This window comes from Molossus molossus, unplaced genomic scaffold (genome assembly GCF_014108415.1).
Source record: "Molossus molossus isolate mMolMol1 unplaced genomic scaffold, mMolMol1.p scaffold_m16_p_1, whole genome shotgun sequence".
Taxonomy (NCBI): domain Eukaryota; kingdom Metazoa; phylum Chordata; class Mammalia; order Chiroptera; family Molossidae; genus Molossus; species Molossus molossus.
The window spans coordinates 84438128-84582306 of record NW_023425344.1 but is presented as its reverse complement, the minus strand read 5'-3'; the positions used below and the strand labels follow the sequence as shown (position 1 = coordinate 84582306).

At 37.6% G+C, this 144179-nt stretch overlaps 1 protein-coding gene across 1 annotated transcript; it reads left to right on the top strand.

Annotated features, from left to right (window-relative positions):
- Nucleotides 1-23170: 23170 nt before the first annotated feature.
- DKK2 (dickkopf WNT signaling pathway inhibitor 2) lies at nucleotides 23171-127927 on the top strand. The gene is made up of 4 exons (XM_036269410.1): nucleotides 23171-23698; nucleotides 121542-121692; nucleotides 122845-123000; nucleotides 125645-127927. Exons 1-4 carry the CDS (start codon nucleotides 23477-23479, stop codon nucleotides 125893-125895), a joined length of 780 nt encoding a protein of 259 aa, XP_036125303.1. The 5' UTR covers nucleotides 23171-23476; the 3' UTR covers nucleotides 125896-127927.
- The last annotated feature ends 16252 nt before the right edge of the window (nucleotides 127928-144179 follow it).

Here is a 144179-nt window from a genome sequence, read left to right as displayed (position 1 = left end):
AGCTTTAAGCTCTTGGTGAAAAGTTTCCTGCCTGTTCTGCCTTTTCTGATGAATGTTTTCCTGTTGGATGTATTTAATTTATTTAGTTTTCCTGTAATGACACATTCTTTCTAGCTACATAGTGTCTCTCTATTTAAGTTGTTATATAAATATCCTAGATTGAATTGCCCCTAAGGAACTAGTCTGATATTAAAAAGATTTATTTTCTCTCTGTTGTTCCTCTGATAGATAAATTAAGCAAATGCACAAAAGGCTGTTCTTTGGAATACTATGTGCGGACAGACCCGGACTCACAATGGCGTGACGTACGATTTTTTGACTTTATGATGGTGCAAAAGCGATATGCATTCAGTAGAAATAGTACTTCGGATTTTGAATTTGGATCTGTTTCTGGCCTAGTGATATTTGGTATGATACCGAATACTTCTCGTGATACTCGGCAAGGGCAGCAAGACTCAGCTCCCCATCAGCCACACGATCTCGATCTCGGGAGTAGATAACTGATACTCAGTACTGTGTTGCCAGCATTTTTTGGATATTGTATCTACAAAGTACCTCTCTGTGTCTCCTGCTTCTGGTGAGAAGAGGGGAAAGACAATTACTCTTGAAAAGAGCTTAAAATAATTACACAACTGTAGGCTAACATAAGTGTTCTGAGTATGCTCAAAGTAAACTAGGCTAAGCTGTGACATTCGGTAGGTTAGATGTATTACTCGCATTTTTGACTTACAGTCTTTTCGATTTATGATGCATTTATTGGGACATTATTCCACCATAAGTTGATGAGCATCTGTATAATGTTTAACTACCTTAGCTTTTTTTTTAAGGGAAAGGTGAGAATAAATAACTGAATTCCGTTTATCTTTTTTCCTTATTTTCAACTTTTACACTTTCATTTTCTACTTTATAATCTTTCAAATGTAATGAAATTACAATGTTAACACTGTTCTTCCTATACTCATAAAAAAAGCAAGATTATTTTTATGTAAAATAGCAAAATGTTTAATAATATGAACATGTATTATAATAAGAGTAAAATAATTTTTTTACATGCAATTAGGGCAAAAGGCAGAAATTAATTTTACTACGCAGAACTAAATTATTTTCAGCATAATAATGAACAGGTGAGATCAAAAAATATTTTTAAAATATGAAATATTATATTTAAAATAAATGATCTCAAAGGATGTTAATGCTGGTTATCATTTTAAAGATGAGGTTCAGTTATTTGTCCAGGCTCATACAACTAGTTAGCAGCAGAATTCTCCTGACTTGCACACCACAGTCTTGTTATTTTTAGGCAAATAAATCAGGAAAACACATTAAACCGTGAACTGTCAATGCACTTCATTTCTCGCCTTATTAGCCATAAAATTATGCAATGGGCTATGTTTTGATGCCAAATTTTTATTAATTTTCAATGCAAGGCCTACTATACATATGCAGACAGTTACCGCTTAGTGTTTGTTTCTTATTTTATTCATTAAACATTTATTGAGCACCCTCAGTGCGCTGCATGTTGGTAGACACTAAGCATACCACAGCAGCGAGGCACACCCGTCCCTGGGAAGGCATGGTCAGGGGCAGAGCCAGACACTTGAGCACATATTCTGAACATTAAAATGTTCCTTTTTAGTATTTGATGAAGAGTGCGTTTGAGGTAGGACAGATGATATTCCTGGATTTGTCCATGTTTAAGGAGATAAAGTTTTTAGAGGAACATAACTGGGTACACCTGAAATTGTGAAGTAAATCAATGGGCCTATCTTGTCTATACCTGAGAGTGAGTCTCTTTCTGGAATTGCAGCATTTACAGCCTCTTCTCATTTGTCCCCAGTAGATTCTGTGCTCCACCCACTCAGGAATAGCTGCTACTTGTTAAGCTCTTGCCATTCATTTTTTAAAAAATTAAATGTATTGGGATAACATTGGTCCATAAAACCATAGAGGTTTCAAGTGTACAACTCAATAAAACCTCACCTGCACACTGCATCGTGCACCCATCACCCCGATCAAAGTCTCTTTCCATCCTTATTCTCCCCCTTTGCCAACCTCCACCCAGCCCCACCTCCCTTTCCCTCTGCCCATTACCACAGTATTGTCTGTTTCCGTGTGTTATGTATATATGTTTTTTTGGCTAGTCTTTTTTACCTTCTTTAGTCCAGTCCTCACTTCCCCATTCCCTCTGACAGCTATCAGTCTGTTTCATGTATCCATGCGTCTGTTTCTATTTTGCTCATTGGTTTAATTTGTTCATTAGATTCCACATATAAGTGAGATCATATAGCATTTGTCTTTCTCTGACTGGCTTATTTCACTTAGTATAACAATTTCCAGGCCCATCCATGTTGTCTCAAAAGGTAAGGTTTCCTTCTTTTTTACAGCTGCATAGTATTCCGTTGTGTAAATGTACCACAGCATTTGTATCCAGTCATCTACTGATGGGCTGTTTCCAGACCTTGGCTATTTTAAGTAACACCACAATGAACATAGAAGTGTATATATTCTTTCTAATGAGCGTTTCAGGATACTTAGGATATATTTCCAGAAGTGGGATCCCTGGGTCAAAAGGCAGTTCCATTTTTAATGTTTTGATATAATTCCACATTGCTTTCCACAGTGGCTATACAAGTCTACATTCCCAACTACAATGCACAAAGGTTTCCTTTTCTCCACATCTTCATTAGCATTTGTCATTTATTGATTTATTGATGATAGCCATTCAGGCAGGTGTGAGATGATATCTTATTGTGGTTTTAATTTGCTACTTTCTGATGATTAGTGACATTGAACACTTTTTCATATGTCTGTTGGCCATCTGTAAGTCCTCTTTGGAGACGTGACTATTCAGGTTCTTTGCTCATGTTCTAATTAAATTGTTTATAATCCAGGTGTTGAGTTGTGTAAGTTTTTTTTGTATTTTAAAAATTAACTCCTTATAAGTTGTAACATTGGCAAATATGTTCTCCCATACAGCGGGTTCTCTTTTCATTTTGCTAATGGTTTCTTTTGGTGTGCAAAAGCTTTTTAGTTTGATGTAGTCCCATTTGTTTATTTTATTTTCTTTATTTTCCTTGTCCTAGAAGATATGTCAACAACAATTTAGCAATGAAAAATGTCTGAGATTTTACTGCATATGTTTCCTTTGAAGATTTTTTATGGTTTTGCAACTTACATTTATGTCTTTAATTCATTTTGTGTTTATTCTTGTGTGTGGTGTAAGTTGGTGGTCTAGTTTAATTTCTTTGCATGTACCTGTCCAGTTTTCCCAAAACCATTTATTAAAAAGACTGTCTTTACTCCATTGTATGCTGTTGCCTCTTTTGTCAAATATTAATTAACCATAAAGTCATGGGTTAATTTCTGGGCTCTCTGTTCTGTTCCATTGATCTATATATCTGTTCTTATTCCAATACCAGAATGTTTTGATTATGATGGCCTTATAGTATTGTTTGGTATTAGGTATTGTGATACTTCCAACTTTGTTCTTTCGCAAGATAACTGAGGCTATGCAGGCTATTTTTGGTTCCATATAAATTTTTGGAATATTTTTTCTCAATCTGTAAAATATGGCATTGGAATTTTAATAGAAATTGCATTGAATCTATAGATTGCTTTGGGTAATATGGACATTCCAATGACATTAATTCGTCTAATCCATGAACACGGTATATGTTTCCACTTATTTGTATCTTTCTCAATTTCTTTCTTCAATGTCCTATAATTTTTCAAGTACAGGTCTTTTACCTCCTTGGTTAAATTTATTCCTAAGTACCTTATTTTTTTGTTGCAATAGTAAATTAGCTTGTTTTCTTTATTTTTGCAGCTTATGATCTGTGCTGTTTTTGTAACCTCTGTCACCCTCCTCCAGGTCATTATTACCTGATCATTCCTTAAACCTCAGTTCAAACGTCGCCTTTGTTTGGAAGAATTCCTTTGTCTTCCAAAAGCTGAATTTATTACTTAGCCATTTGACATGTTATATCCTGGCGAAGTGACCACTAGTATAAAATTCTGCTATCTCTACCTGGTTTTATTGTGATTCTGTACTTCATTAATTAATTTAAATAGGAATGATCCCTAACATTTTTCTCATTCAATGATCTGTGGCTCTCATTAGGAAAAACATGTACTCTTCTTTAGAAATTGGATTGTTATAATTTAAACAGATCAGGTATTTCGTATAGTGAATATTTAAATATTCGCCCCAAAGTTTGGAGAGATGGATCGATAAAAATTTACTTCAGAGGTTTCTTAATTTTCTGACTGGTCATTACAGGGGTGAGTGAATTCCTGTCTCTCAGTGAGGCTCTGCTCTGAACACCTTGGTCTTTGCACCATGAAGAAGTTTAAACAACCGAAATACTTCAGGTAGAGAACAGAGCCTGTGCCTCAAGAAGTAAAAAAAATGGAGGCTCCTTTATTTATTTTATTTTTAAATTTTTTTTAAATTTATTTTTGTTACAGATGTTTCTCTTTTTTTTACCCCATTGACGCCCTCCTCCCCATCACACCCACCTTGTCCCAGCTTTGTTGTCCATGTCCATTGTGGAGGCTCCTTTAAATCAATCATTTCTCAAAAATGTTCCTATCTTGCCCTGGCCGGTTTGGTTCAGTGGTTAGAACATTGGCCTGAGGGCCAGAGAGACCCAGGGTTTGTTTACCCTAAGGGCATGTGTCTTGGTTGCTGTTTTTCCCTGGCCCTGGTTGGGTCGTGTGGGTGGCAGCCACTCGATGTGTCCCTTTCACATTGATGTTTCTCTCTCCCTCCTGCTCTATCTGAATAAAAAATGGAAAAATGTCCTTGAGTGAGGATAAAAAAAAAAATGTTCTTATCTTTAAACATAACAAGAATACTTTTATGTATAAATTAAATTTCCAATTTGTTTTATTAATAAAATATTGTCGTAATCATAATCACCTTTATAAATTTGAAATGTCCAGTAGCATAAGAACCCTAACTAGTTCTACCAGTGCACTATCTATTTTACATTCTGTTCTTGATTCTTCAGTAGGTCATTTGCTTCTTTTATCTTCTGAACTAATACTGTTTACTCAATTGCCTCATCAGGACTCCCTTTAGTAGAGATTATTTCAATATGTCGCACTTCAGAAAAAATGTCAGATCTTAGAGAGTTTGAATTTTTTTTGCTTTAGTTTTCTTCAAAATTGCTCTGTATATTAGGTCATAAGGATTTCTTAAAACAAAATCAGACATTTAACTTTGTATGGTTATAATTTATTTGTTTTAGATAAATATTGTCTACAGCAATATGAATGTGCTTTAAATTATTTATGATGTCTTGAGAAATTATGTTCATTGTAGCATCAGAAACAATTTTAAGTTTTTCCATTGATCTTACAGGTTAGTCATTGATGTTTTTCCATTTTCCCTTTTCCCCCTTCAACTTTTCAGTGAAACCAACATCACACAATTATCAGAGTAAATGTGATGTCTGGTTTGTTTCTAAAATCTTTGAGTTCTGAAATACATTTATACCACATCTCTATAAATGCTATGGAGGTAATACTGTTGATTTTAACTTTGTAAGATATAATGGGCAGAATAGTTTCAAACCTGTCTAATGTATCTTCTAAGATACTTATATTTTAGTTTACTCTTAATACAAACCAAAGCACTCTTATGATCAGAATGATTTTTATATTACTTTCCACAGTCAAAAAAATGAATCATTTTCTCTCTGCTAACATCCTTCCTAAAAAGTACCTGTTCCCACTTAAAGCTTCCAATAGGGTGATGGGGCACCTAGGCAGCTTATTTGCATGAGGCAATGCTTCTCCTAAATGGACCTGATAGACAGGAATTTGGAGTTTACAATGATCAAACTGAATGTATCATCCAGCTAAGCAAAATTGAGTCCCAAGATTATAAAGAGATGTGACTGAAAGTTCTCCCTAAAAAAAAAAGCCAAATCCAGGTATAGAGAGAAGACAGCCACAAGTCATCAAAGAAAGGTGATTTTCAGAAGGAAGCGGCAGAATGAAGCAGAACACAAAGCTGGGCAGGAACAGCAGACAGGTCGTCCACGCAGAGTGAGGGCGTGGTCCAGTCTCCAGCTCCAGGGTCTGGGCTAGTGTGGCCCGAGGACCTGTGCTTTCCTCTCTTACCCTCAGATGCCTGGGAGACAACCTCTTCTGCTCTTACTCTCAAATTTCTTACACTGCCTGCTCCCAATTTTCTATGCGAGCTGGAGTAAATCCTTGTTTATTGAAACCTAAAAATCAATAGATATTTATAAACATAATGATACTTGAGAGGTATTATAAATAAAAAGAGTGAAAGAGATGCTTCTTAAAGTTCATTTCATATAAAACTAACCAGATTCAAAGTATGTGAATAATGAAATATTTACATTTCAATCTGTAAAAGAGCTTTGCAATGTGAAGGTATATTTCCATATTTGTTCACATGATTTCAATCACTCGGGACAATCATGTAAGAAGCGCCCTAGTTCTCCAACATCTTCTTGCCCCAGTGAAACCTGAATTCTAGCATTGTTTAGTTTGAACTTAATGGAAAGCATACTTATTTGCTCTAGTACCAAATTTTCTCTGTTTCTAGACTAGCATTTTCCCAAGTTGTGCTCTTATTTATTTCAAGTCAGTATTTTTTATGAATTAGGACTCTTGATTGTAAGTGACAAAAATGGCAACTTTGAAATAGTTGAGATGAAAAGAGAAAGTTATTGCCTCTCATAATAGAATTTGTTAACATTACATTTCAAGTCTGGCTCAGACCATGACTAGTCATCTTTTTCTTTTTGCTTCTTGACTCTGCTTTCCTCCCCTGTGGAGCCTCGTTTCTTACAGAGATGATTTCCTCCTCACACCCTGCTAATTAAGAAATCTAGAAATCTTGTCAAAAGGCAAACTCATTCTCAACATTTCCAGCAAATGTCTGACCCTGAATCAACTTCTGTGGCCAGGACTGGAGTACTCCGAGTTGCTGGGTCTGGGTTCCAAGTCCACTACGGAAGTCACATGAAGTAAGAACGGGACAATGGGGCAGGAGGTTCATTTCACAAAGAAAACCAAGATGCTTTTACTCCGAGGAGAAGGACAGATGGAGCTGGGAGACCTAGGCAAAGACATTCCTTGTATTCAACAGTTCATCCATTTCTGTATTCATTCTGACTTCTCTGACCCACCAGAGAATAGGTTGTTATAGCCTATTAACCTATATATTCTTTGCATTAATAGTGTATTATCTTTTAAGTGAGATCCACCAATTCAAAAATCATTCATCCAGTGATAGTCTCAGAAGCCAAAACTTTTTATGTGACACGATTCAAAGAGTGCCTAGAGAGTTTCTCCTTTTTCTCAAGTATTTTCTCCCACTACCTAACACAGATATTTTTTTTTTTCTGGTCTAGGGGTCTTGGAGTTGCCCCATGTTTTAAAAGATGAATATTCCCTTAATGCAATAGTATTTTAAACCACTCAGAGTTGGTGCTCTAGCAGGGATTAGTTGATGGCTAGTGATAAAACAGTTTTCTGAGGGGCAGTGTCTAAGGGAGATGGAATATTAGATGATTTTTGTTGGCACAACATCAAAGATTCACTTGGTCTAACTTCACAATTTTGCTTATGGTTATTCCTGCTCTAAGCCATCTTTTATACTGCTTCAACCCCAGTGGAAAAATACAGATAAATTATAATGACCATAAGAGAAGAGGGGGAACAAAATGACACAAGGATTTCTTATTCATAGATGTTGAAAAAATGAAGGGATTTCAAGTGCCAAACCACAAGAAAGACAAGATATGATAGCTATCCATCAGTATTTGTGGGGTGAGACTCTATATCAAAGAAAGATAATGCTATTATAGTTGCAAGTTTTCCTGGTAGGAAAAACTTATTTCAATAACAGATGTCGGGATCATGAAAAATATTATTAAATTCAAGTACAAAGCAATGATGTTTTATTGACTTGAATTGGAGAGAATTTAAGTCTTTTTTTTTTTTTTTTTTTTTTAACATTTAGTACATTCTATGTGCCGGGCACTCATCTTAGAGTTAAGAGATACACTGATGTATAAAATAGACTAGAATTCTCATCTTCATCGAACTTACATATTAGCGGAGAACATGTGTAATACTCACCATAATAAATATGTAAAATATGTAGAATAGTTGATACTTAGAAATGCCATTGGAAAAATTAAATATAGAGTAAGTTAAAAGAGATGAGGAGGGCTTTGTGGTGGCAATGTAATTTTAAGTAGGATGGACTCTATTGGGAAGATAACGGTAAGGTGAAAAGTTGACATTGCTCAGGGAATGAGCCACAGACATTGGCAGGAAGAAGGTGTGGGTGAGAATGCATCTGCAGGGTTCAGCAACAGTCATGAGGCTGGTGTGTGGGGATGAATGAACAAGGAGAGGAGAGGAGAAGCCGATGAGAACACAGAGGATCTGATGACATTATTTTCTACCGAAATTCTTTAGCACAAGCTAGCTGTATCCTCCGAGGTTCTAAACATTTAGCTATTGCATTTTTTAAAATATGTTTTGATTTATAAATACGATTAGATGATTAAATGTACATAGTCTGCGTGAGGGTCTACTTTGGCTAGCTAGATGTTATTTTTACCAATTTTAAATGTTCTCCATTTTCAGTCTCACTTTATAAATAAATGTGAACCATTTCCTAAATCGATGTCTAGCCCATATACGTTAGAAGAATGTTTTTTAAAATGTAATTTTTTGATGGGGCTGAAGGATGTGGTGTTGCCATGTGTGACTATGCAGTCACAGACTAGATGATGACAAAAACGGCAGCCTTGCTGAAAAATATGCCTGAAAGTGGAAAACTGTAGGCAGTCTCCCTCTAGTGTCGGGGAGGGTAACGTGCAGACCCAACTTGAGCGGAATTTGTTGGAAACTGCTCCAGTGAAATCCAGATAAAGGTTAGTTTGGACCTTGCCACTGACGCCGGGCAACTGTGGGCCAGTTTTTGATCAAAATCTTCAATAAATGAACAGGGTTAGATGCATCATTATAAAGTAACTTGGCAGCTGATTAAATTTATTTGAGGTGAGTTTTTATTGTGTTTGTCCATCGTCAAGTGTAGTTTTATGTTTAATAATATATTTTATAAACATTTGTCAATTTCAAGCCTTGTGGATAAAGCTAAGATATTTTGGAGGAAATTACAAAAACAGAAACTGAGAGTTCCTACTCTTGATAAAAATAATGTATTTTGAATTTTCTGAATATTTATTCCCAACCTTGCCTCTGCCACAAAGTGACACAATTTATGGCTTCTTTTTTTCCAGGGAATGTGAATGCTTAGACAACCGACTTTATTTATTTAGAGTTAGCCAAAGTAAACACAAGAAAGCAGGCCTATAAAAGGAAATAAAATATTACATGCCAAAAATAGGTCATAATGTTATTACTTGTCTTTTTTAGTGGTAAAGTTAAGAACTGATAAACTTTTTAAATCAATAGAATGTTAGATCTTTTACTAATTATTTTGAATTCAGATGTTTTTCCCTCTAGACCTTGAGTTCTTAGTGTTTCCTGGATTTTAACATTTTAAATTTTGTTTTTCTACCTGCTGAAGTAATACTTGGATATAAGTGTATCTTTTTTCTTTTCTTTTTTTTTTAATTTCTCAGCTGAGGATATTTTTCCATTTATCATCAGACAGAGTGAGAGGAAGGGAGAGAGAGTGAGACAGAGGGAAACATTGATGGGATAGAGCCACATCAACTGGTTGCCTCCCACATGACCCGACCAGGGCTGGGGATGAACCGCAATTGAGGTACGTGCCCTTGACCAGAATCAAACCCGTGACTCATTGGTCCGCGGGCTGATGCTCTAACTGCTGAGTCAAACCGGCCAGGGTGGAGTGGATATACGTATATCTGAACATTTACATGAATAAATCAAAAGTACAAATGAGCTATAAAAATTTTAAATAATGTTATAATGCATCTAATAAAAAGTACCCTTCATCAACCCATTTCCTTCCATCTTAGTTTTCTTCCATGGATTAAACTAACATTAGAGGTTTGAGCTTCATTGGAATGTTCAACATATGTGAACACACACACACACACACACAAACACACACGCACACATACACACAGACTATATTTATGCATTTTCTCACATAACTATATAACTTGGAGATATTTGCATGTGATAGTTATTCAGTCATTTCTAATGCTTTATCTTTACCTATACATGTTTACGTAGCTACTCATCTAACCATCTATTCATCCATTCACTCATCCCTCTCTTTATCTATCTAATCTATCATGTTTTTACCTCACCTAGTAAGTCCCCTCTCTCCCTCACTCATCTCTACCTCTTTCTGCTCATCTGTACCAATCTCTCTCACCAAATACTGACTTCTGTTCTTCCTGTTCACCAGACAAAATACTATGAACGATTCTGAGTTTGCATCTCCTTACTTCAAGAACACACGTAGACCTAAGCTGTTGTTTTGAGTGCTAATTCCAAGTTCCACAGGGAAGGAAAGAACGCAATGGCCTTATTAGTTCAGATATGACACTGAATTTCACCTACAGTGGCTTGGGAGGCAGAAGGTGTCGTAGCAACATGACCACCAGGAACCTTGCCCTGTAGCTACAAGAACTATTAATGAGAGGCGGTTCACAGAGAAACCAGTTCTCTGGGAAACAGGTGGGGATCTGGGCATACAATTCAGAAGGTATCTACTTATAGGTAAACTTCTCTAAAAATTCCATTTGCTTGGAAAACCTACCTCTCAGAAGTGAACTCTAACACCAATAGCATCATTTTGAACATCTGCATAGGAATTATCTTCTTATATAAATACTTGTGGGACATCCTCTTATGTTCCTCTCTGGCTTCTTGCCCTGCATTACCTTTATTCCTTCCACACTATAAAATGCATTGCCTTGGGATCTGAGCCAATAAAAGTACATTATTTTTTCTCTAAGCTAAATCAGGATACAATGTCTGAAGTAAATGAATTAATATTTTATTCATTTTGAGTAATATTCAAAAAATATTATTGAAACAAAAGTATAGTATTATTGAAATCAGTTGCTGCTTGGAAAAAAAGTCAAAATATGGTTTTTTCAGGTATATCTCCTAGTAGGATGGTTCCCAATTTATGATGCTTCTACTTAGGATTTTTTGAGTTTATAGCCTGGTTGGAAAGTTATACACATGGTTCTTGTCCTGGACCAGTGATACGGGGTAAGATACTCTCTCATGCTGGGCAGCAACAGCACAGCTCCCACTGGGCCATGGACATAAGGATAAACAACAGACACTGTACAGTGTACCATGCTTCCAGTGGTTTTGTGAACATATTTAAGGTAGGCTAATCTAAGGTATAGTGTTCAGTAAGTTAGGTGAATTAAATTCATTTTCACAGTGGCGCTGAAGCAAACTTGTCATTGCAGAAGAGTTTAGAAGAGATGAAGTCCTCATGCTGTCTTGAGGATACTTACAAACCCAATGTTTCCAATTCTTTTGAAAAGTTTAGATGGATATAAAATGCTATAATCACTACTTATAATAATGCTTTGCCTCAAAGGCCACCTGTTGGTGTAATTGGAGGTGTTGCCTTAAAAAGTGTTGTTATTGTTACTGTTGTTGTTGTCCATTTTATATTTGGAAATTTTCAAAGCTATAAAAGTACAAGAGTATAATGAACCCATCTGTACATATCACCTAACTTCAACAATTACCAGCTCATGACCAATCAAGTTTCAATTACACCTCAATGCACTCACTGCTCCCCCAAATTATATTGAAGCAAATCCCAGACATAAAGCTATCTCATCTTACAAATATCCCAGTATGTATCTTTTTTTTTTTTTAAATCCTCACTAAAGGATATTTTTCCACTGATTTTCAGATGGACTGGGAGGGAGGAAGAGAGAGAAAGAAACATCAGTGTAAGAGAGACACAATGATTCGTTGCCTCCTGCATGACCCCAACCAAGTCCCGGGATTAAACCATGACCAGAATCAAACCCGTGCTCTAACCACTGAGAAAAACTGGCCAGGGCCCATTATGTATCTTTAAGAGGTAAGGACTCTCAAAGGAAAACTCATTCACAGTAACTATGATTGAACCTTAAAAATTAACAATAACTTCTAAGTTTATCAAATCCCTGACTGGGAATTGAACTAGCCACCTTTCAGTGTACAGGATGATACTCCAACCAACTGAAGCACATCAGCCAGGGCTTCAGGCTATTTTATTTATAGAGTTATTAGACTTTTTAATTTTAAAAAACCTCTTTGTACAATAGGGATTTTCACCATTAGTATCTGCTATAAAATGTAAGTAATTTTTTGTTTGTCATTAATGTTTTAGCTCTGTATATAGTGATTTTTGCCCCAAAAAAGTCTCCTTTATTAAATCTAATTTTCTAATCTTCCCCTTTATTACTCCTGGATTTTAAATCAGAATAGCATTTCTCTCGTTATAGAGAAATTCAGTTTATGAACAATTAATTTATCCATGTTTTCCTTTTACTCTTTGCATAGTTTTAGTTTTTTACATTTAAATTTTTGATCCTTGTGGAATGTATATGTTAGAATATGAGAAATAGATCATACTCTATTAACTTTTTTCATATAGCCAATGCTTGAAGAGTCCATCTTTTAACCCACAGTCTTGGGATGTAGCTCTTATCATATATTAAATGTCCATATGCAGTTGAGTATACTTCTTTTTTGTTTTCCTTTATTGATTTTAGAGAGAGAGGAAGTGAGAGGGAGAGAGAGAGATAGAAACATTGATGAGAAAGAACATCGATTGGCTACCTCCTGCATGCTCCCCACTGAGGATCTGGCCCACAACCCAGACACGTGTCCTGACTGGGAATTGAACCGGTGATTTCTTGGTGCATGTGTCAACGCTCAACCACTGAGCCACACCTGCTGGACCAGTTGAGTATACTTCTGAGTTTTCTATTGTGTCACATTGGTCTTATGTCTGTTTATGTGCCAATAACAAATTAATGCCTTATCTCCATCTCTTCAATCATTACTCTTCTTTTTTAGAGTTTTCTTGAACATTCTTGGATACTCTCCCCACAGATTTTTTTATTCAAATCAATGCATTTTGAAATCATCTTTTTCAGTTTAAGGGGAAAAGAAACATGATGTATTTTTATTATTATTACATTAAATTTATCGATTAACTTAGATATAACTGACATCTTCATAATGTTGAGTTTTTCTTCTCTAAGAATATTGTATAACTTTCCATTAGGTTCAATCTGATTTTTAAAATAATTTTTTTGGGTGTATTTGTTGTTTTCATATAGATTTTGTACATTTTAGTTTATGTACTTATGTTTATACCTAAGAATTGTATGATTAGTTTTTGGTAATTAACATGGAATCTTCTCTCCCATTATAATTTCTAAATAATATATATATATATATATATAATATAATACATAAATAATACACACACACACACACACACACACATATATATATGAAGACTAGTGGTTACTAGATATTAAGTTTAAAAATCATTTTTAAGTAAATTCTGATTTTTGGTTTTTCAGATGTATACTTACATTACATTTAAATAGAAATAGTTTTACTTTAATCTTTCTAATTCTTAGTGCTATAATTGATTGTTGTTGCTCAAAGGAATGACTAATACAGAGTGCTCAGTAGTAGTGAAGAGTGTAGCCACCCTCACCTTGTTTCTTATTTTCTAATTGAAGCATCAAGTGATTCCCTACTAAATAAAGATGCTAACTTTAAAAATATATGTTTTTATTTATTTTTTAGAAAGAGAGGAAGGAAGAGAGAGACAGAAACATTGATGTGAGAAACATCCATTAGCTGCCTCCTGCATGTCCCCTACTAGGAATCAAGCCCACAGCCCAGGTATGTGACCTGACTGGGAATCAAACCAGAACCTCTCAGTCCATGGGAGATGCTCAATCCACTGCGCCAGAGGACCAGGATAAAGATGCTAACTTTTGTAATGAGGAGTATACATAGTTCATACATTTCTATTCTGTTGTCAAATTTTTAACATGAATCATGTTAATTGAGTGTTGCCAAATGCTTTTTCTGCATCAACGGAGATGATCTTACTATTATTCTTTTCAACTCTACTATACTGAGGGAGCATACTAATAGATTTCTTAGCCTTACATTTCTGAATAAACCCCACTGAGTTATGGGGCTTTAAAAAACTGTTGCATTTAGTTTACTTCTACTTTATTTAAGATTGTATTACATCAATGTTCACAAGGAGATTGGTTTATTGCTCTCTCTCTCTCTCTCTTCTCTCTCTCTCCACTTGTTACTGAATATAGCTGTTATATAATACTTGGTCTCTCTCTCTGAAGATTATTATGTAGACTTAGTTCTAAAGGTAACTGCATATTTAGCAACAGTCCTTATTTCAATATCTCCCCAGTCATTGTGATTTTTTGGATCATATTTTCTGGTAATTTCTATGGAAGCTTTTGTAAATAATATTCTCTGACTTCCTGGATTCACAAACTATTTTGTCTAGAACCTTTGTACAAGTAGCCAGAGAACATTTGAGAAGGAAGTGGTAGTGAGATTAAGCAGGTGTTAATTCTAATGCATTCTGCACATTGATTGGACTATTTACAACATAATTTATTTGCCTTTCCTTCTGAGTGTTGAATTTTTACAGTAGACTCCAATGCCCTATGAGCAACCTCTGCATAGACCTTGACAAAGGAAGGTAGCTAAGAAAAAAATAAAGTTGGGTAAGAAAAAGCTATCTGTTTTAGTTTGTTTGTTTCAAATCTTGGCAATCTAAGATTTGAGAAGTATTGCAACCTCTTCATGGGAGAGGTAGACAGGGTTTTTTTTGTTTGTTTTTGTTAAGTCTCTTCCATTCATTAACACTGATAGAGGAAAAGCCTTTAAATACTTATCACCAGAAAGGTTACCTTGCAATAATCTCTAGCTCTTCCTTTCTTACCATTGATTAATGTGCATTACTGCCCTCTGCTGCATGAACTTGGACCTCTCTTAGTCTTGCAGACTAATAACAACTGTGTAAAAATCACTGATTTTTTAAAAAGCACATTTTTAAGAGTTAATTGGAACTCTCCTCTTATCAAACAGTAATATCATGATAAGTTGTAACTTCTATCCCCCATATATATAGATTTACTTGGAGTGGTTTCCTTATAGACATATTAACATTAAATGGCCACTGGGAAGGAAAGTCAGATTATGTCTGCTATATTTAGAAAGTACTTTACAAATACGTAGCAGATAGTGTACAAATTAACTTATAGTTAACAGTTTTAGGTTGTATCTACACTTGGCCAAAGACAGAAAACTGTGTTATAATAAGCATTACTTCTGATCTGAACTTGCAACTGTGAGCTTTTTTTAATGGATGATCTACTAGAATTATGGAAACATATAAAGGGAAAATCAGGTAATTCCATGAATTTGAAAGTAGTGCTTAGAAGGTTGTAAATGTATTTTGCCTTTTCATGTTATAAAGGGTGCCAGTTTGCATAATCCTTGGCACAATGTCATCTCCAGTGTTAAGTAAACAAAAGAATAGTTTTCAAAATTTAACAATTCTGTTACATACTAAGCTCATATTTGTATAATACAGTTTGATACCTAAAAGGCAGACTGATTGAATATTTAAGAATTTCATTTTCTTGTTAATTAAAGCATACCCATGATAATAAAGAATAAGGCTAACCCAATTTCACAACATGGAAACTATTGCTATGTTCTAGGAGATATTATTTGATCTTAGGTATATACAAATTTGCACATATATGCTTAATACTAACAACCAAAATAGCATTTAATAGATTTCAGAAAGAAGAAAAACAACAACAATAAAAATTAAACTAAATTTAAGCTTGTTCTTACTCATATTTCTTGATAATTTAAAAACTTAGTGGCCAAAGTGCACGCACATTCAAAAATGATTTCATGAGTCGTTTCAGTGAAATCAGATACTCCCTCTGCTTCTGCATATTTAGCACTGCCTTGAATTAATTAAAGGTACTGCGATTCCAAGTGACTATTAATTTACTGAATAAATTGAACAAATCAAATTAAACAAATGGACAAATTAAGTTAGTAACAGAACAGCTTGCCGATTGCTAGGTTACTCTATTTTTGATTGCCACTTCTTCCTTTTCCTTTGTTCCACCAGGATTTCATTTTTGTATCATCTACTCCTGTATTTTATTGTTTCCATCTTCCATTAACAAAGTGCTCCTTCTCCGTGTAGAAATGACCTTATCTTCTTGGCACATAACGTGTAGTCTTTGTTTTCTTTTTCAGGGCCCCGGTGGAATCTTGACAATCACATTCAGACTCAGTCAGCTGGGTTCATGTTTAACCATAATTCACACAAAGAAGCAAGGTCAGGAAGTTAATATCATTAACACAAGCCAAAAGAAAAATGGTAATAGATAAATTTAAATAATGTTTTTGAGTGTTTTTAAGACACATCTCTCACATTAAGTTTAGGAACTCTGGTAGAGTTCCAGAAATGTTACTCTTTCCACAAATGTTTTATTATGCACAATGCCTATAAATCCATCTGTTATAAAGGAAATGGTGCCCCCCCCAAAAAAAAAAAATTCATATGTGGAAACCCTAACCGCCAGCACTTCAGAATATAACCATATTTGGAAATAAAGTCTTTAGAAATGGAATTAACTTAAAATGAGGTCTTTATGATGGGCCCTAATCCAATATGACTAGTGTCCCGTATGAAGAGGAAATTTGGACAAAGACAAAGGGACTACACAGTGAGAAGGAAGCCATCTGTAAGCCAAGGAGAGAAGCCTCAAATAAACTAAATCTGCCGACACCTTAATCTTGGACTTCTTGCCTCCAGAACCATGAGACAAGAAATTTCTGTTGTTTAAGCTTCCCAGTCCATGATGTCTTGTTATAGCAGCCAGAGCAGAAATATTGTAGTGGCCTTTTGTGTTGTCTGCAAAATGATCATTCAGTTTCCAAGAGGGCTTATTGGGCAACCCTGCAGCATATGCTCTCGTCCACTTACATTCTTGGTGTTATTTGTAGCCCTTTACTGAGTGGTTTATCTTGGGTCTTCCAGAGGAATCAGTGTTAGGCCCTGTTGTGGTAACGCAAAGGCACCTTCAGTTTTCTCTAATGGGTTCTTCTTTTCTTAGGTGCACTCCACATTGTTGTCATAACTGGGCATCTATAATATAAATGAAGTCCTGCTGTGCTACAAGCTACTCTTTGCTCAGTATTATTTAGTATTGAACATTGCATTGAAGGCATAAACTATGGGATACACATAAGATATAATAATACATTAATACATATGAGGTTCTTAAAAAGCCTGGCATATAATAAGCATTCAATATATTTTGGTTATTATTATTTTTATTATTGCTATGTATTCCAACCCAGTTACCTATAAAATTCATTAAGTAGATTAAAGTTTTTATTTTAATTTATTTTTTCTTTATTGATTTTAGAGAGAGAGAAAAGGAGAGGGAGAGAGAGATAGAAACATTGATGAGAGAAAACACTGATCGGCCACCTCCTGCACTCCCCCGACTGGGGATCAAGCCAATAACCTGAGCATGTGCACTGACCAGGAATCGAACCAGCAATCTCTGAGTGCATGGGTCAACACTCAACCACTGAGCCACACTGGCCAGGCTAGATTAAAGTTTAATATTTTGATTTGTCATACCTCAAGCTGTTCTTGAGTATTATAGCCTATTTCTAGAGTGTCAAAGAGGTAGACTACATTACAAAATGATCATCTGAAGATAAACTAAACACAATTTACATTCCTTGTTACTAATCCAAGTTGTGCTTCAAAGACAGGTTTTAAATTGTCACGTCAGAGCCTATTTCCTTATTATTATTATTATTATTATTTTGCAAATTGTTTTTCCATTATTCTACATCTGTGCCACAATTTATTTTATAGTGAAAGTTTTTTTCCATCTTCGTTGATCATAAATTCAGTTAATGTACCAGGAACAAACACATTGGGCCATTATTGAATTAACTACCCTGCCCTTCCATTTTTTAGTATTCTCTACTTCCAGTGACTAAATAATTTCTGACTAAATAAGTTGCCAGATTTTCAAACTTTTCCCTTTTGAGTAAGGTTGACTGTGGAAATAATCTGCAATAATAACAGAGTAGAAATTAATCTATTTTGTTGGTTGGCAGGTTGCGGGTCCTAGTGTATTTTGCCCAACTCACTGTGGCTTCCAAAATCTAAGCAGTTCACAGTCGATTAAAACCAACCAACCAACCAGCACAACCCTTTCCCAAATAAAAATAATAATAAAAACAGACATTTAAAAAGTCTGTTACTGGAGCCTTCTCCCCTGAGGTCCTGTCAAGAACATAGTAGCTCTAACTTCTTTGTGTGACTTCTGTAGAACGCTGGACAGCTAAGAAACATCGTTTGAAAGCCACTCTTTCAAGCTATCCAAATGTTATTTATTTTGTGGCTCATCAAGATGAGATTTCTTGCAATGAACCTCTCTCAAGAATTAAACATATTTCTTTTTCACTGCCAAGTATAGTACTGTTTCTAAAGATGACTCTTGAATCAGATTGCCAGAACTCAGCAGTAGGAGTAAGGGGACCACTAATTAATATGCATTAATTAGAAGTAGCAGAAATTGTGTATCACAAAGGGTAATATATGGTGTTGAACATTCAGAGATTGTTTGTAATTTCAGTCCCACCTAAGATAATTCATGTGTCAATAGAAGTTTGTCTACCTGAGTTTCTGACTATATTATTTGCACACATTTTATTAGTTAGGTTTAGGCTCTAGGAAAGGCATCTGTTCAATCTGTTCAGTAATTCTCTATTTGAGTGGCAGATAAAGTACTGAGGAGGTGATTGATATGTCAAGGATGAGGAAAAAAGGCATTAGCTAAGTAATTATGTTCCCTTAAAGCATTTCACTTGTGCATGTTTGTGTCAAGCACAGCTAGTGCCTCAAATGTGAGTAATGAAGCCTTCTCTCATTAACTGGCCCTGTTGTCCCTGAGATCATGACAGAAGACAGTTAACAGCTGAAATTATAGCCGGGATTAACTAGGATATGCCATTTTTCACATGTAGTATGTAATTAGTCCTATCAAGAAACACAACAGAATGTTCACAACACCAGTGCTTACATGTATTACAAATTATTTAAAATGTAATTAACACCAATACATGGTACTATTGTTGTTTTTCAGAAGGAGTGAGAAACATGAAACTCTTATGTGATGAAATCCAAGTGTGAGCACTGCTAGAATAGACAGCCAGGCAGCTGGTTAACTATGGGGGAAAGCCACATGACCGTATTTTCCAAACCTTTTTACAACCAACAAGATGAAGGTCTTTCATGTTCATCTTGTGTGGACAAGGTGATTTGGGTTCCTGTAGGAACTACTAAGAAGTAATCTCCCTTCCCAAGTTTGCCATAGCAACATACTTTTGTTCTTACTACTCTAAAATGTCATTTCTTTGGGTTCAAACACAAATGTAGGAGTGTTGTGTCCTTTTACACTATTAAAATGTACATATAACTTATGAGTGAAGGAAAGACTCTAGGGGTTGGCTCTAATGTTTTATTTCCAAAGTCACATGAATGCAATCCAGATCAGAAGTTCCAGCCACCTTGTGAGAAGCCGGCATGGGCAGAATTCAGTGATGGATGAGAACAGAGGAAAGCTTATAGCAGCAACTCTGGAGAGAGGCTCAGGGCGCATTTCAGAGAGGCATGGCCTTGACCCTGCGCCGCAAGCCTCTTCATGGCCAAGGTCCTGGCTGACTCACCTTTGTATCTTCAAGGCTCTGAACTTAACATATATGCAATGAATACATGAACAATTGATAGAGACTGTGGTAATAAGTGGTTACTAGTGTGGGGAGAGAAACAATGGGATGGACAACAAGAATAAAGTGATGAAGTGTACATTTAGCTCACCTTGGGGCTCAGTATTCAGAAGGAAGCCAGGATCCAGAAACAACTGCTGAGACAGTTGTTGTGATTTTTCTAAGAACTAAAATGACCCCAACACTGGAGGAGCTAAGTATGAGAGAAAGATGGCCAAAGGAAAACACATCTACCGAGGTCCTTTCTTCTGGATAAGAAGACCCTATTCTTACTTCTGTACAGTGTTGCTTTTATATATTTACTCCCAAATGATGTTATTGCAAGAGGCATAAAAACATCCATTTTTTCAATTAAATATGAAACTCATATCTTCATACTTATTAAACACATGAGAAAACATATGTGGGGTTATAACAGTAATCCAAAGACTATGTTTATTTGCAGTAGTTGACTTTGTGCATGCATATTTACTTGTTTACACATGGTTTATGCGTGTCTGTTTCTGTCTGTTACACCATTTCACAGAGAGCATTTGGATCATAAATAAAATTAGTTTTTACCTCCTTTTTTTTTTTTTTTTTTTGCCTGCGTTGTAATTGTGTATGTTTTAGCATTTGATTCCATGGTGTGATTTTGTTTTATATCTATATCTGTGCAAGTAAATTGCATGTGCATTTTTAATTTTTAACTGTCTTTGTAAAAGTTTGTTTGGGGAGCTTGGAGGGCGTTGTGTAAGCCTTTGAGATAATCTCTTTATCATGATACCCCAAACAGAGGGGTTTCTTGAGAGTGGGTATGCTGAGTCTGATATCACTTTTTTGTTTTGTTTTGTTTTTTTAGCAGTACATATTACAAGAGTTAGGTGGGAACTTACTTTGGTTGGAGGTAAAGACAGAAATGACAGAAATAGGGGAAGTATGTTCAAATTTTCTTTTGGGTCATCTGAATTTGTTCTTTAGCAGATGGTAGATATCCACACCCTTCAAAATAGATGCAGAGTGATTTCTTGTTACATAGTGAGCTACCTCTCTTTTGTCTTTTCCTTTAGCTCTAAAATGCTATTGAAAAACTCTGAACCAGTAGACGCCCAACTTTTCTCTATTTCTCTAATGTTTTCTGATTGGGAAATCAGAATAAAGGCTAAAGATATACCCTTCTGTAAAGTCTAAGCTCTGACTCCCAAGTTCTTATTTATAGAGTAGGGGTCAGTTTCCTTGCCCTCCACTAGTGCCTGGAATGCTCCGCTTGACCATAAAAAGTCATTCCTGAGCGTATTTTTAAAAAGTAAAAAGAAAATTTTAAATGTGAAAATCTTAACCCAAGGAAGCACAAGGCAATCCAAAGATAATAAGGAAACATGCCAGAGGGCTCGTCAAGTTTTAATCCCCCTTTGCCTGTGTATTAAAAGAACACACACACACACACACACACACACACAACTTTCTGAAAATGAAGAATTCCACACCAGACAGACTCACAGATTGCGGAAAAGAAATACGAAAAGCTGGAGCTGTCTGGAAGAACACAGCTATAAATCCACACTTTGAACTCAGCCTTCTTTGGGGGAAAAGAAAAGAGTCACACACGTCCTTATTTAGCGACAGGTTGAATGCTTACTCCTGTATGTGCTGTTTGGTGTGTGCCAGGAGCAGGTGTGAAAGCTAAGGAACCGAGGTACGAAAATTCTAGCGTGCAGCTGGAAAGACAAATTACCCCGCTGGCAGTTAGCCACTCGACTGGGCTGTTCTGCGTTGAGTTCTCTGCGGGCAGGCATTAAAGGCCAAGAAGGTGAAATACAACAAGGTCCAACCAAGTCCTAGCATTGCTTTGGGAGCCTTGGTTGGCGGCTGACGGCTTAACCTCTCCAAGCCCGGAGCTTGCAAGGACAATTTATCTCTTGCAGCACTTCCGCGCCTCGCCTGGCTGCTGCCACTGGCGCCCCCAAGTGCCGCGCGCCCCAGCTCTTCTTGGAGCCTCCTTGGACCTTCGCAGCAGCGAACTGTACTTGAGGAACAGCAGAGTCTGGCAGGAAAGGCTTTCCTTGGAATTCCCAGGGGCTCGGCGTCAGGAAGCCATGGAGGGCAACACTCAGCGGGACCCCTGCCCCTGTTCATTCCTTTCTGGGATTTCCTCTTCGCTAAGGGGGCAGTTGCCTGGAGATGTAAAGATGCCGCGTGGAGCTGTGAGGTTCAAACCTCAGGAGCATGCTCTCACAGACGTGGGCATAGACTGTGTGTGGTGGGGTGGGAGGCTGGAGGGCGGAGAATATCGAGACTGGAAAGTCCTAAACGCCTCTTTCCAACCCTTCTCTGGTTCTCTTTTCCTGGCTTACAACCCCCTCTCCGGACCCGCTGGGCACCCTGTCATGCGCGCCAACGCACTTCCAGCCTCACCCATCCACTGGGAGGCAAAGACCAAAACCCAACCTGAGCGTACACAGACCGTAGAATTAACGCCACACGCTCACTTCCCTGTCCTCTGCAGGGCTTTTCCAGTGCTCCTCTGGGAGTCAGGGACGAAGATGGGTCGGGATCCTAAAGAAGGGGGCTGGCGGTCCCCAAGTGCGGTGGCTGCGAGCCCCTGTCCACTTCCACATTTGCACTCCCGTTGCCACTGGTCCTTTCACTCTCTGTAGCGGTTGTTGGGAGTTGGGAGCCCTCGGGTTCCTCTGGGGGTTTAACCCATTTTCTCAATTGTAGGGTGGAGGAAGATGGGAGGGGGAGAGAGGGAGAAGCAAGAGGGGAAGTCACAGGGGAAGAAGAGGGGGGCGGGAACACAAGGGGTGAGAAAAGCGTTTTCACTCTTTGTCACTCTTGAATCGGGGGCGGAGGAAAAAAAACCACTATGTGAAGCTATAAAAAGCAAAGGGGGCGGCGGTGAGAGAGCAGACACAGAGCGCGAGACCGCGCAGAGCGCAGGACCGCTCCAGAGCATCGCGACCGCATCCCGGCGGTGCCTGGCTGCCGGGTGTGAACCAGGGAACGGCGCTTCGGGCTGGGACAGTACGCGCGCGGGGGACCTCGGCTTGCCTCAAACCTGGAGTGTCCGGCCTGGGGGCGGTTCCTGATCGCCCATTATAGCAACGGCTAACATTGAAAAGGACTTGAGTCCTGCAAAGGTTGAGATATAAAGAGTAGCGAAGGAAAAGAGGAGAGAAAAGCAACGGAGGCCGAAGGAGAAGGAACTAGTGTAGACCTCCTGAGCAATTAAAAGGAGGATTGGACCGCGGAGATCCGGGCGGGACCACGGAGGTGCGCGGCAAGGAGCTGCTGAAGCGGCGCGGTCCTTGAGGCTGAGTCTTCTTGCACCTCGGGTCACGCCTCCTTGGCAAGAAGGCGCCTCGTCTTTGATTGCTTCCAGTTACTGCAGAACTTCCTGCCCTGGTGGAGAAGTGGGTCTTGCTTGGGTCGCGCTCGCTCCTGGTTTGAGGCGCGAGACTGAGTTCACAAGGTGCTGGGCCCCGAAGCCTAGTGGGGTTGGGGGTCAGAGTCAGCGAACCTCCGCGCCCTGAGTGAGTGGTGCCTTGTTGGGGTCCTCCCTCCCTTTGCATCAGCATCCCTCGGGCATTGCGCCTCCCCGGGGACCCCTCGCCGGGAGATGACCGCCTTGATGCGGGGCAAGGACTCTTCCTGCTATCTGCTCCTACTGGCCGCGGTGCTGATGGTGGAGAGCTCACAGCTCGGCAGTTCGCGGGCCAAACTCAACTCCATCAAGTCCTCTCTGGCCGGGGAGACGCCTATACAGGCCTCCAATCGATCTGCGGGCACATACCAAGGACTGGCTTTCGGCGGCAGTAAGAAGGGCAAAAACCTGGGGCAGGTAGGAAAATAACCCCAATGCACTCTTCAACCAGGAGAGGGAGGGACCAGCGCTCTTGAGAGCATCCTTGCCTTTGCGCCCCTTGACCTTCCGAGTGCGCTTGCAGGTGTGGCGCGCACTGCTGGGGAGGGGATCCCAGAGCAAGTCTGCGAGGATGGAGGTGGCGGGGCGGCTGCCGGTGCTGGAGGGTGTGGAGCTGGCGGGTTAAGGTTTCACCTTTGCTTTGGGACTTGGGCATGTACTGAGGTCTAGTTCTTAAGGGTGGGGAAAGTGGTCAGAATGGACCTCCAAAATGAACACGGTGATGCTGAGGATGATGTTAATATGAAACACATAACAACTAGCAGTGTCGTAAGCATTTTACATATATTTAATCTTCACAACTCTATGAGCTAGGCACTGTTACTGTCCTGTTCAGCAAATGGAGAAATTGAGGCACGGAGTAGCAGCTCTTTGCCCCCGGCATACAGCTAATTTAAGTGGCAGAGCGAACGGGATTCCAATCCTAGCAGTCTGGGTCTGGGTCCTGGGATGTTCTTTAAAAATCTTTTTTTTTTTTTTTTAATTTATCTTTATTGTCAATAGTATTACAGATGTTTCTCCTTTTAAACCCCCACTGGCCCCCTCATCCCTGCTTCCCCGCCCCCACCCGCGATTTTAACCATTACAAATTTGCAATCTGGAGGGGAGCGTGCTTACCCCTTCTTCAAAGAAGTACGGTCATTTCTCACTCCTGTAAAATTGTAAATAAATCAGCAGGGAGGAAGCAAAATAACTAACAAAGTGACAGTGACAGCATCATAGGCGCAGTCAGCCGGGTGACGGCGATGTAGCAAGGAAAACCCCAGAGGCACTTTTTTCTTTCGTGTTTTTGCTCGATGGAACTTTCCGAGGGCGTCTCTGCGTCTCTGTCACACAGACAGATAGATTGACAGTCACGTGTAAACAGTTACACAGACACACACAAAGACGGGAACGCACGCACTCTGGTCGGCCCGGCCCGCGGCGGCCAGGAGAGGGGGCCCTGTGGGCACTGGGAACCGCGACAGCTCCTCCTTCCGCTCCTTTTGTAGGAAGCCAAAACCGAAAGCCAGTATGCCAAGCAGCACACGCACTTCGCACAGCACAGCTGTCAACCCAGGAAGGCAGCTCACTGCCCCACATTTCCGGGTTTCCTCATTTCATCAAAGGAACCAAGTGCAGCCGCTCTGTGCGCTCTCGGTGTCCTCCGCTGCCCTTGACCCCAGAGCCAGCGGCAGGGTGAAGGGTAACAACTGGGGCCAGTTCTGGATGACAGCCAGGAAGACTTGGCCAGCACTTGGCCTCCTACTGGCCTCTCACGGGACAGTTTTGCTGGTTTTGCAGTTCCAGCAGGCTTCCTGGGCTTTGAAATGTCAAACATTTCAGCTATTCTCTCAAGGGAATACAGAGTCTGCAATCACAGGGTTTTTTTTAAGGTCTTAAGGGAAATGAACTATACATATGTATATATGCTACACGCATACATATCCTTTGCACATTATCACGCGTGTCGCATATCTCCACACATACATGACCGCTATCTTTTTCCGCTTCCCTCAGAAACACCCTGCCATTTTCAATTAGAACAAACTTAATATTTTCTTAGAAGTCCATCATGAGATGGGGTAAAGGTTGCAAAGAAAGGATTCTCTCAATCCAAATCATCAGACATATCTCGAATGCAACTGACTTCAAATTCCACCTTATCAGTTGTTGAAAAGAGCTTAATGCTTAGTTCAGCCAAGGACAGAGGGAGGAACCCAATGTTTTTTGAGGTTCTCTTTGATTCCCATCCATGCTCATTCTTGTAAGTTTCTGTAAAGGACTTTCTGTTTCTCTCACCACTAATCTCTAACACCTGATGTTCCTCAGTCAAATGATCAGTTATGTCAGCACGGTGGCTAGTCATGGGGTTACATGGACTAGACTGAGGGACTCACCCCAGAGCCCAGCTTATCTTTTATGTTTTGATAGCATATTTGTATATAAATATGTATAAAATGTCTGCTTATTTTGCTCTCTCTCCAAATATGTGCCCCTTAACAGATCGCAACTCTATTTGAATGTGTTTATTAAACTGAAGATTTATTTATTTTTAAAGTGAATCGAATTTCTCACACGCTCTCCATAACTTAGTGGTTCTATAGAATATATTTTATTATATTTATTTAGCTGCAATATTAGATTCTTAAAAGTTGTCATTGGGTTTGTGAGAACATTGTAATACATTAGAGATAACGGTAACATACAATAAAACATTGAGCTGATTTGCAGGAAGACAGCTGGGAAATGCGAAGACTGTCTTTCCTATATTCCGCCTTCTCATCGACTTCTCACTTGTTTAGCAGGTGATCTCAAATGTGTACAGTTGTGAAGAAACAAGTAGAAAATCTATCTTCTTTGAAATAGGAAGAGGATTCTTTGAATATTTATGGGCCTCGTTATCTTCTTTATTCCATTAGTTGTGTGGTTACCAAAATTCTTAATACTCTTATTTTCAACAATGAAATAAAAATGAGAAAAGACTATTCAAAGAGGAAGATGTCACTTCCTTTTACAAAGAAAAACTCTAGAATTGAAATGTAGCTAAGCTGAATTTTTATTCATCATAATAGAAAAATATGAATGGTTGAGAAGACTGGAAGTAAAGTGCCAGCTCATCCTACTAGCTAAATTATGTAGTGTCATCCCGAGGGGTAATAAATCGAGGTCTCTCTCTCGTTCTCCCCACCCTTGACTGATGCTGCTGAAAATACACATTTCAGAGATACAAGAACAAGGTGCTGTCGGGTGCTCTCTCAAGTAGGCTTAGTAGACACTTACTCTTTGGTCTTCTATGCCACAGTGAAATTTTTCTATTTAGCTCTTTTATACATATATATATACTTTCAGGATCGAGAATTAAATACAGATTTTATTGCCATCACAAAAGAAATTGTCAAAGAAATTGATCATTTATTAATCTACAAAAGTGAAAATGAGAACAAATGGGCCCCACGGTTTTCTTGATTCCACATAGCTTGACTTCATACGAAGAAAACGATCTTATTTATAGGAATTCTACTTGTTTCTGGCAAGGTGGATCATTTGTCAATTAGTCCTTGAAAATGTGCGTCTGAATCTCAGGAACAAGTTAGAGGGCTCTCAGAGAAAACGTACTATTTCCCAGAGTTGTTACAGTTCTCGTTCATAGGGTTGCTTTCAAAGACACAGTTATAAATTTTGACGGAAACCGACATAGACAATTCAATGTAGAAATACTTAGGGGATTGGTATAGAAGTAGCAAAAATGTTTTTGCTGAATTATTCACATTAATGTTTTAATTTGACTTTCCGTTTGCAGCTATTGCCAATGAGTTTAGGAGGTAGTGAATGTCTGTGTATATATATGTCTATGTGTATATGGGATAAATTAGTTGTAGGACAGTTACTAATATATATATGTCAACATATACTTCAGTTTCTAAAGAGACTATTGCAAATTTTCTAAATCAAAGGTAGTTTTAAACAAAATCTTTAATATCCTACAGAATAATATATTCTGATTAAGTACACTGTTGCTCAACATTGCCTCTGGAGTTTGAGATGTCAAATTTACAAGTTATCTTAAAGACAAATTGTTTAAAAGAACAATTTATAATTTTACCTTTGCGATACACAATGAATGATCTTTTTTCTGGGAATGGAAAACCTATCAAATTTGTGTTTGTAATTTTTTTTTAATCTTTACTCTTTGCTTTGTCTTTTTTGAGGCGAGTAGAATAATTAATTTGAATACAATGCTACAGAATTCTAAAATATTTTTAAAGTTACTATTAAAACTATGGAAAATAATTATATTTTAAAGGTAGATAAGCTTCTGACATGCGTCTGTAAAAAGAAGCTGAAACTGGTTAAATGTAAATTCAGACTCCATGATTTTGTAGTATAACTTGAACATTTGGAGGACAGTGGTTTGAATGAAGTTACATTGTGAAAAAAAGAATGCTTGAAATACATTGAAACAGAAGCTTGAGTGAGTTGGTTAGAAAGCATTAATATTTGTAGATTGCATTTTCTTTATTAAAGACGCCGTACCTATTTGCATGCACAAATACGCATGAAATTGCTTACTGAAATAAACTATACACACTATTTTCTATAGGTGATCTCTTCACTTTCTGAAATTATCTATGATTTTTTTTAACTCCAGTCCAATCTTTCCTTGCTGGAGAAAAAAATATCTGCTATCTCCTCTGGACACCAACTGATACTAAACAAAATCGGGAAAGCAAATCATTTTTAAAATGACATCTTCCCAAATAAAAGATTTTGAAACAATTTACACTAAGGTTTCTTTCCTTTCACTGTGAATAATAGAAAACTGATGATAGTGGATACAAGTGGAAGGTTACCTCATGAATAGCAAGAAAAGTATTTTAATGATCATCTAAGTATGAGCATCCATCATTTTATTTTTGTGCTAGACTAGAGAGAACAAGGAACATGGTTACTTAAACTCACTCCAGCTGTGACTTCGACCCTACCATAGTCTTCTTTAGTGCTCCCCTCTGATACAAACTCCTTCCCAATATGTTTCAAATCTTATAGATTTTTTAAAGTAGAGAAAGCAATATAATAGAAAGGTAACTGATGTTGTACTCTGTTCTAGAAGAATATGGCCACTTCCTTTTGTTTTCCCTGCACAATAATTTTAAATGTGTATGAAAATATAGAGGCCTTTTATAATTCTCAATATATTTACCATTTTAGATTCAGTCTCTTCTGAGTTTATTTCTTGGTATTGATGTAATATTGAAATGAATTACAATTTTATTTCTGTCTGTGACTCCCTGATGGCCCTTTAAAGTCATTTTATTTCATTATACCTCTAGTACTTCTACTTATCTACAAAATATCAGATAAAACTGCTCCTACTTATTTATCTGATGAATGAAAAGATTTAGGGGATTTTGTGTCTGCCTGTGTCTCTTCCTGAGTCATCTTTAAAAAATTATCAAACTCAAAAGGAAACAAAATTTATAATGATCAATAGACAGACTTCTGCATTGCATAGAATTGCTTTAAATCTGCACAGAAAAATTAAATATAGAATGAAAAACATAAATTCAGTATCATTATTTAAGGCAAGCAGAAGTTAAATTTCTCCTTCTCTTCCGTCCACTCTTGCTAGAAACTAACAAAAAGTGACATATTTTTGTCTAATTGTTAGATTTTTTCGGGAACATATAAACCAGTCTCCCAAACAAAAGGTCAACTGATATAAAATATGGGAAATTTTTTGATAGAAACATCTGTCCACAGGAAAGAAAGTCACCATTCAAATATTTTAATAGTGACTTCCCAATGGGTCTTGCATGCTAACAGCTTTGGGTCATTGCCCACTTCTTCGGGTTCAAATTAAGGAACGAAGGCCATGAATATCACGGACATCTACTCAGAAGTCCTTAAGGAGAGCTCATCCCGTCAATCCTGGACTTTGTAATGGTAAATGGAATCAGAAGCCTTGAAGAGAGAGGGACGTCACTATCAGATTTAAATTGCTATATTTTAACTCAAGTAATTTCTTTATGTAGCTCTAAAAACAGAATTGTTACTCTAACACTTGTTCCACAACCACTGAACCTATAAGCAGATTGTATTTTGGGGATTTTAATACTAGTTTAGAATTATCTATGTGTTCTAAATAATAGATGTAGAAATAAATCCAGCAAAACACTAAAGTAGTAAATTCTTTAAAGAGTGACTTATTTCTCTTCCAGAGTCAAATTAAAGAAACAAATGTGCATCAGATAGCCCTTTAAATATATCCGTGTCTAATTTAATTGGTTGATTCTATTGGTGTATTATAATTTGGTGTAAATTATATATTTTATAATAAGACAACATTTTAACTGTCCCACCCTGCCTAAAACAAACAAACAAATAAAATCAATGAATGAATAAGTACCCTAAGTGGCAAAATAAATCAAAACATCACAATGAAGCGGAGTGACTTCTTCAAGTGGTAGAACTAACCAAATATTTTCTAAAACAGTTAGTTCTCTATGTTATGTTTTAACATGTGTAATGGGATGTTTTCTCTTCTGGGGACTGGAAGAAAAGAGTAATTTTCAGAGTATTTTATCCTTAAACTGGTTTCAGGTAGTCATAGCACACACTGGATTATAGTAAGGTTATTTAGATTATTTACTCCATTTATTATTTACTCTGTGCCAGCACTGCTCTAGATGTGTTATTTATATTAATTCTTGACTTTCTCAGCAGTTTTGAAGCAAGTCCTAGTATCATTCTTATTTTTATAAGTGATAAAATATTTTATAAATGCTAAAGCAATAATTCTCCTGAGGCACAGAGAGGTGATGCAGTTTGTGCAGATCACACAGCAGTAAGTGAAGAATGACAAAATAATGTCAGAGCCTACAAACTCACCTACAAGGCTACGCTGCTACAATTTGCTAAGGTTATTCTGGTCTTAAGAGGAACATAGACCTTTATTTGATTCTTCCCTCTTATACTTTCTAATGACATGGGTACAACTATACATTCATTAAACACCACAGCAAAACCCAAGCCCTCCATTGTTGCCAACTGCTGCTACTCTGAGCAGCCAGAGTATGTTAGCACTTCATGGACACAAAGGCAGGCACAGGGCACTACATGGTTTTCATCTCTGCCTTTTCTTGCCTCCCTGCCAAGAATTCTTCACTGTCCTCAAGGCACATACACCCCCGCCCCTTTCTTTCTCTAGTCTTGCCGATAAATTATAGTGTTTCCCAAGCAGAAGAGAATGTTGTTGGATACGTTGATTTCTCTTTCTCTCTCATAGCAACCACCACACACTTCCCACACCTATCTCCCTGCACCTGAGTGCTGCCCTGTGCCCACTGACACCGAGCTGGGGCTTTCTCTATGGCCTCCCCACAAGGCTTGCCCATGGATCATGGACATCCATCACTTTGATCAGACAGGGAAAGCTGCCTAGGTTGAGAGCCCGCTGCTGCCTTCTCCTTACTCCTGGCTGCCTCTCGCAGATGGTCTGCGGTAGCACTAGGGCACTTCAGTTTCCTAGCAGGCTCTACATTCTTGCTCACCACTCCCTAGCTTAATATCTTTGACAAAGTCACTTAATCCTGGTTCTTTTTATTTTCAAATCTGTAAACGGGAAATAACAGCAATAATAATAATATTAATAATCCTTATCTTCCTGGGCAACAGGAGGAAGAGGAAAGTGCACTAATATTGTGCTGAATAGCTTTATTACTGCTCCCGGCACAGATGCAGGGTCCAGTGTGCCGGCACAAAATAGAAAGTGGTTGCTCAGGCCCCTGTGCAAACCGGGCAGGGGCCTCGAAACTAATGCGTGTCCCGAACATGAAGAAACAAATGAACTCAATTCCATCAAGGCCAGGAATTGTAAAACAGATCAAAACAAGACAAGATACACACTCACACACACATGCACGGGATCACATTTCTTATACTGAATGTTAACACTAAGAGGGCTATTAAGACACTGTGGTCTTGTAAAAAGTAAGCAAAATGGTTCATCACTGAGTCACTGGTGAAGCTACACAGAAGCAAGGGTTCACTAGACATTAAAAATATAATCACGATAAGTGGAGGTCCTAACCATCACTGCAATATTAGTTCTTTATTAAGCACAGGGACCGAAACAATCGAAGGACGTGTTAGAGTCCCTGCCAACAGCATACATTTGATATTCTCCGAAGTAAGACGTCCCAGCAAAGGCAGGCGTCTCGGGGCAGCGCACGGGGCCTGGGGCCCAGAGAGCTCGCCGAGAACGTGGACGGTGGGCGGCCAAGTCCCGGCTCACTATTCCCACTTCATTCTCTTCACTTTCTTTTTCTTTTTTATTTTATTTGTATTTTTATGATTCAGGTAATTTGGAAATACTTTAACGTTGAATTGAGAGTGAAAGTCATCTCACTGAAGTGTGTGATACATTGAGCATGTTGGAAACAAATTGTTTGACCATCAGTGATTCTGTCTAATAATGAACTAAAAAAATAAAAACTTCATCCAAATGTGGGGAAGGAGAAAAAGTTGTCATTTACAACGAATTGAAATGACAGCTCACATTCAAATAATAGTCTTCATTTGCTCGTTCTAGCTTTACTTTGTCTTAACCCTTTGAAATTTGGCTCAATAAGCACTTTGCTTATTGTCTTTTGAAATCCAGTCATATATATATTTTTCTTCCTTCCCCAGGAAACATCCTTGTACTTTGTAGCCTGTTGTCGGTTCTTTATACCTTATATATCCTTTTGCTTCTGTAATATTACATATTTTTCTTTTCCTCTCTGGCTCATTTCTCTTTATTGCTCTCACTGATTTCTCCACAACATCCTCCCCATGAATGTGGGTATTTTCCACATTCTCTCCTCAGTCCTCTTTTTTATTTTTCCTGTTCCATTTTCTCTTCTCTGCTATTATTTCCTTCTTTGGATTCATTTCACATATGTAGATGTCTATCTTTAACATGATTAAACTCCTGAGTCCCCTTTGCCTGCTCAACTCTGGAAGTTTTTCCCAAAATAAACATACACAAAAGATCTTCATATCATAAATTAAGTCTTTTATCTCTAACTTCAAATTGTCAGGCGTCAGGCAACCAAGTCTTTAGTATTTCTTTAGTATATAGGATTCCCTCATCAATTTTGGTCTCTTTTGCTGTTTTCTTGTCATTCTAATTGCCATTGCTTTGTCTCAGACCATTATCATGTCCCTGATAGACTATCACACTGTTGTAGTAGTAGTGTTGTACTTTTTCAAACCATCTTTCACACTACATCAAATGTGAGCTTTCTAAAGTAAAAATCTGATCAAGCTCTTCTCCATTTTATATATATATTTCTAGAGCATAAAATCTAATTTCTCAACACAAAACACAATTACCTTGTTTCTTTCTACTTTATCCCTGGGGCTACACAACCAGTGAGTGGCAAAGTTGGGATGCAAAGCCAAGAGGTCTTACCTGAGCCTGTATGCTCAGTCACTATGCTGTGCTGCCCCTCAAATAAATCAGAGGCCAGAGAAACCAGCTAGAGACTTGTTATTGGTCTGTGTCCTAATTCATGTGTGATTAAATTCTTTCGGTAAGTCAGTCAACCTGCTCATTGTTTATTACTTCTTAGGTATATTAGATGCTATGATCAGAGTAAAAAACAAGAATTAGACATATGCTGGGTCCTTGGTCTATGTAGCTATAAAAGCGAATGGAGTCTTTTTGTGGAATTCAGTTATAATTTTAAGATTCAAAGATGCACCAAGACCCATTCCCAATACCACATTAGAGCTAGCAATTTGATGTTTTCTTTTTTATAAAGATTTCTAAGGATGAGTACTTTGCATCTCTTAGGTAGCTAGTCATCTTAACTTTAATTATGGTAAGAATGGGAACATTCTGATGTCTGCTGTAAGCAAAGCATGAATATAACCAAGTTGGAGATTAATCTCTGTATAAAATAACTTCCCTTATTTACAGGAAATGTAATTTAGTTATTTTTTTATCATTCTTTATGGATTAGACTCCGGTTTCTTTGGTGGGAAGTCAAGCTGATCTGGGAGAGTAAGACTACCTCCACAGTCAAGAAAAGTTCTGTTCATGCTAGACGAACATTTTACAAGAAATTAACATTTTATTGTTTTTCTTTGTAAAAGCCCCACTGTTCCCTGAGGAAGTCCGCTCCTAATGTCATCATTTACAACACACTAAGGGAAAATTAGTGGAAAGAGGTAGACTCAAGGAATTAGAAGTATGGTAGGAAGTTGCCAAGTTGCTCTAGCAGGAGGATGGGAGTCTGGGGACCTCAGGATGGATTGGTGGGTGGGGTGTCAAGTGACACGCACAAGCTCTTACTGCAGGTAGGGTGGACAGATAGAATGTGTGATAACATATATCAATGAAAGAAATTTGATAAAGATTGATGCCACAGATTTTTTAAAAAAGCAAATACACTCTCACATTATTTTTCAAAATTAGTCACTACAGACAGCTCATTCCTTTGATATTGTCTATGAGACCTTTTCTTGAAACTGATTTCAGAAGTAGTTTATATGTTTATTTATTTTAGGCCATAACATTATGACCATGAACAATGTTATATATGTTGATTACCATATCACATTCAAAATCCTTGGCTCTGAGTGGTTTTGTGTTGTTTCTGTAAATCAAAATACCCACAGAAGGTGAGGATGTAAAAAAAAAAATGTGGTGTATTTCTCAAAACAATTCCAAGAAGTTCCAAAAGACTTTCTCAGTCATGAAATCAGTATTGACTTTACAGTTGTAAACCCTTCAATGGTGATGAAGACTTTAAGATAGAAAAACCTCAGTTGGGTTTATAGTCTTTAAAAAAAAAAATGTGTATATTATTTTGCAATGAAGTCTTCGCCATGAGAGGAACTTGGTCAACATTTATGTGATATGGTTGCCATTTCTCAGAGAACCATGTGTTCAAGAAACATAATGAGTGCAAACCAGCAGTGAGTTCCCCACCCAAAACCCACTCTTTTCCTGAAAGAAGAGGCGGGAATAAATCATACCCATTCTAATGCCGTAAATGTCAGTTTTGTGACACATTGTTTTTCAAGTGCCATTTATTAGATAAATGCATGAACTGAGGCAAAAAATAAAAAAAATGTCTGTCAAAGGTTATTCCTTTTTAATGCAAACATATCCAATTAAATTTTTGGAAAATAAAGCTGATCTGCCTAATTCAGTAAAAATGTTTTTGCAATTGTTCAAATTAATACAATGCTTCCAAAATGCTCTTTGGAAATTCTTGTAAATTTCCCTGTTTGCCTACTGCTATTCTCCCAACACTCTTCAGTAGGAAATAGTTTTTTAACAAGAAAAATCTTGAAATTACATTTCCAAGGGGTGTTGGCTACACCGGCTACAATACATTGTAACTGAATTTGAATCTCTGGTAGTTTTCACTGCTAAAGTGCAAGTGACCAGCACTCAGGTCTTATGCCATGGTCATCTCTGCAATTGATTACAAATTGGATTGGAGTTTGTGCTGTGACTTCTTGTTAGAAAACACAGGCTTTCAAACACAAAAGAACAATTATATTTGATGGCTTGGCACTTGCAAATTAAGACCAAAAATATAGTTCTGGTGTTTAATAAACATGAATAAAGAAGAGTGTGACCCAATCTCACCAGTAATTCTGTTTTTGATAGAAGTCCACTTTTGGGATGGTCAGCTACTAACTCTGATGGTTGAGAACAGAATTTTCAAAGACTGACATTTCAAGGACTATTTAAAATACTTTAGGGAATCAAGGCAGAGTGGTCAAAGCAACAGATAAATTAATAATTTCAAACCAATGCTATCAGATTTAAGAATTGAAAACTCAATGAAAATCCCATAGCAATCATAATCAGTTTTACATAAGGATTTGAAAGAGTGATATTCTGCAGCTAAAATGTATGGAAAGGAAAGGAAGAACATAGCTACTTGTGATTTAAATACAAAATCAAGCAGGATAAATAAGTCAACCTCCAAATCATTGTCATTGCCTATTTATGGGTAATGCAGTCTGATATTGAACATGGTATCACTATGTATTTTCAGTACATTTCAAGCAATAGCTAACAGCCAGCATTTTTTGTGGTAGGATATTGAGCAATATACATAAAATCTTACTTCTAAAAGATAGGGCAAGAAACAGCCTTTCAAAGCCTACTTTATGTCAAGAACTTTATGTTATCCCATTTAATCTTCCCAGTACCCCTTGAGCTTTATCATGTGTGGAGCACAGTGAATGTTTGAGGGAAGTAGTCAGGCAAGAAAGAAGATGCTAGAAAAGTGACCATATACATTATGACCTAGCTCAGCATTTGGTATTTGTGGTCTCATGATTATGGTTTCAATGTTAAATAGTCTTGCCTTTCTGAGTTAAATGGGGAGACCACTTGATTTTTTTTTTTTAATTTGAGAATGTGAATAAGATTCATAAGGCCATCAGGTCATTGGGCCATCATACAAATGAGAAACAAGTACATGAAAAGATGCTGGACATCATTAATCACCAGGGAAATACAAATCAAAGCCACACTGAGATATTAGCTTACACCTGTTTGAATGGCTATTGTCAAAAAGAAAATAAATAACAAGTGTTAGTGAATCGGTGGAGAAAAATGAACCTTTGTGTACTATTGGTGGGAATGTAAATTGGTACAGCCACTATAGAAAATAGTATCGAGGTTCCTCAGAAAGTGAAAAATAGAACTACTAGATGATCCAGTATTACCACTTCTGGGTATGTATTCAAAGAAGAAAACAAAAAACACTACTTGAAAAGATATATACACCCACATGTTCATCAAAGCATTACAATAGCCAAGATATGAAAACAACCTAAGTGTTCATCAGTGAATGAATGGATGAAGAATTTGTGATATATATATCAAACAAGAATGACACGTTGTTGCCATTTGCAACAACATGGATAGACTTTGATGGCATTATGCTAAGTGAAATAAGTCAGGTAGAAAAACAAATATCATATGATCTCTCTTATATGTGCAACCTTAAAAAAACAAATAAATGTACAAACAAACAACAAGCTTACAGACACAGAGAACAAATTGGTGGTTGCCAAATACAGAGAGTGGAGGGTAGAAGAATAAAGTGAACTTATTTTAAATTAAAGATAAATAAATAAAGTGGAGAGATATCACTGAGACTGAAGACTGACACAACTCCATATGCAATTAGTTTAGGAAATGTGTCTGAGTGTTCTTTTATGTACTTCATTCCTTGTACAAGATATTTTTAATTATACAGAGATAGATAAGCATGCTTTACTGGAGCAGGCCTTGTATGAACTGAGAAAGAAAAATGATCAGTGATATTTAATCTCTATTGTGAATAATTTCTCAAGTCAATCTACATTCTTGAATTAATTAAGGTTATAAATTCTTGATTTAAGGGAATTAAGGAGAATATTCTGATCTTGTTCAATTGGGATCTATTGAATGTGATTTGTCAAGTCATTGTTATATTACAGTTACTGCATTTTCAGGATGATATTGCAACTATACATATATTACAGTTAATTTAAGTTTTAGTAAAATCAGTTTTCTGTCCATTTTCTTACCAATCTAAAAAAAAGTGAATGAAATTGTTTTCCCATATTGGGAATTTATTTTGTTTTATTATAGTAATTTAACAACTTTACAGAACCATGCCTATACACTAGAAACATTATCAAACTTATTGTCTTCTCATGTCTAATGAAGACACCAAAAGAGGAATAACTACAATTACGCACTAAAGGGGGAAATAAACATGAATATCTGATCATTACTAAAAGGTAACTTTGCTGAACAAGGACTTAAAGATAATTTGTGGGAAATTCAGTTCCCTAGATTGCAAAGCAATGAGTGTTAGTTTATACTCTTTGAGATGTCAGTTTTAGTGCAGAGAGAAAAAGTCAATCGCTACTAATTGTTCAGTAGATTCTGGATTCTTCACCATGTTACTCTGACCAGATTTTTATAAATGATTAGGGACTCAAGGCGTGGGCCAAATGTCCTGTTATGTTTTAGAGGGACTAAGGAAGAGAGATATTCCCTTGTTGGTCTGATAATTGCAAACCCAGCGACAGGAACAGAGAGCATTTTTGGAATGTGCACATGCTTAACACCTGGAATTTTCTGAGCGTTACAGTCATACTTCATCAGTCACCAGAATGAAAAGCCAAATGCCGATCTGAAGAACTTCTGAGGCAATTCTTCTGGAGCTAGCCATATACCCTACTTGTCATCTCTCAAACATAAGCTTTTAATCCTCTCTTCCGAAAATTGTTTATTTTAAAATATGAGAAAGGCTAAGGATGTCACAGCTGAGCTGTGAACTTTCTCTTTAAAGAATCCCATTCTTCAAACCCATCTTCGGCAAAGAAACTGGCACTTCATGTGCTGAGCAGATGGGGCCCTGCAGCACTGGCCAGCCCGTGTGTGCAGCTGGGCCTCTCTGGCACACAGGTGTCCTGATTTGGACCTTCTTGAAATTCTGACACCACGCTTTCCTCCATTGGGAAGTGTGACTTGGCTATGCTAGTTTTTCCAGTGACAACAGATATACTGGCCTAGCAACAGCTCTGACGAAGGTGATAACATAACCCTCTAACTCATAGTTAGCTCCGACCCAGAGCAGAGGGCTTGTCCTAAGAGTCTGGGCCAACTTTTTGGTTTTGATTTCCTCTTTTATATTATCTTTTGTCATTCATGTCTCCTCCCTTCACCTCTCTGAGTGTCGGGTACTTCTCCGAAGGCTGGGAAGGCCCCTCCGATGGGGAAAATGCTACTGTGATCAACAAAGCGACAAACAGAACATAAAGTGGATAGCTTTTCTAATCACTGGCAAATATTGGGCAACAACATTTAAATCCTTAACCTTCAAGGATTTAAAAATTGGGAAAACTAGACCAATTTACTAAACTTTCCAGAGCATTTGACAAAAACTACTGTAAAAGTAAAAGGAGATTGCAAATGTAGGCAGCAGAGAGGAAATTCAGTTGCTGTTTCTTCTGCATAATCTTTTACATAATCATTTCGGTCTCAACAAAAATATTTCTCAGTGCAGAGCCCAGATGTTTTGAAGTTTTACTTCTTTTTTTTTTTTAAGAAAATAATATTTAAAACTTTCCCATTCCTTCCCATCTTAGCAACAGCTGCTTCTAACAACTGCTTATAATGAAATATGGCTGGGCTGGAAAAACATTAGTGGAAATATTGAGAGAAGTAGATGGTATCACCATTTAAAGTTTTAGACTGTGTTCTTGTTTTGTCTCTGATTCTTTCTTTTTCACATTATGACTCTGAAAATTATGTCTCGTTTATTAAAAGCTAGTCATCTTCACTTAATTGTTCCTTACAAAATTGATTGGCTCTGGTTTTAGACAAGCCGTCATAATTGCTCAACTCACAAGGGAACTAAAACTTTATTACCCAGAAGCGATTTTATCCCACTGTATTAAGATAATTCAACCATTGCCATTGATCTAAAATGAATAATATACTATGGAAGGGATATTCTGATTTTCAAAAAAGTGAAGAATTTATTCCCTAGAATAATGAGCTTGATATTGATTCTGGACTACATTACAAAGCAGATTATAAAAGTGAGTACTTAGGAAAATAGTTATACCCAAGAAATAGCAGGCTTTCTTAGAATAAATCATGACATACTAATCTATCATTTCTTGAGCAAAGAAACTGGCCTGGTATCAGTATGGTGTTGAATTCTTGCCACCTGCAGGCAATCTCTTTGTGATTTAATGGTCTTGTGGCTTTAAATGCCACTCTATGTGATTGGCCACCCTATTTATTTACACCTCAAGGCAAAACCTCTTCCTTGAACTTCAAAATAATATAGACAAGTGCCAACCTAGCATTTCCATTAATAGATATTTCTTACTGACTATATCAAAATCCTATCTTTTTCCTTTCCCAAATGTACTGCCACATGGATTCCCTTGTCCCATACAATGCTAAACCCATTTTTGCAATTACTCAGCCAATTGCCTTGGATTCATCTATTACTTTTCCATTCAGCCAATCAGGAAAGCCCCTTAGCCCTATCTTTAAAACATATCCATGGACCCAAACAGGCATCTCCACAAGGTATGAGGTAATAGTTGCTCACAGAAAAATGACTTAGGAATTTAAATAAGACTGAACCAGATACAGAGAGAGTAGAACAGACCTTCCTAAGAAAGTGATTTTATACAAATATGTGAAACATATTTATTTTATAGTCTAGGAGGTGTTTATCTGTATACATTTAGAACATTAAAAAAATTAGTATTCTGGGAACCAATTCAATCATCAAGTCTGCTATTGCCAAGGCAGGAAAAATTACTCAAGTGTCATATACTATAAAAGCAAAAACACTTTGTAAATTCTGTTCTTTGTTAGTAAGCTGGATTCCTTAATCATTTTCTTTAGTGACTAAAAAACATCAAAACCCATGTATTAGCTTATTAGCTGTGTTTTCTTGATACCTTCCAAATGTTTTTTTTTTGTGTGTGTGTGTTTGTTTTTTTTTTTTGGTTTCTCTCTTTTATTGTGCACAAATAGCTAGATGTGGATGCAAAGCAGATAAGGAGAATGATTTGTTAAACTGACTTTGACACTGTCTAATGGTCTTAGATACTTACATCTTACTACTGAGATGTGATGACAGCGCCTCAAACACAGACTGTCAAATAATTGCTCTAATAGGACACTTTGGAAGAGCAAACTTTATTTATTAATTAGCGTTAATGGAAACGGTATTACACAAGAGGTGTCATGATATTGTCATCATACCATCAATTAAAGTCCCAATTTTTATAGTGAGTATTAAATTTTTTTGTTTTAATATTACTCATATAACCAATATGATTTATCTGTCACACTGGTACATAGCTGTTTGAGGAAAATTCTATTTTATTTTAGCAATTAAAAGTATCTCCTTAGGCCTAAATTTCAGGTTATTTTCTAATCCCATTTACAGGACTTAGTATTTGTGTCTCAAGAGAGACAAAAAAAAAAAGCTATATTAATTAATACTGTGGTATTAACAATTTAACCAATGAAACCGCCTAAAGAACCTAGATATAGATTGAGACATAGGTCACTAAAAGAAAGAAGAACTATTTAAAAACTTATACTGGTAAAACTGAGTATCCTATAGAAAAATTGATATTGTAACACTACCTTACTATATACAAAAATCAATCCCAAATGGATCAGTGTTTATAAATAAAAAGAAAAAAGTATAAAATGTTTAGAAGAAAATATAATAAATATCTTGATAATTGATAAAAGTAAGAATTCTGGCCAACCCAATGACACCATAAAGACAGTAGAAAACAATCCAGTAACTGAGACATGAATGAGCACATGTTGCTATCCCGAATTGGTGTGATTAGAGATTATTGCCCAGAATATTGAACAAATCCCTATAAATTAAAAGGGAGGTAATCTAATAAAAATGGAAAAAACAACACATGAACGTGCATTTGACAGAAGAGTAATAAAATGGCCAATGAGTATTTGTATAGAGCCTCAAACTTATTCATAGTAAAAAGAATGCAAATTAAGATACTGACCTTTAATTGTATACACTTGGAAGATCAAAAATTAAGATATTGATACCAAGTGTATAGGAGGATATGTAGAACTTTAATATGTTCGTGGGAGTGTAATCACTACAACCACTGGAAAATTTCTTGTAATTCTGAATATTCATATATTCTATAGCCTAGCAATTTTGCTCTTATGAATATAACCCAGAGAAATGTTTGTTCACATGTGCCAGAATATATGTATTAAAATGGCCATAGCAATACTGTTGGTAATATCAAAAAACAGTCCATTGACAAGAGAGTACATACATAAATTATACTAGATCAGTACAATGGAAAGTTATGGACTAATGGAAATAAATGAACTATAGCCAGAAGTGAGCATGAATGAAGCTTTGAAATGTAAGGGTTAGTGGTAGAATGAAAAAAATATATAAATAATATTGAGGATAGTGTTGATTTTGGAGAGAGTCTGAGGGTTGCTCATGGGAGGTATATTAAATAGAGACAAGTTAGTGATATCATTGTAGTTCTTGGGTTGGATGGTGGCTTCACAGTTGTGCTTGATAATTTATAAATATGTATACATATTTTGCATACATCCAATATATTTTAAGATTTTTAGAAATAAAAAGTTAAAGGAAAGACCTGAGAATCTTTGGATAACGTAGGGATCTCCCATTCATGTGGGGTAGCTGCAGATGGGAGTCAAGAGAGATGTGAGTATCTCTGAATACATCTTTTGAAAAGTGTTATCATTTTAAAAGTAATTTTTAGAGGTCACATGTTGACAACAGCATTAGGAACAGTTGTATACAAGTGAGACTCAGACTTTAGAGAATGTAGTTAAAATGTTTTTCTCAGAAACATCTTTTATTTTATTTATTTTTTTTTTACCTAAAAGAATGGCTGAAAAACAAGCTGTGGTTATTCAGACTTAGTAAGTATTTAGCAAGTATTTTCTCTGAAATGAATAAAGTGAACCTGGTACTTTAACTCCACAAACCAACATTTTCTGAATAGTCAATGGATGATGTTGCAAATTTATAATGCAAAGTAGAGCAAAGGATTTTAATGTAATAGAGTATGAAAGATTCACTAATATGGTTTCAAATTTCATATGGCAACTAACTTAAAGAAACTACTATTTGTCAATTTTTGGTGTAGTAATCAAAGAAAAATATTAAGAATTCTATTTTAAAAAGCTATTAAAATACTTCTCCCCTTTCAAACTACATGTCTGTGTGACTCTAGATTTTCTTTATCTACTTCAATCAAAATAACATACTGCAAAAATTAAATGCAGTAGCATTTAAGAGAATCCAGTTGTCTTCTACCAAGTCAGGCATTAAAGATATTTTCAAAAATGTAAAATAATGCTATACTTCTCATTACATTTTTCTTCTGTTTAGTTATTTTTCATAAACATATAATGGGATTATTGCTATTTTTAAAATAAACTAATAAATATTACTATTTTTTTTTTAAGTTTTAACTTCTAATAAGGTCATTATGGGTAGACACAAAAAACATAAACAAAAGCTTTTTGGTGCCGTCATAGTTTTTAAGGATCTAATAGGGCGCTTAGACTCAACTCTGAGAAAAACTTTCTTATGCAAATTATTGGTCTTTCTCTTCCAGTGCTTAGAAGCAAAGTAAATTAGAAGTTTCAAGAATTTCAGAACTTACCTGGAGAAGTAGGAGCTCAACTTGATCCATTTGTTTTAGTTTAATGGTCTAGTTTCTCAGACTTAAAATCTCTTACTAAGGTCAAATCCCATAGTTTTCTTTTAACCAATATATATTGAGAACCTTCTATGGGGTAACTATCTTCCTAGAACTAGGAATACAGAGAAAAGACAAATTCCCCTGTCCTCTCTTAGAAAGGATGCTTAAATTAAATATTGGATTTAACTTAAATTTATAACAGGGAAAGGCTGTGCGAAAGCCCTAAAGTGTACTTAGTAGATTATTTCAATTTAGAATACATGTATTATCTTTCTTTATTGCCTACCCACTCTCTTGGTTAGCTGTCTTAATACAGGGTTAACCTATCATTTTAAAGGAAGTCACTGGATGTTGTATAGTTGTAAATTGTAAGTTGTAAGTTGATGGGTCTTCAACCAAGAATCATGGCTGTAGCCTTACTCAAAGCACACACCCTGGGGATGGGCATCGGAGCGCTCACTACTCCTTCCCTTGCTTGGTGGGAAGGCAGCCTATTTGTAGGGAAATACAATCATTAAAAAGAAAGAAAGAATGAATGAAAGAAAAGAAAACAGGTTTCATTTGTTTGTTTGTATTTGCGTTTGGTTTTTGTTTTTAGTGTAGAAAGTAGCTCAGTCTGTAAACTGATGGTAGACTTCACAGATGGCAAAAAGCTTTAGAATCCTTAGAGGAAAATAAAATCTTTTGAAGCACAAATTTGAAGAATTGAGGAATCATCACCTGGGGCCAAATTCTTATTCCCTCTTTTTCCAGAAAAATTCCCACAGAATTGCAGAGATTTAGACACTGGTTAGCAAGTACTCATTTAAAGAAAAATCTGTTAGCCTAGGAGCCAAAAATTGCTCTTTGCGTAACAAAAATGCCTTATTCCACTTTGATACTGATTCAAGAACGTCCTTCTATTGCTGTGTCAAAATGAGGACTTGCATATTTTATTAAAGTGACTTATTTGAAAAATATTGCTGTCCCTTTGCCCTCCCCCAGCTGCGAGTTCTTTTGTTGAAGTATGATTTCATAAATTTGTTCTGGAATAAAATTTTATTTTTTCTTTGCTCTACCCCTTCCAGATGCAAACTCCTACCAACTTTGCGCAATAATCAACATATATGTTTCAAATAAGAACTTGTCTTCTCTCTTCTGCTGTCCCATTTGTAGATTTCTAGCCCTTCCATGGCTTTTTCAGCTTTTTGTTTGTAGTAATATTTCATAAATACAGAAAAAGCTTAGGTTCTCCTGTATTTCTTTCCAAGCCCACATTGTGTCCTGACTCTCTGTCATTCTGATTCTTGCCAGTGAAGGTTAGCCCAGGCCCTTCCTCAGCTGCAACAATACTTTTAAATTCCACTATTTTTATTTTATTTTTGAATTCTTCAGTCTTCAAAACATTACTGAATGAGCATTAGCCAAGGAAGGGCATGCTATTATTTTCTAGTTCTAAAGTTAAGGCAATTTTGTTTTTACTGCTTGAAGACAATAGATACCAACTTTTTCCAACCGATCCTTTAGCAGATAATCTATAATTTCTTCATGTTAAAAATGTAAGTATATGAAAGCATTTTAGTTGTTGAGAACATATACTTAGTTCTACTTTGATAATCTTTGATGTTCATGTTTGCTTTCATTTATTTATCAGATTTGTGAATGGTCTTTGAAATTTCAGTTTGCAAATGGCATTACAAATAATCAAATGTTCCTGATCATAGAGTAATGACTTGATATTTCAGTTTTGATTATATTTAGTCTTCATATTTTTACATACTTTTGAATATTTCTACATTGTAAAATATAAAGTCTAGGAAATCCTTCTGTGTTATTACTACTGTTAAAGAAACTTTATTTACTTCGAAACAAATGTTAGCCTAATTAGACACTAAAGAAATAATTTGAGGTCCAGAGAAGGTTCAGTCTGCACGTGTGTATACAGTATCATTTTGTATATGAAGCACAAAAGGAACTTTGGCCCTTTTTCTTTGCTCTTCTGCACTTTGACTAGAGTGAGCTTTCAAAATTGCAAATCTGATGATGTTTCTGTCCTTTCAGATACAGTCGAACTGCCTCAACATGACTTAGAAGTCCTGACTCACAGGAATACTTATTTTTGCCTAGAACATGATGCTTCCTTTCCCCATTAAACATTTTAATTGAAAAACTCTTACTGCAGCCCTTATGGAACTTCTCAAGGCAAAACAAGGTTCCTAGCTATCCTAGGTGTTTCAATGTACCCTGAATTTACTTTCATAACTGTTGCTATTCTGAACATTTTTGGTCAATATTACCCCTTACTTCCCATTCCCACCCAAACTGAAAGACCATATCATTTTTACTATTGTATACCCAGTGTCTAGCACAGTAACAGACACAGAATAGGTAAATGAGAATTACAAACCCTTTAAAGTCCCTCTGAACCCTGAAATATAATTCTATGTTGCTTTTTATGTAGTCTACCTAGGTTTAATGGTGGTTAGAGAATAACTATTTTCTTTTCACCCTGTTTTGTCAGAGGCTGAAAAATAACTAGGGAGCATAATAAGTTTACTCTAACAAGGTACAGTCAGGAAAGGAGGAAGGGTCAGGAGATGATATGGAGGTCTCGTTCGGGAAACTTCTCACTGCGAGAATTGATGTGTCCCAAAGAGTCAACAAACTTGCATAAGGATGCAAAATTGCCTCCTGCTCTTCACCTCAAGTCTTAACAACGTGAAGTATGTCATTATATGTCTACTCCTGCCATCTAGCATGACTCCGTCCACAAGGACACCAGCTCCTAAACTTGGCTACACACTAGAGTCACCGGATGCCCAGGCTGTACCTCTGACCAATTCAATGAAATCTCCTGGTGCAAACTCTAGCCATCATTAGTTTTTTAAGTTCTTCAGGAGATTTCAGTGCACAGCCAACCTGAGACCCACTGCACTTGAAGGTGACAACAGAACTGTTGATCTGGGGTCATCTTAAGCTCCATGAGCATGCCCAGGAAAAGCCGTCATTGAGTTAGAAAATCGCCTCCTGTTGTGAGCTACAGCACCATTACACATTAGGCATTTGATTTTCTTTCTCAAACATTTCTTATGTTGTAGCGGTATCATTTAAAACTGTATTTATTTTAAGATAGTAATGACGTCTCAAATGGAGTCCCTCTGCTCTCAGGAATGTTGAGATAAATGGCTACCTTGGCAAGAAGAGACAATGCATTTGACAAATAACGTTTCCTACCTTCCACCTTCCTTAAACCTGTGCTAAAAAGAACTTAAACTTTTCATGACAATATAAAGGGGAAATAGAGCCTTTGTTACTCGGAGTCCTTTGCCATAGAAAAGATTAAAATTCCATGCGGGCTCTTCTGTTTAAGCACAAATTTAAAATTAAACACAAACTCTTCTTTTAATTTTTAAAGTTTTATTATTTATTTATTTAAAGACTTTTTATTGAATTAATTTATTTTTGTTACTGGAGTTTCTCCTTATCCTCCCATTGACACCAGCCTCCCGTTCCTCCTCCCGCAGCATTGTTGTCTATGCCCATTAGTTATGCTTATATGCATAAATCCTTTGGTTTATCTCCTCCCCCTCCCATCCCCCCCTCTGAAGTTTGACAGTCTGAACCTTACTTCTATATTTATTAACAGCTATTTATTTATTTTTTCATCACCATTTATCCCCTCTATTCCCTCCTCCACCTCCACACATTCCTTTTTCCCCTACAATCACCACACTGCTGTGTCCATGATTCTTTCTCTCTCTCTTTTTTTCTCAATCCCTCCACATTAAGAAATAAGTTCAGAATTACTCTACTGGGAAAAATTATTATTAACCTAAGAAAGCAAAATTACTATGATAGTTGGTCTTTCAAGATCTATGCGTCCATTTACTTTATCCATTAGCTCTGGAAATATGAAGATCTATTTTAAGGAATGTCTTCTCTGTAATAGTGTCAACAATGTAAAAAAAAAAAAGGAAAAAATAAAACCTTACCATATTAATGTAACATACTGAATAAAGTAGGAATCCATGACTCTATTCTGATTATATATGATAAATTATATAATTCGACAGATATTTTTTTAAATGTCTTCTCTTTATATTTAAAACACTGTCTCTTTGAAAAGTCTATCAATTTTTGACCTATTTGTCATATTAACCCTCCTTATTTCCCTAAACTTTTGCCTCCAAAAATGCATTTTACAACCAAAGAAGGTTAAGATTTTATTTCAATTTGCTCTGAAAATATGTACTTCACAATCAAAATCTGAGAACATTGTGTTTGCCTAAAGGTTCTCAATGAACAGTTCCATGTTTCCTCAATTTTCATTTGATTAGTTTTGTACAAAAACAGGACACAAGCCAGACAGAGAGTAACACATGCTCTTTCACATTTTCTACCTAAGTCAAATCGCGAGGCATGTAGACGGGTGTGCAGGAGATGGTGAGCGAGAGAAAAAAAAAAAATTTGGAAACCCTGTGTACCCAATTCAGCCATCAAATGAATCAAAGATTTTCATACTTGGCAAATACTGTACACTTCACTTGATCTTGTAGTCACTGAAGATATCAACCAGATCCTAGAAATTTGACCCAGACAAACAAAACTTCTTGCTTACCAAAAAATTGCTAAAGGTGTTCTTTTCCCCCAAACCAGGTGCTGCTGAGCTTGAAAAAAGATCTGAGACCAGGGAGGGCTTTCTCCCTGGGGTTTAGTTAGCATATGTAGAAAAATGTACTGCTTTGAAATCATCATTGAGATGTTGAAATTCCTCCATCTGAAACATGCTGTAACCACATTACCAAAATTACGTATTTAAACGATTATCATTAATAATAGAAAAAAGCTGCTTGTCATTTTTTTTTAAGTCACTTTAATATGAGCCTTCAAACCATTACCTTTTAGCCCTTTAATTTTTATTTCTGACATTTGCCTTCTAGCTCATTAACTATATTCTAACACTTTGATTACTTTCTTAGTTTTTTAGTTTTTATTTTCTTCCTGGAGCTCTAGGGAAGAACCATTTCCTGGACTTTTTCAGCTTCCAGAGGCCACTCATATTCCTTGGCTTATGGGACGCCCTTCCGTCATCTTCAAAGACAGCAACAGAAGGTCCAGTCCATTCACCTTGCGCCTCTCTGACCCTTCTTCCTTAGTAACATCTCTAAGTCTTATAGTCCTCTGACCCTAGCCTGGAAAGTTTTTCCAGTTTTGAAGACCTATGTGATTAAATTGGGTTTACCCAGATATTCTAGAATAATCTCCCCATCCCAAGGGGTTTAATATCTGCAAAGTCCCTTTTGTCACAAGTTTTGGAGATTAGGACACGGAGATCATTGGGAGGCAGTTATTCTGCCTGCTGCAACATCTGTGACCGTTAGGCAACTGTTCTATACATGATATCTATGGTTTTGTTGGATTATAGAATTATAAAATAAAGTAAATTAAAATAACTTTATTGGAAGTAATTTTTTTCTGGTCAATTGCAGATAACTTGTGCTTAATGTTAGAATAGATGTTGATAAACTTTTATTTGGGGCCTTGGAATTTCTTCGGATGGCATCAATTTGAATTCTAGCATAGGTCTATCCATACATGTCTTTTCTTTGTTGCTGGAATAGATCGCTAGAATCATGATCTGACTGAGTATTGGAATGGCGGGCTTAATTTAAATTTTTTTTTCTCTTGCACTCTATTTTACAGATTCTTGTGTTCTCTCTCCCAATCCACATAATATTGTAAATATAAGTTATGTTAAACTATAACTTATTTGCTTCACAAATTCTAATTTTGACTCTCCCTCAAAAGAAGAGAAATAAGTAAAACAAATAGAAAATATTAATTCCACCATATGCATTTTGCCATCTTTTAATTCCTTTTAGAACACAAATATTACACATCTTAGAACAATGCTTCTCAAATTATAATGTGCATACCAGTTACATGGGGTCTGATTGCAGTGTGGATATGAATTGGCAGATCTTGAGTGAGCCTAATATTTTGCATTTAAACAAGGCCCAGGTGATGTGCGGATGCTAGACCTAGTCTGAGTCAGGTTAGTTGCAGCCTACTGAGGATGTGCTGTTGCCCTGGTAACCCTGTAGTAGGACAGGAAACTGTGGGTTCAGGTATTTGGTTTATGTGCTTGGCTGAGGAACCAAAGGGCTGAAGCCATCACCCGTGGAACTATGACCGAACATGTCTAAGTCAGATTCCCACCAAGGCAGAATTTTAGGGCAGTGTCTCTAAGCCATTGGCTCAATGGTGGTGAATTTCCAATTTGTTTACACCATTTTTAGGGCATACCAAAGTTGTTTTTGACTCAACAGTTGTTCAATGACTAGTGGTCCTTCCTTCCTTCCTTCCTTCCTTCCTTCCTTCCTTCCTTCCTTCCTTCCTTCCTTCCTTCTTTCCTTCCTTCCTTCCTTTCTTTCTCTTTCTCTCTCTCTCTCTTTCTTTCTTTCTTTCTTTCTTTCTTTCTTTCTCTCTTTCTTTCTTTCTTTCTTTCTTTCTTCCTTTCTCTCTTGCAGTAGAAATCATTGAGCAGCAAAGCAGAGGCATGTGAAGCCCTGCAGCGTATAGACATTTTCCACTCACATTTTGAAGAGAATAAAACAGCCAAATAAAAGAACCCAAATGGCAAACACTGTAAAGTCATTCTTTCATAAAAGTATATTTTTGGTGAAGAGGTCTTTCATTTGGAAATTAGATCCAGCTTCTGCGATGGAAAAAGCAAGTAAAAGGCAGGGAGAACCAGTAGGTCTGCTAACTATATAGTCACACAGTGATACTTCGAGTTCCAGAATACAAAAATATAGACTTAAAAGATCTGAACAATTTGTTTGCATGTCTATGCACTGTGAAATCAGGCATTGTGAAGAAACAGTGTTGTAGCTAGTTCAATGATATAATTCAGAACAGATTTTTTTTCTTCTTCTTGAACACATGGTTTGGAAATTGAAGATTTCTTTTCTTCGAAGGAAGACTTAAAAATCATGTACCAAGAGCAAAAAAATTAAATGGGAGTTAAGTTCTTTATGGCAGGTAACATTTCAACTTCCTGCTAACCTCTGATTGGGTGGGTGTATTTCTTGTCAGGGAAGACCAGTGGGTTGAGGTCTGAAGTAGTCTAGTGAAGGTAGTGGTGTAATGATAAAGCGTTCACATTCTAAAGGGCAATGATTTTTTTTTTTTCTGTTGTTAATTGAAACTGCTATTTTTCCTAAATTATTCCAGAAATTGTTTTCAATGCATTGTTATATGCCTTTCTTTATGAAAACGAGTAGCCTTTAATTTCTACAGGTTAAAAAACCGATAGTTTTTTCTTCATTTTTTATCCTCACCCGACGACTTTTTTTTTTTTTTTTGCATTTATCTTCAGCTAGAGTAGGAGGGAGAGAGGGAGGAAGAGAGAGAGAGAAATGGTGATGTGAGAGAGACACATGGAGTGGTTCCCACCCACACGACCCCAAGCGGGGTGGGGCCAAACTGCAACCAAGGCACGTGCCCTGAGGGAGAACCGAACCCGGGTCTCTCTGGTCTGTGGGCCGATGCTCTAACCACTGAGCCAGAGCTCCCAGGGCTAGTTTTTTCTTTTGTATACCTGAGCTACTGCCCACTAAGAGCAAGACAACGACCTAGTGGTGTTGAGAGGTGGGAAACTGTGATCTCTGCCTCTGGGAACATAAAAATCTTCTGGGAATAAAGGAAAAGAAATAAAAGAATGTACTGTTTGTTACTGAGCATGAGATACCTCCCAAGTTTGGGGCTAAGAGCTTTAAACATATTATTTAATCCTTACAATAATCAGTGCTAATTAATTTAAACCTCAGCTCTGCTGCCTTGATGAGCTGTTATTAAAATTTAGTCCTAAAAGGATGAACATCATCATACATGTAAGAGTTAAATTGCTTGTTTAGACAATTCTTAGTAGAGGAAAGGCTTTAGGGTAACCAAAATCTCTATTCATTTCCCAGTGCTGCTGTAACAAAGTACCACCAACTGGCTGGCTTAAAACAACAGAAACTTATTCTCTCCCAGGTCTGGAGGGGACAAGTCTGAATGAAGGTGTTGGCAGAACCATGTTCCCTCTGAAGCTCTAGGGAAGGGTTTCTTCTTGCCACTGCCTAGCATCCGATGGCCGGTGGCAGGCCTTGCCATTCCTTAGCTTTGAATGTGTACAGGTTTGTGATCCTGGACCATTATAGCTCCTGATCGCATTGGAGCTTTACGTTTCTAAGATGACAGTAAGCTTTTTGTTTTGCTCTGTTTGTTTGTTTTAGCAGAGAGAGAGAGAAGCCCTGTCCATATGATATGGAGAAACATGAAAAGAGGTCAATCCTCAGACCAGTCATGCCTATTTATTTCCCTCCCCGGAAGCTTCACATTTGTCTTAGAACCAGTTGAAGTCATACAGTTCAGATAGTAGAACTGAGAATAACTACTTCTCTCAACTCTCACAGATTCTGAAGGCAGCAAGATGTAAACTTCCTAGCTGTATGGCCATGGACAGGAGGCTTAATTCAAATTTCAGTGTCCTCCTCTGTAAAATGAACATAGTACACATTTCACGAGGACTCCATGAGACAAGATATTTAGAGTCTGGCATCATGTCTGGTGCATAATAAACAAAGATATTTGTTCTCTTCCTTTGTCCTTTGGCTTATGTGGGTCCACTAATATCTCAAAGGGGTCACAGTTTAGGAAATTGGGTATAGGTCCCCCATATTATTAGCATATAGAATAGAAAACATTTTAAAACATAAAATAAAATTTTTAAAAATGGGCATATACGAAAACACAAACACACTGAATAGTTTCCCAATAAGAAATGTAAGTTACATGTGTTTGAATCACCACTGTGCTCCCTGAGTAAGAAGCCTCCACTCTGAGTAATATTTTAGGTGCTAAAAGTAGTTTAGTGTCCAGTGTTACAAAATTGATGATGGAAGTTTTGCTTGGATACAAAAAAAACAACATAACCATTTTGTCCAAATGTTGTAAACAACATTTTTTATTCCAGTTGAAACGAGTGCTATATTGTTCATGAATTAAACAGAAGCACTATAATTTTCCTTAGCCATTAACTTTATTTCAAAACTATGAGCTGTGGTTTTTCAGTCTGTAACACTAGCAAAGAGAAGTCCACAGTAAAAACAAAGTTACCATTAATCAAGGACTAATCTTCTTGAAAGTAATATATTAGATATACAGTAAATCTTAACTCTAATAAATACATTTTAATGGGTTTTAATCTCTACTTATAAAGCTATGCATTGTTTAAATATTTTTGTCTGTTAATGTTTATATTACGATTTTATCACACCTTTACACAATATCCTTTTCTTCTATTACATATGCTCTTATCACCTCTTAATGTATTTCTTTTCACACCACATATTTTATCACATTTATTCATTTTTGTAGTGATATGGTTTCAAAACATTCCCCTTTATTTCGCAGCCATAGTTTTTTGTTTTTATTTTTTAAACCAGAATTGTTTTAACAGTTTACATATTACCAATTTAAAATACTCCTGTTTATACTTAAATTTTATATTAAATATGTGTCTGTAGAATCTTAAAGATTAAAAAGATAAAAAATACATACATTTGACTCAATTTTTAACTAGCTATTTTGTGTATCATATTCTTAATAACTAAAGAAATAAACATTGAATTAGAAAAAGATCTCCTTAATAAAAGAATTATACATGTATGTATGTTCACATATACACAATATGCATTCACACACACACACATACACACACATATATATGTATATATGTATAATTTTTCTTTATTAGGGTCACATATAATTTATTCTTAAAACCCTATAATGACCCAGGCCTGTGCTAAGTGATTTACACTTCAGTTGTGATTCTCATAGTAACTCCAGAATGTAGGCATAGGTTTATCATCAGAAAAGTAAAGCAATTTGCCTAAGAACACAAACTCAGCTCTGAGGTCATGATATTAATCCAGGTCTTCCTGATTCCAAAGTTTGTATGCTTTCTCTGAAGTCAATTTCTGCCTTCTTCCCTAAAGAAATGTCAAGTGGATAACTCTAAAGGGTTACTTTACATGCATATCGGCTATGGCCGGGATCCGCATTTTTAATGCTTTAGTTGTTGCTCTAAAAGTTTTTCTCATAGTACTCAGGAAACTATTTTTATTAGTTGCAAAATCACATACTGATAATATGATCAATTTATGTGACAAAATTGCTTGGGATTTTATTGCCTCAAATGTAAGCTTTATAATATAGTCCTCAATGTGAAATACTATTTAATGTTTCCTGTAATTAGCATAAATAAACTGATTTCTCATTCTAAACAGTACATAGGGCAATTTTTCTGATTAGCTACAGCTATTCAGATATGGCTCATCTTAAGAAAATTTGACAACAAATTTATTAGCCATACAAGTTTGGGAAGCATTATTGATACTTTATAGAACTATTCCCTTTACATGGGAATCCATTAAGATTTTTTATTTAATTTGTTATTAAACTTTTTTAAATTACTCTTTTTCTTCTTCTACTTTTTTTTACTAGAACTATTGAGTTAAGTGAGATTTATTGTAAAGTGCTTATTGGCATGCATTTCAGAGATTGCTTTTGGAAGGAACACTGATGATCGGCCCTATTAGAGTAAAAAAAAAGGGGGGTGTAAATAGACCTTTGTGCTCTTGCATAGCCAAAGTGATTGCAACAAACTGACAGAAAAAATACGGGGATACACTTTATGTATTATTCTTTCAGAAGAAATTTAAACAAAATACCTTGTTTTGTGGCCAGATGAAGGGCTACCACATGGTGAGTTTGAACCAGAATGGACTAGAAAAACCCAGTACATTTAAAATGGATTTAAAAATATGATTCATTTATTTTTGGAACAACAGGATGTTGTGACAACTGAGAAGAAAAGAAAATGTCCTTTTGCTTGGATATTGCAAGCCCTCTATGCCAGTTGTTTTGCATTCTCCTGCCTCACCTACTTAAATGTTCAAAAGGGTGTTTTAGATGCCAGACAAGCTCTGGATCATCCTTGTTCTTGAACAGTCCTGACAGCTTTAAGACTGTAATTCTGGAAACAGGAGCCTGATATTAAGCATCTGCACATGTTCTCCATTATTTTCTCAGAAGAAAACAATAGTTGGGTAAGATTATACTCTAATGGAATTCATTTCCACTCAATAGTTACATTTAGTCAAATGTAATTTGGTGGACTATAAAAGAGGGGAGAAACCAACTGATTACAATGAGAAGGGCAAGTGTGTAATGCCTATTAAAAAGTGTCTGAGTGATTACACATATATGCAAAATCACAGACCTGAATATTTATTTCAATACACCTGACTCGTAGAGATCTTTGAGAAGAAAATTCAGTATTTAAGCTACCAAGACCTTCAATGGATGTTTTGATTTGTAGACTTAATATGCTCCTATTACTAACCTCCAATAACTTTTTTGAATAAAATTGCAAGGAAGTTTTTTTTTAGTTGGCACAGCAAAGGAAGAATTGAACGCAAAGGAAATTAAGAAATCTATCTCTTGGGTGCCTGGATAATTAATTGGCCCCAAATAATTTGTTGGTACTCTTGGTGAGTTCTAACATTTCAGGAGGAATTGAATCTACTTGCATACTAACATTACTAACATTACCTGTATAATTGTGATCTATATATTCCCAACAACACATGCAGCACTGGGCTGGTAAAATATCTGAAAACCATTTCACAGGAGGAAGAAAATAACTGAAAGTTTGTAACCTGGAAAGAATGTCTAGCAGAATTTTGTGTTGATATAAAGTAATTGTTCATTCATTCATTTAACCATTTATTAAACGAACATTTATTAAGAGCCTGGCATGTATGTCAGGCCTGGTGCTAGATGCTAATATAGAAAGAGCTCTTGCATTACATAGCTGGTATAATGAGAACGGTATTCTTTGTAAATGGGAGACAGAATTAGGACTAATAGGTAGGCATTATAGAGATTCCACCTTGAGTTTTGTGCAAGGTAAAATTTTCTACAAATCAGAGATTTTATAAAAATAAATGGCTGTTTTGTGTTATAGAACCTTAGGAGTGTTCTAAATGTGATCATGTGCCAATTTGTAGGGAATATAAAATAGATGATAGTTCTCAACTCAGTGCTATGTTTTAAAAATCATGTGTCATTTATTATTAGTCAAATTAAAATTAGGTTTGCAGAGCTAACCTTGGCCTACAGAAAAAGGCTAAAATAGGTGTCAGACAGACACTCTTCAGAGAAGCAGGACAAAAACCTACGGTTGTATTCCTGTCACAACGGCCCTAGAAAGGAGAAGGCTAATCTTGTCCAGCTGTTTTTCCTTGTTCTGCTAGTTATTAGACTCGCAAACAGGTCACCAAGGGAACTATGAAAACCTGTCACCATCCCATGACCCAATAATTTTGTGTGTGGGGTTAATCACCAGACGTTGCCTTTTCTTTGATGTCTTGGAGTGTGAGGGTAGTTTTGGCTCCAAGATCTGCCAACGTCAATATCCATGTGATTTCATAGTTTACCTTAGAACTCTGGGCTCCAACAAGTTCTTTCAAAGACCCCATTCAGAAACCTTTTTTGGTAGCATACTGAACTTACAATCTGCTGTCTATGAGAGGTATTCCGTTACTTTTCCTAGAAATAGAATGGAATCCTATTCAGAACACTTGAAACAAGAAATCTCTGAGTTTATACTTTATTCCTGAGGCATATTCTATGTGTTTCGTAAATCAAATCTTATACTATTTTAAAAAATCTGTTCTACAAATCATTGTAGCTGAGGCCAGCTTTGTAGCTGATCACATCAGTAAGAGATTCTGTGAGGCTGAAGATCCACAATGACATATCTAACTTGTTTCTACATATTCTATCTGATTTTCTTTGTAAATGGAAAGATTTCCAAAGTAGACATTTTTGGTTTTTAATTCTTCAGAACTATTTTTACTCCTTTAAGATCTTTCTCAATGTTTCAAAATTAAGGGTTTGGGACAGATTGTCATATGGCTGATTAAGTAAAAAGAAGGAACTAAAATTTCTTTTGGATTTCTCCTGGAGAAAGGGTACTTTAAGGGAAATAGAGTTCCCTTCCTCGGTGACCTCATTCCGCACGTGAGAATGATTTGTTTTTCCTCCTACATTATGTAGGATTATAAAAATTCATGTTGAGGATTTTATTTCTCAAATATTGCTTTAGCAAACAGTGAAAAATCAAGAGCACAATAAATTCTTTCTGTGCATCTTACTTCATAAAAATCAAGAGACCAGCAACTGAGACTTTTATCCAATCTGAAAAAAAAAAAAAATAATGGCAATAAAAGGGACATTGGTGAAATTTCTGAGATAAAGTTTAATTTCTGAGATGAAGTTTAATTTGTAAATTCTTATATAAATTACTTTAAGTAGGAAAAAGACTTTCAAAACTCTAATCAACATATCTCCAACAATGTCTGTTGCTAAAAACATGTAATGAAATTATTAACAACAGTACTACACATTTTAATTCCTGACATTAATTCACAGACATTGTCTTAGAGAATGACATTAGGACTATTTATAATCTTAATAAAACATTTAATGTTATTTCATTCTGGAGACATGAAAAAGAAAATTCAATTATAAGATATTAATATTTTAGATAATAGTTCTAGTATTAAATACAAGTAATACTGTTAACCATATTAATAATATTATCTATAACAAATGAACACTAATTATTATAAAATGATAAGCCAACCCTGAGAAATTTTTAGTTGTAGAATAGCAGAATATTTTACTAGAAAAATGAATGAGGAAATAAGTCCAGCCATTTTCCTGCAGCTGTTTGAGCAGAGCTAACTGCATTGGCCCATGTGTTGGTCAAACGAGAGCCCTGTAGTCCTTGCTCAAGTGTCAGGCAAGTAGGACAGTCCTTGGAAGAGCACCAGGACTTCAAAGGATAGCAGCTGGGGGCCAGATGGGGCCAGGTGCTGCTTTGAAAGGGTTAAGTTCCTTACCATGGTCTTCTTATTCTTCCCCGCTTATTCTCTTATTATTTACAAAAAGAAAGTCAGGGAGGTGCGGAATTATAAAAGAGAAAAAAAGAGAATTGGTCCTAACCTTCGATTTTCTCCTGTAATAGGTCAGTATAACCTACCCTTTGAATAGTTTAATTCAGAATTATTATACATTTTAATTGTGAACTTGTAATGAGGGTCATTTACGTGTGTGTGTGTGTGTTTTGGGAGACTTCTTTCTGGAAAGAATAGGGGTGTGTGTGTCTAAATCCTAGACAACATTGTATAAGTAGACTCTGAAAAATTATCTTAAGTGGATGTACGGTAACCTTCAGACGTGTTGTGGCCACTTGGGTTTTCTGAAATAACCAGCCATGCATGGCTTTTGTCTTTAAAAGGTCTTAGACACGTTGGGAACAGCCCAGAGATAAGGAAAGCTAAATGGCTCTTTGGTGAGAGGCGGGGATGATCTGTGAACTAAACAGTGGAGAGGCTGCTAAATACAGTGTCTGCTGGCAGTTCCCATAAACCGCAAAATGCTCTTTAAGTTCTTCAAACCAAATTACTTCAACCACTAGATAAGGTTTCAATGCATGATATTATTATGCTGTAGGCATTTTTCCCCTTCCAAGTTAATATTTTTGTTTTGATTTTGGCTGGGTAATTTCCTTTGTTGGTCAGCCACAACATTTCCATTAACTCACATAAATTCCCCATCTCACGACTCCTGCCAGTTTTCTCCCGGCCCAAACAGGATAGATAACATTAGCAGTGGTGCGTGAAACATCTACAATTAAAATTATTTTTCCCACAGCTTCCGACCACGGGATTGTGAATAACTTTAGTATTATTCACAACCTTCCTAATCGGAGCAATGAACTTGGGAATACTTTTTATTTTAACTAGGAACTAAATATTCATGCATTAGATTAGAAATTGTCTATATGTTGTTGTTGTTTTTTTAATACAGGGATACCAGGGTTGCTTCAGAGATTACTTTTTGCTTTTTTAATAATTTTTTTAAATTGATTTTAGAGAGAGAGGAAGGGAGAGGGAGAGAGATAGAGACATAAATGAAAAAGAACATTGATTGGCTGCCTCCTGCATGCCCCCTGCTGGGATCGGGCCCACAACCTGGGCCTATGTCCTGACCAGGAATCGTACCAGTGACCTCTTGGTGCATGGGTCGACGCGCAACCACTGAGCCACACCGGCCAGACCAGAGATTACTTTTTGATCTTGTAGTCCAGTTTGCCTATTTGGCTGCTCAGAGCTGTAGTCACTGAGAGCTTGTATGACTTTCCTCTTCTCTTCCTAACAGCAAGGCATCACCCAATAGGCCTCACAGCCCTAACCTAGCAATCTAATAGCTCAGCCATCTAAGTGGCCAACATAGTTACTGGAGCAAATCACAAAGCAAATTGGTCTTCGTGCATACCGTGGCAATGACTACATAGCTAAAGTTAGCTAGCATTTCACAGTTAAAATAAACTGGAGAAATGAGTCTAATCCTGGGATATTTAGGAACCTCCACTTATTGAGCATTTTACAGTGTATCAGGAGTGGGCTCAGTACTTCATATATACAACCTCTTGAATTACTGACAACAACTCAGAGAGATAAATAGTATTCTTCAAATATTTTAGATTTATAGACATAACTTCTTTAAACAATTTGCCCAAGGATATGTGGCCACCAATAGAAAAACCAAGATTTAAGCAAGACTCCAAAGCTGTGCTCTGAACCATTCATTACTCCATGCTATTTATTTATTTATTTATATATTTTATTTTATTTTATTTTATTTTATTTTATTTTATTTTATTTTATTTTTCTTATCTTTAACTGGTTTCCCATTCACAGGAACCCAAAGAGAGATCCCCAGTGGTTCTTTGCACTATCTATACCAGATCCTTTTAGCTCCAAGAAAGAGATCCCCATTCAACCCACATGTAACTCTATTTCTTTCTCAGAGGGCACAGGAGCACCTGGTGAGATCTCAGTCAGACATCTATGTAACAACAGTGACAAAATAGCCCAGAGTTTTCATCTTCTACTAGGCACCATGCCGAGTGTTTTCCATTCAGTCTTCACAGCAACCCTATGAGATAAGTTCATGTTCTGGGCCAGGGTATATTATCGAAGAGGGGATTTTTTTTTTTTTTTTAATTCAAGTATATGTGTGAAATGCTACCTACTCTATTTTCTTCTTAATAATTCAAGTTTCACATTAGCTTAGTAAAGGCTCTGAAAAGTTCTGCAGTGAAAAACATCTTTGTTTCAGCCAGTATATTTCAAATTTATTTTAATATACACTCCCTTCTCCACTGGCGTCTATTAACACCTCACAGAGTACAGACTGAGGATTACTCTTCCAGATCATCAATAATAGCCTGAGTCCAGAAGCCAACCCACAGGCAAAACTTCAATGGCCAGGATGTGAGGGGGTGGGGTGGGGAGGGGCAGGAGATGGGAAAGCATGTTACTCCAGTGATTCTGGAGACCACACTAGACACCCTGGGCTCAGGACAGCAAACTGCATTCCATGTGTCAGAGAGTTGTCTGCCAGCACGGAAATAAATGTATAAAATGTTTGGCACCTAACCACAGGTTGGCAGTTAACCAACCCAAATCTTTAGCATTTCTGCTATTTCCTAATGCAAATCTTTCATCTAATAATAAAGTTTTTCCAGAACTTAGGGAAGGCTAGCACCATATATGTAATTGCTGTTGATAGGATAATTCTGTTCAAGCATAGATCGTCTCGTTACACGTACTTGAGAAACGGTGGGTCTTTCGTAGCGTGCTGCTCATCTCAGAACTCTGAGGAAATACTGAGATAGTGACTTAGATTCAAAATCTGGTCACCTTTCTGGATCCATGGATGACTTTAGAGTTCAGTGTTAAGATGGAAATAAGAAGGAGCGATGAGCGGGTGGCCATGAAAACAGTTGGAGAGAAGAATATCTAAGTGCCAAAATGAGTGAGGGAATTAGCTCTCATTGGAGGTTCATGCTTGAAGCTGAGGGTGTAGGCCAAATGCTTATTAAGGCTTCAGAAAGTCTGAGCTTCAAAGATAACTCTCAATAATGGGTGGGATTTGGAAATATACAGATGAGGAAAAATAGTATCCTGATGTATATACATGTATACATGTGTGTGCGTGTGCATGTGCGTGTGCATGTGCGTGTGCGTGCGTGCGTGTGTGTGTGTGTGTGTGTGTGTTGGAGGCCAGGTAAAAGGAAGGAGTTGGTATGAAACAAAAGCACTGTGATGAAGACAGCCTGTGATCTGGAAATCAGTCACTTGACCAGGCTGCATGGATGCACTCATACGAGACTTTAGAAATGTAGGCTAAATTTAAGTTATGGAGTTCTTTGAAGGGCCAGACCAACAATTTGGATCTGTGTTGGTAATAAAAAGAGAACCCTGAAGGTTCTTGAGCAGTGGGAATGACAGAAAAACTGTGTTAGGAAGAATCATGGCATGATGAGAAGGAAAATTTTGCCAATATACTAAATAATTATGCTGTTAATGAAACTCACTATCTTATACCCAAAAAGTAACCTTTCAACAATTGTTTTCAAAATTCTTTTTGCAAAGGAATTTTCCTAATCTGTTGCAAACAAACCAATGTGCTCTCTTATAACTTGTGAAGCTATATTAACTTTTTTTTTCCCAAGTGGTGTTCACCATTGATTTATATTGGAAGGGCATTCTTCTTTTGCATTAATTCTATACTCACATAAAACACAATTTTTAATCTAAAAGAGAAATAATCTGATGCCTGTTCTATTTAGCAACCCACGTTTAAAATCTATGTTATAGATTTCAGCTTCCTTCTGGTCATCATTTTAGCGAAAGGTAGACAGTTCTTTATTTTGAGCATTGAGTATATTTTTCACTTGCCTTTCTGATCTTTCTCCAATCTGTTCAGAGCTCTAGAAGGCTGGCCTGCAAGAAATGTATCAGGGCCCTGGCCGGTTTGGCTCAGCGGTAAGAGCATTGGCCTGAGGTCCAGAGAGATCTGGGTTCGGTTCCCACTAAGGGCATGTACCTTGGTTGCAGTTTGCCCCGGACCCTGGTTGGGTCGTGTGGGTGGCAACCACTCGATGTGTCCCTTTCACGTCAATGTTTTTTTCTCTCTCTCTCCCTCCCACTCTATCTGAACAAAATATCGAAAAATGTCCTCGGGTAAGGAAAAATAAAAATAAAAAAGAAATGCATCAGGGACTTCTTTGCCTCTAGTTGCTAGTTGAGCTTGGTCATCAGAAAAGACAGGAGTTTGAATGGTAGGAAGAGATGCAGGGGTGAGTTGGAAAGAGCCAATTCTGTACATTTTCTTCCAACTCTGCTTTCAGCAACATTGTGGTTTTAGCTTGCAATCAGCCATGATGGGTGAACTTAACCATTAAAATGAGCAAATGTTACAAATCAAGGTCATTTTTTTTTTTTTTTAAATCCAGTTGCCAGCATGCAACTGGATTGTGGTTCCAGGTATTTATACCTTTTGTCCTCTGTACCTGGCATCAAAGTTGGCTGTGTACCTCAATCAAAGATGCATAAAGGAAACTCTCTCCCTACAGCAACAGTATTCAGGTTTCTTTAAGCACTGTTTCTTCTTCAGGCTTAAAAGAGAAAATGCTTCCCTGCCCTGCTCATCTCAGCCTACTTCACCATTTCTTCTACTTCTCTAAATCTACACCATCCAATGTGGCAGCCGCTAGCTACATGAGGCTATTGACCACTTGATGGTGTGACTATCATAATAGGGTAACAGATGAATTCAACATTTCACTCTATTGGGTTAAAGTTAATTAAAATTTAAAAACAGAAATACTATAACACATATTTCTGTGAAACAGAATTTTATTGTAGGACTATATTTAAGTTGGGAGGTTATTATTTGAACTGAGATAGGCTATAAAGGTAAAATACACATGACATTTCAGAGAATTAATAAGAGAAAAAGAAAAACATCTTACTATAACTTCTTGAAACATATTACATATTAAAATAATATTTTGGTTATGTTAGGTTAAACTGAATATATTATTAAGATTAATTTTACCTGTTTCTTTTCCCTTTTTAAATGTGGTTATTAAAAAATTCTAAATTACTGCATGGCTGCCACTATTGGACATTCCTACTCTAAAGCTTGCCCACACTACTATAAATAACCCCTTTATACTCTTTGGAAAAACACAGCTTAAATAAGCCATCAGTTTCTGACTGGTGGGACCCTGACTGATACTACCACCACTAAAAATAAAACCAGTGACTAATTCATTTTATTCCTTATGAGCTAAATTACCACTCAAATTTTAAAGAGAAAAGAAACAGGCTTCTTTTGTGGGCTTCGTTCAGTGGGCACTATTAGGTAGGGGGCACTTGGCTTCTAATTATGTTTTCTGAATAATTTTTTACAGTGGAAAAATTCTCAAAACTGTTTCCAGAAGAGAAGGAAGTATTAATATTGTTAAGTAGCTATCATATGCCAGACACTTTTTTGATAGATGATCCAATAATTCTGAGAGGTAGGAATGTTTTGAGGTAGCCTCGTTTTAAAGGCCGGGAAACTGAGGCACAGACAAACTACTTGCTCAAGGTCTCACAGTTAGTAAGCACTGAGACCAAAAATCAAGCCCAGATTTCCTCGTCTTTACAATCCAAGATTATCGTAGCACACCAAATAATAAATATTTCTTCCCCTAAGACATGTTAAACAAAATTTAGGGGGGAAAGTTGTTGGTTTTACAAGATATTAATTTTAAAGCTTTCCTTGCAATGTTGGTGGTCTTGATCATTCATTTTCCTTCCCACCCAATCTCTAGACCACCTAACACTTCTTCCTCAGCCTCAAGGGTAACCACTTTCTAACAGACCTAGAAAAGACCATAGCTCACGAAACTTCTATGAAAAGTTGTTTCTGGGGGTGGCTTGTAAGGTCACTTTGAGGAAGGGAGAGCCAGAGGTTTGGTGGAATAAATCAGACCGGTTTGGGCAGGCTGTATTCTGCTGAGTCCAGCCCCTACCCCAGCCATGACCCCACCCCATACTGCCCTTGACCCTTGGAGTGCTGTGTAAACCATTCGATAGTCTTGCTTTCCTTTAATAACACTGGGAAAGGAGGACAACAGCAACTCACAGATGTGACATGTACCCAAGTCACAACAGGGATGACACCCTTGACGTTGGAGCTGAAGACATCACAGGGCTGCTTCCCATTCTTATTTTTAATCTACATGTAATTTGATCTTCCTGCATTGGACTCCGATTTACAATGTAATTCTTCATGGGAGTTTCCAAGTAATGTTTACACACGTGTTAGCACTTGTTGCATTGGACGTCATGTATCCTCCCAAATGGGTGTGAAATAAAAATATTTTTTAAATGCAGGTAGGGACTGTACTTGAACCCATGTTAATTCTGGAAATTTGCACAGCTGTGTAATATTAAACACTAAAAAGAGAATGACAGGAAACTCCAGGATCACTGCGAAGTTGGTCATGGTTTTGTATTTCTTATTTAGTGTAAGGAATCCTTTGGGTGCATAATAAATACTATCTGATTAACTGTAACAAAGCAAGTGATACTTCTTCCTACATGCATTTTATATGTTTGGGCTGATCTAATATGGCTCTGTGACCATCTAGATATCCTCTCATGTAAACTTGTCTGAAACTGAAAATAGAGGCAACATTGGTAGGGATTAAAAGCAGAGCTTGAGCTCAGGCGAGTTTGGCTCAGTGGTGAGAGCATTGGCCTGTGGACCAGAGAGACCCGGGTTCAGTTCCTGCTAAGGGCATGTACCTCAGTTGCAGTTTGTCCCTGGCCCTGGTTGGGGTCGTGTGGGTGGCAGCCAGTCGATGTGTCTCTTTCACATCGATGTTTCTCTCTCTCTCTTCCTCCTTCTCTCCCTCCCGCTCTGCCTGAAGCTAAATGCAAAAATGTCCTCAGGTGAGGATTAAAAAAAAACAGCAGAGCTTGGAATCAGACAGACCCGAGTTCAGCTGTGTCACCTAAATGCCGTATGATTGTAGCCTGGTGCCTTCACCTCTCTAGACCTCAATTTCCTCATCTGCAGGACAAGGGTAACATCATAGCCGAGATGTTTTCAGGTGTGAGCAACAGAAATAAACTCTAAATGACTTAAACAAAAATATATATTTTTAAAGAAATTTATTGTAAGAATATGAGAAAGCTAAAAAAAAATCAAATGAAAGAATGAACTGGGCCTCAGAAGAGGATGAACCCACTGAGCTCCAGGGCTATGAAATAGACGATCTTATGGATGTTATTTTTACACTTTGACCAGAACAAAAGAGCGCTAAATTAAATGTCATCTTTTGGCCTCTCTAGTCAAGATGCAATTTCCCAGAAAGAGTGTAAGTAGCTAGTTGGGGTCCTGTATTCCTTTCCTTGGCCAAGGGAGAGCAGGAGAAGATACAGTGTCCTGACTGACAAGCCTCAGGAACAGAGAGAGCCTGAGGTCTTAAATAAAACATCAGGATACCAAGAAAGGGACATGAGTGTTGAAAGGGAAATAAAAGGTATTTCACAGACTCTCTTGACTTACAGAGTCATTATGCCCTTCACATGGTATTACTGACATAAAGTGACAGTACAAAAAAGTTGTCAATAAAGATAATTTTTAAAAATGTGTCATTAGTAAAGTTAATAATCCAGTTTATTCTTCTATACTGAGAATGATCATATTGTCAAAGAACGTATTTTATACACACACACACACATACACACGCACACACACAGCCGTTCCTTAGCTTGTGCTAATGGGGCATTATAACAATTTGCTATCTAACTAGATGGAGATACATGGAAAATGAAATAAGTTGTAATTGTCTCAAATAGTTACTATGCAATTATTTAACTCAAAAATCTGCCTTTGCTACTTCAAACATAACCCAACAATAAATCACACACCATCTATTTTAGTTATGGTAAATCATAGTTGTATGTGGTTGTGATTATGGCTAATTGTGGGATAAAGGATTTAATTTTAGAGTATGAATGAAATATGCTCTTGTTGACATTTATGCATGACAGTCTGGGAACAATAGGGGAAGACCTAACAGTTATGTGATATAAATCCCCCTACAGAGAGAATAATGAGGAACATTTAAATCAAGAATTCTGATTTTTAATGATGGTACTGGTGATTCTAGGAGCCTGAGCGCTCCATATTTAGAATGCACCAGCTGCTTCAAATTAGAGAGACTGTAGACCCATCTGACGTGGGTTCATTGATGGTTTGAGTGTGTGAATGTCTTTCCAGTTATGTGCAAAAAGAAAATCGAGAACACGTTCTAGTTCATAGAGGAACATATTCTGTCCTGAACCGCTATTCTCCACAAAGATTGCCAATCTACATCAAACTTTGTAACTTTTTAAAACCATCAAAAGAGGATCTACCATGCTCAGCCTGAAATTGCTGATGGACTGTATGACAACACCAGGAACCTAAAAGGAACCAACTCTGTATGTTTTTCACCTACTGCTTTCCCTTCACAGCAGTGTCTCCCATAATTAAACAATTAGCACCAGCCAAGCAAGGCCTCATGTAATTAACGTAAGACTCAAAGTCACTTCCTGCTCTGGACTCTTTAGGAAAAGGCAAGATATTTATACAACATGAAGAGGAACCAGACTATGCCCTGTGCTCCCATAAGGTCTCCAGGAAGAGCAACTCCTACTGCACTGATTGTGGCTTTTAGTTGTCAAGACAGTGCCTGCCAAAACTTTCAGAGAATACTTTAAATAAGTTCGAGTTCAAAGGAGTTTGATAAACCAAAGAACTTACATGCATATATGCACAACCAATGGACACAGACATCAGTTTGGGGAATGCAGGAGCTGGATAGGAGTGGGGAGGAGGGGATCAATGGGGGAAAAAAGGGGTGACATCTGTAATACTTTCAACAATAAAACATAAATTAAAAAACAACACAAAAGAAAAACGTGAGTACACTTTGGGTACTCAAATGAATCGTCGTCACCTCCCTTTCCATTCTGGAAATACTGTATCTTAATATTCCCACAGTACCTCCGGGCCACCATTAGGGGGCAATGTGGAAGAAGCTTGGCTGACCAGGATCTAAACCAAGTCCTCATCACAGACCCCACCTTCGCTCCTACCCTCCCTCCCTTCCTCTTTTCTTTCTTTCAGTAAAACAATTTATTTTGAGATTACTGTAGATTCGAATGCAGTTGTAGTACATAACACAGAGAGATCTGCTATACCCTTTGCCCAGTTTCCCTCGGTTATAACATTTTGCAAAACTAAGTACCATATCACAAACAGGATATTGACATTAATTAATATGTCAAAACACAGAACATTTCCAATCCACAGAGATCAATTATGTTGCCTTTTGAACTCACATTCATTTCTCTCTCACCCTAATTGTGTCATTTTAAGAGTGCTCCATAAATGGAGTTATACAGTATGTCATCTTTTGGGATTGACTTTTCTCACTCAGCATAATTCTCTGAAACTGTATACAGTCTGTTGCATATATCAATAGTTCATTTTTTTTTATTTCTGAGTAGTATTTCGTGGTATTAATACACCAGTTTGTTTAACCATTCACCTATTGAAAGATGGGTTTGTTTCCAGTGTTTGCTCATTAAGGAAAAGCTGCTCCAGATACTTGCATACCAACATTCGTAGCAGCATTATACACAATAGGCAAAAGGTGGAAACAACCCAAATGTATATCAACAGATGAATGGATAAACAAAATGAGGGACATACATACCATGGGGTATTATTCAGCCTGAAAAAGGAATGAAATTTTAACACATGCTCCAACATGGATGTACCTTGAAAACATTACGCTAACTGAAATAAGCCAGATACAAAAGGACACATGTTGTATGATTCCACTTATATGAAGTATCTAAAATAGGAAAACCCATAGAGGTAGAAAGTAAAAGAGAGGTTAGCAGAGACTGAAGGGAAAGGCAAATGGGGAGTTATTCAATGAGTATGGAATTTCTGTTTGTGATAATGAGAAAGTTCTGGAAATGGATAGTGGTGGTGATTATATAATATTGAGAATGTACATAATGCCACTGAATTGTCCACTTAAAATGGTTACAATGGTGAAACTCATTATGTATATTTTACCACAATAAATATATATAAGCATTGGTACATAATTCTTTGTATGAACAGAAGTCTTTATTTCTCTAGGGTAAAACCCCTGGAATGTAACTGCTGGGTTATTTGACAATTGTGTTATAGTTTGTTTATTTTTATTTTTTTAAATAGAGGAAGGGAGAAGGGGAGAGAGATAGAAACATTGATGAGAGAGAAACATCAATTGGCTGCCTCCTGTACATCATATACTGGGGATTGAGCCTGCAACCTGGGCATGTGCCCTGACCTGGAATTGAACCTGCAACCTCTTGGTTCATGGGACGATGCTCAATCCACTGAGCCACACTGGCTGGGCAAGTTTTATATAAAATAAAAAAGCCAAACTGTTTTGTAGAGTAATGAGCCATTTAATTTTCATCAATAATGAATGAGCGATCCAATTTCTCAGTATCCTCACCAACATTTGGTGGTGTCAAAATTTTTTTTAAAATTTAAGTCATTCTGGCCCTGGCTGGGTAACTCTCAGTTGGTTAGAGCATCATCCCAATACACCAAGACTATGGTTCAATCCCCCATCAGGGCACATAAGAGTCAACCAAGGTACACATAAATAAGTGAAACAACAAATCTTTCTCTCTCTCTCTGTCAAAAAACAAAGTCAATACATTTAAGCCATTCTGATAGATGTCTCATTGTGGTTTCAATGTGAACATCCCTTCAGATGCATTTTGCCATCTTTATACCGTCTTAGCTGAAGTATCTTTTGCCTACTTTCTAATTGGATGAACTTTTTACTCTTGACTTTTGAGAGTTCTTTATATATTCTATTTACTAGACCAGAATTACTAAAATTCTTCAGCACACTAAAAAATATAGTTTTTGTTATTATGACAAAAAAAAAGTACAATTTTGATCCATTCAAACCCAATGGCTATCGTGTTGACTGATGTCATTTTGTGATTCGACAGTCTAAAGGAAAATAGGTACATGCCCCTAGCTCAATAGTCAGGTACTGCATGTTTTAAAAATTCTTTCAGCACACCGTTTGAAAATTATTGTACTAGACCTTTGTCAAAGATGCGGTTTGCAAACCACACCTCCTATTCTCTTACTTGTATTTCATCCTTTTTAACACAGTCTTTCATAGAATAAAAATTTAAATTTTAATGAAGTCCAGTTTATCATTTTTTCTCTTTGTGAATTATGTTTTTCCTGTCAAGTCTAATAACTCTTTGCCTAGTTCTAGTTCCCAAAGTTTTTTCCTACCTTTTTTCGTAAAAGTTTTACAGATTTATGTTGACATTTAAATTCATGATTCCATGAGTTATTTTTTGTATAAGGGGTAAGATTTAGATCAAAGTTACTATTTTTTTAAACATGAATAGCCAATTACTCACTGTTTATTGGAGAAACTATTCTTTCTCCATTGAATTTTCTTTTAATTACCGCAAAATGATGCCCTTTCCTTCCTTCATTCTTTCTTTTCTCTCTCCCTCCTTCCTTCTTTCTCGTTCTTTATGGCCACTGCTTTACATAATCAACAATGTACTTACTCTGGCAGGTTTTTCTCTCTGTCCACTTAGGTTCCAGCACATTCATGCTATGACATTTGATGTTTGACATATATGTGGAAGGCATGGATTTATATTGCTTACATATTTACAAAACACCTAAATTGACATTTTACAGGTTTAGTCCTGTACTTTTATAATTGTCATGTTAATTAATGAGCAAACGAGAGGTGGAAACAGGTACAACATTTTCATTCTTCTTGTTATCCGATGTACCCAGTTTCAGAAGCCCCAATCCATCCGGGTTTATTTCTGTTCTGGTGTAGTAGGAGCACCACAGACTGGGGAATGAGGCACAGGGGATGTTCTAGAGAGCAAATAGTCGACCATGTTTCCTCTGTTCCACCAAGCTCTTCTATTAATCCAGTGAACAGATATTTGTTAAGCACTTATTTTGTTGCCACTCCCTGTACTAGACACAGGGAACATTACAGTCATGCTCCTCCCTTCATGGGAAGGACAGACAGTAAGCAAGCATCAGAGGCTCTGTGGTCAGTGCTGTGAGGACGACAAACGTGATGAGCTGGGCAAGGTGTGTAGGAGTGGATGGGTCAGGGGAGCCCTCTCCAGGCAGGTGATAGCTGAACTGAGACCTGGATCATGAGATAAAGTCAGGCTTCATTTTTATTTTATTTTATTTTTTTTTGCATCTTGTAGATTTTCATTTCTAATACAGTAAATATCAGTCTTTCATATTCCACATAAACAAAAAGCTTTTTGTGTCTTCTTTTATTGTTTTCCAGAGAAAAAAGGCCATGAGACCAAAAGTGAGAAAATCACTATAGTTTATTCCCAGCCATATCCACTTCTTGCTCTGATGCCCTAAGGTGCCATTGTGAGGGAATTGCAAAGCACTCTTATATAAGGCCCCAGCTGGGCTGAGGCTATTGTCCGTTATAGCTGAGGAAGCAGATTTGTGGTGATCTGTTGGACTTGGACTAGTGAGCTTGCTTTTAGGATTTTATTGTTTGTTTGTCTTGTTTTTAATGTTTTTCTTTTTTAGTATTTTAAAAATATGTATTTGTTATTTTATTTTTATTGTCTTAATTTTTTGTTTTTATTTTTGTTTTATTTTTTATTTTGTTATATTTATATTTATTTTATTTTATTTGGTCACCATGTCTGATGACTTTGCAGCCCTCTCGGCCAACGCGGAGTGCCACATTGGCGATTACATCCTCCGCACACCCTTGGCTGGGTTCCTATGCCGAGGTGCTGGTGGCCCTGCACCCCTTGACTGACGCAGATGTTGCTGTAAAAGTGACCACAAGGCGGGGCTCCACTGAAGATTTAAGAGAAGTTCGTTGTCTCAAGAGCTTAAGTCACCCAAATATTACAAAATTATTTGAGGTGATTGCCACCCAGGACAAACTGTATCTCTTCGTGGAGCATGTCAGCAGAGGTCATTTATATGATTACTTGGTGAACTACGGCCCCATGACCGAGGAGGGAGCCCAAACCATGTTCCGACAACTGATGTCAGTGTACAGTACTGCCACCAGGGCATCGTCCATAGGGACCTGAAGCCAGAGAACATACTCATAGAAACATGAACATCAGATTAGCAGACCGGCTTAAGTGCTGAAGTTACAGATGAGAACCTGAGCACCTTCTGTGGAACCATTGCCTATATGGTCCCCGCGGCCATGCAGCTCCAACCCTATTATGGATGGAGCTTGGGGGTAGTTTGTTACAGGATGGTGATGAGGGGACTGCCATTTTGTGGGAGAATCTTTGGAGAAATGAAGAAACAAATATTGAGTGGGGACTTCCTTGTACCATCCTTTATGTCTCTAGGATGTCAAACACTTTTTAAAAAATTGACTATTAAGCCCAACCAAAGACCAAACCCAGAATATATAATGAAGGACCCAGGGATCAACATGGGCCAGGAGGAGGAACTGAGGCCATAGAGCAAACCACCCTGGAGTGACTCAGACCCCTAGGTAACAGAAATAATGAAGAACCTCAGCTTTAACCAGCACAAGATCCAGGCTTCTGTAACAGAAAGAAAACATAATAATATTATGGGGATGTACATGACACTAGGTGCCACCAAAATGAAGATGAAGGGCCACACAATCAGGGTAAGTCCCTACCCTTCCCCTGAGCAGTACAGTGCTACCTGAAGCCAAGAGCTTCTGCCATTGGGGCAGAATTACAAGGACCCTGCCAGTTACTCAGCCAGCCTGGAGTCAAGGATGCCCCCTCCCCAAGCCAGCACACCACCCACAGCAGCAGCAACCCCAGCAGCAGTAGTGGAACCTGAGAGGGAAACTGCCTCCAAGCTGGGCACCTGGGTGGTGGGATCCCAGCCTCTTCCTCTGACCACAGCGAGGGCCAGCAGGGGGTGGCTAGGAGTGTCTTTGGATTTTTTTAATGCACATGCTGTAGACCACCCACTAACAAGAAGCATCTCAAAAGAAATAAAGTCAAGCCAGTATAATTTTTAAAATTGTGGATGGCCAAGGCAGGGCCACAGTCAAAGATGCTGGGGAGGTCAAACTGGAAAATGTTGGCCATGTGATGCGGGAGGTGATCCAGGGGCTGGACGCAAACCACTGTAGGTGAGAGCGGTGCGGGAGATAAGCGCTGCGTGTGCAAGGTACGGACTTGATTCAGTGGACGATGGAGGCATGCAAACTGCCGAGGCGTTTTCTGCACGAGATCCACATCAGGAGGGTACCCAGCATCTCCATGTCTTTCAGAAGCCTCTTATCCAAACTACCTGCTGAGCTTGGAGGACGGCCTGGAACTCCCGGGGTGTCAAGAGGAGAAGCTGCTCTGGCTCTGGGTCCACCCCACAGCCCCCACCTGAATGAAACTTCAGAGACTCGACTGTTATTCCTGGAGCCCTTCTCCCTCCTCTGTTCTCCTTTGCTCTCATGTTTGTGGGGTTTCTTATTCAAGTATTTGGTTCTCTCAAACTCCGTAGTAAACTTGATGATCCAGAAAGAATAAAAAAAAGGTGGTGATGAGAGAGGTAACTTATACAAACAGATCCTGTACATTCCTTCTTTTCTCCCTCCTCACTTCGTCCTTTTACACTTCATATATCTGCATTCTCCAAAGAGCTTCTTATAGGACCTAGGTATTGTTGGTAGCATTATTGAAAATAGCAACAATACCATAGTACATTTCTTTGACTTTACACATAGAATCCATTTAATAAGTCCGTTGATGAGTAAATGAATGTTTTATGAACTTATTTACAAAGAATTTAGCATGCAATCATAGTAAATCAGCTAGAATAGAAAAGTCATATTACTTGTGTCCAAAAAAACAACACATCAAAGCTCACAAATTATTAAGTCAGACTTCTGCAGTGTTATAGTGTAAAGCTGACTAAAAGTCAAACTGCATGTCTTCCATTAGCTTCCCTTTGTGTTTAAGCAGACATAATACATGGCATAATGGTCATTATATAACATGCAGAAAAGTTAAGAAGTTTAAATTTAAAAAGCTTGAGCTTAGCCCTGGCCAGTTTGGCTCAGCGGTTAGAGCGTTGGCCTGCGGTCCGGAGAGACCCGGGTTCGGTTCCCGCTAAGGGCACGTACTTCGGTTGCAGTTTGTCCCCGGCCCTGGTTGGTCATACGGGTGGCAGCCACTCGATGAGTCCCTTCACGTCGATGTTTCTCTCTCTCTCTCCCTTCCTCTCTCTCCCTCCCACTCTATCTGTACAAAAAATGGAAAAATATCCTCGGGTGAGGATTAAAAACAAAAACAAAAGCTTGAGCTTAAACACTTAAACTTCATTTTTGATAACATGGATAGATATATGCATATATGTGTGTATATATATATATCTACACACAAATATACCTATAGGTATATATATATATCTATGCATATAAATATATACATGTATAGATATTAGAAATATATAGTCATAAAGTCTAAGTTGAAATTAATAATACTAGTGCCTCAGAATGTTCTGAATTTCAAATCACATAGTGAAATAAAATAAACATGTATAGCTACACAGCATTGGCTATATTATGTCATCTTGTTAAAATTAAACTTTTATTTCAGAGCTGCTATATGGGAGAAGCTTTCTCCCATAGATGGATGTAACAGAAACCATAATACATGCACCAGAATGAAATTTTATATGTAGGTTTCTGGATGAACACTTTAAGACTTATGATAGTAAATTGAAGTGACTAGTTTTATGAAGTTGGCTATTTATAAAAGTCTGATGTAGTTAAATGTCAAAGTCTGACAAACAAACAAATACCTGGGTACTGTGACGTGTGAAATAAGACAAACTGCATCTTGTGCACGAGAACACTGAGCAAGTCAGTTGGAAGGCTGGGAGTTGCCCACTACACTCAGCAGAGCAGATCCTGAGCACGTGCAAGTCCTCATGGTCCCAGTCAGCAGCCCTGTCCAGCCGTGATTTGGGCCCTCCTAGGATAAGTCAGGAGTTTATAATTTACCATGGAGTGGCCTATTTATGGTACACAGGAGGATACCTTGCTGGTTGTTTATTTCCACAGCTATTAAATCTTAGCAGAAGTTAAAATCCAAGATATTATATGACTTTGCACAAGATGACAGGATGCTTCCTACATGCTTCCTGTCTTCAAAAAAAATGATAGCATGTAGTCTTATCAGAACTCAAGGAATGGGGTAAATGTGAATTTTTGAGCCACATGAACTTGCCTTCAAATTTTGGCTCTTTATTTAAATTTTGTTGGCCCACATTTTAGGTTGTTGTTGTTATTTTTTGCATAGTAGAAAAAACAATATGTACCTTGCATGGTCATTTTTGTATTAAATGAGATAATGGAATCAATTATTAGATGGTCACAGTTTCTTATCCTCCAGCACCATATCTCCATTTTCTATCATCCATGGGGAAATTCACAAAATAATCTTAGAGGCTTATAAATATCTTCCTCCTGAAAACTGATGCTAATTCATATAAAAAAAAATTCAATAGCTTCTCACATATTGGTACTTATAAGAAAAAGCTAGCAACTGTCCTAAGAACTTTATATGTTATGATTTTAATCCACACATCAATAAATATCCCATCTATTAGATACTATTATAAGAATTTTGCAAATGCTTATCACAATAATTATGAGGAAAAAGTACCCACCCACTTATGTTGGCTTTAGAACAAGAATGCAAGTTCCACAAGAAGGAATGTTCATCCTTCTTCTATTTTTACAGCACTTTGCTTTGTACTTAATACTTAGTCAGGGCACATTAGTTGATTTGTTTTCTTGAAAATTTTTACTGCTACACCTAGAAAGATGACATTACAAAGACGCTGCTTCTCAGATCTAAGTACTAATCAAGAAGCTCTACATAGTGAAGATCCATCTAGGCTGTAAGTGAAAAAGCAAGAGTTTTGTTCTGTAATTTGTGAATAACCTTGATACATTTTGCTTCTGGGAACTGGTTTGTTCATTTAGATCAAGATGGGGCTGGAAAGGAGGGGAGGGTGAAAGAGAGAGGTAGAAGGAGGAAGGGAGGGAGGGAGATGACACAATTCTCTACATTCTAAGGTGTGAGAAACTGTTGGTGAATTATCCTTGAAGTGGTCAGATTGCATTTCAAAAGGTTTCACTGAAAAAGACATACTGTATTAGGAAAAAATATATATTACAGCATCACCAGCCTGAGGCCCTTACTTCTCTGGACCTGTTAACTAGCATCACAAATAAATGGATGCTTCATTACAATGGATTTAGGGTAGCAAAGAAAGTAGTGTCAGGTTGCTACATCTGGATTATTTTCAGGGGTGGAAAATAAAATAATGAGGATACCAACTGGGCCACCCACTGCAAAATGTGGGTGACCAAATGAGCCAACAGAACCTCTAATGAGTATTTACTCCAAAAGACTGCATGTAAACTACTTCCAGACTGATGTGATGCCAAGCTTAGAGGATTAAGTTTTTCAATGGCTTTTGTTGATCAGCAGCCAAGGCATCTAGGAACAAAGAAGGGGGGTCTCCTTATTAAACATATCAAGAATATTACTTTCAGACAAGAAGAATGCAAAGAATGGATCAAAGAACACTAAAAAATAGATGGAAGACAGTAGAAATAAGTCATAACAGCATCATTCATACTCTGGATTTAGGGTGCTCTTTCAGGCATTCTTTTTCAGAAGACTTTAAAGCATTGCTTAATATTTATGTGGTCTGGCCTGTGTGATAGGTAGTTGTGTACGTATGTTTGGTTTTGATGACCGTGAGGGCAGGAATTTCTCTGTTCTGCCTTATCAGTGTACCATTAATCTTCTAGTTCTTTCTTCCTCCAGAGCTTAGCCAAGTATAGATACAAGTTGTTTGATAATGATTTTTGAAGTACACGAAATTGAATTATGCAGCTACTATTGCTTTAATAATAGAGAGAGCACGGGGAGGAACATACCACGGTTTTCTTTTAAAGAGCAATAAATCTATAATACAAAGAAAGTTAGTGGCTGGGTTTATCCTGACTCAGGGATCTTGTATATCTCAGATGAATCAAATCCCCCAAAGCAATGCAAATGACAGGGCACATATGGAAAATCAAATTCTCTATATGTTTACCCAGAGAACATGCAAGGCAAGAAAATGTTTGCACAAAATGTTTGTGCAAGAAGATGTTTGTGACAAAAGTCTGTGCTAGAACAGATTCTAAGATGGCCACCCAAACAAATGTTTACTTCTTTAAGCAAAGCAAAGCAAAACAAAACAAAACCTAATTTGGTATTTTGAAAGTTTGAAACAACAACAACAGTTGTTTGATTCCTTTTTTCTGTTTCCAAATAGTTGTGTTAACATTTTGGAAACTACCTTTCTGGTCCCTCTCAGTGAAGTGGTCAATTGCATTAACAGCAAGATTTTCTAAGAAACACTGTACATGTGGCCACCAGTTTCCCCCTCTTTAGGTACAAGGTTGCCATGTGGGTATTAGGAGCTTACCTACAATTTTGGAACCACACTCCAGATTAAAGATTTTTTTCAATGATCAGCAATGCCAGTTTTGCCCTAGTCCTAAGATTCTGTGGGTTCGATAGCCCCTGTGCAGATAGAGTAGTTCACAAGCCAGACCAAAGCAGTGAAAACAAAAATGAATTTTGACCAAAAGCTGCAAGTACTTGTTTGGTCAATCATTTGAGAGATTCTATGGTAACAAGAGGGATTGCCAATCAAGATACTCTTGTGTGTGCCATGGGAAAAAAATAGATGGTCATTACACAAAGAGGAGGAGGAGGAGGAGGAAGAGGAGGGTAATAGTAATAGCTTCTGTTGGAAGCCTGCTCTATGCCAAGCATTTTGCTGAGAATTTCACATACGTAATCTCACTGACTCTTTAGAGTGATAATGGCAAAAACAGATAACCCTTACTCTTTTTTAAATGGACTACAATCGCATGATTGCAGTTATACATGTATTCAGAACACTTCCAAAATGTTCATCTGTTTATAGTCTTAATTTAACAATCCCATGTAGTGCTGGAAAATGTTCTTATTTCTTTACATTAATTAATTCATTCAACCCTCATCCTGTGAAGTAGGTTGCAATATTGTCCCTATTTTATAAATGTGAAAACTGAAATTAAATAAACTGATGAAGATCATTTTTCTCCAAATAAGTAGAACTGGGATTCAAACCCAAGCCACCTGGTTCAAGCACCCTAAAGTTTGGCCCAAACTCAAAAATATGTTTTCAGGACAATAATGGCAAGTGGTTAGGTTTCCATAAAGTTCTATCCAATTAATAATACTCCTGAAGCTGTATGTTAAGCATCTCCCCCTTTTTTCTGCAGTAGAAACAGTGAGTTCCCCAGGGTTCCACAGAGTGGAACAGAGAGGAAGATTAGAAGTGTGCGGGTGGGGAAGATTTCTGACCATTTAAACCCCTGGGGATATTTCTATGCTCTGGGGAACTTTGTGGCATTCTTCTGTCAGTTATTTTTTTATTTTATTTTTTTTGCTACCACTAGTCAATTTTAAGTTGTTTTTTCTACCTGCATTCTTTTTTTCATTAAATGTATTGAGGTGACATTGGTTAATAAAATTATATAGGTTTCAAGTGTACAATTCTATGACACATCATTTGTATATTGCATTGTGTGCCCACCACCCAAAGTCAGATCTTCTGTTGTCATTATATATTTGACCCCCTTTTCCAAGTAAATATCAACAGCTCTCAAAGACTTTCTTGCCAGGGACCAGAAAGAAAGAGAGGGTGAATGTTTGACAGAGGGGAAAACATATTTCTCCTTTTTAAAAAAAAGACTACCAGCCCTGGCCAGTTTGGCTCAGCAGTTAGAGTTGTAGGCCCGCGGACCAGAGAGTCCCAGGTTTGGTTCCTGCTAAGGGCATGTACCTCGGTTGCAGTTTGTCCCTGGCCCCAGTTGGGGTCGTGTGGGTGGCAACCAGTCGATGTATCTCTCTCACATTGATGTTTCTCTCTCTTCCTCCTTCTCTCCCTCCAATTCTATCTGAAGATAAATACAAAAAATGTCCTCCGTTGAGGATTAAAAAAAAAAAGGACTACCATTCTCCCCCCCCACCCCCCCACCATCTCCCCTCTACCCACATTTAAACTCTACACATGGTGGAAGTTATGGAATTGATTCTTAGTGTAATATATTTTCATGTCATTCTGGAGTCAGCATGGGACTGATGTTCCGAGGGGAGGGCTGGGAAGTGTGGAAAGGGATAAATGAGGAAAAGAAGGGCATGGCACTAAGGAGAGGGTAGGTCTTGAGAGTGTGGCACCTTCACAAATAGTCCTGGAGAAGGAGAAGTGGAGCACCTGGGATGACCCCCAGCTATGGAGAGAGAGGTTCCAATGAGGAGCTTAAGAGTTTGAGGAAAGGCAGGGTAAGAAAAGCAAGGTCTCAGTTCTAAGCAAAGATCATGAAACTGTTTCTTGGAGTAATTGACTTCTACATTAAATAATAAAAAGGCATAAATCAGCCTCATCCTCCAGGAACCTACCACTCAACTGGGATTTGTTTTGGGTCAAATGCTAAAATTTATTCTTCAGTGCTTTCATTTTACTCTGGGAATATCTCTAGGTTGACCAGTTATGCTTCTGTGAAATCCAAACTGGACACATGGGAAAGGGAAGAAGAATATAAATGTATATCTTGAGGGAGTGTCTTTTTATCTTCTCTTCAGTGGGGGAGTCAATAATAGTAACTCTTCTCCTCTTAACCTGAGAAACTACAACCAGAGCCAGCTCTTAAATTCTCTGTAAACTCCATGTGTGACAACAGGCTAGGGATCTTGCCAACGCATTCAAAGCCAAACTGCCCAGAAAGCCATATAAAAAATGAAGACTCGGTGACCTTGTTATCCGCAACCCATTTTATGCATTATGTATTTTTGCTATCTCTTGGGCACGTTGTACTTTATAGAAACTTTAACTAAAAGTAAATGTAATATATGGATTGCTTTTAAGAATATGAAGCATGGTCCCGGTATTTAGATGTTTATTTTAAATATTAATCATAATCAAGAACTTTTCAGTGGAGAGAGAAAAGAAAAAAAGATGTGTGTGTGTGTGTGTTATGTGTGCATGTGTACACAAACACAATACTAACATGCTAGAGAAAAGAATGACCAAAGGATTGGTTGTATCACCCTAAGCAAGTTGTTTTAACTATTATAGCTTTATTATCCTCATCTATAAAAATGAAAATAACAACCAAAATGAATCAAACTCTGGAAAAAGGTTGAAAAGCCATAGCAGTGGATGGGGGCTCTATTTGATTTAAATATCTGCAAATTTTTTTTAAAATTTCATTACAGTTGACATGCAACATTACATTAGTTTCAGGTGATTAGATATTTCTATAACTTACAAACTGATCATCAATAAATCTAGTACCTATCTGACACCATACACAGTTATTACAATATCATTGACTATATCCACTACACTGTACTTGATTGACATCAACAAACTATTTTGTCACTACCAATTTGTGCATCTTGACCCCTTTCCATTTTTTACCAAGCCCCCTAACCCCCAACCTGGCAACTATCAATATGTTCTCTGTATCTATGAGTTTGCTTCTGTTTATTTTGTTTTTTTAGATTCACATATAAGTGAAATCATATGGCATTTGTTTTTCTCTGACTCATTTCACTCTGAACACTACCCTCTAGGTCCATCCATGTTGTTGCAGAGGGCAAGATTTCGTTCTTTTTTATGGCTGACTCATATTCCATTGTATATATGCACTACTTATTTATCCATTCATCTATTGATGGACACTTAGGTTGTTTCCATATCTTGGATATTGTAAATAATGCTGCAATAAACATATGAATCCATATGTTTTTTTGAATGATTGTTTTTTAAAATATTTTTTTCTTTATTGATTTGAGAGAGAGAGAGAGAGAGAAACATCGATGAGAGAGAACATTGATTGGCTGCCTCCTGCATGCCCTCAACTGGGGATTTGGCCCACAACCTGGGCATGTGCCCTGACTGGGATTCGAACCAGCGATCTCTTGGTGCATGGGTCAACACTCAACCACTGAGCCATACATGCCGGGCTGAATTAGAGTTTTGAGTGTCTTCAGATAAATACCTAGAAGTGGAGTTGCTGGGTCCTTCTTTGTCTCTTGTTAGAGCCTTTGTTGTAAAGCCTATTTTGTCCGGTCTATTGTCCATATGACATCATACATAGTGACTACAATGTATTGACTATATTCCCTATGCGGTACTTTCCATCCCTGTAACTATTTTTCTAATTGAGAATTTGTGCTTTTTTTTCGTTTTCACCTTTTCACTCATCCCTCCAACTTCCTTCCCATTTGGAAACCATCAATTTGTCCTCTGTGTCCATGAGTTTGTTTCTGTTTTGTTTGTTCATTTATTTTGTTTTTTAGATTCCACGTACAAGTAAAATCATGTAGTATTTGTCTTTGTCTGACTTATTTCACTTAACATAATCTCTCTATGTCCATCCATGTTGTCGCAAATGACAAGTTTTCATTTTTTAAGGCTGATTAGTATCCTATTGTACATTGTACTACCTTGTCTTTATTCATCTATTGATGTACACTTAGATTGCTTCCATATCCTGGCTATTGTAAATAATGCTGGAGTAAACATAGGGGTGCGTAAATCGTTCTGAATTAGTGTTTTGGATTATTTTTTTAAATAAAGAAATGGAATTGCTGGATCATGTGGTAATTCTACTAATTTTTTGTGAAACCTTGATACTGTTTTCCAGAATGTCTACACCAATTTACAATTCTACCAACAGGGCATGAGGGTTCCCTTTTCTCCACATGTTTGCTAACAGTTATTGTTTAATTATTGATAATATCCATTCTGATAGATGTGAGATGATATCTCATTGTGGTTTTTACTTGCATTTTCTTGATGATTAGAGATGTTGAGCATTATTTCATGTGCCTGTTGACCATCTGGATGGCCTCTCTGGAGAAATGTCTATTCATGTCCTCTGTACTCGTCTAAGTGGATTTTTTTATGTTAAGCTGTGTAAGTTCCTTATATATTTTTATATCAAGTCCTTATCAGATACATCATTTGCAAATATCTTCTCCCATTCAGTAGGTTGACTCTTGTTTTGTTAATGGTTTTCTTTGTAGTACAAAAGCTTTTTAGTTTGATATAGTTGCACTTGTTTATTTATGCTTTTGTTGTCTTTGCCCTAGGAGACATACCCCCAAAAATATTACTGAGACCAATATAAAAAAGTTTATTGCCTAAGTTTCCTCTAGGAATGTTATGGTTTCAGGTCTTACATTTAAGTCTCAATCCATTCTGATTTTATTCTTGTATCTGTTGTAAGAAGGTAAATTGCTTTCACTTTTTGCATGTATCTGTCTAGTTTTCCTAGTATCATTTATTGAAGAGAATGTCTTCATCCCATTTTAAATTCTTGCCCTTTTTGTCATATATTAATTGATCATGTAGGTGTGGGTTTATTTCTGGGCTCTCTATTTTGTTCCATTGAATTGTATATTTGTTTTTATGCCATTAACATGGGCTTCTTTTATTACTATAGCCTTGTAGTATAGTCTGATATCAGGTAATATAATACGTCCAACTTTGTTCTTTTTCCTCAAAATTGCTTTGATTATTTGGGTTCCGGTGTGGAGTCATACAAATTTTAGGATTATTTGTTCTAGTTCCGTGAAAAATGCCCAGGTATTTTGATAGGGATTGCATTGAATCTATAGATTGCCATGACATTTAAGGATGTTAATTATCTCTTATCCATGAGTGCAGTGTATCCTCTATAGGTCTTTTACCTCCTTGGTTAAATTTATTCTTATGTATTTTATTTAAATTTACATGAAATTTTGTTCTTAATTTCTCTTTCTGATAGCTTGTTACTGGTGTAAAAAATGCATGAATATTAATTTTGTATTCTACTTTACTAAATTCATTTATTAGTTCCAATAGTTTTTTGGTGTATTCTTTAGGGTTCTCTATATATAGTACCATGGATTCTATAAATAATGGCAGTTTTACTTCTTCCTTTCCAATTTGAATAATTTTACTCCTTTTTCTTATCTGAAAGCTGTGGCTGAAATTTCAGAAACTATGTTGAAAAAAGGTGGTGAAAGTGGAAATCCTTGTCTTGTTTCTGATTTTGAAAAACTCTTACCTTTCACCCTTGTGTATGACATTAACTATGGGTTTCTCATATATGCCTTCTATTATGTTGAGGTTGTTTCCTCTATCTCCACTTTGCTGGAAAGTTTTTACCAAGTGAATGTTGGATTTTATCAATTGCTTTTTCTGCATCTATTAGTATGATCATATAATTTTTATCTTCCATTTTGTGTATGTGGTGTATCATGTTTATTAATTTTTAGGTATTAAACCAACTGTGCATCTCAGGAATAAATCCTACTTGATCATGTTATGTGGCATTTTTAATGTATTGCTGAATTCAATTTACTAATGTTTTGTTAAGGATTTTTGCATCTATGTTCTATAATTTTGTTTTGTAGTGTCTGGTTTTGGCATGTCAGGTCAGGGTAATGGTCTCATAAGATGAATTTGGGAGTATCAATGTAAGAAATATTCAAACCTGTGAATAATTTTTGTGAATTTATTTGAGCTCAAACTGTTGACAATTGCTGGGAAGCAAAATCTCAATGGATTGAGATACTGCTTCAGAGAAGGGCAGTTTTACACCTTGACTTATACATTACAATCAAAAGAGAAGATGCAAATGAGTTACGTGTAATCTATTGATGATAGATTAAGGAGGTGGGATAAAGCAAAGCAGGGAAACTTCTGGGATTGGATGAAAAGTAAAATGATAGACACATACATTTTCTACCTAAGTGGGTACAGGATAGTTAATGGTCAACAATGAACTCAATAACAATGAGGGGATTTCTGGTCCCTGCAGTATTTGTGTATTGAGGGGTCCAGAAAAAGGAAAATTACTTTGCCATTCCAAAGATATGTTATCATAGTGCAAAAAGACAATAGACAGGCTCAGTTAAGGTAAAGATTGACCTTTGTCGGGGAAGATGCCAGCCTGGTACATTACTACCTGCCGTAAACTGCTTTAGTTAAAAAGTTTTAATTTCAGACCATCCTTTGTGGTTACTTTAGGTCTTTGAGTTTGCAAATTGGCATGTTGCCGTCCCTGAGCTCGTCAGGCTGGCATGTGCCCCTTTTCATCCACAGGAGCCTTCCTTCTCTTTCCTTTTCAATATTTTTGGAATAGTTTAAGAAGTATTGGTATTCTTTTCTGTTTTTGTTTTTTGTTTTGGTATGTTCGGTATAATTCACCTGAAAACCCATCTGGTTCAAGATGTTTGTTTTTATTAGTAGTAATCAGTCTGTTCAGATTTTCTGTTTCTTCTTGATTCTGTCCTAAAAAATTGTATGTTCCTAGGTGTTTACCCATTTCTTCCTGATTGTCCAATTTGTTGGCATATAATTATTTGTTTGTGTTTTTGCAGTGTCAGTTGTCAGTTCTCGTATTTTTATTTTATTTATTTGGTCCCTCTCTCTTTTCTTCTTGCTGAATCTGGTTGAAGTTTTATCAATGTTTATTTTTACAAAGAACCACACTTTTGTTTCACTGATCTTTCTATTCCTTTTTTAATTTCTCTCTCCCTCTCTTTCTAAATTTCCACTCTGATCTTTATTATTTTTTTTCTTCCATTCACTTTGGGCTTTGTTCTTTTTTCTAGCTCCTTTCAGTGTATGGTTAGATTGTTTATTTGATATTTTTCTTATTTTTTTGAGGTAGGCCTGTATTGCTATGATTTTTTCTCCTAGAACTGCTTTGACTAAGTCTCATAGAATTTGGGTCATTGTGTTTTTATTTTCTTTTGTCTTAAGGTATCTTGTGATTTTTTTCTTGCTCTACATTTTAACCTATTTATTGTTTAACAGCATGTTATTGGGCCTCATTTGTTTGTGTGTCTTTCAATTTTCTTCTTGTAATTGAATCATGCCATTGTGATTAGAGAAGATGCTTGATATGATTTCAATCTTGACAAATATATTGAGACTTGTTTTATGGTTTAACATGTAGTCTAGCCTAAAAAATTTTCCATGTATACTTGAGAAAAATGTATATTCTGCTACTTTAGGGTAAATATTCCAAAAATATCCACTAAATTAAACTGATCTAAGGTACATTTTAGGGTCACTGTTTCCTTGTTGATTTTCTGTTTGGATGATCTAGTCAATGATGCCAATGGAGTGTTAAAGTCCTCTACTATTACTGTATGACTGTCCATTTCTTCTTTTATGTCCATCAATATTTGCATTATATATTTAGGTGCTCCAATGTTGGGTGCTTAGATGTTTACAAGAATCATATCCTCTTATTGAATTGATCCGTTTATTATTATGAAGTGTCCTTCTTTGTCTCTTGTTATAGCCTTTGTTTTAAAATATATTTTGTCTGATATATACCCCAGTTGTAATTTTTGTTTTTTTTTTATTTGTATGAAATATATATTTCTATCCCTGACCTTCAGTCTGTGTGTGTCTTTCTATCTGAAGTAAGTCTCTTATAGGCAGCAAATGTACAGGCCTTGTATTTTTTATCCATTTAGCCAATCTATGTCTTTTGTTTGAAACATTTACCACCTACATTTAAACTAATTACTGATAGGTATGTAGTTAATTACATTTTATTAATCGTTTTGCTGTTTTCTCTTCTTTTCTAATTCTCCTTATATGTTGATGATTTTCTATAGTGTTATGTTTGGATTGCTTTCTCTTATTTCTTATATATCTCTTATAGTTTTTTTGTTGTTGTTGTTTTAATATTAAGGAGGTTTTTTTAAATTTATTTTTTATTTATTTTTTTGTTACAGATATTTTACCTTTTTTACCCATTGGCACCCCCCTCCCCTCCCCTCCCCATCCCATCTTAGTTGTCCATGTCCATTGGTCATGCATACATGCATATAAGTTCTGTGGTTTATCTCTTCCCACCCCCCACCCCCTCTTCTGAGGGATGTCAATCTGTGCCCTACTTCCATGTTTCTGGGTCTACTGTATTCCTCAGACTGTTATGTTCATTATATATACCAAGTTATGTGTATAGCAGTCAATTTTAGGTTGATGGTTGCTTAAGTTCAAACACATTATAAAATTATTACAATTTTTACTCACCTCCTCCATATTTATGTTTTTGCCATTATTTTTTTACTTTGTGTATATGTGTGTGTATTCCTTTATTTATTGTTGTAATTATACATCGTTTTTATACTTTCGTTTTTTAACTTTTGTACAACTTTTATAATTGTTTGATTCATTGCTTTTACTAAGTGTTTGCCTTTGTCAATGAGATTTTTTTCCTTTCCTACGTTTTCTTATTTATATGTATTTTTTAAATTTTCTACTTAAGGAAGTCCCTTTACTATTTCTTGTAATACTAGTCTAGTGGTGAGGAGCTCCTCTAGATCACAGATTGCATCCTCTACTTCATCTAATCTGTTGTTGATTCCCTCAAATGTTATCTTCATTCCAGTTTTTTCATTCTTCAGTTCTGATTTGTTCTTTTTAATGTTTTATGTCTCCTTTTCTTATGTGTTTTCTCTCTCTGTTGAAGTTCTCACTGAGTTCATTTGTTTTTCTCCCGAGTTTGTTGAGCATCCTTATAACCAATGTTTTGAGCCCTATATCTGGTAGAGATTGCTTGTCTCCATTTTGTTTAGTTTGTTTTTTTTGTTTGTTTGTGTTTTTTTTTTGGAGTGTTGTCCTTTTATTTCATTTGAAACATGTTTCTTTGTTGTCTCCTCATTTTGGCTCACTCCATTTATTTGTTTCTATGTATTAGGTGGATTTGCTATGTCTCTCAGCCTTGACAAAGTAGCATTGTTTATGTAGAAGGTGTCCTGTGGGTTTCAGTAGTATAGTCTCCATGGAAACCTGATCCAGGAGTTCCAGGGGTGTCCCCTGTGTGGTTTCTGTGTGCCCTCTTGCTAAAGTTGAGTATTTTTTTTTTAATGTACTGATTGATTGATTTTAGAGAGAGAGAGAAGTATCAACCTGCCACTGAACACATCCATATATTCATTACTTGATTCCCACATGTGCTCCAACTGGGGACTGAATCAAAAATCTTGGCACATCAGGCCAATGTTCCAACCAACAGAGCTATACAGCCAAGACCTATAGTTGAGTCCTAATTGCTGTTAGCATATAAGTGAGTGGGGTTGATTCTCAGTCTGACTGGCTGTGAAGGCTGGCCATAACTATAGCAGACAAGCTGTGTTGTGCAGAGATAATCCACTGGATTGTGAATCAAATTATTGGTACAAATCAGCCCTCATTTATCATGGTTAATCTGTTCCAGACTCTATCGCGATAAATGAATTTCTGTGAAGTAGAATTCTTTATTTATACACAGTCCTCCCTTGCCACTTCACACTTTGACTTTTGCGACTTCACTCCATTGCAGTTTTTTCAAATACATACAGTAAAAGTCCAAGTGCGAAGTGGTGAGGGATGACTGTACTCTTGAGCCAGTCAAGGTCATCCTTCAGGTGTGTTATTTGTAGAACTTGTAGAGATCTAGGGCAGGCCAGTGTTAGTTAGCCACCAGGTTTCTTGGGTTTGGAGCCTCTTGGGAGGGGCTTTAGTGCAGGTCAATGTCAACTGATGCTTGAACAGGGCTTGGAGCTGCTTGTTAGGTGCTACAAAGTGATCTACTTTTGTTTGCCATTTGTACTGGGCTTCGAAGCATTTGGGATAGGCTATGCTACAAACTTAGATAAACTGCCACTTGTGCTGGGCTTGGGTTTCTTTGGTGGACACTATTATGTGAGTTGAGGCCAGCACTACCTGTAATGAGCTTGTAGATGCTTAGTTGGAGCTATGTAGAGATTAAGACTGGCTGCCATTTGCACTGGGCTTGGGGCCACCTGAGGGTGTTAGATGCAATTTGAGACCAGTTGTTGCTTCTGCTGGGCTTAGGTCCCCTTGTTAGGAACTATGATGCAAACCAAGGTTGGCTGCTGCTTATGCAGAGTTTGTAAACCTCTGAGAGGGTCTTTAGCATAACCTGAGTGAAGCAGCCACTTGTGTGAGATTTGTGGACTTGGAGAAAGTCTGTAGTGAAAGCCTAGGGTAGCTACCACTCTTTTGGGGTTTGTAGTCCTTTGAGTGAATCTGAAACATGAGCAGAGGCAGGTCACTCCTATGGAGGAACCACTGTAAAAGGCTCAGGCCTGCCAAGGGAGTTAGGTAGGGTGGTATCTCAGGGAATCATCAGGGTGAGACTAACAGTGTTAGCCAGGTTAATGGAAAGCACAGATTTGGCTCTTGCCTGCACCTGGCTAGCTGGGTGGGAGGAGACCTCTACAAAGAAACAATAGCACCTGCTATTGCTTCTGTCCCTGGAGAGAGTTGCCCCTACCCCTACCCTTCTATCCCTCACTTTGAAGTTTGTCAATTTAGATAACCCCCATATGTCTCTCACACTTTTTACTTCTGCCCCTTGCACTGGAGCCCAGAGCTAGTGAGTGTGTGAGTGAGAGAGTGTGTATAGACCCTTTATGAGCAGCAGCACCTCAGTCTCTAGCAGACCTTTCTTTTTCCCAGAAAAACATAATCCCTGCTAGTTTTCATAGTCAGCTGTTATGGGGACTCCTCTTCCAGGCAGTGGTACCCTGAGCTGGGGATCCTGGTATGGGGCTGGGACCTCTTGCTTCCCAGGGAGTACCTCCACAGCTGAGATATCGCTCCTGTTTCTTAACCACCTCACTCAGTTGTGGAACCTGCCTGGTCTGCATCTCCACCCCTCCTACCACTCTTGACATGGCCTCTTCTTTATATCCTTAGTTATTGATAGTCTTCAGGTAGTTATCAATGACAGTTGTTCTATAATTCAGTTGTAATTTTAATGTGACATAGAAGGAGTTGAGCACAGAGTTTACCTACTCCACAATCTTCAAATTTTGCATCTTTGCTATATCTTATTCTGAAGTTTTCTTCCTTCCTTCCTTCCTTCCTTCCTTCCTTCCTTCCTTCCTTCCTTCCTTCCTTCCTTCCTTCCTTCCTCCCTCCCTCCCTCCCTCCCTCCCTCCCTCCCTCCCTCTTCTTTCTTTCTTTCTTTCTTTCTTTCTTTCTTTCTTTCTTTCTTTCTTTCTTTCTTTCTTTCTTTTTCTTTCTTCTTTCTTTTCTTTTTTAACAAGTATTTATCAGCTCTACTAAGTAACAAGCATTATGTTCTAGGTATTTAACAAAATCTTCAATGGAAAAGACAGATCTGTGCCCTAGGATAACATCATCATACCCCTTAAATCCTCCTATGACTTCCATTTCTTTTGCAATAATAACAACTACTATGTCATGGGTGAGCCAGCCTCATCTCCCTCCATTTTTACCTTGCTCTCATCCCTCTGGATTTCTTTTTTACCACGTTGTTTGCTGCTGCAGGGACTTACTGCAAACCATTTCCACTTTCTGAAACTTTTCCTCAGCACGGCTTTCCCTTCAACTTGTTAACTCCCAGGCATCCTTCAGATTTCAGCTCAAATATCATTTCTTAGGAAAAACTTTCTCTGACCCTTCTCTTTGGCTGTGTGCATCCACAGTACTGTGCCACATTTATTCAGAGAATTATCTAAGCTTATCATATCTATCTATTAATATCTGTTCCACCAAACAACAAGGGCCATAAGAGCACACATTGTTTTTCTTCTTCCACTATGTTGAAGACAGTGCCTCCCATCATGCTAACCTATGTAAAGTTCTCTATATTTATTAGTTGAATGAATGAGTGAATAAAATGAATGAATGAATGAATGATTGAATGAGTAGATCCATCAAGGAATTTGGAGGAATTGTCAGTTCTGTTTCCTATCTGCAATTATAAAGCCTTTAAAAAGCTTTCTCTCCTTAAATTAAAAAAAAAAAAAAGTGCATTTTACTAATGAAAATAATTATTTGAAGACAGTTCTTGTCTGTGAACTTTCTTATACATGTCATCTATTATTAACCAGAAATCTATGGCAGAAAAGCTTGTAGTTGTGAGAGCCTCCAGAAAATTATGAGTACCAGGCTCTTCATTAAGATGCATATTGTTTAAAGAAAGAAAAAAAAAAACAGAGGCTTACAATATGCTCTTTAAAACATGACTATTTGAGAACAATGGTCAAGACATTTAGTTTACTTCCTAACAGATGAGATTTAAATAAAAAACACACATGCATTCTGGGGAAAATTAGAGTGGCTGGAAATATAGGGGGGATGGAGAGTTTGCCACTAATGAGGAAACCCCCAGGAAATTGATTAGTTTGGTATTCAGTTGCAGCTTTTGTGAGTAGAGTTGAGAGTAATGCTACATACAGTTTGGCCTATAATGCATGTTACTACAAAATTTCCACTGCGCAGAAGGTATATGAAAATATTGAATAAGAATGCTTTCTTTAAACTCACAGTCTGACTCCAAAGTTTGGAAATGTTTGTTATTATTCTTCAGTAAAGAAATAATAAGTCACAAAAGCCAACTTTCTCCTTTTTTAAAGACTAGTTTACTGATTTTTAGAGAGAGAGGAAAGGAGAGTAACATCGATGTAAAATTGCAACATTAATCAACTGCCTCCCGCACGCCCCTCAAATGGATGGAGGCTGCAGTTTGGGCAAGTGTTCTGACTGGGAATAGAAAGGGGAACTTTTCAGTGCATGAGTCAATGCCCAACCAACTGAGCCATACTGACTAGGCACAGAAACCAACCTTCTACTAGAGCTAGTATATCACCTACTGTTTGGGGGCAAATTATTGTGAAATTACCATTTGGATATTATCTCATAATTTCAATCATTTTACAATTATAATTTGATTGTTCATGACTTAGTGCAAATATAAAAATAGAAGTTCATTTGAAACTATGTGCTTAAAAGACTTTAAATTTTTCCAAATTATTTTTAAATCTTAAATTACTATATGCATTATTGGATTTTCCACTGGACTTTGAATACAACCAAGAACTTCTCAGTGGTATTCATGTTGTTTGGAAAAATATAGAAAAAGTTATGGAAAAGATGAAAAGAAAATGAAATAAGTTACATCTATTAAATCTTATTTTTGGTAGGATGGTGCAAATACTTCTTATTGCTTTTTAATTAGGAAGACTTGTATAACTCTTGGCTTTGACATTCTTGGGAAACTTACTCATTTCAAACTTTTAGATAACTCATTAGGTTCATAAAAATATATGATGCAATAGTTTTAACATAATGTCTGATGTTAGCTATTCCAAGAAATAAGAAATATTAATTACCTAGACACTAACAAAACTAGTTAAGGTGTATTTTTATTTTATTTTATGTTATTTTATTTTATTTTTTTGTTTTCCAAACTGCTTCTTAGGTGGTATTTAAATGTCAATAAACAAATATTTATAAGATGTAGCTAAAGTAAAAAGGATGTAGCACTATACAAAATGTGGACATAGAAACGTTTCTTCTTGCATCTTTATTCTATTTGAAATCAAGTAGGTTGAGTGGTAATGAACACTGTATCAGTCAGGCTTTTCCTAAAAGGCAGAACCAATGAAAGAGAAGAGGGTGGGGGAGACTGTATAGATATATATGTCTACAGACTATAACTTCATCTATCTATCTATCTATCTATCTATCTATCTATCTATCTATCATCTATCTATCTATATATGTACCTATATTTTAAAAGAAACTGGTTCACATAACTGTGGTACTGGCAAGTCTGAAATCCACAGGCTAGAAATTAAAAAATAGCTGATACCGCAGTCTCCAGCAGAATTTCTTCTGGAAATCTCAGGTTTTGCTCGTAAGGCCTTTCAACTGATTAGATGAGGCCCCCTCTCATTATCAAAGATAATCTCTTTACTTAAAGTCAAATGATGTTGCATGTTAACCACATCTATAAAAATACCTGCACAGCAACACCTAGTTAGATCAGTGTTTGATTCAATTACTGGGTATATTAATCTCCCAAAGTTGACACATAAACCAAACCATCACAAACACCAAATTTCTTATCTCCAACTTCCTTATCTTTTTCGCTTGCTGGCAATTCAATTCATATTGTTCATTTAAATTTCAAAATAAAGCAGTTTTTAAAACTCTAGTACTTGTGGCAATTATGTTTTCTTCTTTTAGTTGTTCACCCTTTAGTCTTTTGTTTTTATTGCTACATTCATCTGAGAATCATAAAAAAGAGTTAGTAAAGCTCACTCTATCCATTCATGTACTTGATCAGTAGATCAAATATACAAGACCCCTTTTGCAGTCCATTAAAACTTAATACCCCTTCTCAAAATAATGCTTGCATTAAATAAGATAACTGAAAGAAACAGTATTTATATTGAAATGTGAATAACCAAGTTTGTGATACAGCCAACATATGTGTTTATTTATATATTAAATAACAAGATGTACCTCTAGGTTTCATAGCTGCCATCATTTTAAAATGGTGATGAGTGAAAACAATATTTTGAGATTCAAAAGTAAGTCTATTTCTGTGATTTCTATTGTTGTCAAAGTATAGATACTGCTAATACCACCATGATCTGTATTGTACATTCACCATAGAAGGATATGTAGTCAGAGGTCAGTGAAAAAAAGATATGTTTTCCCAACCCAGTGCGGAGACCTCTGGTTAAGAACCAGTCAACTGATGAGAAAAAAAAGAATAATGGTTTGACTGAGACTTAGAGATTATCTATGGATTTAATTTCTCAAGCATTGCCCTGATGACAAGAATAATGACAGCAGTAGCCAACACAGCAGTTATTAAGTGCCAGACATTGTTCTAAGAGTTTCATGTATGTCACGACACATCATTCATAGAAAAGCTCCATGAGGTAAGATTTAATAGAAGCACAGAGAGATGGAGTAACTTTTTAGAGTCATATAGCTTTGTAAGTGATGGAACCAGATTCTTTATGGTCTTTTTAAATGATCTTGCTATATAATTAACAGCTGGCTTCTTTGTAGTTGCCTGAGTTTTGTAATAAATGATAGAAGAGCAGAATTATGTGAGAAATCTTTTTCAGCAGAACATCATGAAATTCAGTTTGAGTATTTATAAATTTGCATAAAGGGTTTATTATTGTCTATCTAATTTACAAATTATAACTAAATTGTTAATGTCAGAAGCACAAGGAAGAGAAAACCCATGATTACAAAGTCTGTGTCTGTTAACTATTACCAGATTTAAATTTTTTCATTTAGTACAAGCTGTTGGTGGTTACAAATGTAAGAGTTTGAAATTTCTTTATAAGGTTAAAACATTTTAAAATTCATTGTTATATGGTTGTTTGACTTTGTTGGGATTGTAGAACCACTTGGGGAAATGTCAAGGTCTTAGAAGTTGTAAAGATTAAAATGTAGAAAAATTGACATCTTGGCAAATTATGGCTACTATATTGAAATATTAAATATTTTTCAACTCTAAAATATTGCAAAAGAGACAATCCATATGTACCAACTTTTCAACAGGGACAAAACACCTTTTTCCTCCGCTGCCCCCTGAAAGATTTAACGAGTTTAGGATTACTATTTTGGAATACACAGAAATCTATCCCACTCTTGATTTTCCAGAGAAGGGGGATATGAGATGGCATTAGGAAAGGTTACACATTTTACAATTTGAAACCACAAATCTTGAACAGTGTTTTTTAAGGGTAATTGACCATTTATTTAATGGGATATAAATCACTGTTTACAAAATAAATTTATAATGGATATCTAGGTATCCAAGTTCTTTCTACATATAACTGGTTTTATCATTGTTGTCTAAGTTTGCATCCCCTCAGTTCAGTTTTCATGCCAGTGAACAAGTTGTTTCATAAATTGATGACATGTTGAGCAAACTCAGAAATCACATTTTTAAAATTATCTGAGCTTCATTGTGTATGAGCTTCACTGAATATTTATACACTCAGTGGTAGAAAGAGCAAACTGGTTTCACAAGTGGCGAATATTTGTTGAATGAGTGAATGAATGAGTCAGTAAGAGAAAGAGGAGTGAACTTCAGCCAGTCATAATTTTTTCAATATCCTTCACTTTTGCAAACTACCATTGTCATAGGTTTGCTCATATTTTGGGCTTGTAGTTTATTTTTTATTGTCATAGTCATATTAAAAAAAAATTTAATACCCATTAAATTTTGACCATTCTGTTCTAGGAATGAAGTTACTTATGGGTATTTTACACATTGTGTTTCTAGAACCCATTTAATCTCTGTATCCTCTTAAGAAACATTTGAAAAAAAAAAATAGGCATAAAGAATCAAGTAGGCTTCCCAGATAAATGAAGAGATTTACATAAAAGGGAAAGAGTTTATTTCTTTGCGCTGAGTACTTCAAGGTAACCATTTCTCAATGGCATAGAATCCCTGAAAAAGAAGAATGAGATCAATCAGGAACATAAACGTATGTGAGACAATCGGGCACTCATCAGAACAGCTCCGTGTAATGAATTTTTGTAATGTGGAGACTTGGAATATTTTATTCCTAATCCACCAAGAAAAACCTTTTATATGTTTGGAATCTTTTCCTACACAGGCAAATAAAATCTTATTGTAGACATCTTGTAAATTTAGAAAGTCAAATACAGTAATTGGGCATATATTTTTGGCCTTCCAAAATATTGTCTGGTTGATATCAACTATTACGAAAAGAAATGTAAACATATGTCTTTATTTAATGTCATTTTTTCCCATCTTTTAAATTCTTAATAACAACTTTTCTGGCCATTTTGTTTTATTTAAGAAATGGAGAGAACATGAGGAAAACTGAATCTATGAGGCAGGAGGGCAATCAGTTGAACTGAGTATCAAAAATTAGTAGCAGCTGTACTCAAACACATAATTTTGCCCTCTATGGTTAATTGAAATTTTTACCAAACTCAATGATGCTAGGTATGCATACATGAATTTAGACTTCTTTCAGAGTGTCTGACATATATTCATTAAGACTTTTTAATGTTGATTTATATGACTTGGGGGAAAGTAGAACATTAATAGGAGATTATGAGTGACAACATCACCCTTGTTTCTTGAATGCAGGTGCAAATCTTGTAAATTATAGGTAATTTGTAATCCAGGTGTATTCTCATAAATCTCAGGTTCACATCTGTTTTTCACTGATCTTTTTGTTTGTTTGTTTTAAACATGAAATTCTCTCAACAAAGATAAGAGATAATAAGTCTATTGCAAGGATCCTGTAATAAAATCAATGGACACAAACACTAGTGTGGGGAAGGCAGGAGAGAGGCGGGACTGGGGAGGCAGGGGTCAATGGAGGGAAAAAGGGGGGACATCTGTAATACATTCAACAATAAAGATAAGTGTAAAAAAAATCTATATATAATTTATATATCTAATATAACTTATGACATACATTATCACATTATCAACCATTTCTACCCTAGGTCATAAAAAATGCAAAAAGAAAAGTCTTGCCATGTAGACAGTTCTGAATAAGTTTTTAGTATTTTTACTTAAATGGCATTGGTCAGCTAAAGTTTTTGAAGTGTTCTTGTTATCTTTAGAAATGCTGGCAGTCTATCATCTTAACCAATATAGACTACATTCTATCATTTGTTAAATTACCTTCAGAGTGCAGGTTTCTGCATTTGATGATAGTTCACCAATTCTCTTCTATGCACCAGAAGCCCCATGTGAACTTGCATACAGAGATGAGCTAAACGCCTACTTGCCCTTAGGGAAACTTTTAAACACCTGTAATAGATTGTGACAAATGCTTCAACAAAGGAAAATGAGTTCAGTTGGGAGCAGGGGTTAGAGTTCTGTTTCCCTGGCTGGGGTGCAGGAGGATGGAAGAGAGGGCTCCGCAGAGGGGTAATATTTACCTAACTCTTCACTGGGCCATGTCATAACTTAAATGTAGGATTTCTCTATCGGTAATCTGTAGTTAATAGCAACAGCTTACTACCAAGAAATGTCTTTCATTTGTTTTCTTTGTGATTCTGATTATGGCAAATAAAACCATTTGGCATATCTCAGTTTAGCTGCAATTTCAGCCACGATTTCCATGCACATCAGATATTTTTTTTACCTTTACTGGAAAAAAGTAATACAGTGATACCTCGGTTCTCGAACATAATTCGTTCCAGGAGGACGGTCGAGAACCGAATTGTTCGAGAACCGAAGCAATGAAACCCAATAGGAAAGCGGACTCCACAAAGCGTGACTCTCTCTCTGCACTCACACTGGTGACGCAAGCAAGGCGCGCTGGGCCGAATGAACGCCATTCGGCTCATCTCGGAAGTTCGAGTTCCAAATATTTGTTCGGATTCCGAGACAAAAGTTTCTCGAATCCTGATTTGGTCAAAAACCGAGGCGTTCGAGAACCGAGGTATCACTGTAGTTTGCTTTTCCCTTTGTATTGTCAGGTGTGACAAGATGAGCTGTGGCAAATTCATGGGTGATGGGTTGCTTTGTGTTGGATGTGATTCCTTCCATTAGAGGAAAAAAATTGCCAAACAGGCACTGCGATGTGGTGCTTCCTTTCTAGGCCTATAAAATCTACCCAAATATCATGCTCTATTATGAAAAGCGGAAACAAGCAACATGTTTATTTTTAAAATGTGTTCACCTGCCCTGGCTAGTTTGACTCAGCTGTTAGAGCGTCAGCCCTCGGACCAAAGAATCGTGGGTTTGGTTCCGATCAAGGGCATGTACCTTGGTTGCGGTTCGTCCTCGGCCCTGGTCAGTTCATGTGGGAGGAAAACAGTCAATGTGTCTCTCATGCATCAATGTTTATCTCTCTTTCTCTCTCTCCCACTCTCTCCCTCCCACTCTATCTGATGATAAATAAAAAAATATCCTCGGGTGAGCATTAAAAAAAAAATGTGTTCACCTTACATTTACTTTCAAAGAGTTTTAGCAATAGAGATACTTTACCTTTCTGACTTTAGAAGGAGATGTAGGAAAATACAGTTTCAAGTTCATGAAACACAGACTTTAATCTTGTGTTATTATTTATTAATTATTGTCTTATAACTGTGAGCCTACTTTTGCCCACCCTTATAAGTAAAGAAGAGGGGTAAAAAGAGCTACTCAATCTTTCATTTTTGGAAAAGTGTACATATTACATTAAAAGAGAAAATAAAACCCTTTACATCTCCAGTAAGTTGCTGCTTTAAAAAATAATTAATGTTAAAATCTAGCACACTATGTCTTGTTGATTATTACTTGATTTATGAATAATAAATTTCCACTGAAAATACATGTAAAGTTGCCTCATTGTGCAATTTCTCAAGGTTGTACAATCAAAGCAAAGCCGTGTTATTAATTATAAACATATGAGGTCATATTCCACAATAGAAACACTCCTCCACAACATTCAGAAATATTTTCACCCCACTCGCTAAAGCATGGCTTTCTGTTTAATATGGGTGGTGGCTTCTGTATACCATGAACTGCCAAAGACCTGCTTTTCTCTGTCACATGACAATGGGAATTTCTCAGACCCAAATAAATGGAAAGGCATCCTGTGTTTATGGATTGGAATACATAAATATTGTTAAAGCATCAACACTACCAAAAGCCATCTATAGATTTAATGCAATCCCTATTAAGATTTCACTGGTGGCCCGGCCAGTGTGGCTCAGTGGACTGAATGTTGTCTCATGGACTGAGAGCTCTCAGTTCAATTCTCAGTTGGGGCACATTCCCGGGTTTCGGGCTTGATCTCCAGTAGGGGGTGCAAGAGGCAGCCGACATATGTTTCTCCCGTCAATGTTTCTCATTCTCCTTTACTCTCTCTCTAATAAATACCAATTAAAAAAAAGATTTCAATGGTTTTTCTTTTACAGAATTAGGGGGGGAAAAAGACACTCCTAAAATCATATAAGACTGCAAAACCAAATAGCCAAATAAATACTGAGAAAAAAGAACAAAGCAGAAGGCCCAACATTTCCTCATTTCAAGCCATACTATACAGCTATAATCATTAAAAAAGTGTGATACTAGCATAAAAACAGACAAATAGATGAATGGAACAGAATTAAGAGCCAGAAAATAAACTCAAGCAAAAATGGGCAACTAATATTTGACAAAGGAGTCAAGAATACTCAATGGAGAAAAGACAGTCTCTTTAATAAATGGTGCTGAGATAATAGGACATTCACATAAAAAGAATGAAACTGGATCTTACACCACTCAAAAATCAACATGAAATAAATTAAAGATTTAAATGTAAGGTCTGAAATCATGAAACTCCTAGAAGAAAACAGAAGAACAAAGCTCTTTGATATGGATGTTGGCAATAACATTTTGGATGTGACACCCAAGGCACAAACAACAAAATAGAAAATAAACAAGTGGTGCTACATCAAACTGAAAAACTTCTGCACAGCAAAAGAAACCATCAACAAAGAAAAAGGAAAACCGATGAAATGGGGGAAAATATTTGCAAACCACATAATATTTGCAAATCTCATAAGAGGCTAATAACAAAATATATAAAAACTCATAAAACTCAATAACAACAACAAAAACCTCAAACAAACAAATAACACAACCTAATTGTGTGTATGTATATATATAATAGAATATTATTGAGTCATGAAAATTGAGCAAATCTACCATCTGTGACAACACGGATGGACCTTGAAGGCTTATGCTAAGTGTAGCAAGTCAAACAGACAAATATTGAACAATCTCACTTAAATATGGTATCTAAAAACAAAGACTAAAATTAAACTAAAAGTCCAAACTCACAGAGAGAAAGAGATCAAACTTGTGTTTACCAGAGGCGGGTGGTAGTGGGGAATTGCAGGAAATGATCAAAAGGTACACTCTTCCAGTTTTAAGATAAATAAGTACTAATAGTTTTAATCATGAGAATTATTTTCCTGTTTTCTTTTATTTTTATTGTATCTATATGAGAAAATGTGTGTTAGCTGAGCCTGTTATGGTAATCATTTCACAATATATGCAAATCAATACATCATGCCGTATGCCTTGAATTATACAGTGATGTATGCCAATTATTTCTGAATAAAACTGGGGAAATGAGCATTTCTCAAATCTGATTTAGGCTGCAGTTTGGAATAGTGGAGTGATATATTATGTATTGTGTCTTAATTAAAATACAATTACAACAGTCATTTCTTCTTCCTTTCTTATACATATTTAGGTAGTTCAAATGGAAAATAGAAGGAATTGATGATAATATTACATCAGGCAAAATGAAACAGCAAACAAAACAACAATTAAAAACTTTAAAATTTTATACACATCCTAGGACTTTATATAAGAGCTTACCTTCTAAATCTTTGGTCTGTGAAATTGTAGCTGGCACAGTGGTGACTTTGGCTACAAGTGGTAGAAGAGACAACTTTCTACAACATGGGTTATTTCCCATTCTAGGATTTTTATGTAAATCAGTGAGAATAAGGATGCTTTTACTACATTTACAATGTACTTTAAATAACATATTATATCATTTGACCACTCAGTAAACAGTGTGAGAAATAGTAGTCATTATCGTACACATCGTGTATTAGTGGAAGATGAGGCTTTGCTGATAATTTGCAAGAGATGGTATTCATACTCTGTCCATGACTTGGATTTTCCTCAGCATACTACACAGTAGGACTTTGGCACCATAAGAAAACTAGATGTCGGAAGATTAGGATAAATTGAAAGAATCATAAAGTAAATGAGTAGAGATTTAAAGTCTAAAATATTGTATTTCTTTACTTAAAAGTGATAGGGATGTGCTACATTATTATAAATTCTATGTCCTATGATTCTGTGATTCTGGTATGTCAAAGGGAGGCTAAAGTATTTCACTTTCGGCCGTGAACACCAGGAATCTCTTGCTTTATTCTTCACTGGGCTGTGCTATAATTTAAAAGTGAGATTTCTCTTTTGGTGTGAGGAACTGCCTCATATGGGCACAGAGTGGAAAATCTCAGTAGCCTCTGAGCTTCTAAAGGAAGGAGTAGAAAGATGAGGAGTCTTGAAGCTTTCCCTTTTCATCCACTGAATGAGGCAACTTATCCATAACCTTGGAAATCGTCACAATGGAATGGCCCCTCCAAGCAATGATGGTGGAAGCCTTGTTTGTTGTACATTGGTATTTATTAAACATTTGTTATTTTGTTCTTTTCATGTACACCAGAACCACTGGGAGGTATGACTCAAGATTACACCCAGAAGGATATTCTAGCCACCTCTTTAAATTTGTGCTATAGATGTGTTTTATCTGCCTTATTTCCATGGAGAAATGTGAACACAGTGATGGGCACTCAGTGCTTGTTGTCTTGGAAACAGCACCTAAAACTTTGTGCTAATACCTCGTGTTCTTAAGCTTAACAGCTGGTTCTCAAAAAAAAAAAAAAATGTGAACAAGGAGTTGAAATACAAAGGGAAATACCACAAAATAAAAGTGGTTACTTAGGAGGAATACCAAGAAATAACCAAGCTGAAGCAGGAAATTAGATGCAGCTTGCAGAAGACAGAGAGAAATAAATGTATTAGGGTTTGAAAAAATGGTAAAAGATAATATTGTCCCTAAAAGCTAAAATGAAGATTGTGAGTTTAAGTTTTTAAATATTTTTATAGGCAAATTGACCAACATGTTGAGAAGCTAAAAGGTCAATGTTAAATTTTGGAGCCCTGGCCAGTGTGGCCCAGCTGGTTGAGTGTCTGTGAAGGAGGCAACTGATACCTGTTTCTCTCTCTTCCTCTCCCTTCCTCTCTCTCTAAAATCAATAAAGACATATTTAAAACTTTAGTTTGGGAGAATTTAGACTTTTTTGAGTCTCTATCAATCTTAACAGAAGTGAAACCATGATTATCTGTTCAGTTAAACCTTTTGAGAATTCATGGTAGGTGTTTAAAGATTAGAAAATGCTCAGGCCTTCCCCTAGGAGTGACTGATCAATAACTTTTAACTTCTTAGTTCTATTCATTAAATTAAACATGTTGCCATTATACTTGAAGAATTTGAGGCTATTTTTATTTTTGAGGCTTGTTTTTACTTTATGGACTCACTGAATATATATTGACATGGAAGTAGTGCTCATTTTAAATCCTAACTTAAATGCAAATAAAGAATTTGGGCATCAATATCACTGTTCATTTTGAAGGTCACAGGCTCTGATTATTTCCAAAAAGATATTAGCAGAGAATCGTAGTGATAGTTCTTCACCCTCATCTCTTAAGCTGGAAAGTTTATTAAATACCCAATTCCTATGGTTAAAAATATTTGTACTATTGCTACTTTATACAAGGTTACATCAGAATATCCAAATAGAAATAAGTCCTTTCTTCGTAAGGAAATTGACCAAAGTAGAGGTTACTTTAACAGAATCTTTCTATTAAATAAAACCACTGCCTAATAGGAGTGTAAGACTTATTCTGAGTAGATTTAATAGGCAGAACCAGAAAATCTGGATAGGAATGAAAAGGGAATTAGACTTTTACTCAATATAGGGAAGAACAGCTTAGAAATGTGTTTCCAAATGGAATGAACAGCCCCCAGAGGTCATAATTTCTTCACTACAGTCAAGGCTGGATGGCCACTTGTCAAAGACGCTGAATAAGAGATTCCAGTTGAATTAAATAACTGATAAACTCATGTTCAAATCTAAGATTTTGTTTTCTTGTCTAGTCCATGCCACATCAACATGCAGTTATTTTCAAACATGCCTTTTTGTCTAATGGCATTTAGAAAAAAATAAGCAAATAGTTGACTGTATTGTTTTCCACTTAATGCAAATGTTTTCCCAAATGGAAGACATAGCAATTATTTTTTTTAAGAACATAATTTTAGAGAAAATTTTCAACACTAAAAATTTAAAAGAATAATATAGTCTGACTTTCACCACCCAGAATTGAAGTTTTTAATGTTTTTCCATATTTGATTAAAAAATAAAATGTTAAGAGTTTAACAGGTTTCACTTTATCATTAAGAATGCTCTGATTGCCCTGGCCGGTTTGGCTCAGCGGTTAGAGCGTCTGCCTGCGGTCCGGAGAGACCTGGGTTCGGTTCCCGCTAAGGGCATGTACCTCGGTTGCAGTTTGTCCCCGACCCTGGTTGGTCGTGCGGGTGGCAGCCACTCGATGTGTCCCTTTCATGTCGATGTTTCCCTCTCTCTCTCTCTTCCTCTCTCTCCCTCCCACTCTGTCTGTACGAAAAATGTCCTCGAATGAGGATAAAAAAAAAAAAAAGAATGCTCTGATTGCCCAGCCGGTGTGGCTCAGTGGTTGAGCATCGACCCATGCACCAAGAGGTCGCCGGTTCCATTCCCGGTTAGGGCACATGCCCAGGTTGTCGGCCTGATCCCGAGCGCGGGGCATGCAGGAGGCAGCCAGTTGATGATGTTCTCTCTCATCGATGTGCCTATATCTCTGTCTCCCTCTCCCTTCCTCTCTCTCTCTAAAAATCAATCAAGAAAAAAAAAAAAAAGAATGCTCTGATTACTTCTCTTTCCTCCCTCAACCATCTCACCCCTAGTCCCTGAGTCAAGAGGTTTTATTGATCTTCTTTTAAACCTTTTAAACCACTTCAATGTTCCACTTTTTCGGAGGATGTTTAAAGATTAATAGTCATGAGGAAGAGATCGTTTTGACTGAATCTTAGTGATTACAGATGTAAATATGCAATATTGAAGAAGCCAGAAGCGATCCAGAAGGTGTTAAGCAGTGAATGGACAAGTTTCAGTCATTATTATTTAGAATGACTATCTTCACAAGAGAATCAAAACCATAAACATGGATAGAATTCTGGAGTGAAAGATTCTACAAAAATAAAACTAAAAATAAATTTAGAGCAGAGCTGTTTATAATTATGGCATTAGAAAGCTGAGGGAATGAAGAGAACCTATTTAAGACGAGGCAAAGAACCAGGATGCTGTGTGCTGGGAGCTAAGGAGAAAATGATTGTACTTTCTAGAGAATTATTTTCTACAGAAAGAGTAGAGAATGATACAATCGAGGATAACCCTTTGAACCAAGCTCTTAGAAGGTAAAGATGACCAGGAGTGATGCTGAATTTCTGCACATTGGTAGCATCAGATTTGAGGATAAATGTTCATTTAAGGAATAAACAAGTGACTGGAAAGAGCAGACTACAGGTGTCAACTATGCTTTCAAGATATTTACCACTAAAAGAGAGAATGAGAATGGTTGGAGATTGTATTTTTAATAAGATATTTTCTGTAAGGAAAAAATTGCTACTAGATGGGGAGAAATAAATACACTCTCACTTTCTAACTAAACTCTCACTAGTCAAATTGAGAAAAATAATTTATTCAGGCAGTGGGACAAACTTTTACCAAAAAAAAATAAAATAAAATAAAGAATAGCAATTGGAGAAGGACGAGTATTTGGAGAGAGGTAAGGAGGAAACAAACCTCTTTAAGGCTAGATATGAAAAACTATGTTTATAAAATATAGCCATTCATTCATTCATCCATTCAGCATCTACTATATGCCAGATATAGTTCTTGATGTTGGAGATACAGTTATAAACAAAACAAAATAAAAACATACTTGTCCTGCCTGGCCGATGTGGCTGGCTCAGTGGATTGAGCATCATCCCATGGAGGTCCTGGTTGGACTCCCAGTCAGGGCACATGCTTGGGTTGTGGGTTCATTCCCCAGTAGGGGGCGTGCAAGAAGGGGCTGATGGATGTTTCTCACGTCAATGTTTTTCTCTCTCTGTCCCTTCTTCGCTCTCTAAAATGTCAATCAAAACATATTTATAAAAAGAAAAAAAAGCATACCTGCCCTCATGGTGCTCATACTTCAGTGAAGGGATAGACAATTAGCACATAAGCAGTTAAATAGATAGCATGTCAGAGGGTGAGAAATGCTTTCCATAGAGAACAAGAAAGTGGTAAGGGAGACAAGAGAGCAGTCGAGTGCGGTGTCAGGGTGGCCCCTGGGGTCAGGTGACATCTCAGCAAAGACCTGAGGAGAAGAGGAAAGTGGGCCATGTGTCCCCCGGGGAAGAGCCTTGAAGGCAGAGAAGAGCTGGTGCTGGGCCCTTGCTTCGAGGCTGCCTGGGAAGCGCAGGGTCAGCTCCTGTCCGATGGCAGGGCTGTGGGCTTGCACGCTGAGCGAGATGCAGAGCAATGGACAGTTTTTAGCGGGTAACTGACAGGCTCAGGGGGGCTGCTGTGTGGGGAACAAATGGGTCAGGAGGGACCAGGGTGGAGGCGTGCAGGGCGGCGGAGCGGTGCGGGTGGGAGGAGGAGGTGGGATTCCAAACGCACTTTGAAGACAGAGCTGACTGGCTTTGGTGATGGATTTGAAGCCAGGAGTGAAAGAGAGGAATTCAACATGGCTGCAAGGTTTGCTGCCGACAACTGCAGCACAGACTCACCGTTTACTGAGATGGGGAGACTGTTGCGAACAATAGAATTGCCTTTGTAATATTTTTTTGAAGGATCATCCCTACCTGCATGGATTTTTACAAAACACATGTGTCCACTGGGACCTTCTTGGCAGTCCAGTTTGGAGTTGAATTGTTCAAGTTTTGCTGTTCAAGTCATGTTTTATACGGTGCAGGAGACTTACACACAAGGTATTGCTTATAAAGCACTTAATCCAGAGCAGGGTACATAGTAAACACTCAATAAATATTAGCTCTGATTGGAACCTTTTGTAATGCCAGGCTGTGTTAACAATGGGGATGCTATTCATCAAATATTTATTAATATTCTGCCTAGATATCTAGTTTGTTCTACTACATGGAAACAATAAAATGAGGCAACATATTATTTCTGTAATGCAAAAAGAAAGCATGACAAATAGCCTCTTGGAAATTGGTAATTATTTTTTATAGTTGCAACAGATAGCTCGTTAAAAACAAAAGCCAAAATAAAACTGTTTTTAGGTGATTTCCTTCGTTCTGTAGATGAAAAGCCAGAAGCCCACAGATGTTAAGTAGATGGAATATAATTCATGCTAATGGATGGAAGAGTCAGAACTGGAACCCAGCATTCAGTCTCCCAGTCCTCAGCTGCTTGGACCACCCTAGTTCTCTTTCGTTTGGATGCAAAACGATTTGCACAGAGAGTCTAAGTATTTTTTTACGCAACTGCTTTTATATTTATCAGAGCTATAAAGGTATTTTTAATCCTCTGATTGTGCCTTCATTTGATGTATGGGCAAAAAATAAATAGAATTCATATCAGGGTGACCAAAGCTGTCATCTTTTACCCAAAGGAAAAAAAAAAAGAAAAAGAAAAAAAGAGTCACACTGGTCTCCCACCCACAAAGCAGAGATCTAGAAATGTGTGAGTAATTCAAGTCACCTGGTACCACGGGCTCTGCAGGTGTTGGTAACACACACCCTTTAGTGGTAAATGGTTTCCTGGTGTTTCATTTAGTCCCAGTGTCACTGCATCAAGAAGGAAATCTCAGACATCAAAGGAAGAAAGATTAAAGGATCCCAGCACTCGAGAAACAAGACATTGTCAGCTCCACCGGTTACTCTCTCCCAACGCTCCTCCTGGCCCAACCTCAAGCTCAGTGACCAGGAGCGTGCACACAGGTCTGGTAGGCAGATGTTGGAATATGTGTTGGCTGCATTACAAGTTGCCATCTATACACATGTACCCATATGAGCTGGGGCAAAGAAAGTGGTTTGGGGTTGATACTGAAACACTGGCATCAATTCGTGCAGAGATCCAGGAGAGGAGGGGATGCCCTCATCAGTGCTTTTAAGATCTTTTAGTGCAGTTGGACTAGGATGCCCGCATGGCAGCTACCTTGGGGAGGGACTCAATAAGGATGTAATAAAGCTCTGTCCAGAATGTTTTTTTTTTTTTTTTTTTTTTTTGCATTTATCTTCAGATAGAACAGGAAAGAGAGAGAGGGGAAGAGAGAGAGAGACACATCAAGTGATTGCCACCCACACGACCCCAACCGGAGCTGGGGACAAACTGCAACCGAGGTACGTGCCCTTAGCAGGAACCGGACCTGGGATCTCTGGTCCACAGGCCGATGCTCTAACCGCTGAGCCAAACTGGCCAGGGCTCATATAGGTTTCTTTATAACCATATATTTAGAAGTGCGTTAAGCAGTGCTAAAGGAAACTCTCCACCTTTGATTGCTCAGTGAGCCTATTAATTGAACATTTAATGACTCTTTGCCAGGCGCTGTATCAGACCCATGAGGTTCTGGCATTTTGGAAGCACAAACTTACACAGTTTAACAGTTTCTTTTCTTTTTTCTTTTTTTTTAATCCTCACCCGAGGACATTTTTCCATTTTTTATTCAGATAGAGCAGGAGGGAGAGAGAGGAAGTGAGAGAGGGAGAAACATGGATGTGAAAGGGACACATCGAGTGGCTGCCACCCGCACAACCAACCAGGGCCGGGGACAAACTGCAACCAAAGTACGTGCCCTTAGCGGAAACCGAACCCGGGTCTCTCTGGACCGCAGGCCGACGCTCTGACCGCTGAGCCAAACTGGCCAGGGCCACAGTTTAACAGTTTAACAGTTTAACATTGCTGAAAGAGATAATATGTTTAGATAGTGAAGTAAAAAGGTTGACCTTCAGCAACGGATGAGAGTCTCATTTACATGGCAATAATTAAGCTGACATAGGGCTGTTTACCTCTATGTTTTCATTCTGATGTTGATGGAGTCAATAAACCTGTGAGGCAGAGAAAGCAGATACCACCCACAGCCTACTTTGTGCAAATCTATAACATCCTGACTGAATTAGCAAAACCTGTAATTAGACAACAGGGGAGTAAGCAACTAGTTCCAGCACACTGGTTCTCAAAGCGTGGTCTCCAGACCAGCAACATCTGCATCACTTGCAAACTTAGACAGGCAGAGTCTCAGGCCCCACTCTAGACTCAGATGAATCAGGAACGTTATGGCTTGAGCCCTGCAATCCGTGTTTTAACATGTCCTCCGGGTAATTCTGATACGGGCTAACATTGGAGAATCACTGGTCTGGGAAAGAGTTCAGGGGTAGAAAACTGGGTTCTGCTTCTGGCTCCAGCACTTACTGACCACAGGTCACCTAAGAGTCACTGAGTCGGTGTGCTCACTTGAACAGCTGGAGTTGACAGCGCCTACCCATTGTGCAGTGATGGAAACGTTTAGGATTAGACACAGGTGGTCTCTAAATGCCACTGAATTATTCACTTTAAAATGGTTAGTTTTATGTCATTTGAATTACACATCAAAAAAAAAATATTTTTAATGCCTGCCTAGCCCTGGCTGAGTAGCTCTGTTGGTTAGAGTGTCATCCTGACACACCAAGGTTGTGGGTTCAATCCCCGTTCAGGGCACATACAGAACCATTCAATGAATGCATAAATAAGTGGAACAACAAACCAATGTCTCCTCTCTCTCTTTATTCTCTCTCTCCCTTCCTCTCTGTCTCTCTAAAAATCAATTTTAAAAAATTGTAAAAATGCCTGCCCAATTCATCTCCCTAATTGGATAAGAGAACGTCCATGAAGGCTCTTGCCAACCAGAAGATGCTACACAGATGTGAGTTTATGAGATGGCTATTCAGAGAGTAAGTATCTTTAGCTACTTTTATTTTTCCTGAAAAACAAAGAGCTCTGTTATTTCAATTAGACAGACATTTAGCAAGCGTTGCGAAACAACGTGGCATCCTAAAGAAAACATTTTATCTTTACAGTATCTTTCGAGCAGGGATCCTGGGGTGACTTTGGGGTGGGATGAAGGAGAACACCAGCTGCCTCTAATGTGGTTAGCATCAAGAGGTACAATCCTACACCTCCAGGTCATACATGCACTCCAGGTCACACATGCACCCCAGTTATTTCACTCCCAACCCTGGGAAAAAAGGAAGAGACTCCATGTACTTAGATATTTTTCACTTGGTCTGATATCAATTCTCTTTCCCTTTGTTTGCCATTCCAAGATAATGGAGTTCCTGTGTGTTCCCTGAAAAAACGTTGACAGTGTCCTCAGGACGTGAATTGTGACTGCTCATAAAAGAATGGCTTGTTTCTGCCCTATGTAAATAAGCCTCCCGAGGGCAGGACTCCTAATATGCCTACATTACTAGCCCTTCCGTAAAGGGGCAATGGATGGCAGTGGTTCAGAATGGGTGCTCTCCTGTGGGCTCCTGGGATAATTTTCACTTCAGAGATTTGAGGATAAGAGGCTGGAGTACTATATAAGTCCAATAAACTCATGGCTACCTCCATATAGTAGATAATGAATAATACAGTTTGTAGTAGTTCAGAAGGTTACTCATACTATCAGAGGTCCTGTCAATGTGATGCAACCTGATCAGAGGTTGCCCTTCAGCCTCTCCAAGGTGAGGATGGAATCAGGAGGGATTTTTGAGTCCATGTGGTCAGGATGCTGCCTGTGTGGAGCCAAGTGATTTCAGATTATGTCTGGAGTAAGCTGTTCCTTGAAGATTCGTTTTAGCGTTCTGCCTATGCTGCAGGAATTCTTTAGTCTTTTTTTTTTTTTTTTTCAAACATGCACGAAGGAAGAGAGAATAAAATAGATTAACCCCATGTGCTCATCCCCTGGTTTCAACAGTTTTCAACTAATCGCTAATCTTGTTTCATCCACATTCCACAACTCATCCCCACTTCCTGCAGAGCATTTTAAAATAAATCCTACACATTGTTATTTCATTCACAAATATTTCAGCTGTTTCATTGAGACATGAACTTTAAATATAGAATTGCAATGCTGTTATCAAAAGTTAGAGTTAACAATCCTACCTTAATATCATTAAATATCCAGTAAGTAAATTCTTGAATGTTTACACTTTCAGAAATTATTGAGGGCAAGCGATTACAATGAAAACTTGGGATGTGTAATAAACACCAGTGGTCGGTCTCTAATGGTCTGTAAAGTGACACATCGATTGAGTGCCTAGGCAGATTGTGAAATCATTTGGTAAAAAAAAAAAAAAAAAAGCACCTCTGTAAAACATCTGTAGTTTCCAGAAACCTGGTCTTTTCAGAGTCTCGTGAAATTATGTGCAGTGTGTGGAGGAGCTCTAGTAAATGTGGCATCTGTTAGCAGGAGGAGTCTTTTTGGCTGGTGAATCGAAGGATCCACGGCTGGGCTGAGGTTATGTGGAGAGTGGCCGAACTCTAGTGAGCAATGTGAAAAGCTCATCCTCACCACACCCAGGTTATGCACCCAAATTCCCAGACAATTTTTGTATTATTTCCGGCAGTCTGTCCTCAATGAAAACCATACTGCTCTATCACTGGAAACACATTTTCCCCTTTGATTGGGTATTAGTTGAAGACTCAGCAGTGAACCAGCCAGACAGTGAAACATGGGTGTGTATTATAAAGCCATCTCTGTACATCCAAACACTAGATAAACAGTGGAAAGATTCCCTGCAGACATGCCCAGGACAGAACACTGGATGTGAAACAAAGTTCTCCTGAGAGCTCTCCAAACATATGTTGGCAGTTGTGACAGAGAGATAATTTGAGAATATCTAAGACGTTCACTACATTGAAGACAAATAGCTCTAATGTACAGTTTTTGTTAAAAATTAATATTAACTATTATTTTATAATCAGTATCTGGCTGATTACTCTTTTAACTGATTCATTTTCTGAAACTGTGTTTTGAAGACCTGGGATTTAATTTTGGAAGGTTCTCAGAAAGCAAGATGGGACTTTAGCAAATTTGCTGCTGTTTATCAATATTTTTTAGATAAGAAAGGCATCGTAACGTGTGTTGGAATCATCATTTGTAAGCTGTAAACAGCTTTCAATGTGCCATTTACAAAAGTTCGGCTGCAATTCTTGTTACTATGGAAAGAGCAGTCTTATTTCAGGAGCTCATGCTTAGCTTTTCCAAACCATCCCACTTAAAACTCCCAGGCAGAATTTGATCAGCGTGTACCAGGAGTGTGCTCCAGAACGGGAGATGAAAAGCAGCACGTGACCAGATCCTTGTGCTTTTGATCTGCCTGTCGAAAGGAGCCTGGCTAGAGCTGGGTTCTGTAATAAAAATCACTTCATCTAACGTTAACAAGAAGACGACTCGACTTGCTTGTGTGCATAAAGCTCTGGAGATCACAGTTAAACCCAGGAAATGTTAGAGTCAGACCGTCATGCATCCTGTCTGATGCCTGCTGTGCTCAGGTTGGGCTGTGTCCTTCCTCTTCTACAGGGACATGCAATGACTCTGGTCTTTAGACGGTGCAGCTAGACCATACAGGAGTGTCATAGAGACTTAACACAAAGTGACATCCCTGCCTAGATTCAAAACATGTACTAAATGTGTACCTTAGAAAATTTGACCTAGAAGGTAGAGTTCCTATTTCTTGCCTCTTTGCCCAGGTAATAGGTTTATATCATCATTTCACAAATTTAGACATCAAACATGTTAATGGTGGCATTTCATGAGACAAACATTTGGGAAAAGTATTTTAGTTTTTGTGTTCTGGTTGTTCGTTTGCTGTGACTAAGGTGTATCAAGAAATTGAATCCCTTTAGTATCCCACCTATATACCTCCAAGATGTCAAAGGAAGTCATCACAGGTTGCTCACCTTCTTCTTTGCAAAATACCTCATGGTGGTGGAGGTTAACTAGGAACACTGTCAGATATGATCCACCAATGAGAGAAGTATGAGAGACAAAGGCGAAGGAAAGTTAGAAAGAAACATTTTGGAAGGAGTGTCACTAGCTTCATCTGATCCTCAGAAGTACCCAGTGTTATAGCTCCTACCCACGAGAAGGCTTAAGCAATTTTCTGGAAACAATGAGGAAAGAGGTGCAATGCAGAGTCACTGTGTGAATGGCGACTAGCCTGGCATTATTGCTGTGGCAGAGACCGCTGGACCACTTAGAAATCAAGAGCTTACTTGATTGTGTGTGTGTGTGTGTGTGTGTGTGTGTGTATATATATATATCATATATATATTTAAGTAGTATGTGTGTGTGTGTGTGTGTGTGTGTGTGTGTGTTGATTTTTTGAGAGACAGGAAGGGAGAGGGAGAGAGAGAAACATTGATGTGAGACATCAATCAGCTGCCTCCTACATGTGGGATGGATCCTGGGCACATGCCCGGACTGGGAATTGAACCAGCAACCTTTCAGTGCATGAGACAATGCCCAACAAACTGAGCCACACCGGCTAGGGTCAAACAGCTTACTTTTTGCTTTAGGCAATTTATATGTGAAAAATACCATCAGCAACAGAGTGTAATGTAAAGGAACTGATGATAGCACGTGGAACTGTGAATCTGAGCTCAACATGAACCATTTGCAGTCAAGTTGCTGGCTAGAAAATTACTCATCATCCAGTCACCTTTTTGTCAACATATGATGCCCTTAGCTATAATGTTGTAGGTTATGTATGGTTTATGTAGGTCTTAGCTGATTTTTTAAAAATCTATCTCAAAATATCTACAAAATCACCTCTTGGTTTTCAAAAAAAGATTTTTTTTTTTTTTACCATAACCCATAACCCATTGGATACTTTCATGAGCATTTTTGTCAGTTCAATGGTATGAATGTCCAACCACCGTTTCAACAAAATCTCATTCACTAATTCATTACTAAACAAAATGTGGAATGCTGAGTTATTCTAGGCATTATGTGAACACTGAGGAATCAGAGATTACAGATGATTTTGGTAATCAAAGTGTGTAAACAAGGCAGATGAAGAATTCAACAGAGTGTGATCTATGTCATGGTACCAATGAGCATGCAGTGTTAGCAGGGGGCAGGTTAAGGGGGACCTTCTCATGACCTCATGGGAGTGAGGAGGTGGGCTGGAGGTGTTCTCCAAAGTGAACTTACTTGACATAATCTCTGACGAGTTGGAGTTATCCTGGTGATGAACTGTGTAGAGAAAAGGTGACCTTGGCAGAGAAAAACAGTTGTGAACGCATGGTTATGAGAGAGTGTGGCTGACTCTCTCCTGGGCAGTAGCTGGGTATGGCTAGAGTATATAATTTAAGTACACAGGGATCATATGCTGTGCTAAAAACACAAATGTTTTCTGGTCAGCATTATTGTAACATAGCTATCTTCTCTGATTCAAACAAACAAAACAAATTGAAACAAGCAGGACAGATTTCAGGTAGGACTCCACACAGAGTTCTAGAAACACTTTATTACAGATGTGAGGAGAAAAATTTGAAAAAAAAATGTATAAGAAAATTGTATAAAAACTTTATGAACTATTTGGCCAATGAATTTTGTCCAATTTGTTTGCCTAGACTTTCCGTTAACCAAAACAGTTGTGTGAGCCAGGACATGTCTACCCCAGTGTCCGGGGGAAATCCTTGCTCTCTTAGCTGCGCCTGCTTCTTTTTCCCACTCTCCCTCCCCCAGCTCACATGTTAAAGCCCCACACTTGCTTCGAAGTCTGCTGGAATGTCAGGCAGACTCAGGTGTCAAAAAGACTCCAATGCCAGTACACCTGGAGATCTTTAGTAGTGAACAAGGGCCACCGAAAGAAACAAGAGGCATACAGAGGATGGAACATACTCTTTGCACAGGCTGGAAGGACCAATGGGATGGAGGAAAAGTGACTAATCCCGGAGACAGAATTTTATTTATTTATTTTTCTTTTTCATGTAATATCAAATCACCTGGCCCCTCTTGCACTATTAAGAATGTGCTGGTCACCACTCAAAGCAGATGTCCTGGGATGTGGGTGGTGTGAGGGACCAACGTCTTTGATGTGTTTTCTTTGAGGTTACGAACACATTGAGTATGTCATTACACGATGTACCACATTTCTGAGGCTGAGATTTGAACACCAGGGTCACATAAACCAAAGGATCTGTCGTCTGGCTCAGAAGGTCCTCCCTCCCCAATCCTCTAGCAAAACATTTCAGTAGAGTTTTTTTGATGGAAGTACATTATAAGCCAATGAGTGATCTCCTTTTTGCAGCAGTGTTTCTGCAAGACAAATTGCCTTTGTCTTTGTGTGGGCTGACCTTCCCTCCCTTCTTCCGCACATTAAGGATTTAAGTTGGTTCGTGTGGGTCGGAGACTGCGAAGCAAGACCACGCGTGCACTGAGATATCGATTACTTTTTGGAAAAGTAGTTCATTTTAATAAACAGCATGTGGTCATATAATTGCTATTACTAGACACTAAAAATAAAAATACTCTACAAGCTGGAGCTTTTCAACTCCGTCGCCTTGCGAGGGTCTGACATGAACGCGCAGCCTTGGCTGTTGCAATTTCCTCCGGCAGGAAGTCAGGCCACCATTCCACCTGCACGTCCTCACCCTGTCATTCTGCTAGAAACTCGGAGACGGCTCCAGCCCTCTCACTGGGCCTGAAACTCAGAAATGACAACATAAGTGTACTTAGAGTGCTCCTCGCGTGGACTTCTATGTGGTATCTGCGTCACCAACTGCACACTCCAAATACCTAAAAATGCAACGTGGGCACGAAGTACAGATCCTTACCTGTTACAGGTCCTGAAAACATCGGCCTGAGACACCCAGAGAAGAAATCAAGCTGGGAAATGGGGAAGATAAGGATGGTGAAGTTACTGTTTACATGAGATAACGTCTCTTCCTGTCTCTCGTCACAAACTGGCTTGGCCCAAGATCAGGAGTTCAAGGCCTTCATCCCGTTGCACATGTAATTCGCATCTTAGTCCCTCCGTTTCCCATTAGAGTGTGATATCATCGTGACTCAGTCCAAGACGCTCCTCACACTGTTTATTTTCCTCTAAATGGCAGAGGCAGAAAGAGATGACTGACTTGGGCAGAGGTCTGTGTTAGAACTGTAAACCACCTCTTCTTCCTAATTTTTTTTGTTTTTAAATATGTTTTTATTGGTTTTTTGGAGCGAGAGGAAGGGAGAGATAGAAATGTCAATGTGAGAGAGAAACATCTGTCAGCTGCCTCCCGTACACCCCATACTGGGGATGAAACCCGCAATCCTGGCCATGTGCCCTGACCGGGAATCCAACTGGGCCTCTCAGTCCGTAGGGTGATGCTCAATCCATTGAGCCACACAGGCGGGCCATCCTACTTTTTTAATCAAAAGCTTTCTTAGTTGATTCGATCTTTGTGCTATCTCTATTAAGTAAACCTCTTGCTCCCACTGTGTAGGTAATCACTTTGGGCCATGCTCCTTCTCGAATAATCGCCTCTCTTCCCAGCACACCTGGTGGGATAAAATGCTGCCTGCCTTCTTGTTTATGACTGTACATTTGAGGGGCAGCAATTTTATATTTTCAAGCAATATTTGTACAGGGCTTGAAGTAGTTCTTAAACAAAAATAAAGTCTTTTCACTGCAAAGGAATACTGAGGATTGTGTTTTGCTGTGTTTACTCTACATCTTCCCAACAATGAAAGAAAGCAGTCTTTTCCATTTTATCAGCTTCCATCAACTCTGCCCTCAAAATCAGGGTAGCAGATGTAGTGAGTATCTTTTAATATAAGTCTAGCCTAATTCCTAGAGGAAATGAAAGAGAATTAGGCAAGAATAGAGAAGTGTAAAGTTTGCGTGTTTATGCTAAATGAATTCAGCCAAGACAATAAACACTAGCTCAAATCAATAATCGTAGGAAAATTGATGTGTGTGTGTGTGTGTGTATATATAAATTTGAAGGTTTCACTGATAGTGTGATTCTGCTAAAAAGGTGACATTTATGAACAAAAGAGAAAATTTTTACTCAAGAAACATCCATCTGAAATCTTGATACTGTTTCAAGAAGCCTCGTCTCTAGGAAAACCAAGTTATTTCAAGTCTTCCTAAGATGAAAACCATGAGGCATAAATTAGTAAAGGATAGGAAATTTCACTTTGAATCTCGTATATTAGTTCTTTTTAAAATTGTATTAATTTTAATAGATAATACATGCAGCTATAAAATGTTTGAAAGGGTAGAGTTTACGGGAAAAGTAAATTTTCCTCTTTATTCTGTTCTCAATAACTCGACTGCCTTGCCATGGGTACATTCTGTTACACATTTATTCGGTATAATTCCTGAGTTAACACACATATACACACACACGCACACACACTGCACATCATTTTATATCCTTATGTCTAAACCTATGATAGTATAGATGAAAAATGACTCAAAGTAAAATATTTACCAACATTGACTTATTCTATAGTATATATTTTAAAAGGTCTTTCCTAAACATAAATTTTAAAGTATGTTACATTTTCCTATCTCCCTGAACATCAATATTTGAATTTTAAATGTGATTTTTATTAGAAGGGAAAATTTGAGGCTATACAAAAAATAAAAATTAATAAAACAAACATCATCTACTTACCATACTTGATATGAGGAGGAAGAGTACCTCTTTTGTAAAGACCCACAGGATACAAAATGCAAAACAAAACAAAACAATGAAACCTCACCCAAAACCTGCAAAGCTATGCATTGCCAATGAGACAGGTGTACACCACGTGAGACTATGAAACAATCAGCCACAATGGATGTGTTGACAGTGCTGAGCCAACACCGAGTTTCTCCCAAAGTGCACTGGTGTGTTTGTTATATGTTATTTTACTTTTTCATATAGTTTTAGAAATTCTCAAACCCACCCTGAAGCACAAATGGCTAAACAATCAGAGTGAAGATGAACCTTCCTGGAATGAGTTGTGGTTGTCAGTGAGTCTCTTACTTAGACTCACGTTGATACATTGATGCCAGACATTGTCTGTGTGAGATATATACATATATATACATATACATATACACAAGAGTCATCCTTAATTTTTGCAACAATTCTGTAAAGCAGTGTTTCCTCATCTTACCTGATCACATGATCACCAAGATAGTATTTATTAAAAATACACACACTGAGACCCTATCCACTCCTACAGAACTAGAGTCTCTATGAAAATAAGTCTGTGAACAAATAGTTTTGAAGCACACCCCATAAGCTTTTTATGATTCGGTAAGAATTATACCCACCTTATCAAGAAGGAAACTGAGACTCAGTTAAGTGACGTGTAACAATGAATTCATTGTGGAGACATAATACAAGGTGCAGTAACACTCCAAAATTCTGCCTATCACATTACCTTTCTGAAGGTCATGAAGTCAGGAAAGTTGGTAAGTCTACAATAAAAGTTTTTTATTATAGACATTCAATCCTAGATTTGGAAGAAAATTTGCAATTGCGTTGTTTCTCCCTCTCTTTTGGTTAGAACCATTACACTCAGTCGATCACAGAATTGCAAAGGGCTTTATAATTATATATGGAGTATACAGGTCTCCAGCCACTGCTGCAAAAGCACCTGAGAGCACGGAATGGAACTGCGTTGCCCTCTCTATCCCACATGAGGGGGCAATGGGTCAAAAACAGGCACAGATTTTAGCCAGGTAAACTGCCTGGTTTAGATTTCACTAGGTCCTGAGACCATGTGGGAAGGATTAGCTCTCCCCATTTACCTCACAATCAATGGCAATAATGTGCATGTTACAGCTGAGAATGTGGTCCGTGTTCAAAGTAGAGAATTCCCTGGAATCTCCCCTCTGCTTAATGACACACAGAGAACAAGGTGAAACAACCGAAGGTAGAGAGAAACTTGCTTTTATTCCATAGAACTATTGTTTATGTGAGGTTTTCTGAATTCTTTGGGAAAGTGAATGGACCACTGGCAGAAATCCATCATTCCTAATTTTTAATCCAGGCAGTATCAGTAGAAATTCTCTCAGCTCTGAACTTTTATATCAAAAAAACAAAGGTCTAACAACCTTAAGGGAATTAATTTCCAGATCTTTCTTTTCTTTTCTTTTTTAATATTGTCTGTGAACATGCCTGTGTTTACAATAAGTTCTGCCATCTTATGGGGGAAAGAAACGCCCAAAAGTTCATGCATTTTGAACCTCAGTGTCCTGCTTTAGGCAGAGAGGTACAAAACCTTTTTTGGATGACAAACTAAAGTAGAATTTGGAATATTGGTTTAACAAAGATATTCTTAATGGTTGATTAGAGCATCCTAAATGTACAAAGGTACTTTCTTTCTTTGTCTTATCATTAATTCTTTAAAAGTGAAGCTTGGACCCAAGCACCGAAGGGTCTAGGTTTCAATTCCAGGTCAAGCACATGCAGTTTATCTCCACTCAGGGCATGTGGGAGGCAACCGATGGATGTGTCTCCTCTTTCACATCAATGTTTCTCTCTCTCTCTCCCTCTCCCTCCCTCCCTTCCACTCTCTCTAAAAGTCAATGGGAAAAATATCCTTGAGTGAGGACTAACAAAAAAATAAAATAATAAAAAAGTAAAATAAAACATGACGCTTGGCCCAGTTGGAAAGGTCCGGATACAGACTATCCAAATTAGTTGTGATGATTTGTCTATTACACATTTTACCTGAATGGTTTTTAAGATTATTTAATTTTTAAAATCTATCTATAAATATGTTGTGATGTATTTAGGATCAATATGCATTGATCAATTGAATCATGTCAAATTACTGTGAACTTTGTTTTATAAAATGTTTAATGTTGCATATCATAATAATAAACATAACCTTATGCTGAAAATTTTACATGTTAAATGTGTAAAAGGATATTTGCTTTTCCAAATTATTTTAGAGGTAACTCAGGTAAAGCACTTGTAAATCACCGAACCGGTTGTGTCTGGATCCTAGTCAGTGTTCAATAAATAAATAAATGCCGAATAAGAAATGATTGACTATTGAATAAGTACCAAGCAGCTGCCTTAATGAACCTATGGCACACCTCCAGAACATCATGAAATATCTGAACTTTTCCCCTGGAATTTAATATAGCTCAATCCTTCTGGCTTTATGTTCAGAAATCCTCAAAGATGCATCGCGTACACCCTAATCCCCTAGAGGTAATTGTGGACAATGGAAAAAATCAGATTGCACAGCCTGTGGGTCCAGTTCTCAACCGAGCAGGAGCCGGACGAAGCTCTGGCTGCTGGACCTCCTGCGGCTGCAATTACGGGGTTTGATTTTGAAATGACCACCTTGAAGACAAGCATACCTTGCATGTGCTTGGAACTGTGCATCTCTCGTCTGAAATGTCTGACGAGGGAAATGAATCTTGTCTCTAAGGACCTAAGGGAAGCCAGTCTGATCTGGTTTCCCAAATGTAATTGCCAACCTTCAGCTGTTTCTTTGAGACCCCAGACCTTCCCTGCTACCTTCGCTCGTCCCAAATGTTTCTCATTCCCACAGCTCGTTCTCCCCCCTACCCCCCCGCAAGCCTTTTACTGCCTGCCCAGCTGATGATGTTTTTCTGGTTCCAGAAAACTTCCGAGGTTGTTACAAACAGTGCTTGCGGGGACAAAGGATTGTCCCGATGAAAACAACAACGAAATTAGGACAGTCTTGCAAAAATCCGGATGGGTGGCCATCCCACATGAACAATTTGTGACGTTTCTCTCTTCCTTTCCCCACCCGACACCCGGTGATGAAACAGAAACAATGTCATTATTTTGAAAACTCCGGAGTTTAAACCAAGGTTTAGTTGTGGCCAAATGTCTATTGAACAGCAGTGCTGCTGACTACCTGAAATCCTTTTTATTTCATTATTTTTAGCGATCTGATTACTTCATTGTTGCATTTGAATATTCTAAGGCGTGGGCAGTAATTGAAAAATAAGAATACATTACACCCTAAATCTAAGTCTTGAATTACTAGGACTTTTCTCTCTGCAGTTTTGAGAATAATTGGGGGGAAAAAAAGCTCAATTAGTTCAAATAAGATGCAGTAACATTTCATTTCCTTTTGTTCAGTAGAATATTATGTAATTATCATTATTTGCACAATGAGCTTTTGCTTATAACTCTGATTACATTGATTTTACCTGGACATAAACTGTTGTCAAGAATGGAATGAGCCCTGGCTGGGAGGCTCAATTCGTGGGAGCATCCTCCCCTACACCAAAAAGGTTTGGGGTTCGATTCCCAGTCAGGGTGCATAGGGAAGCAAACAATCCATGTTTCTCTCTCACATTCATGCTTTCTTTCTCCCTTTCTCTCTCCCTTCCTCTCTCTAAAAAATTCAATAAAAAATCATATCCTAGGGTGAGGATTAAAAAAATAAATAAAAGGCAATGGAATGAGAAAATGTTGTTTACAGTCTTGTCAGTGTTTTCTGCCAATATTCTGTCTTCCCAACAGCTGCAGCAGGACATGCTGTTGGTATTTGGAGGCTTCTAGAAGGAGAAGGGGCCAAGTTTACTTTTCTAATCTCCAAATTCAGCATACAGGTCACCACTCAAACACCTTCTCTATGTGTGCATTAAGCCATCACTACTAAATGTTCTTAGCTATGACACCTCTCAGCAGAGCTGGGATCCCCGAGTTCTGTGCTGCTGAGCACACACTATGACTTACTTGCAGAAGTCACTTGACCTCTCTTCACTTCATTGCAAAAATTTTAAATAATGATTCCAACTTAGCACAGAGTAAATGGACTGAAAAAAATCCTTTGTACTAAAAAGAAATGCTCATTTCTGATTGACTTTGTTCAAGCTGTGTCCAATGTGTTGATGCTTTTTTTAGTTCATGTCGTGGTTGTAATGATAACTAGCACTGTTATTTATGGAAACCACTTTTTTATTTTTATTTTTATTGCCTAGAAAGGGGATTAGGCAAAACTTCTTTGTCTTTTGGCCTGATCATAGACAGCTCTCAGACATTCTTAATTTATAGCCCATCATCATCTGCTATTATTAGGTGTCTCAAATGAATCCATCTCCTAATTGTGACCAAGGCTAAGTCATGAATGATTCTGCATGAAGGCAATTATTCTTGGATGCTCACAAAGGCCAATTTCGGGTTGGGTTTCGGAGTACTTTAGTACAGGACACATGCACGAAAGTGTCTCCCTAATTCTGTCACTTGATTTTAGTACACAGACTTGTCACTGTTCCTCAGACTGTTCACCTAAGTCAAGAAAGTCAAGAGTCACAAAAATGCACCATGAACAATTTCCATAGCAGGTAAAATAAATCAGTCTTTTTACTCATTTATAAAATAAGTAGCAGGAAGGCATAGTATTATATTTTTGTTAAATGGAAACTTGGAATAAGGTACTCAAATTCACTTTTTGTTAGTCACAAACCCATCATCAAACGAGAGCAGGAACAGATTTTTGGAGCCAATGTAAATGGAAAATAAAGATTTTTTTCACAAGAAAGCCTCTGAGTGGCACTTATATGAATGTATATAATTCCCTCCAGAGGTCTGCTGAGCACCCCAGTCGTCACTCCTTCAGGATCCCCAGCAACTATTTTACCAAGTGCTCCTTTCTCCCTCCTTCTCTCTCCCTCCCGATCTTGCCTACTATGATACAATTTTCAGACATATCAAAGGGGGTTAATATATTACACCATAATAACAAGCTGCAGAATCCTCATACTTGAGTTGAAAATGTCTGTCAGAAACTCTTTACTGAAAAATAATTCATTGGGCTGAAAACACAGGCATTGCTATTAATTGATCACATCCTTAATTCCTCATGTTCTGCATTTTCTTGGTAATGACTGTGGCAAGAAAAACTTTATGGCTGAGGAGGTCTGTGCGGGGGGACTCTGAGTTCAGAAGGCTTGCCCCCAAATATCACTTGCTTTTCCTAAAAACGGCTTCAATTAATTTGTCTCATCCTTTCTTGATTTTATTCATAAAGAAAAGCTGTTTATTGGAACCAGGATTTTCTTAAGCATACTAGAAGCTGGGCAACATAGCCTTGCATTTCAATTATTCAAAAAAATTTTTTATATTTTTTATTTTTTTGTTAATCCTCACCCGAGGATATTTTTTCCATTGATTTTTATTTTCATTTTTTTTAGATAGAATAGAAGGGAGGGGGAAGAGAGAAAGAAAGAAACATTGATGTGAGAGAGACACATTGATTGGTTGCCCCCCAGACGACCCCAGTGGGAGTGCCAGGGATCAAACCTGCAACACAAGGTACATGCCCTTGACTGGGCATCGAAACTGCGACCCTTCATTCCTTGGGCTGACACTCTAACCACCAAGCCAAACTGGGCAGGGCTAATATTTATTTTTTAATCATCAAAGAATTCCGCTCAATATTGTGTTCTGGGATTTCATTCCAAGTATAAGTTCACGTTAACAATAACCTTCCATTAAAACAACCCTGCACACTTTTTCTGCATGTGTCATTTCCGTTTCAAGTCACATAAAAGATATATTGAAGCATAATCAAACTACCTACCCTTTCAAATAGTTTCTCAGACAAAATGAGCTTATCTCTGAAAAAAAAAACAAACAAAACAAAACTGTGAGAATTTTACTGTGACCCCATTCAAAAGACACTTTGCATATTACTTTTTAAATATCATCTGTATCAAATATTTTCATTTCAGTATTTTTTATTTTTTATCAACTAAGAATGAGAGGATGATACTCTGCTTTCCACAATTTTTGGATAAATAACTGCTTGTAGCAAACAACTTGCTTTCTACCATATGGATCATTTTTTTAAAAAAAATGAAGCCAAGTATTATTTTATATTCACATTCTCTTGAAGATGTTTTGTTTGAGCTGTAAATTGCACATGATGTTTTAGGTAGCACGTGTTTATTTCTGTTGAAAGAGCATGTCCTATTTTTGAGGAAGGAAAAAAAGCTTGTAAGACATCAAATGTTTCTTGCAAAACAATTTGATGAAATAAATGTAAATGAATCAAATCCATGTGAATTGTATTTCAATTAAAATAAATGGGCTTAAATGTGAAGGGAGTAAAATGCTTGGGGGAAAGAGTGTGGCAAGTCAGGAAGTGACATTTGTTTTGTTTTCATCAGTTTTGGAGTTTTGAAAAATGGCTTAATATTCGGAAGTCAACTTCATTCAGATTCTCTCTTAAGCCTAACACTGGAGTTCCAGAATGGGACAATGATGTGAAAATTTATTTTATAGCTTTATCTGACTCCGATTATAATATTATAGGCATCAAATATTGCCACCAGTCCTTCAAAAGCACTCTCAATTTAAAGTTAGTGGTTTTTCCATTTTCTATTTTCTTTTAAGGGTAAGCAGTAAATTGTAATGAAGCTAGACGTATATTTTTTTCACAGAACCACATGTAAAGTTTTCAGACTCGCATATCAACTTTTCCTCTAACTTTCCTCTATTTCTTTCCTCTACCGGAAGTTGATCCAATCTAAACGAAAACCCCGTGAGGGTTGATGTTGAATGTATGCACACAGTGTGTACACACAGATGCAGGAGGAGTAAGCAGGGCAGGGGAGAAAAGGAAATGGTAGAAACAGAGAGAATGAAAGAGTGAGAGAGAAGGGAAAACAAATCAGCAATGTGTACAGTTAGGCCATCAAACCTCATTTACATGTAAAGCACTCGAATCATACTCATTACTTCAGTGACAAAAATTTTATTCCATAGTTTTCTATTCATATTATTTATGCTTGGTTAAAAAACAACTATATATATATGCTATAAACAACTATATATATATATGCTATGTAGTTGTTTTTTATACAGTTGTGTGTTTTATGTATATGTATATATATTTCAATTAAGAAATAACTATGCATTACTCTGAAAATCAGGGAAAAAAACTGAACTACCAAAAAAAACAAAACAAAAACCTAAATAAGTCTCCCTGTCAACATGTCTCTAAATAGGAGTAAGTTTGCTGTGTGGTTTGACACTTCAGTTTATCAACTCTCAGCCTCTGCAAACAGGGATATTTTAAGTGTTCCAATAACTTCCAAGAGGCAAAGGGTATATAACTGTAGAATATGTTTTTATTTTTGGGGATAATATGACTCTGCTTCAGTAGCCTTCTGAACACAGAACGTGATGGAGAAGTAGGACTAGAAGTCCTTTCTGTATAAACGAAGGTGCAGTAGCCTCCAGGGCCATGCTTATGTGTCCGGAGGCTACTTTCCTGTTTCCCGAGAACATGATGATGTGGTCAGAGCTTATCCCCACGTTGGAAGTGGTTCTGCTCTTTGCTCCCCACAGGATACATTTGTGAGGTGTCACTCTTAAAATATTTGTTCCGTAGTTAGGCAGATGCATTTTAAGTTCTAGCACAGCCCTTTATTATTTTATTTAACCCTTCACTCATCCTAGTCTAGCAGATGGAAAACCCAGTGGCTTACCTAACTGTTTTATTTGTAACTTAAGTCAGTGGCGATATAAGAATTGTACATGCTTCTGAGCCCCCAAAGTCACTCCTAAGGGCTCTACTAATCAACACAAACTCTAATTTTTTTTAATCCTCAACAAGACATTTTATCTTCAGATAGAGTGGGAGAAGGGGGGGTAAGAGAGAGAGAGAGAGAGAAACATCGATGTAAGAGAGACACATGGAGTGGTCGCCACCCACACGACCCCAACCAGGACTGGGGACAAACTGCAACCAAGGTACGTGCTCTTAGCAGAAACCAAACCTGGGACTCTCTGGTCTGCAGGCCGACGCTCTAATCACTGAGAAAACTGTCCAGAGCACAAATTCTAAATTTTTAAAGAGGATTTCTTATTAATTTTCTTTAGAGGGAGAGGGAGAGAGAAATATCCGTGTGAGAGTGGAATATCAGTTGGCCGTCTCCTGCATACCCCCAACTGGAGATCAACCCACAACCCAGGCATGTGCCCTGACCTGGAATCCAACCATCTACCCTCCAGTGCACAAGAGGACACCCACACTGACCTGGGTGCAAAGTCTAAATCTCCAAAATTATGTCAATGAAAATAAACTAGTAGTGTCAACTTCATCTTTTTCGCTATCAACAATCAATATTTCTAAGGTTCTCAATGAAGTAAGTGTCTCTATGTGGGATCTATGCTCAGAACATTATTTCAGTGGTATATATGGTGACTTATTTTTCATTCTAATTTGCAACAGTATCTTTTCATAAGTGTTAAAATATCTAATCTACTTTGCTCTTGATGTTGTTCCACTTCATGACAGGCCTACCCTTGCAGCAGTGACAAGGAATGTGAAGTTGGGAGGTATTGCCACAGTCCCCACCAGGGATCATCAGCCTGCATGGTGTGTCGAAGGAAAAAGAAGCGGTGTCATAGAGATGGCATGTGTTGTCCTGGTAACCGCTGCAATAATGGTAAAGATAGAGCTCAGTGTGATGAGCCTCTTTCTTTTCATGTTAGGCTACCTTCTCCTTAGACTCCCAACATGTAAAGAGCCTTTCCAAACAGGCAAGAATTAGAGCATAGTTTAGGTAAGATTACCTGGATTACCTCTAAAATCTTAGGTTTCCTAGGCTTTGATCACCTTCTGTATTTAATAATCTATGCTGAGTTGGGTTTGCCTTGTTAAAGAGTTGTGTGTAAATAGCTATTTTCTATTCCACTAAACACATGAGCAAAGACATGCAAAAGAATCAAAGAAAAGAACCTGCTGTGATTCAGCAATGCAGTTGTGAGTCCATCTTCCAATTTCATACCCATTTTATACCTTGATTCTCATACTCAAGTGTCGTCTTTGGAAGGCCTTACCAGGGGATGAAGTTATTGGTTCCTCCAAAAGGAGATACAGAAGTTTATTCCCCAGCCATCCCATAAACATGGCTTTGCCCAATCTCAATGAATTTATAGGCACAAATTCAGCATTAATAATGAACGGAAGAACCACAGATAACACGTGGTAAAACCACTAAATAATTGCAGAAGATGATCAAACACATACACTTAGTCATACAAACAGCACAAATCAGGCTCATATTCCTATACTTGTTCCTCACCTCTGGGCATGGTCCTACTGGGAATACCTGGGACAGGAGACAAAGGGAAGAGAACCTCATACCATTAGAGAGGTTTGACAGTGTAGATTAGGATTGTGTTGTTGACTGAACAAAGGGACCTGAGTCCCAAAGATGCATGTCTGCTCAGACATTTTAAAAGTATGAATATCCAGTATTAATACTTTACTATGTTACTAGTCTATGCCTGCACATGTATTCGCAATAACTTAGTAAAATAAATTCTGTTTTTATTCCTATGTTTGCCTAAGGTCACTCATTTTTGAGAGAGACAAGATGCCAATCAAGGAAGCCTGGCTCAGGGCCATATTGTTCAATACTCGGTTTGAATAAATTTGTAAATCAATGAAGGAATGAATAGATAGATTATAGATAGGTAGATGAATAGATCAATAAATAGATAGATGACTTTATGCCTTGCATCAGGACAATACTTGGATAAGAACCGCACTGTGTGGAGTTGATAAGACTAACGGCTTACCTGACCATCTCCAGGCATCTGCATCCCAGTCACTGAGAGCATCTTAACCCCTCACATCCCAGCTCTGGATGGCACTCGGCACAGAGATCGAAACCATGGTCATTACTCAAACCACGACTTGGGCTGGCAGAATCTAGGAAGACCACACACTAAGATGTCACATATAAAAGGTAGGGATAACTGTAGTTCTACATGTACTTTTTCTTGTTTTACATAGAGTTATAGAAAATATAGATTAATGAATTCCATTGGTTTTAGAAATATTCAAAGAAGATGTGTTAAAGGCAGAATGGTAAGTAACTGAATTAATTATCAATTTTGAGGATGCTTAGAGCTTTCTTAGAGGTCTTAAACTGTTAGAAAATATGTGTTACAAGAATTGCAGTACCCTGATCAACCATGTCATTTTCTTAACAGTCCTGTCTTTTCACATGGGATTTAGAAATCGCTTATACAAGCACTTCTGTCACATATCAAAGGATACAGCATTCTGAAAAATAAATAGAAAAATGTTTGCTTCCATGTGATTACATAACTATGTTTTTGAGTCTTTCTCACCTATGCAGATTCAGAAATTTTATTGCACTAAACAATCAGATATTCATAAAACAATTTCCCAAGAATACTTGGTATCTAGTGTAATTATGTATGGCTATATATCACCTTCATTGTATCAAAATATGTGAGAAGCCCTGGCTGCTTTGGCTCAGCGGTTGGAGCGTTGGCCTGCAGACCAGAGAGTCCTGGGTTCAGTTCCCTCTGGGGGCATGTACCAAACAAACAAACAAAAAATATGTGCGAAGCCTAATCCCTAATAATAACAGTTAAAAGTATGAACCTTATTACCAGTAGTAGAATTTTGAAGTCATGAAACATTCATTTTTAAAGGAAGATTTTTGCAAGTACATTCTGTGGAGCCCTACTCTTTCAAGACATTCTATGAATAAAAGTGCCCTGTGTTTTGTAATAATGTATCTCACCATGTTGGGAACTTTATAATATGCATCAATCTATTGAATGCTCTGAGAAGTCCAGCAATGAGGAAAGTTGGTTAACTTTTTAAAATACTGTATTTCCCCGATTTGAACAAAAAAAACAGTTCCCCCATTTTCATGATCTGCAGAGAAAGTATCATATAGGATACTTGACCTATTAGTCTAACCTGGAGTACAAATGGTCACATGGATAGGACTAGAGATTGACAATTCTTGACTCCCTAAAGGCCTTTACCCATAGCTTCTATTTCTACTCCACCAAATTCACACGCATTTGTTAGTACATGAGTGTTTCTCTTAATTCTAGCAGATGTCCATGTCACTGTGTACTTTCAAATTTACTAATTATTTATATACAATTACATGTGACATCTTATCATGGCAAGTCGGAAGAAATGCTCTGCCAGTGGCTCGTGAGTTGTGGCAACATCACACGGTGGGATTGGTTACATTTGGGATGACAGATAACCCTTTCGGCCAGGAGTCTCACGCCATGGACTGTGAGCCAAATTTGTCCCACTGCCTGTTTTTAGAAATAATCTTTTCTTGTAACACAGACTTGCTCATTCATTTAGACATTATCTATGGCTGTTTTTGCAAGACAACAGGAGAATCTGTGTGTTTCAGAGAAGTTTGCTGATGCCTTCTTTATACAGGTTACACATCAACCCATGTGTGCAGGCTCTTTGCTGGCTTAATTATTTTTTCTGAATTAAATACCCAGATTTGTGCCTCCACATATTTTTGTTCTTATTATTGATTTTATTATTATTATTATTATTAAAGAGAGAGGAAGGGAGAGAGAAAAACATCGATGAGAGAGAAACATCAATTGCCTGCCTCCTGCACACACCCTACTGGGGATTGAGCCCCCAAACCTGATCATGTGCCCTGACCAGGAATCAAACCAGCAACATTTTGGTGTATGGTATGATGCCCAACCAACTGAGCCATACTGGCCAGGGCTCCACGTGTTTTTTATGATGTGTTCTTGGTTGACCCTGGGGCTTCATGCTCTTTCTCTGTATCACAACTCTTTCTAGACTGCATTTCTTGGGCTCCTTGTCAGTGGCTTCCAGCCACATGTGTTTTGCTGTGGTGGGACATTGAGAGGAAGAGGAAAGGAAAAGCCAACATGTTCTCCCTGCCTCTGGTAGTGTGTTTCCGGCAGAGCTGCATGTCCTCGGGGTTTTAGTCCTGCCTGTTGAGCGCGATGAGTTCCCATCCTGGCCAGAGATCCCAGCCCCAGATGCTGCCATCCTTTGCTCCTCTGGATCCTCCAGCCTGAATCGAAAGTGGCTTCCTGGCTGTGTTGTCTAAAACCCTGCCCCTTCCTGTGTGCCCAGTTCTCTGTATTAAATACCTCCTATTTTGAAGAATCCGTTTCTGTTTTCCTGGGGCTAGAGTCTAATATGTGATCATAGGAGCTCCTGAGAATTTCAGCCTCCTCCTTGAACCAGAGTTTGTTTACAACTCTCAAGAAGGTATCCAATTACTTAATTTTGGAAGCAATGCTTTTTATTTGTTTTTCACTCACCCAGTAAAAAAATAATAATAATGATCAAGGAAATATCTAGAAACAGACCATGACAAAGTAAAGGTAAAGTAGAGTCTAGCTCTTTATTAAACCTGATATTCAGAGAGCAAATATGAAAATAGACAGTAATGGATTTACATGATTAGGAGGAGAGCCAGTTGATGTGAACCCAGGACATTATGGAAGATGGCGTAAGTGAACGTATTTTACATGCTTCTGATTGCAAAGTAGGATTTTGGCTGAAGTGTCCTGGTGATATATTTTCGGTCGTCATCCCCATAGGGCATGAAGGAGACCCCTGTCTGCGATCATCAGACTGCATTGAAGGGTTTTGCTGTGCTCGTCACTTCTGGACCAAAATCTGCAAGCCGGTGCTCCACCAGGGGGAAGTCTGTACCAAACAGCGCAAGAAAGGCTCCCACGGGCTGGAGATCTTCCAGCGGTGTGACTGCGCCAAGGGCCTGTCCTGTAAAGTATGGAAAGACGCCACCTACTCCTCCAAAGCCAGACTCCACGTGTGTCAGAAAATATGATCCCTTCGGAGAGAAGCGTCACAAGCGGACTGTGAATCTGTGCATTCAGTGCGTCGCGGCACGGTGGAAAACAGGATGTGGGTCTCAGAAGAATGGCTCATGTAAGGCATGTGGAGGATGTAAATCACAGAGCGAGAGAAAGAAAATGGAGAACTAAGCTGATTGGAAAGGGTGACAAATATTGTGTAACTAGTGTGTTTCCATTATGCAGCTTGTTTATGTAAATAATGTACACACATGTGAAAATGCAATTTCTGGCGGGGGAGGGGGAAGACCAGTGACAGTTACCAAAGAATACCATGTGACTTTCCAAGAGTCTATGTTGTGCTGGAGTATCAGTTTCCTTTCGATTGGTGATTGTCCAAAAATAAACTAAAAGCTATATTTCTATTCAAAGTTACAGTTCAATAAAATATGCCCAGAGTATCTTGGTATACAATGGGATGGAAAACATGGAAAAAAATTGTTAAATAGGAAATGAAACACTGAGCAGAGTTCATTTGCAACAGAGATCACCTCTGAATTTGGAACACTGCTTCTACTGTTCAATTAAAGGCCTCGGTAGACAAGAAAAAAAGCAGTTGATATTTTCCCAAATAATTTCAAAAGAATTGCTGGTCTCTTATCGAGACCTTTAGAAAAGAAAAATCTTGTTTTTCCTCAAACTGCTAATTTGTACTTTCCCATATTTGCTTTCACCTGTACACAGTAAGAACCAGTATAACAAGACAAGAGGAGTCCCTTCAGATTCTCAAGGAATGAATGTGCATTTTTCTAGACTACGTGATTCCTACCATGAGTACATGTTATTTTCCAACCTGACCCCAATAGTCATGAAAAGCACAGAGCTGAATTTTCAAAAATTACATTTTTTTTTAAAGATATCCAACATATATGGGAAACAAAGCTAATACAGAGTCTTTTTTAAAGCTTTGGCATTGCCCACGTGTTGATAGCATTAGACTCATAAATGCACTTATTCTTTACGTTCTCTGCAGTATAGTGGGGTACAGCTGATAACCCAGACTGGAGCTGTGTCTGTCCTGCACTGAGGCCAGCAAGAACATGGGTAAAATTCTGTCAAGAACCCAGGTGTGGGCAATACATAGATGATGTCTGAAATTGACTTTTCAGCTTTCAGTCCCAAGGCTGCACAACCTCAGTGGAAGTTTTCTGTGGGATTTGCTATCTTAAATACTCAACACACATCTAAGTACAGTGTGCGGTCACTTCTTGACCTCAAAATACATATTTTATACATTTGAAGCTCTAAAAGAATAGGAGTTCTCCCAAAACTGACTCCCAAGATAGTGAGGTTCCTTTGCCCTCCAACTGGCTGGTGGTAGCATCTGGTTTTTCTACACAAGCCTTTCCCTACAACAGCTCCCCTGCCCCCAAAGATATACTTTCTGTTTTCTGCACCCATTGAGATAAAAAAATATATATGTATAGAAATGGAATAACTTGTGAAATCTACATATTGCTAACCTATAAAAACTGCAGGTTCTTCATTCTTTAAAACCATTTTTATTATTTCTTTTACTTTACTCATTTCTAAATATTATGTCTAGATAGAATATAAGGCAAAAAGTTATAATTGTTACTTTTGACCTTTTCTTTTATAGAGTTGAAATCACTCCTTAATTTTTTTCTTTTACTTAACCCTCATCTTGAGTCTCAAATTCAAGTTCTCCCAGAAATTGAACCTGAACCTGCGTGTCTATTAAGAATTTTAGCTTCCCACACATGTTTACTAAGACAATTAAGATTTACATTTTCCCTACATGTCTGCAAAAACAGAAGTTTTCAATGAATCTATCCAAGAACCAAGTCTGTGCAAACAGGATTCTATACGCTTGGCAACATAAAAATGGGCCATTTCAGTCTAGCATTTCCTATTAACAATCACATTTACAGTCTGGTTTCTGCATTATTTTCCTTATGTACATCCCTTCAAAAATTATTATTTGAAGTAATTTATTTACAGGAAATGTTATGAGATGTATTTTCTTATAGAGATATTTCTTACAGAAAGCTTTGTAGCAGAATATATTTGCAGCAACTGACTTTGTAATTTAGGGGGAATGTATAATAAGATAAAATATATTAAAATTTTCTTCTTCAAAAATGGAATTTAATTTCCCTTGTGTTTTTCTTATGGGGAAAGCTTTCATAGAATCACAGATTGTCAGAGTTCAGCTGGACTTGGTCTGATTCGGAGCGAGGAGAAATCGAAATTCTTTGGACAACATCACCATAGATGATCCAAGGCAGTTTACTGTTACTGAAGGTCGCTTATTTCATGCATTACAGCTGTAATTGTTAGAAAGTTGTTATTTTTATTAAAATATTTCAGCTTATGATTTCCATCCATTTATTCTTTTTTTGCCTTCTGGAACAACTTGGAACAAAGACTCTCTAGAAACTTGTTCTAAACATTTGAAGCCATCTCCCATAGTTCTTATCATCTCTGCAGGTTAAAATTTTTCTTAAAAATTTTTTTTCTTTATAGATTTTAGAGAGAGATAGAAACATCAATGAGAGAGAACATTGATTGGTCACCTCCTGCATGCTCTCCACTGGGGATTTGGCCCACAAGCTGGGCATATGCCCTGACCGGGAATCAAACCAGCAACCTCCTGTTACATTGGTTGACACTCAACCACTGAGCCACAGTTGCTGGGCTACAGGTTAAATTTTTTCAAAATAGAAATGTCAACATGTTGAGAATACTGGTTCATCTCCCTATAGTACAAAAAAGATACAAAGTATCTTCATCTCTTATGGATACAAACTGAGTTGCCTGGCCCTGAGTGGACTCAAACCTACTTCCTGGGAAGGTCTTTCCTCTGCTTCCTGAACACAGAGATGTCAGGAGGGTTTGACAAACAGTATCCACCAATTATGGGCCTGGGGGTGGTTGCAACAGCCCATGTTATATTGGAGATGGTAATGGGCTGAAAATGTGGAAAAATAAACATTCTGTGCTGCAGTTAAACGGATTAAGAAAAGCTATGGCAGCCTAAGGAAGCTGAGACAGCCCCATAGCTACAGGTCAGAGTGGAAGATTCCTCAAGCATTGCTGAATAATCCCCACGTTTCTAATTAGTCACTTATGCGTATTTATAACTAGTTAATCCATTTCCTCTAATTCAGAATATTTATATTCCCTAGCTCCAGTGTATTCTTATACTATGACAATCACATGGGTGTTCTTTTCTTCTTTACCACTGGGTTCAGTGAGATGCTCCAAGAAATGACAAATTGTCCTGACTCCTTTTAGAACCAAGAAGTGATATACCTACTGTAGCCTTCGGAATTGAGGAAACAATCAGTTACACCTTTCTCTTTCTCTAAATTCAGGCCACTGAGAAAAAGTTTAAGACAGAAAGGCAGATGGTGACAGATTACCCTGATAAAGTTAATAGTGGAGAGTGCGGCATGTATCTGTGGGCAAGAGGACACAGAAAGAGACAGATCCGGTGCCCATTCTCAAGCAAGACCAGACGACATAGGTTCTACCCATGGGAGCTGCCGCTGTGAAATGTCCTACCTGGACTGGCAGAGCAGAATGGCACACTTCGTCCCAGCAGCTAGTGCCAAAGAAGAAGGGTGGGGGAGGGATAGAACCATGTATTTCTCATTCAAGAATTTCATTTGAAATTCTAAAAAACTGGATAATCCATACCACAGGAGAGTAATGAGAGAGATGGAGTGAGACCAAGGTAATTATACACTCTACATTAAACTAACACTAAGAATTAGAAATGACCCCCCAGTATCATTCTCCAGATCTTTATATTTTAACCCATTATACATAACCATTTATCTATGGTAAAGATATGGGTTTTAACTGAAATCTGATCAGTTATCTACTAGACCGGTACCTGATGAGGTCATCCCTAGCGCCAGTCACTCCTTCTACATGGGTCCTCTCAGGACCAGTGGTGGGGAATGTAGATTTTATCCCCCAATTGCAAAATGGATAAAAATAGTTCATTAATTCAATTTACTCCAAGGCCACACTATACTCAGAACTGAAAAATAACTCCCCTCTCTTTTTACCACCCCAAATTATGTTTATCATATTATCCAATACAGTCTATCAGAGGTTCTTCAGTGAGATTAAAGGACACATTGTGTATTTGATAACAACATGTATAGAAGCACTTCAATTATAAATTCCAACAATACAGAGAGACCCCACTTTAGAATATCAATCTTCTACTCAAAATCCCCAGAAAAATTCAAGTACAAAACTTAAATTCACTTGCAAGTTAAAGTTTAAGTAAAAAAAAGTAAAGTCTATATTTGTTGGCTTCCTCTTTAGAATAAGGAGTCCAAAAAAAATGGAAATTCAAAATCCTCAAGTTAATAGCTACAGTTTTATGCCCTTATTCCATGTTCTGTTCTGTTTCCACCAGAGGGATTGAAATCTGGGAGAAGTCAGACCCCTTCTGCCACTGTGGCCTGGACAGTGTCTCACAGGAACAAAAAACTTCATTTAAAAAAAAAAAAATGTCCAATGAATTTTTAGCACACACAAAAGTAAGCCAAAATTTCATCACATTTAGAGAACAAACCAATCTCTAGCTCATAGAGCAGATATCTCAAACAACGTGCTAGGCCATGGTGTTGTCAGAAACCATTGCAGAAATGTTTGATATCCAACTGAAGGAAGATGGATGGAGAAAATCTTTGTTTTTGCATTGCTAAAAATTTCAACCAGTCCCCATCAGCTGTCTGGAATCCATGACCTTTGTACTCAAACTTACTTGAGATGAACGTCCCATCAAGACCTTAGCTATGGCACTGTATTTTACCACATGGTAAGGTGGGAGGAGAATCCACCTGTGTGTTCCACCTGCCTTTAGAGAGTGTGTGGTGTTCGAGGCATTGCTGCCTTCATGTAAAACTGGTCAAGTCTAGCAATTCACCATGGTATTCGCCTTGTCGGGGCTTCTTTCTTATGTACCTAGCATATTCAAAGCCTCCCTAGTACTTCACTAAGAATAGGTTTGGTTTGATGATGTGACCTTCACAGTATCTTCCAAGCTGACGTTTTTAGGGGTGTGCTACAGTGGCTGCTTCCATTGTTCCATGCTGTGAGATTACATCCTCCCTTACCCCTGCTTTTGTTCTAGTTCTAGAAGCACATCAGTGGATTTCTGAAATCAGATTGCTAAGGATACTTACAAAAATTATTTTGCCAAAGGGTGCTCCAGGGCACAGAAGACACTACCAACTAACTTTTCTTTGCTCAACACATACTCACTGAGAGCAGCTTCTGTGTGCTAGGCAGCTTTGTAGGCACAGTGAGTTGAAGCAGAGAACCAAACCAAGAAAGTTCATTTTCTCAGTTTCTTACCTTCCCGTTACTTTTTAGAGCAATAGCTAGAAGGCATAAAATAACTTAAAAAATGATAATTGTTATAAGAGACAGGAGCACGTTGAAGAAAATTGAAGCAAGGTAAAGGAACAGAGGAAAATGAGTAGTGCTGTTATTTAGTTCTGTGGTCAGGAAAGATCTCTTCGAGGAGAGAAACAGATGCAGAAACCTGAGTGAAGTGAAGCATTTGGCAATACCAAGTTCTAGGAAACAGTGGCATAGGGTGGAGAAGAGGAAGGCAGGCATCTGACAATGGGAAGGCGTTGAAAGAGAGAGTGAAGTGGGATGGGAAAGGAAGAGAGGTAGGAGATGAGGTCAGAGAAGGAATTGGGTTAGACTGTGTAGACTCACTGACCATCATACGGACTTCTAGTTTGAATGAGATTTGGAGCTGGCAAGAGCTTTTGAGCACAGGAGTAGCTTGAGCAAATATGTTTTCAAAGAATCACCCAGGCTGCTATGTGGAGAAGAGACCCTAGAGCGTCCAGGCAAGAACTGCTAGTGGCTTAGATGGGTGGAACTCGTGAGAAATCATTGGATTTGGGGTCTGTTGGAGATGGAGCCAACCGGATTTGCTGTTGGACCAGATGACGGTTTAGAGAAAAAGAGTAGAATCTCTCTGGCCTAGCATGAGGATCAGGAACAAAGAAAGAGAAATTTTTGATTTAAAAAAAAAGTTTAAAAAAAAATCTTTTCTGTACATTGGCCTTGTATTTAATATATAAAGAAAGAATTGTCTTCAGCAGGATCTTGACAATTCTCTAAAAATTGCCCTTTGTAAGTGTCTCATCATCCAACCTGAGGACTTGAGAAAAAAATTCGATGGAAAGGAATTGCATCAACTAAGAGAAAACCTATTGAATGTACTAAGCAAAGCAGTTGCAGACAAGTAGAAGAATGGGGAGGTGGCAGGAAGATTCAGGAAAGGAAATAAACAGGGGCCAGGGCACAGAGATTCAAGTGAGCATGCAAGAAAAAGATGCATCAAGTGTAATGCTGGAAATCCCAAAAGGTGCTAATAAGATGCTACAATTTAATACAGATGTCAAGGGGTGTCAAGAAAAACTCATGGGAGGAGAATAGCTTACTCACAGCAGTAGGTTTAGAAAATTATTTTAGCAAAGGGTGTAGCTCAGACAACACTCCCATTGACACTGGGCCAACGAATTGCATTAAAGGGCAGTTTGTCAAAGCAAGTCATGGTTCTCTTTCAGTCTTCAGTAATTGAATAGTGTAGGACCTGGGAATTTTAAAGAAATAACAATATGCAAGTAATTGAAGTAGTTTCATGAGAAATACTCTTGCCATCATACCTCTAACACATACGTCATGAATACCACAGTGCACAACCTTTTAAAATTTCCTAGGGGTCAGCATTTCTTATAGATGCCATGGACTTGTTTTATTTGCTCCACACCTTCCCACTTCACTGCACCTGCTGCACCAGTCATCGTTCTGCATTTAATGGCCAGTCAGCCTCCAGGGCCTAGTAACAGATGGAGAACATCAGATCAGCTAGTGCATGTAAAATAGACTAAGTCCCACTTAAGCTTTTCAAGGAGACTTTGAAATTTAGATCATTTAATTTTCCATTTCTTTTCCTACCTGGCCTATCACTCCTTACAGCTGTGTTGTCTGTTCCAATAGCCATTTATTCCGTGCCCAATTGTATGACTTAAAGCTTATTTAGATAACATTAAGACTGAGCATTGTCTATGGAAATTGTAAAGTAACACTCAAGCTATTTAACACATGTCCATGTCTCATAAATTTCCAAGATCCAAATGTAGAGATGCTACCTTTTACAATGCCTGAGAGGAATACACCGCCAAACGATTTCACATGTTTCAAGGGACCTTGAATTCTCTGTGGGGAGTAAACTCCCCAGTACACTCTGGGCTTCAGTTTGAGGCTGTTAAAAATTAATGTCAGCTGTGGCAAAATGTGGGGATGCTATGCAAAACTTTCCAATAAAAGAGGTAAATACAACTTAAAAACGTTTAGATTTTTTTTTCTTTAAAGAGTAAAACACTGCTCCGAACACCATTTTAAGGTTACAGAAGAGAATAATTGTATGTTATTTAATAGGAAAAAAAAAAAAAAACAACACTTCAAGAAAACCTACTCAGTGTCAAGACTGGGATAGACTGAAGAGATTGACCATCTGGAAGAAAGGGACAGGCAGAGGCAATTCAAGAAAATGCTCAGGGAGCAGGGGATATTTGAACTTTCCTTGGAAAAACGTTTGTTTTGGTAGCCTTGAAACAAGTCAGAGGGAGCACATAAAAGAAAGGATTGATTGGGTGTAAACTAGCTGTTAGGAGTGGGGGCTTCACAGAAAAACCAATGATTTAGGGACTATTCAAACAGAATACCGTGCAAGTCCAACCTTCTCAGATTCTTCAGGTCATCTTACTGAGCATCCAGATCTTATCTCATCATTAATTGGCAAAGAAGACACCAGAGTAATGACAACAGTCCTCACTATTTGTACAGAACTTTCACTTTACTTCAGAATCCCATCTAGTGTATTCCTACACTTTATCCCTTACACTATGAGTGTAACTTGTGTCTTTGAGTGTTTACTATGGACCAGGGGCTGGCTTAGTAGTGTCTCTGTCTCTCACGTCATCCGTCACACAACCACTCCGCAGCCAAGAGGGGTGGAGCCAGGATTTGAGACCCTGGCTGTCTGAGGCCAGAGTTTGCACTCTTATCCATTAGCTTTTGTGGCCTCCATTAGAAGGAACCACCCTTTTTAGGTTTATGGGAGACTCTGAGGCTTGCCTGCGGTCACAGAGCTCATTAGTGGCAGAGCTGAGGCTAAAAGCTATCTTTCACAAGCATATCTTTACCCTAATATTTGTTGAGTACTTCCTAAAAGTAGCTTCCTTATTTTCCCTGAAATCACAGCAGCTAGTGCTGGAATTGGGACTAACAGTATTCCTTCATCCCTGTTGAATCTTTTGAGGGGTCACACTTGCCCACTGGGTAGACAATGTTAATAAGGACAGCTTTTGGGTATTTAATATCCTACAGTTTATAAAGCTTACAAATAAGCACTATATCATTTGATATGTGGACAACTGACATGTAATTTAAAGGTCAAAATTTTACAGGAATGAAAAGCAGGCACAAAGTTTTCAAGGCATGATTTGGGGAGTATATAGCTGGAATTAGTTTTGCTATGACTAACATACTAAAATAGCAATTGAATTTCCATCCCACCCCATCTCGCATTCTGCTGTGATGACATAGTTCAGAGCAGAAAATTAATCATCATTTCTTTGAAAATTATTGTTATTTTTAAAAAAGTAAGTTTGAGATTCCACTTGTACTCTGTTCAATGTCACTTATCAAATATCAATGTCTATTTAGATAATACACAGAATTACGAAACATGATTGAAATGTGTAAATCTTTTTGACTACTTACACTTTTAAAAATGTTCATTCATTCTGTCAGGAAAACGGAAATAAAGACTGAACAAGATGACTTACCAATGTTACTGGGTTGGAGATCAGAGGAAGTGGAAGTGGAGATTTGCCCAAATTATGAGAAATATGCTTTGATTCTGTACCAGTGCTTTACTCATGAACTTTCTTTTATGTATTCTTTTAAAGTATTACTAAAGTTCTTGTTTGTCTTCTGAGGCCTAGAGAATTTATTAGTTTCTATAAGAATGGTAATTTCTTATGTTATAAACATTTGCCCACCCATTGATCCACCCACCAATCCATCCGTCCGTCCATCTGTCCGTCTGTCCGTCCATCCATCCATCCATTATATGTGGCTCCTAACAGAAAAAAGTTAATCTGATTGTGAGTTTCAATCTTGTTTTCTTACAAATGCTGGGCTTGATGAGTAATTTTCTTCAGAATATGAAGGGTACTCTTTAAAAGGTCTGAGCTGGCCCTGGCTAGTTTTGCTCAGCGGTTAGAGCATCGGCCTCTGGACCAATGAGGCATGGGTTCCATTCCGGTCAAGGGCACATACCTTGGTTGCGCTTCATCCCAGGCCCTGGTTGGGGTCATGCGGGAGGCAGCCACTAGATGTATCCCTTTTATGCCGATGTTTCTCTCTCTCTCTCTCTCTCTCTCTCTCTCTCTGTATTCCTCTCTCTCCCTCACACGCTATCTGAACAAAAATGTGTGGAAAAATGTTTTTGGGTGAGGATAAAAAAATAAATAAATAAAAATAAAAGTGAGCCAGTGAGCCAGTGGGAGATCACATTCACGACGCAAGGCCAATGTAGAGCAAAATGACTTTATTGCATATGCCTGGGTGTAGGTGGGCTGAGCCAAAAAGGGTTCAGCCTCAAATAACAGTTAGGGTGTAGGTTATATACTTTACTTTCAGCTTCCAGCAGTTCCTGCTGATGTACTCTGCCTGACCCATTGTCCACTTTGCAGTTGGACTTGTCTGGTATCTTGTCCTTTATCTGCTGGGTAATTCATTGCCTTGCAGATAATCCAGATAATCCTTATCCATGCTCAACAGAAGGCTGAGCAAAGGTCATGCAAGCAACACAATTTTTCACAGTTTCTGCCTTTTGCAAGATTTTACCTTTACCCTTTAATAATCCTTGACTCTTGAGAAGAATTTCTGTCCTTGAAAAAAAAGCCATAACCTGAAGAATCAGAGCCAGGTAAGAAAAGACTTTGTGAAATCATATGGTTCTTGTTTTTTCAGTCTGACTTATTTCACATAGCATAATATTCTCAACATCCATCCATGTTGTTTTAAATGGCAGCATTTCATCTTTTTTTTTGCTAGGTCATTAAGTTTTTAAATTTTATTTTTGTTACAGATGTTTCTCCTTTTTTACCCCGTGACACTCTCCTCCCCATACCCCCCACCAAGTCCCCAGCTTTGTTGTCCATGTCCATTGGTTATGCATACATGCATATAAGTTCTGTGGTTTACCTCTTCCCACCCTCCATCACCCCCTCTTCTGAGTGTTGTAAATCTGTACCCTACTTCCGTGTTTCTGGGTCTACCCTATTCCTCAGACTGTTATATTCATTGTATTCCATATATAAGTGACATCATGTGGTATTTGTCTTTTTCTGCTTGGCTTGTTTCACTTAGGATAATACTCTCCAGGTCCCTCCATGTTGTCTCAAAGGATAAGAGATCTTTCTTTCTTACAGCTGCGTAGTACTCCATTGTATATATGTACCACTGCTTTTTTATCCATTCGTCTACTGATGGACACTTGGGCTGTTTCCAGATCTTAGCTATTGTAAATAGTGCTGCTACAAACATGGGGGTACATATATTCTTTCTGATTGGTGTTTCAGGCTTCTTAGGGTATATTCCTAGAAGTGGGATCACTGGGTCAAATGGCAATTCAATTTTTAATTTTTTGACATAACACCATATTGTTTTCCATAGTGGCTGCACCAGTCTGCATCCCCATCAGCAGTGTACTAGAGTCCCCTTTTCTCCACACCCTCGCCAACACTTGTTGTTTGATGATTTGTTGATGGCGGCCATTCCGACAGGTGTGAGGTGACACCTCATTGTTGTTTTAACTTGCATCTCTCTGATGATTAGTGATGTTGAGAATTTCTTCATATGTTTCTTAGCCATTTGTATGTCCTGTTTGGAGAAGTGTCTATTCAGCTCCTCTGCCCATTTTTTAATTGGGTTCTTTGTCTTCCTTTTGTTGAGTTGTAGGAGCACTCTATATATATTGGAAATTAACCCCTTATCTGATGTATCATTGGCAATGATGTTCTCCCATATAGTGGGTTGCCTTTCCATTTTGATAGTTGTTTCTTTTGCTGTGCAGAAGCTTTTCAGTTTGATGTAGTCCCATGTGTTCATTTTTTCCTTTGTTTCTGTTGCCTTAGGTGATGTATCAGTGAAAATTCTGCTGCGTATGATGTTCGAAATTTTGTTGCCTACATTTTCTTCTAGAATTTTTATGGATTCACAAGTCACATTTAAATCTTTTATCCATTTTGAGTTAATTTTTGTGTATGGTGTAAGTTGATGGTCTAGTTTCATTTTTTTTGCATGTAGCTGTCCAATTTTCCCAACACCATTTATTATTTATCTAAACAACATATAGATGAGTCATGCTTTCTTATCCAGTCAGCTATTCTGTGTCTTTTTATCAGAGCATTCAGTCTATTTACACTTAAGGTGATTATTGATATGTACTTACTTATTGCCATTTTTGTTTAGTTTGGTTATATTTTTCTTCTTATTTCTTCTACTAATTACAGCAGTCCTTTTAACATTTCTTTCGGTGCTGGTTTGGTGCTAATGTATTCCCTTAGCCTTTTTGTTGTTGTTGTTGTTGGAAAGCTCTTTATTTGACCTTCTATTTTGAATGACAGCCTTGCTGGTAGAGTAGTCTTGGACTCAGATCCTTGTTTTTCATGACCTTGATTACCTCATGCCACTCCCTTCTGGCCTGTAGCGTTTCTGTTGAGAAGTCAGCTGAGAGCCTTATGGGGGGTTTCCTTTGTAGGTAGCCTACTGCTTATCTCTTGCTGCTTTTAGGATTCTCTCTTTGTTTTTAATTTTGGGCATTTTAATTACTATGTGTCTTGGTGTGGGCCTGTTTGGGTTCTTCTTACTTGGGGCTCTCTGTGCTTTTTGAACTTGAATGCCTTCTTCCTTCACCAAATTAGGGAAGTTTTCTCTCACTATTTCTTTGAATATATTCTCTAACACTTGCTCATTTTATTCTTCTTCAGGGGCTCCTATGATGTGAATATTATTACATTTCCAGTTGTCCCACAGCTCTCTTAAGCTGTATTCTTGTTTTTTAATCATTTTTTCCATTTGGTTTTCTGATTGGTTGATTTTTTTCTACCCTGTCTTCTAATTCACTGATTCGGTCCTCAGCTTCCTCTACTCTGCTCTTTAGACCTTCCAATGTGTTCTTTATTTCTGATATGTCACTCTTCATATCTTCTTGGTGGTTTTTAATTTCCAACTGGTTGACTTTCAACATTTCTGTGTCTTTACTCATGGTGCTCATGTCCTTACACATGCTGTTGAGCTTTCTGAAGATCATGGCTCTGAATTCTAGCTCTGTTAACTTGCTTAACTGCTCCACATTGATCTTATCTTTGGTGGAGGTCTCTTGTTCTTTCATTTGGCTTTTGTTTCTGTGTTTCACCCTTTTGGCTATCACAGTGGCCTTTGGAGCCTGCCAAGTTTTCACTGTGGATATTGCTGTTCTGCTGTTTGTGGCTCCCTCTCCTGGGTTTAGATGAGTGAGGGAGGACCCACCTTAACCACCACTGTCAAGTCTTACTTTTCTGGTTAGAGTTGTTAGCCCAGGAATGGTACTGTTATCCTCTACCTTTTTGCATGGAGGCTAGCAGTCTAGGTTACTTGAAGAGTTTTAGGTTGTCAGCTGATTGAAAAACTCCCTCAGGTGCTCAGAGTAAAGGGATTTCCCAAGGGTGGCGCAAATGCTGGTTGTTAGTGAGCCTCAATTTGCATTTCAATGGCCCACTGAGTGGGGTTGAATCTCCAAGGGAGGGGCTGCTGCCTCTCCCCAGAGCCCTGGGAAGGAGCAATATGGCCACTGTTCTGTGTGGCTGCAACTCAGCAAAAGCTCTGAGTGCCCTCCAAATCCCGAGTGTCCCCACACAGTTCCAGTCCAGTCTGCCCTCCCTCTGCTGGAGCCCAAGGTGAGTGGCTGTGGCTATTTTAGCCTCTGTCCTGGCTCTGCGCCTTGGAGCCACTTGGGAGTTTAACCAGAGGGCACTGCTCATAGCTAAGGCCGCTGCCGAGCTGCCGAGCTGCCGAGCTGCCGAGCTGCCAACCATGGGCTCCCAGTCCCCATCTCGTGCCTTCGCAATCCTACCGGGATCGAGTCAGTGTCCCTGGTTATATGGTCCTTGCAAGCTGCTTTTCTGTTGCTTTTTCCTGTTGATTTGTCTGTGTTTTAGTTGTAATTCCATTTTGGTTCTGGGAGATAGTCTGTGTAGCTTCCATTCACTCTGCCGCGATTTTGGAATCCTCCCATTTCATCTTTTTTATGGCTGAGTAGTATTCCATTGTATATAAGTGCCACATCTTTATCCAATCATCATTGAAGAACACTTAACCAATGTTATCCCAATACATTTAATTTAAAATGTTAAATAAATATAAAAGACTATCATAAAGAGAAAAAAATGACTTTATATAATGAACATAATTTGTTGTGTGTGTGTGTGTTGTTGTTTATTTTAAGCCACAACATTTAATGTGTAATTAATTTCCACTAAAATGTCCTTCTTGGAAAGATCTTTCTTGCTTATTGAATTGATATAATAATTATTAAGTTGTAATATATTTGAAATCACTTTTAAAAATGTACTTGACTGATCTGAATGGTCTTCCTTTGCCCTCCTGTTCCAGGAGATTGATATCAATTGCTTCAATTGGCTTTCTCAATCTCTAGCTCCTTGATTGGTTTGGCCAAAGGAAGATCTGAGGAAAATCTGACAATGAGACAAGAGAGCTCAGAAGGTATGTCCTCTTGGCTCTTGTCCTGATGTAACATAGTCTAGTAGGGGCTGTATTCCTCAAACAGAGGCCCCAACCCAGAGTGCATCAACATCCCTTGTTGAATTTTCCTAACATTGCCTACACCATTATAAGCAGTACCTTTATCAATCTCTCCTCAACCTGTCTCTGTCTATCATCTCTTTCATGCCAGGACCCTGACTGACACCTGACCTAGGAATAAATGTTAATGTGCTTTTCTCCCTCACAGTCTATGAAAGTCAAGATGTGACATAATGAAGATGGTAAATCATCATGACCAGGGCTTTATCTAGCTTCCAAGCATGTTTAGTGCTGTCTATAGAGTGCTGGCTTGTACTATACTGATGTTAGGAAAATCTGTATTATTCTTACATATGTAAGAATTTTCAATTTTCTCAATATTAACAAATAATACAAATTTTCCTAAAATCAGTATACAAGCCAGCATTCTGTAGACAGGGGACTCTATTACTCTGCTCGTGGGAATGCAGATTGGTGGAGCTACTATGGAAAACACTATGGTGTTTCCTCAAAAAATTAAAAATTGAATTTCCATTTAACCCAGTGATCTCACTTCTAGGAATATACCCTGAGAATCCTAAAACACGAGTCAGAAAGAATATATGCACCCCTATGTTCATATCAGCACTATTTACAATTGCTAAGATCTGGAAACAGCCAAAGTATCCATTAATAGATGAGTGGATAAAAAAGCTGTGGCATATATATACAATGGAATATTATGCAGCTGTAAGAAAGAAAGATCTCTTATCCTTTGAGATGACATGGAGGAACCTGGAGAGTATTATGCTAAGCGAAATAAACCAGTCAGAGAAAGACAAGTATCACGTGATCTCACTTACTTGTGGAATATAATGAACAAAATAAGCTGATGAACAAAATAGACCCACAGACATAGAAGTAGGGTTCAGACTGACAAACATCAGAGGAGGGAGGCAGGGGGAGGGAAGAGATAAACCAAAGAACTTATGGATATAAGCATAACCAATGGACACAGACAACAATGCTGTGTCAGGGGCAGGAACGGGAGGAGGGTATCAATGGGGGGAAAACGAAAAACATCTGTGACAAAAATAAATTAATTAAATAAAAATAAAAAAGCAAAAACAAAAATCTGGGTTTCTAGATTCTCCTGAAAAACAAAACAAAGTACCGTGAACTATAGGAAATTGCTGGGCCTTCCTTTTTGCCTATCAATTGACTAGAGCCAAGAAGGGCTGGGGATTTCCACTCTTTTCAGTTCCCACCATGCCCTGACTTTTCTGAGTATCATTTGCATCCTGCCCCTGCCCCTTAAATTGAGCTTGGGTTTTTTTCTTCTCATTGCACATTTAGAAAAAATAAAATGAAATGTCATAAAAATACTCCAATCTCTCATTATCTTCAGAATAACCTATAATGCAACTTGACAAGGCCTCTGCTTACCTTCTAGACCTTGTCTCCTATCTCCCCCCTTCTGCTGCTCCAATCCAGCCAAACTTATTTTGTCTTTGTTCCTTAAACTCACCAGGGTTGTTCCCATCAAACTCACCTTTTCTTCAGTCTGTTTTCCCAGTTTAGTTTTCATATATACATCCCCACGTGAAATTCACAGGGCTTGCTTCCTTAATTCATAGAGGTCCATCAAGACTAGCACTTCAAAAATTTTCTCTCCAGAATTAGTAGGATTTTGTTTTGAGAAGAAGATCTATCATGTATGCAGACAACGCTAGTATCTTGCTTTTCCCTCTATTTTTTTTTTTTTTTTTTTTTTTTTATCTCTCACACCACTGCCTCTCAGCCTCCTCCACCATAAATTGCAAATCCATAAATTGTAGCAGCAAGTGAACGAATACCACATGATCTCTGCACGGTCCAGACTGTGAATGCTGCTTCAGCCCTGGGATTAAGGGGTAGAAGAGTTATTGTTCAGTATTAAAACCAGATGGTGTTATTTTAATTAGAGTAATGGGGGTTCTTAATCAGAGAAAGTGAACTAACAAAGCCAGGATATATCTTCATGACCATTAAAAAGAATCGGCAAAGAACTGCAAAGCCATTACTTTAGAATATCCTTGAAATTTTTCTGTAGACATATCTCAGTTTCCATTAACATGTACTTGTGAGCATTTCCCAAAATTCCTTCCATAATATATTTTTTTTAATCTTTACAATGAGAAGACAAAAAGCCTAGGTGTCATAAAAGGCACACAAATATAGAGTTTGGGTGCTTCAGTTTTGGGATGTGTTTATGTATGTGTGTGCATTTTCTGTGTGCATAAGGTGTGTTTTCCTCAGAAATAAATAAAATAAAAGACAAATCCTCCCTTTGGAACCATTAACCACAGAAGATTCCTAAGAGAAAAGTGAAATTTAATTTGGGAGGGATGAATGGAACAGTCTGGTCCCATAAGTAGTGCAATATACTTAACTCCATTCCAATCATTTTAATAACTCACACCCACTCTTTATCCTTTTTACTTGCCTGTGTTTTAGCACTTCTCTGTGTATCTCTGGAGACCTGAGCATTCTTTCCATGTTTCTGACACTTGTGCTTATACGTATTGGGGCTGATCCTCTCTCCTCCATTCGATTTTAAATTTATGCTGCACCAAGAACTTTATAACTCCCCACTCCACTTAGTATAACCCACAGCTGAAGGCTTACCTCCTTCATGAACTCGCTCTTAGACCCTTCTGACCCCTGGTGATTCTGTTTTTCTCCAAATTCATATTGTATCTTTCATTGCATCACATCCTGTAGCACTTGGCTGTAATAACATTTAGTGAGCACTTGTTATCTAACACACGCTTTTCTCTGTACTTTATATGCATTATACTTGAATTGTCTCAAAAACCCTATGCACCAGGTACTGTCCTTTTGTCAATTCAATAGAGCACATTAAAATATTTGCTCAAGCCATACAGCCAGCAAATGTTATCATCCACCAAACTTTCTAAATTTAGAAGCATTCTTTTGAATCATTCTGCTTGATCATGTTACACTAATGTCCCACATAGATAATGTCTATGTATTTATGAATGATGTCCTATGAATTAGTTGAGTCTCAGTCAAGTGTCATACTGTATTGAATGAATTAGCCCCAATGGTGCCCAGGTGTGTGTTATGGGAGCCACTGCATAAATACATTTTAGTGACTTTAGAAGCTTTATTTGAAGCTAAGCAGTTTTTATGAGAGTCTATACAGTTCTACATTAGCTCACCCAGCTACATGTAGTCAAGTTTTTAAAGTAGATGAGACTTTAGAATTTCTATTTTGAGATCATCAGAATATTCCAAGGAAATGAGTTTATGCTATGTAATTGAGGTTATTATTTTTATGATCTAAGGGAGAAAAGCTGAGCCTGCATTACCTCCCATTCATGACCAGAAATACTATTTATTTCTAGTGTAGAATGAGTTACAGTCTAACTATACTTCCCCTTCCTTTATACTGTGTGGAGAAACAGAGATGACAAGATAAAGAGATAAAAAAAATATCCACCATTTATTAAGTTTTTTTATATCTTTTAAAGCAATTTGGTCGATTATAAGGCACCAGGATCTTTGGGTTTCTTTCCGTGTCCTTGTGCAAGGAGTCCTTAGAGCCCTGTGGTATCAACAGACTTCAGGAGGTTCAAGAACATTACAAAACTCTTTGAAAAATTCTGTGTGTCTGCTGTTACATTTGGTTGAGAGAGTTCATAGCTTTTGTCAGTTCCCCAAAGGAGTTTTGACCAAAAGTCTCAACATAAGAGAACAGTAATATCTACTGCTCTCTTGATGATTATAATACCTCATAAATAACCTGAAAGTTGATCATGTAGCCATCGTCAGATAGAATAACTAATACAAAACTGCTATGAAAGAAAAATGTCCGGGGTTTCAAGACCAGGAAAGAGAAAGTAAATTTAGTTGTTCCTATTTTAGAACAACCGTTCACGGGACACTTTTGCCCTCTTAAAAATGATTGCGGACTCCCCACCCGCACAGTGCTGTTGTTTATGTGGGCGGTATCTCTTAACAGTTACCGTATTATGAAATGAAACAAAAAGTTTTAAAATGCAAGCATACAGGGTGGGGCAAAAGTAGATTTACAGTGTTTGTGTGGACTATAATACAATAATTAATAAATAATCTAACAAGAATAAACTCTGTGTTTGTGTAGTCGTAACTATAAACCTCCTTGGCCCCACCTGCCTGCAAGTACATGCTCTAGAGCCTTCAGAGGGACAGCATTGTCGCTGGCATGGTCCGCAGCCTCTGGAAAACTCCATCAGGAGATGATGAGAGAATGAGACTGGAAAGGCCAACAATGTTTTTGTCTCATTATGAGCATAGTTTCAGTTTGTGGCCCCTTGAAGGGTCTAAGAGACCCTCAGGAATAGTC

Excerpts from the sequence above, each read along its gene's own strand:
- DKK2 (XM_036269410.1), top strand. The coding sequence starts at position 23,477 with ATGACCGCCTTGATGCGGGGCAAGGACTCTTCCTGCTATCTGCTCCTA. Across the intron at positions 23,699-121,541 it reads AGGGCAAAAACCTGGGGCAG|GCCTACCCTTGCAGCAGTGA; the intron begins GTAGGAAAATAA and ends ACTTCATGACAG. Across the intron at positions 121,693-122,844 it reads TGGTAACCGCTGCAATAATG|GCATCTGCATCCCAGTCACT; the intron begins GTAAAGATAGAG and ends GACCATCTCCAG.